This window comes from Myripristis murdjan, chromosome 9 (assembly GCF_902150065.1).
Source record: "Myripristis murdjan chromosome 9, fMyrMur1.1, whole genome shotgun sequence".
Classification (NCBI taxonomy): domain Eukaryota; kingdom Metazoa; phylum Chordata; class Actinopteri; order Holocentriformes; family Holocentridae; genus Myripristis; species Myripristis murdjan.
The window spans coordinates 12,528,328-12,672,506 of NC_043988.1; positions in this window are offsets into that span (position 1 = coordinate 12,528,328).

The window sequence follows — 144,179 nt, forward strand, 5'->3', positions numbered from 1 at the left end:
AAATTACAGTTTGATTTTGTGGGGCACGTGCATGTTGTCAACATGAAAATAACCTGTAACACTAAGTCAGGCGATGGATAAAAATCTCCCCTATTTACTGATCACTTAAAATTTGACAGTAAAATAATGTGGGATGATGTAAACATTTTCATATGACAGCAGGTTCGCAGTAACTTCAGTGCACACTGCTAACACGTTGCCTTTATTCAAGTTGTCCACAGATTACTCTCTATGCAGTGTCAGCTAATCCATCTGTATCAGTGTTTACCTGAGATTGCAACTGGAGCAAATGTGGTTGATTAATCTGGTTGAAATTTTAGCAGCTGTTTTGAACAGACTTTATTTATACTTTTTACAGTTCTAAGCAGCAGAGCCTGGAGAGGGTCCCCAGTCGGCCTGAGCCAATTAGGCCTTAACATTAACATGAGTGCTACGCTATGCAAACCGTTGTTGTTTAGATATGTGGTGCATTTATTTCATTTTGGCAAATCCACAATATTTACACGTCCATGGTTAAACTTGAGTAACAGCTGAATCATCTGGTAACATGTCTGTTGCTGTTGTGTTGCTGATATTAGCCAGACCATCTCAACCTATTTTTTTAGTTGTTGGCAAGTGTAGCCATAGTGTAAGTCTGTTGTAGACTTGTAGGAAACTAGGTTTGAGGCGGAGTGACGTTCGCCCCCACTACTTCTATTAATTTGCTGTATCATTTAGCAGCAGAAATTGAACACTGAAACTCGGAATATGTGCTTTTAATTTTTGGATTACAGAAAAAACAATGCATCCATTGTGGGGATAATAATAAAACTGTTCTTGACTCCAAAACCATATGCCACCGGGAACACTGCCTAACACCGCCCCACAACACATCATACACAACTGACACCATCCTGCATGGCTGCTACTTTTCAACACAACAAGGAGGAGAAACAGGAGAAAATGGAGGGAGGGTGAAAAGGGGAACCAGACAGGACAACTCTGGATGCTCAGGGAAGGGAAACGTGCGGTGGAGAAACTCCTCAGAGAGGTAGCAGGGAGGTGACAGGGTGTCAGGGTGCTGTCAGTACCTGGGATCAGGATTCTTTGCAGCAGAGGAAGCAAAGCGGCTCACCGAGGTCAAAAAGCCACCATCAAATGTTATACCATCGAGAAAAAAAGCAGAGAGAATCTTTTATGGCTGGATTTTTCAGTCTCAGCTCTTTTCTGACTTTTATATGATGTCAATTTTCTTCTCTCCATCTCTTCATCATTGTCATAATATGTTCCTGGTCCTCGAGGCAGTAAGTCTCTGTGAATGTGTTTGGCATTGGGCCCTAATATGATGAGACTGTGAACTGTGGTAGCCCTTGATGTCCAGATTTTTTCAGAGTAGTGGTTTCCTGAATGACATGTTTAAAGTTTTAATCTGCAATATTTTCATCTGAATAATGTCCATTTTGATACATTCTGTGTCTTATTGATATAAAATAGTATGTCCAGTAGCTTTAAAGTGACTGGTTTGGCTTCTTACTCATGTAGAGGCATTTGCTGCTGTATGTGAGTGTAATACATCCTCCAAGTTTGGTCCATTAAGTTCTGCCTGTCGCAAGAACCAGAGCTTTACCAGGAGTGTACTACTCCAAAATGGATGAAGTGGATACAGACCGCAAAGCAACAGGATTTTGAGCAGTGGCACAAAGCTGAAAAAATGTTTTGAAGGATAAGAACCCATGCTTGTAAAAGTTTCACTTTGAACACTCTTCTCAGCCTTCTAGTTTGCAAAATGGTAGAGCTATTTTCAGCTGCAGCTGAGCAGCTTCAACAGATGCGCTTGTGCCATTATAACACGCGCAGTTTGATCAGAAATCAACTATAGTTTGAATGAAATGGAATGAAAGATTACCATGAAGACTTACTAAATAATTTGTCAGGGATTGGAGGCAGCACACAGTGAGTATTTGATACAAAAATTAGGTGTTATGGTTGAAGTATCCCTTTAATTAGCTCCAGTATCTCCAGTAACATGGTCTTAACGCTGTGTTAGTGATGTGGTTTTGCACACATCGATTGTCATTTGAGTGTTAGGTCTAGCTAATTATTTATCGCACAAATTTAAAATCAAAATTTGAAATGAAATATAATTGTTTTAAACGGAGGAAGTTCATCAAGCTACAATAAAGATCAGCTTAGTTGCTACTGGAGAAAGTAGGAAAAGCTGCAAAAGGTTCAAATGTTTATGAAAAAGTTTACAAGAGTTTTGTTGTGTGTTCTGAGCCTAACATGCCAGCTTTTGGTATGGCAGGGATCTTGGCTGCCCTTCTGCACCAAGCCCACCTCCAGTACCACATAAGTACCCTAATTGTCACGCCACTTCCCATTACACATGTCATTCCTCATGCCACGCTCCCATGCCCATGTGCCCGGCCAGCTGCTCAGAATGGCGTGGCAAACAAGGACGGGGCAAGGTGTGACCGTTCCCATGTACAGATGTCACCTCAAGTGTCACGTTAAAGAAGAATAGATGCTAACTTTTAGGCAAAGACGTTGACCCCAAACCAGGGTATGTATATTCAAAACTTAATCTACTGTACAAAGTGAGGAAAATCAACCTTGTTCTATTTATTATCACTAAAATCAAATAAAATCTCACTTTGGTTATGTAGCACCTTTTGTGCAAAATTGCAATACAATATGTTAAACAATACAATGAAACTATAACAATACAATGAAAATTCAATCATGCATAAGGAATGAAAATATAAGAAATTAGAGGCATGAGAGAATGGAGACCAGTGAAGCACAGAGGAGGAATTAAAGTGGATAAAACAAGGGAAAAAATAATAAAATATATTTTTAAAAAATAAATACACAAATTCCTAAATATATATTCCTAAATTTATATAAGTATGATTAATATAATGTATGTATATAATGTATGATTAATAATATATGATTAATTATGTGTATATATATATATATATATATATATAAATATATATATAATGGATTAAGAGATTGCTAATCTTAAAAGGTAAGAGTTCTTTTAAGTTGCTTATAGATTGTGACGTAAGGTGTCTGTTTTCATTTTTTTTTTTTTTCATTTTATCAAGCAAGGACTTACCCAATTTATTTTTTGAACTTGTTTTAAGTTTGTGCTATCATTCCTTTCATTTTTTTTTTTTTTTTTTTTTTTTTTTTGTTATGCAGTAAATATCTAACATTTTCCCAGGTCTCTCATGAACTAAACATATAATCACAGCAAAGCACTATCAGTCCTCAGCCACCGGGCACGAGGAACATCTGTAAAAGCAGTGTTAAGTACATGAAGAATATATGTGAACAGCTTGATGTTAGACAGCTTTTGTTCTGTCTCATTACCTTGGCAAATGTAATCCCGGACCCCAAAAGATTCCCATGCTTTTGAGCACATACGCTCCCTGTGGTGGTATTTCTGCTGTACACTCCTTCCTTCCACTGTGAAACGAGCTGGACCTGACAACTCCTCCACCCCCACCTGCCACTGCTCGCACAAAGCAGAAACTATATTCGGCAAATGAGGCAGGGAACGGGGTCCATGGTTGACTGGTCCTAAGGCGAAGGCGAAGGCCGTGTCCAGGGGAGCTGGGAGGAGGAACCACAAGGCTGTTAAAATGAGAGTGGTTCACAGCCACGATGATCTCACTTCCTGCTGGGCAGATCTTGTGGTGTGACCTCATGTTGTTGATGTTGGTTTAGAGAAGAGATGGACCAAGCTGAGCAGGACAGTGGTCTGCGGTCTGATTTACGCTTGTGTGGAGGTGAAGTAAAAACAACACACACACACACACACACACACACACATAAACAAGCAAAAATATATGCATGCATACATGCATGAAAGTGAACACATATATTATCGAGATGTGTGTGAAAGCAGGAGAGGGAGTGGCAGAAAACGGAGAGGGAGAATAAATATCTCATAGCCTTATATTTCCATAAGCCTGCCCCAAGACTATTCAGAGCAAAATTTCCAAGCTTGACATTTACACTCATCACGTTAAGCATCTGAAATCATCTTCATATTGTGTGCAGGTGTGTGTGAGCGAGTGTGTGTGTGTCCATTTGTGTATCTGCTTGACTTTTATGTGCATGTTTAGACAGGTGTTTTCTGGTAGTTTGAGGAACTTTGTAGGTTGAGCAACTTTGAGAGGGAAAACTAAAAACAAATTGCTGTAATTGTTGTAGTTTTTTGATTAATCAATTAACAATTGAGCATATAAAGTGAATTTAAAAAAAAAAAAAAAAGACAAACGTTCATGGGAAGTCGGCAGTTGGCAAAAAATCAGTTTTATCAATTTTATAATGATATGGATGGAGAAAATCTTAAAATCTTAAAATCTCAAATCTTAGTGAGGCTGGAATCAACAAATGATTGGAGTTTTTCTTGATAAATAACTCAAACAAGTGATTATTATTATTATTATTATTATTGCTGTTGTTATCATCATCATCATCATCATCATCATCATTATTATTATTATTATTATTATTACTGGATTAATTTTCTGTTGGGCTGTGGTTTTGATGCATGGTGCAATGCAGGGAAAACTGGCCAGATTTTCATGACTTTATTAATAAGCAACATTTGCATGTAAATAAATCTATATTCCACCCATCCACTCTATCAATTCTATCCATTTTCTGCACCTGCCTATTCCTATTCAGGGTCACAGGCAGCTGCAGCTTATGCCAGCATGCTCTGGGTAGAGAGCAGCACGAGGGAAAAGTGTGTGTCTGAGGGAACCTGAGATAGAACAATCTTTACAATTGAAATGAGGAATTGATCCCAAAAATAAAGATATAGTCTACCTTTGAACTGACAGCAAGGTTACATTGATTTTGGATGAGGCAAAACTCTTTTAACCCTTTTGCAGGTATTCTTTTGGCTATAATGCTGCATTCCCAACATTACAAGTGTTTTTTTGTAGAAGCTCCATCGTGATTGATCGGACAGCAGATCAGCAGGGGTTATAGTTCCAAAATATGCTTGACAGTTATGTTGAGCTGGTTATGCAATATAGATCAAGGTGACATCATGTTCGCAGTCTTTCTGTGTACGGCATCTCGATTCAATGCCCTCTCAGACTGAAGAAAGTTTTCTCTTTTAAATCAATATACAGTAAGGCGTGCAGAGCATGATTAGGCTACTGACTCCCCTGCAGCTGGACATAAACTTTTATTCATCTGAATAATAATCTATGAAACCTGGTTCATAAAACAAATTGTCATTATAAAAGACATAAAGGCATTTTGTAACCAGAAGATAGATTGTGGAGTGTGAGATAGTTAAAAAAGGAGGAGATGCCACTGCCATGTGTGCAGAGCCTTTCCTGTTCTGCTTCCTCTTTTATGGTCTGACCTTTCTCTTAATTGGCTGCCATGTCTTTACATTGAGATTCTGTTGGTCTCTCAGTCAAGTAATTTCTCCCGCTCTCCCAGCTAAGCGTCTCCCTCTGACCCATAAATTGGAAGCGCTTTAACCTTTCCTGAGTGCTCACTTTATAGTGCTCTCTTTATTCTTTTATTATGCAGATGAGATTGATTTTTAAATTGCAAAAATGACTCATATCACTCACACTTGCTGTTTATTAAATCCTATTCATTCCAAATTTGTGTTTTAAAATTCATTTTTGAGATCTCTTCAACGGGGACAACACAGCAGGGTTACTCCTCTGTGGACAAATTAATGGAATAAGTTGTGTTTTTCAACTTACATCAACTTGGTCGAGTTAATCACTTTGAAATCCACAAGAATATAATGATAATGTAAAATGCATGGTAAATTACAGCCTTTATCACTGCAGATACTGCAGAGAGATATAAATATAATCTCTTCATTATAATGAGTAATCCTTAATTCAGCTCAATTAGCAGGCATGCGATGCTCCGGAAGAAAACAGATGTTTAAAACAACCATAATCAGAAATTACTGCCTAGTTTGTTTATTTTATCCAGTTATCTATATGAAGCCATTACACATGCATTAATCAGCCATCTATTAGGCTAAACAAGATTTGTAATATGTCTGCGAGAATGTGTATATGTGCTTGGGGTGTAATATAGTTGATATATTGATATGTTTATTTCAATTTATTTCAAGACCTCATCCTGCGACTCTGACCCCAAAATCAATACCTTCATTTATGGTCCAACACCTTCAATCAATTCTGCCCCTGTTTCTTCTCCCCGATGGACTGCCTCTGAGTGGACACATGTACGCCGAGCTGCAGACCCCTTTTTTTCTGCAGGCTGCCTTCTGTGTCGCTGTGCAGTGGGAGGTAACTGGCCACTCAAGTCCTAGATTGGCTGCTGGTCATCATCCTACAGCCTTCCCAGCTCTTTGCTCTCCTGCCCTCTTCCTCTGCATCCTCCACCCACTTTCACCTCCCTGCTTTGCTCATGACTGGCAGCTATATGGCTCTGATTCATGATAAACAAAGCTCACAGCCAACAGCAGAATGAGAGAAGCACATGCGGAACAAATGCAAACTGCCCTTAGTTTTGTCATGAACTCCTTCGTTTTCCCCGCAGCGCTCTCTCCGTCTCACAGTTTGTGGCATACTTAGTGAAAGAAATGTATGAGCTCATTCGGCTGAATTATAGATGCTGTGTATGTGTAGATATGGCGTGGCATCCCTTTGACCACACTGCGATATTATATTCCTACCAACACAAGCAAAGCTGTTAAGCGCATTGCCTGTGTCTGGAAAGGGAGATTTAGCCACTTAGCCAGGTCACCTCCTTTTAGAAAAGCATAAGGTTGAGAAAACGCTGGAGCTTTTATTCTCCTAAAAAAGCATGCATGAGCTGGCAGTATTGCTCAAGCAGGCCTTTGCCTCCCCTGGATTTATTAGCCAATTTCCACTACCATTGTCTTTCACTTCAATCTCAGAAGTGAGGGTGCACCAGGCGGAATATAGGGCTGCAATCATGCGAGTGTGTGGCGACAAAACCTCCAGCACTCGCACCTGGAACTCAATAGATATTCATGAACATTCTCGTATTTAGAGAAGGAAATAACTTAATACCGACAGTGTCGATGGAATAATAGCCATTTCCTGCCTGACTTGCAGCCCCTCAGAAAATGAGATTGCGCTGGCCGTCATTTTTCTTGTCTGCTGGGTGTTTCCACGCAGAGGTCTATGGCTGCAGCTACGCTCCCTGCATTGGCAATGAGGTAGAGATAGAAGGGGGTTGGGGGTGAGAGAGAGGGAGAGAGAGAGAGAGAGAGAGAGAGACAAGGGTGAACGAGAGAGTGAGATGCTGCAAGGGGCAAAGATGGAAAGAAGAGAAGGAGACGGAGGATTTGTTGTCAAATTCACCCAGAATAATAAAAAAAAAAGACGTTAAGTAGAAAATAAAAAGTACAACAAAACCAAAATGTGCGTCATTTTCTAAAACGCAAACATCAGAGTGCCGCTCACCTAGACTCAGGTTGGTCAGTTTTGCTGAGGTACAGGACTTCCTGTGCCACTGTGTAAACAGGACAGAACCCGGGCCGGCCCACAGACGCTCCCCCGCTGAGCCGAGGCAAATATTTCATCTGCGCCGTGATTAAGATTGAGCACCTCTGCAAGGGGTGGGACAAAGAGAAGATATAAAGGTAGCGTGTCCACTGAGGAGCGGAGGAGATGGGAAAAAGGCAGCGAGAGAGAGAGAGAGTGAGCAAAAGGATGGAGCTGAGTGACGGGAATAGATGTTCAATCAGAGAGACAAAGGAATCAGTGGAACTATTTCTTAGCCATTACTCGGCCTGTCACGTCACTCCCGCCACCAATCTTATAAATTAACCATCTTACCGAGTAGCTCAGTCCAGCAATCTTCTCCCTCCTTTGCAATTAGGTTTCTCCCTTTTTGTAAGCTTCCCTTATCTCTCGGCTTTGACTCGGCCCTTCATCAATAAAGACATGGATCACGTTTTTCCTTTTCATTCCATCCTGATTCAAATCTTCATCCTTTTCCCTGTGAGCACAACCCGCATGGCTGAGCATGCAGCTGCCATCACGAGTTTGTGGTTTGGGAGAGTCCAGTTGGGGCCGTTGCTATAACTACTACTATAGTAAAGCTCCACAAACATTGAATCCAGAGAGTCGTGCACATTAAATAATTTGCTTTTGGCCTGCTGGTGTGATCCAAAGTTGCTCTCTTTAAGGTCATCCAGACACAGGCAATAATTTGGGGGTAGATGGAATAAACAGGTACCAGATAAAAGAAAAAGAAAAAAAAAAAACACATTCATCACCTGCTTGCACATTCCTTTGCAAAGTGCACATTTCTGGAACCAAACACGATCCGTTTTGTATTTTTATTAACCTGTCATATGAGCTTCTATATATTTGCCTGTCTCCACAGTCAACACACTTTAAAAGAAGTAGTAACTTTTTAATGTGAGGTATAAAGAAACTGATGGCATTGCTACCCCGTAAGCACCCCAATTCCCTGTGTGTCTCCAAAGAGAGTCAGCAGACCAAATCCAGGAATGGGTGGCTTAGCTCGGGCCATTTTTGTGCGAGTCTCCGCTGGGCACACAGACAGTAGTTTGAGGAGGAAAGTCTTGCTATTTTTGGCAGACTAAAGGAGAGTTGAGAGAGTCCTCTCTGTGGGTTGCTCTGTGAGAAACAGGCAGGGATAGAGTTTGTGTGTGTGTGTGTGTGTGGGATAACAGTGTGAATTTGTGCTGTAGGGAGAGTTTTTTTCAAGCGAGTTCACAGTCACAATAATGAATGTAGGCACACACACACACACACACACACACACAGAGTACGGTGGAAGCGTGTGGGTGAGGGGGAGGGAGGAAAGTGTTTAAATTAATTTGATCTGCGATGCCTCAGAGACAGGGCCGATGTGAGCGAGCCATGCACCCGGACAGAAACCTGAGCAGATTGCACTGCTGCTTTGTATTCCAAATTAATTGGCCTCTGAAGATCGCCCTCCACCCCTCGCAACACTACTGATGCACATTTTCTTCCCCTCAATTAAAAGTATGTACCCCACATGCAGCCCTCTCTCCCCATTCCCAGTGACCTCTCCCTCTTCTTGTTACCGGGAACAAACGGGGCCCTCACACCAAGGGCTTGGCAAAGCAAAAAAAAAAAAAAAAAAAAAAAAAAAAAAGACCAATATTATAAAAGTCTATAGTGGAAATAATTATAGGATCCATCAGTTTGAGTGCGTGGTGATTGTCATTAATTCCAGTTAATACCCTTTAATACACTTTACACCGACTGAACTGTTTGCCTAAAGTAGCAGAAAAGACGAGGCTTAACTTATTGCGTTCTTAATTTCTCAAAATGATTATATAAACAGTCTCACATGAACCAACTGTTGACGTCTGAGAATTACAGAGAGTTTACAAGTTTGAATTTGTCCTTTCAGTCGTGCCATTCACAGAATCATCCTGTGTATTACTCAGTATAGCTGAGGACGAGACGCTCCACAGAGAGATGCTTTTGGTAAAATCTAGCTTTTTTGAATCAGGCTTCTCAGGAGCTTCCCAAGAGATGAAGCACTGATTTTTCTTTTCCCTAATAAAAAGCTGGGAAGAAATAGAGATTAGAAGTATTATTAGTAAAATGTCCCTTAAGCCCAGTCCAATAGATGGGAAAAGCATTAGTGCTGGGTGATACATCAATACTATGTAGATATCTTGATAAGAGACTAGATAGTTTATGGGATTTCGAATATTGTAATATTGTGGTATGATAAAAGTGTTGTCTTTTCCTGTTTTTAAAGGCTGCATTACAGTAACGACATGCAGTTTTCTGAACTCGTTAGACTGTTTTAGCTGTTCTGTTTTTTACCTGCATGGTCATCATATCCACATGACTAATGGATGTTTTTCAAAAATATGTTGTGTGCAGATATCTTATGAGTGCACCAGTACTCACCTCCACAGCTGTCATCACAATATCAACACTGAGGTGTTTAAAGATATTGAAATATTCAATTTTGTCCATATTGCCCAGCCATACAAAACATACAAGAGAAAATCCTCCATCTAAACATTCTCCTGTGTAGATTCTCTTATAGCTATAGCTACAGCAGATCATTTGATATAGATTTTAACTTGAATAAAAAAAAAAAAAAATTAGCAGAATTAATTCAATCGCTGTTAACGGTCTCTATATATCCATATCAATTACCAGGTTTCATGTCTCAGGGTGCATTACATGTAAATGCGGTGCTCATAACCGGCCCGATTGCTTGGTTGTTCTGTTCTTTATGAACTGTGAAAGCTCCCTTAACAGCAGGGGGCCGGTTTACAGCTCCACCTGTGATACACACAAAGCATAATCCTGTTCCCTAACCACAACCCGCCCTTAATACACTCACAGGAAAAGTACCAGCAATAATAATAAAAAAAGCCACGATAAACAAACAAAAAATAGCTTGACTGGCTTACATCCAAGGTCTGTATTTGATCTGTTATACCATAACCTGCTCTGTACAAGTCACTGATGAAAAAGTGAAGAAATACTCTATCTTGAAGTAAATATAGCAGGAAAAGTGTTCACAATTGACATATTTATTTATGAGAGTTTAGAAGTTTCGAGGGGAAGTAAAATGTAGGATGAATCTATTTATTGAACAAAGGACAGCAAAACACCACAACAAACATCAAGCGAAAACACTCAAGATCCAAGATATTTCAGTCACGAGAGATGTGAAAATGTTCTCGAAGGAGAATTGCCCCTATGGACGACAAATGCCAAAACAACTTTGACAAAGAAAGAAAGGAGGAAAATATGAGCGAACAGAAGGAACAACAATTATTTATGTAAATAATGTGCCATTGCTGCTTATAATTAGTGGGAAAATTAAGCAGAAAAGAAAGGAGAAAAAAATTAAAAAACATCATGCATGTCACCCGACTAATTTTTCTCATGCAAATTAACAGTTGAAATTATAAATGGAAATGGTGTTGTTGTGATCGGGAGAGAGAGAGAGGGCGAGAGAGAGAAACAGAGAGAGGGAGAGAGAGAGAGAGCAATGAGAGATGCCCTGCTTTTTTTCCTTTCTCTCTCTCTCTCTCTCCGTTTGGAATTCATTAGCCGGTGAAGCAGGAAGAGGCAGATGCAGTTTGACACAACGGGTGAAGGCGATGGCAGCACGAGGATGAAAGAAGTTATGATTATTGTTTTGGTCAGGATGGCCTTACAATAGGTTTCATGCAAGAGGGCAGAAGTAAAATACTTGCATGACTTTTATATACTGAAAAAACACGAGCCATCATTCCTCATATTAGTCACTTTAATATGATAATATATCAAAACACGTTGCACCTAGACACACAGCATGCCATTTGCACTCCAAAAAAAAAAACAACAACCTCATTGCACTTATATCCAGTGTAGTTTCAGGAATATTAATGGGAAAGTAAAAATCTGTTGAGACAAGTCAGAATAAGGCAGATCAGCCAGGTAGTATCTAGAAAATGACAATAAATTCAAGAAAATTGGGGGGAAAAAGTTAGGATTTGGAAATAAGTGCAATTATCTCATCCCACTTTTTAAAATTGTTAACCTTATTTTAAGAGGAAAAAAAAACTTACATGAAATATGAGAGTAAATGGCTTATTTTGCAGTGTAAAAGAACACAGAGTTAATTCCTGTCAGTCTCACTGCAGTATATGCTGATATATTTTGAATGAGCGGTGCAGACAGCTGTGCATGCTGACCTGTGCTATACGATGTGTCTCTGTCCATAATACCACTGTGGCAGCATGCACACCTCTGGCACGTGGCGAGCTGCTGACACAGTTACCAGACACAGCATCCCCAGAAAGAGAGGTGATGGTTGCAGGGACTGTAAAGGCAGTGTCAATGAGGGGTGTGATAACTGTGAAAGTCTGTCTACATGTGTCTCCTGTCTGCTCCTCGTCTTCCCCTCTCTCTCTCTCTCTCTCTCTCTCTCGTTCCCTCTCGCTCACCACCCGGCACCACATACACACGCACGCTGCGACCTGCTTTCTGCCTCCCCTCTGTCATTGGGAAGTGTTTTTAAAAAGAAGAAGCAGGATCAAACGAAGTAGGAAAATGCCTGTCTGGCGTTCATCTGACAGCCCCGCATCCTGAACCCTTTTAAAAGAGGGAGCAGAGGAAAAAAGAGAGAGAAAATAGGACATGTTTCGCACAATTTATGCAGCGTTAATTTTCCAGCCCCCGCGTCGACTGTTTACAGAGTCCTATGCATCTCAAACCTCCCTCTCTTGTTCTCTGTTTTCCCTCCTATCTCTCAAACCACAATCCCTCCTTTACTTTTTCTTCCCACCCCCTCTCTCTCTCCTTTTTGTGGTTTATGTTATTCTGATTTTTTTTTTTTTTTTTTTCAGTCTTTTTTGTGTCACTAGTGAGGATGCTCTCCCTTGGGGTGGCTAAATTTACATCTCTCCATATGACAAACACAAACAAAGAAACAAATAAATCAAACGTGAGGTAGAGAGAGGGAAAAGGGGCAAAAAAGTGAGAAGAAGAGGATAGAAAGAGATAGAAGAAAGCTGCGGATGTTTAGCAGTCTAACAGTATAATGTCGCTGATCAACTCTTGACAGATTATAGTTGTGCAACACCGGTTGTATACCACAGTGGTGCTCCTGCATAGGAACCAACTATACCGCCCACAGCAATCACACCACTCACCGGGTTTGGCACTGCTTCGAACTGAAGCCTGAAGACAAAGCATCATGGGAATTTTAACTGAAAGTACACAGCCTCGACTGCCCTAAACACTGAATGCACACGACATTTGACCTGACAGCTACTACATAATAAGATAATAATAATAATAATAAAAAAAAAAGATCTGAAAACTCAATATGAACTTGCACGGTTGTTTATTTCAAGGCCACGGTTGTTGGCGAGGTGCAGGACAGAGAGACACAACCGGACAGGACGGGCCATTACCTGAACGCCAGCCGTGTCACCTGTCATCTCTCCCGAGGGACCGCGCTACATCCAAGTTCGGCGTGTGTGAGAGTCTAGAGGAGCCAAATCACCACTCCCACCCCTCCCTGCACCACCCCGGTTTACCATAAAATTTCGCTCATGAAAATTCATGCGGTGGAAACAAAGCCCAAATGAATTGAGTTATGCTGCGTTCCCGTTTGTCACCGCAAGTGTGTGGAGTGTACATGTGTGTATACGGCGCGTCGGGATGGAGGAGTCGTCAACAATGGACGGTATGGGTGCAGGGTGTGCATTTGTGCCTCTCTGCCGCTCTCTCTGCTTCTATATGTGAATATTGAGAGGAGCTTTAGGTAGGGGTGTCTGTTGAGTGGGGGCGACGGCTTGATCAGCCTCTTCCAGTGTATTTGTGTGTGCGTGTGTGTGTGTGTGTGTGTGTGTGTGCATGAGTGCTTGTGACAAGCAGAGGAGCCCCGCCGTGTCTCAGCGTGTCCTCTCTGATACATTATTAATTAGGCAACGTTTAGAGTAACGAGCAGAGCATTTGAGCCCCCTCTCCCCCCGCCCTCGGTGACACGCTCCCTGGGAATCCGCTGTGTGACTGCAGATCAGAGGAAGCGACAATCCGACACTGCATCACCACCTTCCAGGAATACCAGAGAGCCCGGCTCCCCGGGAGACAACAGGAAGACAGGAAGTATCACAATAATACCTCCAGCAGCTAAATCTCTCCTCGCTCTGGCCCTCTCACAGATTTACAGCGGCGCGTGTCTGTTGAGATCTCGCAACGATGTGATTAATCACATGCATTCAGAATTTGCATTATCAGTGTAATAACTTAAATGGCTTTGTCTTGCGTGTGTGTTTGTGAGCGCTGAATGTGTGTGAGAGGCTAGAAACATGCTGGATGTGTTGTGGCACAAGAGAGGATCAACAGCATGGTAATGAGCCACAAATCCATGTCTGCTGCCACTCCTCTCCTCTCTTCTCCTCTCTTCTCCTCTCCTCTCATCTAGCCACCATCCCCTCTTTACCTCCTACTCTGATAAATAATGCAAATGCCCGCCTCCCAACTCTCCATCCTCTGCATCTTTTTCTCCAGCCATTGTCTTCCGTTATTTCATATTTTTGGGGTTGATAAACCGGCTTTGCTCTCACCCCTCTTGTTGCACGTTCACGCTCGCCTCTTTCAGCTATTACTGTCTCACTAATTCAATAATTTTCTCCCCCCTTTGTCATCCCTTCAGCTCCCCCGCTTCTCTCCTCCGTCTGCCCTTCAAATCTTCTGGGTCTGGCTGAGTCTCTGTTGTCTGCCTCATTACTGACTGTTCAGCCATTTGATTTTCTGAAACGGCTGCTGTGCCGCCACCCTGAGACCCTCTCATCCCTATTATTCTCCACCACACACACACACACACACACACACACACACAGCACAGCACATACACACACACAGCACAGCACAGCCCAGCCATATAAACACACAGTCAGCTTTTAAATTTGTCTTATATGATACATGCAGCATCAACAAATATGTGGAATTTCTCAGTTTCCTTTTTGCTGTGCCCGTGCTCAGGACAATGTTATAGTGCAGCAAAGGGTGATGGTGACAGCTAAGATTTAGCTTTTATTTTTCCAGGGCTACTCAGCAGAATGTAAAAAGTGCCTCCATAAAGAAGCGTATCTTAGAGCGACTGCCTGTGATTCCACACCACAGTTGGTGATGACACCACCATCCCTCTCGGTGACGGATGCACTGTTGCACCAGTTCTCTGCATCTTCCAAACTCTCTGCCCCACTCTGGTTATGAATGTTGCTGGCGTACCGCGGAAATACTGGGGCTCGTCTTTTTCCTCACTCGCTTCTCTCTGAGGCAAATTTCTTATCCAAACAAAGCCTGGAATTGACTTAAAAGCATAAACAAAATAATATGCAATACAACCAAGTCTAAAAACATGCACATTTTCGTCACTATTACTTGGAATTCGTTTTTTTTTTTTTTTTTTTTTTTTTTTTTTTCTTGGCCTTGATTTACTCAGCCATTTTGCCCTGTGGTTCTTCCTCTCTCTCACCCTTCCTTCTCCCAGTATAGGAGGGCTTGGCCTGGAATTTCCCAGTGGAGAAGAAGGTGTCAGGCTCATCCCCTCACATCCCGCCAGGCGATTGAGAGGGACTTCTCCGCAGGCCCTGGAGCAGCCAGCAGCAGGTAACACTTAGTCACCATGCACTCACAAGAATTTACTGCTGCATGGTTGAAGAATCCCTGCTGGAGCTTTTTGGAGCCCCTCTCTTGTTTTTTTGAGGGATGGGCTGTCATTTTTTTTGCACCTCTATTTGTTTTCTTTTTCTGTGAGTGTGTCAGAATACAAATTAGGCTTAAGTGATTGAGCAGTGAACTAACGGCTTGGAGGCCCCTTCCACTTGTCTCTGCCTGTGATAAATGTGACCAGAGGAATCCTCCGCTGTATTCCGGTCCAATCTGCACTCGAAAATCTGAAACTTAACCGATCACAAGCGTCGCTATAAAGGAAGCCTATGAAAGTCGTTATGCCCCCTTACTAAATGACACAAATATTTTTATCCTCATTCGCTATTCATAATTCAAGCTCGCGCACACTCAAACACATACACATGCACACACACACACACACACACACATTCACCCTATTCATTATCTACCCCCCTAGAGCAGTCCAGAGGGGCAAACTGTGTGGCCAGTACTCGCCAAACATGCTTGGAGGCTGTAGGCCAGAGCCAAATGGGCCAAGCACCTGCCCTAGGTGTCAACAGGCCCCCTTGGCGCTGAGCACCAGGCGCCCCCCCTGAAGGAGAGAGGAGATGGAGAGCCAGATAGAAAGCCATCTCATTACCTGCTCCCTGGGGCTGCAACTAAGCAGGGGATGGAGAGTGTGAGGGGCATGTCACCTCTGCGGATGGCCCTCATGAACTGTGGTTAATTGAAATCTGATATATCTGAGTCCCGACTTGGCGGACTCCCAGCCAAACAGCAGCATGGGCTTTGCTCTGCCAACTGACGCTGGAAAAAAAAAAAAAAAAAAAAACTGGTAAGAGCCCCATCCTTCACTCTTTTACATCTTCTCCAGCTCACTTTCATTCTGCCTTTTTCTCCACTCGTGCAATCCATAGCGTTATTGATTTGTTTTGCGGGCTGTGAACATGGTCCATCATCGGTGGTGCTCTAAGATGGTAAGAGCGGATCACAGAGCTCAGTTTGATACTAACTTGGTGTGCTGTGCGCTGACCTTGGCTGAAGAACACAATACAGGCTTGCTGTAATCCCACGTCTCTCCGAGAGCTGGATGCCAGGTGGGGATACAGGCAGCGAAGAAACATCCACACAAAGAACTGGTAAACTGTCCAGGGGCCCTCCGGATAATCCACCTTCAACTTTGTCCTTTTAATATTTCATATCCTGGCCCCCACCACGCTCCGGCCAAACACCTCTGCCCAGGGTGCTGGAATATGGATGAGAGTGCACATTTACTCGTTTACCTGGATGTCAGTCGGAAGCAGCTCTAAACAATACTCCTCTCCCCGCGCAACCTCACCTCTGCTCACCTCGATGGGCCCAGAGCTAGCTTGTTAGAACGAGGAGGAACGATCGAAGGCGAAGGAAAATAGACAGAAAAATCCTACAAACAGGAGCCATGGGATAACAAATGCACAACCCATATGTGCAGAGGATGTTGGGCTTTTGGGAGAGAGATTAGGGCTGTTCATGGATGTGACGGAGGATGCTGACACCTGTGATCCTTTTAGCATAATCAGGTCCTTTAATCAGCAAAAATACACATTTTCGATGAACATGGGGGCTAATGTGTGTGTTAACAGAGACATTGTTGTGGAGATAGCAAAGCATTTATCAAATAATCAGTGTAACTTGTTGGATCAAGATGTCCTTGCTGCAGACTATAGTGTTTGCTGAACTGTTCCTAAGACTTTGATGGTAAATATCTTGGGTGACTGTATTATTTCAGCAGTATCATACACGGTCCAGACAAAATACGTAAAACACCTAGGAGTGAATGAACATCAAGCACATAAATAGGAGTAGGCCCACCTTTGACCCCTGGATGTTGCCTTCAGTTGCTGTCAGGAGTTGTAATTCCTGGTAAAGCCTGCTTGCAATAAAGTGTTACATAAAAATTACATGGTCACATTTTACATGATAGCCAGAATGCCAAGATGTACCATTCCTCCTTTGTTTAATTTTTTCATTTTTAAGTGTATAACAACTTTTAGGGCTGTAAATGTATTACAGTTCAATCATTTTCCACAGTATTTAATGGCCATCATGCTTGCTGATGTAGTTACTGTTGGCATGGTGCACAGTAAAAAAAAAAAAAAAAAAAAAAAAAAAAAAAATCTTGGAGATAATGCGGTTCAAATTGGACTTTTGTACCCAGAGTGCAACTGTATGGCCTCAGAGCACTTAGATAACACCATTTTGATAAATTTCACAGTCATTTGTTGCCCTTTTGGAAGTAAAGAAATGCACTCTAGCTGTTTTGAAGAAGGCTGATAGTAATTTTGTAATTATTGAGTTAATTTATGCGCAGAGCCAGTGCAAGGTTGAAGCAGCATATCACGCACTTGCCTCCTGCATGTTCCGGTGGCTACGTTGAATAAAAACATTTTTTGCACATTACCCGTTATTGTCTCCATGACTAAAAAAAACAATACGAAAATTAACTATGTCAGATATGTTGACATACAAACATTGTTTCAGCTGACACGAGGCACGAGAAACTTTTAGGTTTGGGTGAATAATTCCTCTAATACACCTGGCCATATTTGTAAATGTGATTTAGTTCATTTAATGTCCTTTTTTAAGTTATGTTCCCGTTATTTTGTCTACCCCCTGTGTGTTTCAATCACGATACTTGCTCGCCATCGTGGGGCATATGCACCCACATCTCCATGTATTAATGACACACGTATAGCTTATGACTGGGCAGCCACAACACAAGGCTTCACTTAATGCAATTACAGTCGGGTCTAATTGTTCTTTAATATCTATGGATAAAGCCAATGTGTTACGTAGAGTAATTATGGGTAATGACTGCAGTGGGAGAGAGGAGCAGAAAGTGGGGTGTGCGTTGAAAGAAACCACTGAATTCATTTCTGTCTAATAGACCTTTTGTTGAATTGGTTCCGTCCGCATGTGATAAGGGTGTTAAAAATTAATGATTTATAACTATTGAGCCAGCAATCACATTTTAATTAGGCAGTAATTTATGATAATTTGTCTTCTTTCACAGCAGTACAGTTAATAATTGTTAATTAGCCGTTGATGATTTGTCCTTTGAACATATACCCTAATGGCCGGCTCTCAGCCTATGAGCAAAGACCCCTCGGAGAGCCATCGGAATATGTGTTTAAACACATGTAAAAAGATAGAGATGGAAAGAATATAGAAATATTAGACAAAAACAGAAACAGCAACATGTCATGTCCATCTGTACCATCTCTGTATTGGCACACGATTTTCTCACATTACCAGGCTGGCTATGTGTGCCTGCCAAGTCCATCCATCTATCTCAGCCTTGGCTTGCCAACCCAGCAGAGAGAAAGAAGACAAGAACACACTCCAGGAGAAGTTATGCCAGCTCCTGCTCCAGAAGACCCGGGGAGAAAGAAAGCGGAGAAAATAAGGAAAATGTACAGACGCGAGCAGAAGGAATGCGGAGAAAAGAAAAGCAGGGAAACGTACCTTTCCAGTTCTTTATAAACAACTGTTATTTGTTTAACAATTTCAAGTGGCTGAAATTGTCTGTGTCTAAGTCTTTGGCATTAGATAGTGACCCCGGGCTGCTTTCACTCTAAGTGCTAGCAGATTGCTGCCGGGGCTTTCCATTCCATGCAGCGCTCTCTAACTTAACCAGTGCTGTTTTTCATTCGCCTTCTCCCTTCCCTCACTTCCCTTCTTTTCCCTGTCAGACTGCTTGGAATTACTCTATACATACTTGTGCTTTCACCAATGGTGAATCATGCATCTTAACTTTCCTCCAGTTTCTGAAACGAGTAGAGCCCGAGAATGAAAATGTAATGTAAAAATATATCACTCCCCCCCCCCCCCCTCCTTTTTTTTTTCTCCTCACATGAGAGCATATAAACTTTTCAAAATGAAGAGCTACAAACTTGCAGGGACAACCGCAGGACTGGTTTTGGGGGACACGTCAAGGCAGGACAGGACTGTCAAAGGGCTGCGTATCTGTGTCTCGGCTGGATGAAAAGGAGTGGAGGTGAAGTAAATCTAACCCCTGTTAAACCCTATTACTGATTTGAGCTATTCATTTGTTCCACCCGTATATCTGAAGTCTTCAGAGGGCCATGTCAAAGACACGGAGAGAAGGGTGTTCAAAAGCCAGTGACAATCAGGAAAGTCTGTGGATATGAAATAAATTTTGGCTCTTTTATAAGATTTCCCCTCTGTAGGCTGCCCGTTTGATAAGTAAAATACATCTTTAAGATATTTAACAGGCATTAAAATTAATAACAGAATTTTTCAACTTTCAGATATATAATACATACTTTTAACTTCCCTTCTAGGACATCTCCTTTTGATTAAAATATCTTTCTCCATTTGTTGCTTGTAATACGGTACAGATTGCTTTAAAGGGAGGGGATGGGGAAGTGGAGTTGCAGCAGCTAGGAGGAGGTGGGGGGTTTGGAGGGGTAGATGACAGGGTGGGGGTTGGTTGGAAGATAGCTTGTATATGGTAAAGTCATAATACCAAGATGACTGTATGCAAAGCTGCTTGGATCATTAAGACAGCCCTGCTAAGTCTCCCTGCAGCATCTAACCCTATGTGCTGTCAGCTCCCCCTTGCACCCCCATTACATTCTGGGATATCACCCCCAACTGCATTGAAACTGACCCCCCTCCTCCCCCCAAAAACAAAAAAAAAGAAAAGAAAGAAAAAAGAAAAAAGAAAGAAAACATGCACACATCTCCTCAGCGCGATGTTGTTTTCCCATTTCCCTCCTCTACCCAGAGTCAATCTGATGGATGCAGAATGCTTTACAGCTTTTAGCCGCCTGCTGCATTGTTTAGCTAAACCGAAAAACTCCTTACATACAAAAGTGCAGGCTCAGCTTTCATTTTCCTTACCTTCCTCACACATTCATACCTTGTCCTCCCTATTTCTGTCTGCCACCACCATAGACAAGTGTTGTTTCTGCAGAATATAAATGCACAAATCTTCCAAACCTCAAAACATACTCGGGGCGATCTCCTTAGCACGCTCTCTTCCACATTATGCCTCTGTGCAAACCATGCCCGGTCACTGTGCTAATAGTGGCTTTTTGTGCCTGTGCTTCAGAAATAAACACTTAAGTCACTGTGGTCAACAGGGAAGGCAGTGTAATGGGAGACCGGTACAACACTGAGAAAATGATTTCAGTATATTCACCGTCTGACGCTCACCAGTATTTTTGTTGTGCATTTTCCTAAGTTTGCACATGTGCTGCTGCACTTTATTTACCGTTTATACACTTAACATTTGTTTTCAGAGGGCGGCCTATAATTTAGAATAAAAAGCCTCATGATGTCACAGCTGACTCAGTGAAAATAGAAACAAAAAACATGAAACATCCTTTCAGATATTTTCTATTTAAATAATGTTTATGGCACGGCAATTTGCTCAGTTGAAAAAGCAAATAGCAGCCCTGACTCTAGGTCTGTGCGGTGTGTGTTTCAGTTCTGTGAGCCACTGTTCTGCCTTGGGTTTTTGGGACAGGCTTTATGGCCTTCAGTCAAGAGAAATATTAATTTGTGTGCGTACCATAGACAGCAAAAGGGTAATTACAGTGAGGCTGCTAGGTATTGTCATATGATGTGTTTTATTGAGTAGGGCTCCTATACAGTGAAGTATATGTATCCTTTGGCCTCTTTGTTTTGGGGGCCATACCATAACCCTGAGCATGCAAAGCAAGGCAGCTGCTAATTAAATCAATATCAGATAATGACGTGCAATTAGAGGTGCTGGCTGGGCCAATCCTTTGCTGTAAGCACTGTTTCCCTCCCTCTGGGCTCACGCCTCTTTAGAACCTGTTAGTTTTTCCACTTCCAGGAGCCACAATCCCCACAGCAACTGTTTGGAGGAGTGATCACTGAGCTCCCAGGGCTGCCAACGCATTCACACACTCAAACATAGCTCTGCTCTCCATTTATCCTCACCTACCTCTCCGAGCTGGAGCGCTCTCATGCTGTTAACCAACCCCCTTGCTCCCCAACCCCTTCTCCTATTTCTCACATTTTCACCTCTGCCTCTCATTCCTTTCTGTTCTCCTAACCCGGCAGCTTGTATGGTATTTGCTTTTAGAGTGACTTCATATTTCAGAAGTTGTTAGAAATGTTCAGCACGTGACAGATGATGAGATGATGTGCCATGCTGCATGAATTGAGATCCCGTGGAAAACAGATTTGACGCTAATTGATTTGCTTTGAATGAAAATGCTGTATTAGTTATCTGCCCCAATTGCAGAGTAATACCTTATACAAATACATTACACTATATTCCTTTCATTATATCCAGGTTTGTGCCTCCTGATTCTTTAAAGTCACCAGATGGCACTATTTAGCTTCCACATACGGTATAAAGAACTCAGTGAGAACATGTTAATGTTTGCTCCTCTGCACAACTTCACCAGCAGCCTCCTCGCTGAAGTCACTGGTCATGCTTGACCTCTGCTGGGTAATGGTCTAGTCGGCAAAACTACACTGTGTGATGCCACCCGGCTACAAAGAGTGAAACAATCTCGGGAAGTCAGCTGTTACCAGCCAGACATCTGTGTCACACTACGAACATAGGGAAATGTCACACCCTGATCTGAGATTACCTGCCACTCTCTAAGATATTTACCGCATAAAATGAGCTGAAAAGTCAACAAACATGTTCAGATGGAGGGGGTGGGTGGGGGGCACTCGAAAACAAGAATTGTTCTGCATCAGGTCTGTCTTCATGCCTTCCCTTTGGCATCAGGAACACTTAGCACTGGCATCTTCAGTGCTGCGCTTGGTGACGTCTAATGGGCTTTTAAGAGCCTCGCAAGGGGACTATTTGTGTACCATCAGTGGAAGCCTGTGATCGCTATGTGACAACAGTATTTTAAGCTAGCTCCAGAGCGGCGTAGGATGAGTACCCTGAGCTGTGGCTTTCCCCAGGGGAGCATATGCTACTGAGATCTAACAGCTCAACTTCTCTCACACTTTCCAACTCAGGTGTCTGTTTGCAGCGAGACAGCTGAAAAGTCTTGATTCCTCCTTTTCACTAGAAAATGCATGTTTGTGAAGGAATAGAACAAGACTAAACAGGGCGTTTTCGACACCCGCGCCGCAGAAGACAGGGGAAAGTTTTTATTTGTTGCTGGAGATGTTTGGTTTCCCCCAGAGACGCACCCATATAGAAGTCACACTTATTTTATTATTTTCATTTGACTCTCCTACATTGAAATTGTTCCCCTGCGTACTGACAGACTGGTGCTGCTTAGGGACTTTGCCTGCGCTGTGGAGTGTCTGTATTTTAAAGTGCACACAGAGTAACCCAATGCACAACCTTCATATACAATCTCATATTCAAATTCACTGAAGATGCAAAAAGCACTAAAGTCTGACTTAGCTTAAAGATCTCTTCTATGAGTGAAAGAAGGAAAAGCCATGGAAAATACTGCACAGTGTAAAGAGATTTTTTTTTTTTAATTACTTCTAATAGCTACCACTGGGGAATACATGTAAAGCAGGTCAATGTTCACTTGACAATAACTGGAAGGAAAAAGAGTAATTAGTGGTGAGTATGGGAAATGTCACTTGTATATGTCTTTTTGTCAGATACATGAAGTTTGTGGGATAGTAAAACAATTAGCCTTTTTTGAGTGGGCTGGCTGTGCATTTTGTGGTGCCGCCTAATTGTTTACTCTCCTGTTCGATATAACGTGAAATATTCCAGGGCACCTCCCTGGTGTCTTTGCATAATGAATTCCTGGAGGAGGGGATGCATGAAGCAAAGCGAGGAGTGGACCTGAGCTGTGTTGTGATGAGTGCCAATCAATTATCATCTCCAGCGCTACTTCATCAGAGGAGAGGGGGAGTGAAGGGAGGGACGCTGAGATGTCTGACATGTAATAACACTTCAAATGACTCCTGCACTGCAAAAAAAATTCACCTTAACACATGTCATGTACTATTGCGTCTTGTCTTATTTTTCTTAAAACAAATGGAATAGTCTGCCTACTTGTTCTTGTTTCCAATATAAATTAATTAACTACGGAAGCCCTGAAGGGTTAGCAAGGTGGAATGTTTTTTTTTTTTTAATCTCTCTGTATATCTCTCTGTACATATTCACATATGACTAAATGACTTTTACTTGATGGCATGGGTGTGATTATTCAAAAATGTGATGTTCAGCATTACATCATCTTTGCAGGCACTGCTTACCAAGATGTATAAGTGACTAGATTTTGTTCTGAGAAAAAAAAAAAAAAAAACGAAATCTAAATTGCATAATCTTTAGGTTTTATTGTTAAATAGGTGAATATTATAGCATGGAAAATACACGCACATTGAAAAAGTCATTTTTCATTCCATTGTAATTTCAAAATGGACACTTTTTGTAGAGTGAAAAGTTGTAATTGCAGCCCAAGACACTGAGGGAGACGAGGCAGAGAGGAGAGAGATGGGAGGGGATGAGGAATATAGAGTGTGGGATGTTATCTCAACTGTGAATGAGACAATATAATTATGATATGGAAATGATGCTGAAAGAGGAAAGTTGAGTGGAGTGGAGCTTATCTTGTTAAGTTGGCACTCTGCCTTCCATCGCCTCGATATATCAATATCAATTACTAATGTTTCAATAACAATTACAAAATAATTTATCTATTTGTGATTCTGTTTTTCAATAATATTATTGTGTACTTGAAATCAATTTGCGGTGTTGCTTGAAACATAAATGAGTTTGATGCAATTCATGCACTGTTTACTTCACTGACAGCCAATAATGCTGACTTTGATTGGCTATACATTAGTGAGATAGAAACAACTAAACAGCGCTGCATACTTGCTTTGAACTTGTCTCACCAGGGAGAACTTTTGGCAAGTGTGCACCGAATACACAAATAGTCTCTCCTCAATCTTTCATTGGAGAACAAATTCAAACTCTTTTTTTTTGCCCTGCATTTTAACACATACACACGCACACACTTGTGCAGGCTGGCGCACACTAACACACACACAGTGAATCTGCCATTTAATAATTATGAGGCGTAAAATCCTTGCCGACGGCGAGCATACTGAAGGATGTAATTATGACCTCTTTCAGAGAGCCCACGCTCGGTGGCAATGCCTACATTTCCACCCAGAGAGAGAAAAACACTCCCAAGGAATGACGGGAAAACGTGCCCTTCATTGCAATTAAGGACAATAATTCTCTGCAAGAAAATTGTTTCAATTGCTTTTCAGCCCAGGAGCAAAATGGCATTGATGGGGGTGATGGTTTGAAATGGGGGTGACAGTGGGATGAGGAGTGACATTTTAGATGGTGGAGCCGTTGGTTAAAAGAGTGTGTGAGCAAAAGGGAAATGAGAGAGAGGGAGGAAAGCAGATAGACCAAAAGCACACATGTAAGCTTAGAAATATCTGTAAACATGAATATGTGAACTACAGAAGGACCAGACTCAATAAAATGAGAGTCTATGTCATACATTTACCTTGAACTGAACCTCTGTGTGGAGAACATTAGGCAGGACACATGAAAGCACCACCACACATCTTCAAGTGATAGTCCCGATTCTTACCCGTATACAGAAGTCGTGTTTTCTGCTCCATGCAGGTGTAATACATCCACCAAGTTTGGATAAACTTGGTGGATGGAGCTTCACCAGGAGTGCTGCTCCAAAATGATCTAAGTAGATAGAGACTGGAAACAATCTGATTTTGAGAAGTGAAATAATTGTTGAATAATTGTTTCAACACTGTTTTCAGCCAGCATGGTTTCCAAGGTGGGGGAATTGTTCTTCTGCTACAGGGTGACACAGTGGCAGTGCTGAAAAGAGCGTTGAAAGTTCCCCTTGGAAAACAATTTTTTTTGTTTGTTTGTTTGTTTGTTTGTTTTAACAAGACAGGACTTTAGAATGAGAAAGTGTGAAGATGCTTTTGTATCTGAAGTTTGAGGGAAAATCAGAAAATCAGAAAATATGAGCACTTGATACTAACCACACAGATTACTTAGAAATCTGTTGCAACCAAAAACTATGTCGCTGTCTTGTGCACTGTATGATTCTGGAAAACAAAACAAAACAAAACAAAACACAAAAACAAACAAACAAAGAAACAAAACAACAACAACAACAACAACAACAACAACAACAACAACACTGTGGACTATAGAAGAAAAAGGGCAGGGGCATTAATTATATTGGTGCTATAAAAATATATATTCCTTAGACAATTAGAATATCCTTCTCCTGCGTATTTTGACCTGACGCTCCTACTGTGTCTTGCACATCATTAGGGTGAAGACGAAAGGGCCATGAGAGGTCGCATGGCTGAGGCCCGGGGATCCGGACGCTGTGTTTGTGTATGGAATCCTGCGGTGGGATTGCATCTGTGGAAGCTGGCGGAACAAAGGTCTGAATGAGGAGAAATGGGCACCAGAGGGAAATGGAAAGCAGCTTTAGATGAGGGAGGCATGCACACACGTGTGCTGGCTGTTTACATTGGGCTGGGACGCTACACGCCGATGCATTCCAGCGCTCACGGTGGGCTCACCAGATCCAGATCCATGTTTTCACGCTTGACTCTTCCCTACTAAGTGTGCGTGCGTGCGTGTGTGTGTGTGTGTGTGTGTGTGTGTGTGTGTTTATATGTGTGTATACATGTGTGTGTCTGTGTTTCAGGATTATGTATGACTTTATGACGTGTGAAGGCATATAGAAAGGCCCTGTTGCATATACACTGTAGCCCTCCAGCAGGGAATATATGGTAATATATTAGACTACCTGAGTTGTCTCCTCTACCTACACCTACTTATCTACTCTGCTCCTCTATGGTTTCTTTAAAGGAAAATGTCACCCAAAAACTATGAGTCTTGTACTATTTATTCAATACAAATCATATTAAATGTCCAACTAAAAAGAGTTTTAGCATTAATGAAGTCTTAACTCTCCATATGTGTATTCAGGAGGTCTCAAAGCACTGAATTTTTGCTAAAAAAAAATAAAAAAAAAATTGCAAAACCACTTCTAGAAAATGTGCTTTTGTTCGTTCACCTGTGCACAAGTGGCTTACCTGTTCACCAAATTGAAGACCCACCTGCAGCACAGCGTACGAACTGAAACATCAGTGCAGCCAATGAGCAAGCCAGAGACCTGTCTCCAGTTCACGGTTTGTGAATAAGGCATTTTTCAATTGGTTTGTTTAGTTATTTATTTATTTACTTATTAATTTGCAAGTAAGTAAGTACATTGGTTTGGGATGTACTGCACATATGACTAAAGAGTCAAGAGCTCAAGGGTTGATATCCTTTGTGCTGCTGTTTGTTGAAGTCACCAGTCAACTCAGTTCTCATAGAAATGGCTGCAGTTTTTGGAAACTTCATTCTTCATTCTCCATGAAGCATGCAAATAAAATCTTCATTGTCGGACATTCAAAACAACTTGGGATGTGTAAACGACACAAAATATTTCATTTTTGGATGAAGTATTCCTTTAAGTGTGCTCACCCACAAACATGTCTCAGGAGTGTGTCTGTCATCTTGGGCTGGTTGTTGGTGGCTTGACAGGTAGAGGAGCTCCCGCGCTCCCATGGGCTCCACATGCCATCCTGCCTCGAAACAGTTAACACTGCACTTGTCCTCCCCTCAGCAAGGAAAGGGTCTGCCGATTTTACTGCAATCAAAATTCACAAGAAAATGGAATCCTTTATATGCAAAACAAACAATGGGGAGGAAATAAAACATTCAGGCGGGCTGTCAGGTCCTTTCAAGAATCAATACGAGGCCTTTCATCTGCGTCCCAACCTCTTCCTGGTAATTATCCTGCATATTTTATGCCGCCCCATGCCTACTTACACACAAACATATACTGTACCACACACATGCACATACACACACACACACACACACACACACACACACAGACACACACACATGCACACTTTCACCACTGTTACCCACACATTCACATGCACACGCACATACACTACATACACATAAACACACACACTCACACTCACACATTAACCATGTAAGAGAAAAACTATGTGTGAAATACAAAGAAACCATGTTTGTATCTGTTAAAAAAAATAATAATCCCAACAATTAGTTTTGTCACTCTCAAAAGGTGATATCTCATTTTGGCAGAGCGTTATGTGTTATATCAAATTTTGAAGGCTGTGTACCTTAATATGAGTTTGTTAAAGTAATGCTGCAGCATGATCTGCCCAATATCTCCTACTTCAGTTCATCATGCACTTTATTTGAAGCTGTATTCATAAGACTTGCACAACACTGTCATAACCATGACATGGTATTTGTCATGAACAGTGTTTCTTCTAATGTCAAGTTATAATGATAAAGACAAAATCAACTTCGCAGGAAAAGTGACCTTACTAACAATTGATATTCATGACAGCCATGATGTCATGATTACGACAGTGCTATGTCAGTCTTACGAACACAACTTCAGTTACCATATATAAACAGTGTTGGGGAAGCTATTTTGTTGTTGTTGTTGTTGCTTGACAAATTATAAGCTACAGTTAATGAGATACAGTTGAGCTGCTCTTTGGAGAAAGTAGCTAGCTACACTACAACCTACTGAGAAAATGTAGCTCGCTGCACTGGAGCTTTTTTTTTTTTTTTTTTTTTTTTTTTAATCGAACTATAGCCAAAATATAAATATATATAAATAAATAATAAAATTGTGGGCTTTTTTCTCCTTGAAGGGAAATTTATAAGGTCACCACTAGGTGTCACTATTACACCAGCAACACAGCAGCGCTTATGAAGCCTTTCTGACAAATGACTTTTGGGGCAAAGAAAGTACTGTGAGCTGGCGAGTTGGGAGTTGAGTCTTCCTCACCAGATTCAGTCGTCCTCAGGCGCTGTCAGCGATGTAATGTTTGGTCACGCTACACCTCTACATGACGGAAAAAGTAGGTCCCTACGAGCTATATTGTTTTAAAGCAGCGAAGCTACCGTAAAGCTACTGCAAATTGTAGCTAAGCGAGTATCAGTAGTTCACTACACAAAAGATGCCAAAAAATGTAACTACTTGAATGCCTATACACATAAAAATGTAGTTAACTACGAGCAAACTGCTGCAAAATGTAGTTAAATTGCTACTTTAAGTAGATGTAGTTTACTACTCCCCAACACTGTATATAAAATATCTATACGGTATCTGTAGCACCTTTTCCCTCCATACAATTCATGTCCTTGAACTCATATACAGGTTCAGTAAGTAATCTCAAGAGTTAAAGTGTTTTATTAAGGTTGCTTTAAGAACATGTATTGTAATGTGCTATTGCTGAGTTAAAAAAAAAAAAAAAAAAAAGATCCATTTACACTGATAAGGCTGAGAAAAACAGAGAGAGAGAGAGAGAGAGAGAGAGAGAGAGAGAGAGAGAGAGAGAGGGAGGGAGCAGTGGCCAAACAGACACCTTGATCAGGATTAAAGTGTTGTCAGTGACAGAGTGACGTGCCCTTGAACAGAATCACCCTTAAAGTGTCCTGTCATCACATTCCTGCCTCCCATTACCAGGGGTAGAGGGGTGGGGGCGTATGGGACGATGGAGAATGATTGGACGACATCCACCCTCACCTAACCAGGCCTGAGCACCCCATGACGCCAGAAGAGAGATATAAAAGGAGAACGAGTAAATGAAGTCCTATTGGTCCCATGGTGAAGACAGTTATGAAACTGTGAGGTGAGTGGAAAACCTGAGTGGTTGTCATGTGTGGAGAGAGAGAGAGAGAGAAAAAAAGTGAAGAACCGACCACCAGTAGACTGAGCAGACTGACCGTGCGCTGCTCTTAAAACGCTTTTCCCTGCTCTCGGGGATAGTTGAGTGGTTAAGTCTCCTTCCTCTAGAACCACATATGTGCCCCCGCTGACCAATATTCTACTTCTGCCAGAGCTTTCTCGCCTGCGTCCCGCGCTCCCCCACTGTCTCCTTCTCTGCTTTCCCACTGAATAAACGGGGCCAGAGGACTCCACTGTTTTCACCTGTTCAACTTCTGCCTGTCCCATTTGTGAGTTGGTCATTGCTGTGTGGCCAAGTTTTATTCAGACTCGCAGAACTTAGTTTAAATTTTGATGGTGTTTCCTGCATCTCCAGTGCTCGGCAAACAAATGCTGTAACTTCATCTCCAAGTCAGTGAGTCAGTGACTCTGTGTTGGACATTCACATCTGTAGAGCTGGCCCCTGCTGTTGTGGTCCAGCCAAGGAAATGTTTTACTAACTTTGAAGACAGGAATTAGGAATTACACGCTTATTCCTTGCTTATAGTTTTTTTTGTCACTTGGTCCTCACTTCAATAGACCCTGGTAATTTTGCATAGTCCGCCTTTAGAAATATATTTCTGTCACCAGTTTCTAATGTTCAACATACAGACTCCAATAAGTGCTGCAAACTTTCATGACTTTCTAGTGAAGGCACGCTTACAGTAACGCTTCAAATCAATGCAGGAAAATGCTTGTGAAGGGGAAAAAATGTCCAGCGACTTACTGACTAAAAAGAGCTCTGCAGTGTGTTTTTCCCACGTTGGTCTAAGAGGATCTAGCCAATGACAATCCTGTGAGACAGAGGAAGTGTGTGGTAGCGCGTACGGGCCTGGGTGAGAGTGATGGAAGGGCTCTAATGAGGCATAGCAGAGAATGAAATATTAAAGTTTCTAATTAAATAGAGAGACCTCTTCCACTCTCGTCAAGGTTGTTTGGACCATTATCTCTGCCATGTGATCAGCAGTGACCCGGCCCATTTAGGAGTTCCCCTGTGCCGGAGCTGACAGAGCACACACATACACTCCACACAGGAGCACACACACATACGCCGATCACAAATCTCCAGCAGCCAGCTGGGTGGACGTCTCCCAGTTCATCCATCGCCTTTCGGGCTGTCTATACTTTATGTGGTTGACAGACAGTTGCAGAGCCAGAGCCTGTCTAACAGTTATGTTACTTATTTATAAAAACAAAAAAAAGAAGAAGAAAGAAAAAAGAAACATGAAGTTTGTGCAGTAAGGATCTGCTGCTCTCCTTGACATTCAGACCTGTTTGACTTTCTGTTGTTTTCCGAAGGTGAGACCCGCCTCTGGGACAGAAATACAGCAAGGAAACAAAAGGAGTGGCAGAGAGAGATAGAATGGGGGAGAGAGAGGGAGCGGGGAGAAAGAAAAGAAAGAAAGAAAGGAAGAAAGAAAGAAAGAAAGAAAGTGCTGGTGACTGTTTGCCACCCAGTGTACCGGGTGTGCTGGACAGGTGCCTGTGGGAGGTCAGAGGTGATGCAGCCGCTCCATCCAAAGCGATCTTGTACTGTGGAACATGAATGTGTGAGAAGCTTGTTTTCTCAGGCATGTTTAAAATGTAAAAAGACCTTGCTCTGCACATGCACTGAGGCCTGGGACAAAGAGACCTAGTGCCTGCATACCGCTGTATATTAAGTAGACAGCCATTGTGTGTGGAATAACTACCATCCTTGCTTGAATTTTAATCATACTGTTTTATTAAGCTCACTGGGACTTTTCCTTGACATAGCTTTAATGATTTGTCCAGCATGCTGGCTCCATTATAAGCACATGTTGTATAGGTAAAAACCATTGCACAAAGGAGTATAGTTTTCATACAAAATACATTAAATTTATCCCTTTATTGACTTTTTTCCCTTCGCTGGATATCATATAGATTTTTTTTTTTTTTTTTTTTTTTTTTTTTTGCTTCATTGAGTGTCTTTTTTTTATTTGCTGTAAATACAAGCACTTAAATAATATATACAAAGGTGGCCTAAAAGAAGCACTCAGGCTTTTAGGACTTTTAGGAGTTACAGAGCAAGTTTTTTATTTTGTAATCTAGGTCCTATTTGCATATTACCTGGTACCATCCTCAGATGTAGGGACCAGCATTTTCAATATACTGAGCTTGATATCGATGTGCAGCAGGCTCCCACTCGGCTTACATAGCCATCGATGGGGCAATCATAAATGGCCTTGAAAAACTAAACTAACATTGCTCTTCCAAAACGAGAAGTTTGGCGTATAACTCAGAATGTTCTCCTGAAAGAGGCTTTGCCAGCGGGTGAATAAATGAACACGACTGGTCCATTTGGAGTTGGAATTCCTTTATTTTTCACGAACTAAGCACTACCTTTCAAACTATAAACTTCCACGCTGTAGCTAGACTGTCTGCGAAAGCAACCAAAACACGTCCCAAGATAAAACTACTGAGCCTATAAATACTGAAAATGCTTGGTTTGTGATATCTTCATTCTTCATGCTGAGATCAGAGTTTATACCGAACTTCCCACGTCAGAAAAGCAACGTTATCTTAGTTTTTCAGTTATACTGTACATTATTACAGTTTTCTCAGTTTTCTTTTGTAATATCCTTTTGATTTAAGCTGCTTTTCACTTTCACTGCTTTTCACCAAACCATAAATAGTTACAGCCATTTGGAAACCAATAGGTGTCACTCTGTCCCCTGTGGGAGTGGGTGCACAGTGACACTGCACAAGCTTGGGTGCCCAACAACACAGGCAGACCATTCTGTTAGAGGGTCAAGAACAGGAGGAGCCGGTCTGCTGCATGAACCTGACCCTTCCTTGTCTAAACAAAACAGCAAAATCTGAAAATATCCTCTGAACCTCAGTGTTTCCTGGAAAACGTCCGACCTTTAGCCAGGAGTGATATGCTGTGAGGTAGCTGCAGTTTTTCTCTCCACGAGTAACAGTGTCATCCCCCTGACAGAAAAGTCAACAAAATATTTGTCCAGCAGCTGCACTACTGTATTTCTCACTGTAAATGTCAGGTTCAAATACGTAGGCTATTATGAAAATGTGTATGCAGTGATGTTTTAGCATGAAAAGCAACTGGATGCTTCAACTTCCCATGTCGATCTTCATCCTTTATACATGATTCCATGACACTTGGACTGATTTTGAGGGGTTTCTGTTTTTGAAAGATGTGAAATAGCCAAACATCATCTCAACTCTCATTGCCCACATGGTGTCAGTCCTGGTTGATCAAAAATAGTTTTCTCAGTGGCGTATTGTGCTCTTCACTCTGGAGAAAAAAGAAGCCATTTCGAAGCATTTCACTTTGTTTTTTCGCCGGCCTGTCTGTCTGTCAGTTCAGTCCACCCGTCTGTTTGTCCCTCCATCCTGCTCATTCATAAAACGTCGACCCGGCCAAAATCTTTCCTCTGTCTTCCTTCACAAAGTGGCATGAAAGAAACAAATCAGATTTGATCGGATTGGAGGCACAGCAACCCCCCACTCCTACTCCCACCGACACACACGAACCCATGCATGCACACACACATGTCTCTTTCCAGTGGAGTGTGCTAATCCTGGCAGTGCACAACAAGCATGCTATGTTGAGCACCCACTGCCCCTGAGCACAGCTGCGCTGACATGCACAGGTATATATGTGTTCAGCTCCTGTTGCTCTCTGACTCCATGCCCCCAGCTTCCCCCTCTCTTCCTCTTCCTCTCCCTCCTCCTCTTCCTCTTCCTTCCTCCTCCTCCTCCTCCTCCTCCTCCTCCATTCCCCTCTCCCTCTGGAGACTTCAGCCTGATTGGATTCTGAAAGAGAGATCGAACATAGAGGTCAAAGAGAGCCTCGAGGACGCTCCTCATCTGAGTGTGTGTGTGTGTGTGTGAGAGAGAGAGAGAGTGTGTGTTTTCATGTATGTGCTTGCATGCTTGTGCTGCCATGCCCTGAGCCTTTGGTCATTTCATGTGCACCTGGACAAGAAAAAGCACAGCGTTTCATATCTTATAACTCAAATTTCCATCTTGTGAGCAAGTGGCTTAAAAACTGCAAAGCTCATTGTGGTATCATATTTGGATTCACTGACATATACCTAGCTAAGGCATAATTAGCATGGCCGGGTATTTGCAAGGACTTCACAATACAATACATATCACAATACAGGGGTCACAATTATGATTTGTATTATAATGCTCTGCAAAATTCTGAAAATGTAGAAATGGAGTTTAAAATACAACCATCTGCGTAATACCTGGTTAGACTAACGAAATATACAACATATGTGATAAAATTTGTGATAAAACTGACTCAAAACAATTTATAAAAATGTATTGAAGAGAATTATATCTTAATTAACACAATGGGCTAAAATGTAGTGAAAATAAACACATAGTATCAGTACAAAGGACTAAAGAATCATTACAATATGGCAAAATATGATATTGCGATTGTTTTTGTACAGCTTTAACAATCAGTTCAGTTTAGGTGTGCATGTGTATATCATTAACTTTCCATTTACAGTGTATCATTAAGGTACTTTATCACTGTATGGTTGCTGTATGAGTCCTGCTATATGGGACATCAAGAGGTGGTTTCTCCTGACCTGAATCAGGGTGTGTCCTTCTGATTTTGCAGCTCTAGGAACATGCAGTACAATACTAATAGAGGCCCCTCTGCCTGGGTTAAACCCACGCTCAGCCATATAAGCACCGTGAAGTCAATTAATTTCTGGCTGCTTAATGACTTGGAACCAGTGTGGTGCAGACGCCCCTCCCCTCGCCCACATCCCGGGATTGATTGAGTGGATTTCTTGGACATGGTGCAGAATCTGCGGATATGCTGTGAAGAATGATCATATTGAATCTTCATAGCGCTGCCATACCATAATGCTATCAGGATTCTGTTCTTCCATGTCCAAAAAAAAAAAAAAAATGATGGTGAACATCAGCAGAATAAATATGTTCTTGACAAAAAAAAAAAAAAAGGGGGGAATTTTAACCAGGCCTCTTTCCTCTCTGCTGTGGAAGGGTCCAACCATATATGACAGAGCTATCTTTAGGCTGCATTTGCCATAACCTATAAACTATAATGTACATGACATGCAGGTATAATGTGAAGGTCAAAGTGTGCTGTGTGTACATGTGTGCACCGAGTGGACCTTTTTTTCCCCTCTGGATATCATCATTCTAACTGCACGACGCAAGGAGGCGAGTAATTACGTCACTCAGAAAGCCATCAGTCCTCCATGCTTGGGTCACTCCCCTCTCCTCCCTCTCTCTGCCTTTGCCTCTGCCCCCCCCCCTCCCGCCACATAAATGTCTCCTTGACAGGGCGGAAAACTGCCCCTCCCCAAACTGTCCACTTGTTTATTTCCTGTGATTCCACTGAGCGGCAAAAATGCACTGATCACTATCCCTGCTCTTCAAGGCTGCCTGAAGGTCCCTGTCCTCTCATTCTTTCCTGGGTGGAGGAGGACTTGGAGAGAGGGAGAGGGGGAGATAGAAAAAGATGGGGGTTATAGAGAGAGAGAGAGAGAGAGAGGGAGAGAGAGAAAGAGAGAGATAAGGGAGATGTGGGGAGACAGGTTGTAAGTGAGGGAAAGCATGTGGGTGAGAGAGGGAAGGTGGGGTGGGCAGGCCGTGAAATTGCTCCAACAGTGGCGATACCGCTCCGCGCACCGCTTCCACCAAGGCCTCAGCCACTCTCCTAAAATTGGTCCCCTCCCCACACACACCTCGCCTCCCCCCCCAGCTCCCAAACCCCAGACCCCCTCCTGTCTCTCTCTCCCTCTCTCCTTTTTTTTTTTCAGGTCTGTTGCACACGGGGCGGAAAAGATCGTATTTATCACCTGTCAGCATTTGGCAGCCCTGAGTTACGCGACGCAGGACAGCATAAAATTATCATACACAGGCATGAAATTACAAAACCGCCCGGGGACCCCACAACAAAATTATTTCATTTTTTCCCAAAAAGGATGGAGGGTGTTTGGTTGTGAGGTGAGATGGTGACAGGTGAAAAGTGGGGGGTGACAGAGAGGGTGCAGAGAGATGCGGGGAGGGTTGTGATAGAGAAAACTCCAAGAGGACATTTTAGGAAACTGTCCTTCACACTCAGTGTGTGATAAGATAAAGTCTGGCCCAGGTTCAGTTGCAGCAATGCCGCCACCTTTGGTCAAAACAAAGTTCTGTGGGGGGTCACATGTCCATCTGCTGCTCACTTTTGTTGTCATCTACCACTTTTGCACACCACTGCATTGATTTCTGTCAGCCGTCCTGAAATCTAATAACAACCTTAGACAGAGGAGTCATAAAAGATACAGATAACTTTACAAGGATGAACAGCTATTGATAGATGAGAAACCCAATCTTACAGCCTTACAAGCCCAAGGATGACTTTCCATTAACATCAAAGGAATACTCATTAACATTTTTGACTTTGCTTTTTTTTCCACTGATTTTTTTTCCCCTATGCCTGTGCTTTAAGAAGCCTGGTCACTCCAAATTTTGTGAAATGTGCAAGATGTCTTAAATTGCAAATACAAAATGACAGAAGGATTATGTGAGGGAGGCACAACTAGTACCAGGCAGTATTTTGACATATTATCTATCTGATCTATTCTTATAATTTATTTTGAAATAGCTTGGTGGGTGTGGAGGTTAGACTGATGGATGGACAAATACATTAACCGTTGACTCATTTTCTCCTCACCCTAACCTTACCCAATGTTCTAGTTTCTTAAAATTAGCCCTAATAATCAAAGTAATTTTACTTGCCTAACGTAAAGGTGCACTGTGGAAATTGGGTTCAGCAGGGCTGATTATAGTCAGTTTCATCTCAGCCGGCAAAATGTGGAATAAGCATGAAATCTGATAGTTGGATGTACATGGTTCTCATTGCCAGTCTGAATCATTAATAAATTATGTGCTCATTCTGTGATTTTTGTCATTTGATTCTTAATGGTCCTCACTTCAATCAATGCTCACTTTTGCATAGTTTAGCGTTCAGTGTTAGCTAAACTTTTTACGTGATGCACGAGTGAAAAAGGCGTGCACAGTTCCCTCTATTGTCACATCATCCTTTAATGGTGGAGAAACTTAATTTTCAGCTAATTTGTGCCCACGACATAATCTGCAACTCAGAGTTCAAGCTCATTTCGCAAAATTTCATGCGACTGTGTTGACATTTGGACCCTGTTAAAAACTGATGAGAGTCTTTGAAAAAACTTTGCCCTCTGGCAAAGTTTTTTCAAAGTGCCCTTCTTCACCTGCTCCTCTCTTGGCACTTTGGTCCATCCACTCTGTGTTCATGTTTGTGTGTGTGTGTGTGTGTGTGTGTGTGTGTGTGTGTGAGGGGATGGCATTGACAGAGGGAGAGGTGGCTTTACATAGGTCCTCCATAATGCTGTGGGTATACTAAATGCTTCATTAACGCCACACACAGGAAATGGAGGGTCAATATTTATAGACCCTGTGCAGAGCACTATGTAGATACGGGATCTATTGGCTTGCATTCTAGAGAGGGGAATCAAATTAAGTCAACGAGGGACTGGAGTTTTTCTCTCCGTCTCTCTTCCTCTATCAGACAGTCAATTTCCCAACGATTGCTGGTGGTGGCTGGCAGCCATGAGCTTGACCCCAACTCTGTGGAGAGAAGGGAGAGTCATGGTGTTGCAGAAATGTGTGACAGTGGTAATGCATTGCTTGACACTGGACCTCACTTTGAGGTACATAGACTTAGCTACAGACAAAAGACTCACTGTGGTATCATAATCAAATGATTGTACTTCATTGCAAAAAATTCAAAATTTTTCTGGGATCAAGTATAAATATGCTTCACCAAGGCGGAATAAGGCAGATAAGATCACTAATAGGAAAAATGACACTTGTTAATTTTGAAAACAAGTTGACTAACAATGGAAACAAATGGGATTATCTCACTCCACTGGCAGATCTTGTGCATGTTCTAAGAGAGAGAGAGAGAGAAAAAAGATTTTTAACTCTAACTATGTGACCAAATGACTTGTTAAGACAGGTTTATTTGCATTATTGAGGTCACAATAACAGTATGGAGCAATTTTTACATTCCTTCATTTATTAATTTCCTCCAGCTTCTTAATCTTTGTCAGGGTTGCAGGGGACTGGAAGTCTGTCCCACACTCTGGACAGTCCATCACAGGTCCAACACTGTAGAATTCAATTTAAACGTCACGCAAAAAGTCTCACCTTATGCGAAAAGTTTGCACTGTTACTCCAGAGGGTAAAAAATGTGCAAGGTAAATAGGTTTTGTACAGAAAAAGTAGACGAAATAGAGAAGGTGAGACTCCTGTGTAGTATTAGCACAAACAGAGCGATGGAGAAAGAGAGGAAGGGAGAGAGAGGGGAGAGAGAGAGAGAGAGAGAGAGAGAGAAAGGTGTGAAGGTATTGCCATAATTCCTGTGTGTCGGCATGGATGTTAGGAGCTCAGGTGGTTGAGCGTTTGCCCCGGCCAGGCCTCATCAACGTGAAGGGCGATCTCATCCTTTCTGCATCTCTCCTCTCCTCTGCTTGATTAATTGGGTTCCAAATACGCCGGCGGAATACGTAATGTGCCCCTCACAACAGCAGCACCCACTCCCCCCCACCCGACACCCCCACCAACACCCTGCGCTCCCTCCACCTGCCTCCCTCCCACCCCCGTTGCTCTCTCTCTCTCTGTCTGTCTCTCTCTCTCTCTCTCTCTCTCTCTCTCTCCAGCAACACCTCACCTCTATATTCCACCCTCTCCACATCTCAGCCCCTCTCTCATTCTCATCCCTCCCCCCTCTCCCCATCTCTGTGTGCGCTGGCAATCTCCAAAACACATTAGCATACACTTGGTATTCTGGGCAGGCGAGGGGAAAAAAATGAAGAAATATGAAAAACAATTTAACAATAATAATGACGCTGATGATAAAATTAATTATGCCCAGGGATGGTGGGTGAGAAAAAAGAGAAGGAGGCCTCGGCAGCAGTCGCTCTCTTAATTTGATTCCCAGACGCTGGCGGATATCAGGTGCCGTTTGACGAGCAGGCACAATGAGTGTACTGCGAAATCTTTACATGGCCGCGTGTGCGCACGTTTTTGTGCGGCGTGAGCGCGTGTGTGTGTGTGTGCGCGCGAGTGTGTGTGTGTATTATCCCGAACAAAGGCAGTGTAACATGCCTCTAAGACAACACATGGGGGTAGTTCTTTTTCTTTTTCACAGTATGTGTTCGTAGTGACACCGTGTATGACGGCACACCCTGCAGACAGCACAGCGATGTACATGTGGGCATGCGTACATGCCAGCCCACCCACGTCTGTGCCCTGCATGCACATCCTGTCTGGTTGAGGAAGAGGAGAAAACATTTTCTCTTCTTCAACTTGCAAAAACCACATCTGTAGCCCACGCCGGCATAAAACTCTGCAAACATGTTGCAGCGAGCGATGTCACCTTCATCTACCGAATGTAGATTTTCCGCAACATGTTTTTATTTCCATGGTGCTCTGAAACATGCAGCCCCTTCCCCAGGGACTGTGATTGACACATACAGGCTTTTGGGACGGGAGTCAAGCATGACTGGCTCTCTTGAGGGGGGGTTAACGTTTTAGAGTATTTTTCTCCATAACCACACGGCTGTAGTGATGTCTTCTTGTAGCAAAGCTGTCTGGCTGCTATAGTAACTCATCTCATTAGGATAAATGGTGAGATCATCCTGGGTGGGGCCTGCTTCAATCTCCCTCCATCTCATGTTGCATTATCACGCCTGTCATCATGCATGTGCCACGCTGTGTCCCTTTGTGTTATTTACACCGCGGCTTAGCACTTGTAACTTCTCCCCAATAATTCCAAAACTGCACTGTGTAAGAGCGGAGGAATCATTTTAAAAAAGTCCCTTATCTTACTTATCCAGAAAACCTTTAAGGTCTACACTGTCTCTCTCTCTCGTCTTCTTCTTTGAGTGTCTTTACGTGCATGTGTGCGTGTGAGAGACAGAGAGAGAGAAGAAAGATGAGAGTGGGAGGAGGGAGGAGGGGGGGGGGCTTGATAGAAGTGAAAGGGGGCAGAGACCGGTGGCTGCATTGATTTAATTTGCGGAGGTTTGCACGATGGCGAGGCATCCCTTTTAACGATCACTAAATTGTTTTCTGACAGAACCCCACCAAGCAATTTCTCCCTCCCCCCGACATTTGATTTACATATGATCTTTAAACACCGCCGAGGCCGCGCTAGCTATTTGGTTATCATTCAAATCACTCTCCTCCTGTGTCACACTCCGGGATAGGTCACTCTCCTCACGCTGGCTCCAGAGACGAGACGGCGGAGAGGGAGGCGAGAGGGAAAGAGAGGAATGTATAACTAATGAAATAAATTGATTAAGGGGTGAAATCAATTGGTTTGCTGCCCGCAATGAAGATCTAGTGCTTAATTTAGCATGGACCCTGCAAGCTGGAGCATTAGCGGCAGAAAGGGAACTGAAAATCTAATTGGTGCTAAATGAAGTAGTGTACAGTAATGGGCATGGAGACACTTAGAAGGGCTCCCATCTTTTCCCCTTTCTCCCTCCAATCATCACCCTCTTTCAATGCACTCAAGACACACCTCAACTTTGATTTTCCTTAATGTATTTAATAAGCCTAGTTTATTGGAACGAAGGTAAAAGAGAGAGAGAGAACATTTGCATGCCTTTGAAGAATAAAAGCGAGGCACCTTTTAACCTGAAAAGTAAAATCCTCAGAAATTTGAGCACACTGATTGATGGTAATGGTTGCAGTGATTTTTTTTTTCCATCAAGGTATGAAATATCTTGACTGAGATGGATAAATGGAATTCAAATATATTTCTGAGTAACAGTGTCTGCCCTACCCAAACCCTAGTTTTTCATTTCCTTCCACGGAATTGCATGATGCATACTAGGAAACATGCCCTCACACACACACATACACACATGCATACACATGCATACACACACACACACACACACACATCCTCACACACATCCACTATGTTTCAGTAATGGACGGAGGTGTAAGATGATTTCTCATATTGTGTAGTTTCATAAAAGAACCATTTACGGTGTCTTTTTGACTGCTGCTTGTACGAGGAAGCTGCAGAAAGGTTAAGTTAAGTTTAAGCCAATTAGAGTCCTGCTGAGGATGACGGGGTCTTCCTGCACACTGGCACAATTAAGGCTGATCTTTAGGATGGGAGACACTGCCAGGCAAACCTCTCCCCATCAAAACGGAGTGGCTGAAAAGCACAGCGACAAAATGACATTATCTGTCTGCTTGTTCTACACCCCGGCTAATGTAAAGTGAGATTCTGACATTAAGAGGAGCCATTTTAAATGTGCCACTGCATGTTTCAGAGCTGCCTGTTTCATGTTGATTCAAAGTGTTTGCTCTGAGGGGAGGGAAATACAGAAATATGTACAATTTTAAATTTTCAGCGAGGATAAAAACAAAGGAACAACGGGGAAAAAATAACACAGTAATTGTTACTTGCTTTGGAGTGAGTGTTAAAAAGTGTCAGTGTTAGTGGAATATGATTTTGGCGGTAAAATATCAACATACGATGAACTCTCCGTCTTCTTAATGTGGCTCAGGAAGGTGCGGATGAACTCCAGTCTGAAAATGGCAAATTTGTAGCCGAGTGATAGCGTTCTGCGTCGATACAACTCATAGGAAGTGAAGGAATGGCCATTGATTTTTTCGCTCTTTCTCTGTCTTTTATGAATGTGTTCCACTGTTCCTTACCTTCCCCAGACTGCTTTTTACAAGACAGGTTTTAGCGAGTCACCATAAAGGCAATGAGGAGCTACTTAAGTGCACAACAGGGACAGACCACCGTAAAAATCATCAACAACCCTCCTCGGTCCCCACTTCCTTTAGCGGAGAGAGAAAGAAGGAGAGAGAGGTTATAGTGGATATGGGTTGTCGAAAGGCCTCAAAGGAATACGGCTGAAAAAAAAAAAAAAAAAACTCAGAGTAATTGTGTTTTTTAAAGCTGTTTTCTCAAGCCAGCTTTGGCTAACTTCGGTTACAAATGGAGTGATAGAGGGAAAGGTCTGTATGTGTTTATTCACATCTAGAGGCAATAAAGCACCCGGATGTTATCTGCAGCAGACAACTGGCGGCCTGATTAAAACTGGTGGCAGGGAGTATGTTTCCATCTATTTTAATTACAAATGGAATTGTAAATTGTCAATTGTTTACCTTTATAGCTGGGCAGTCTTTCCTCGTTAAGCTGCCATAAGACACCTCCAGAAATGGCTTCTCCGTCCAAACACCGGCACAGGACGCATTATGATCATAGATCCTGTGGAACGGGGAGGTCAGCTGCGTTCTCAATCTAACAAAAACATTCCTCTTTGCCAGCGTTTTAATTAAGTTAGTGTTTCGAAGGAACGTCTCGGCTTTAGATAACATCCGGGTTGTTTATTGGATCTGTGCGTAGAATAAACCCTAAAAGAGAATCTCCCTATCGCTCCATGCTGGAGTTTACAGGTCTGAGGGAGACAAATCTGCGCCGCAAAAAAACTATTTCAGCAATCACAGTCTCACACATTCTTTTACCCGAGAGGAGTAAAGTTGATATTGACACTGTAACTAAATGAAAAGTATTTGACATGTGTCCAGGCTTGTGTGTGACAACGATTTAGATAAATTAGTGAAAGGTGTGTGTCGCCTGTCATCTAAGGGATTTCTACAGCTGAGCATCTAGGTGTCTTTAGAAATATATTTACGAGAAAAAAAACAACGAGAGATGTCAAGGAATATGTCAAGATATTGAGACAGAGGGAGCGGGAGAGAGACGGGGAAAGAGATGCTATTGAGAGTGGCTCAAAGTAGGAGAGTTATCAAAGTGGCTCTATGCATGCGAATGAGCGTATTGATCGCGGGGCGGATCGATGCTGTATTTATAACACAGGGGAAGGCTGAATCAATGCATACTTAATGTGTAAAGAGGCGGGGATGTTGGGGCAGGGGTGCAGGACGAGGGCAGGAGGTGGGTGGGGACGAGGGGGGTGCGGGGATGGAGAGGTGGAGGCTTGTTAAATAACCAGCGTTTACATTTTCTGTGTACTCAGCACAAGTGGGCCCGTGTGTTTGGAATGTTTTAGCGCAGGAGGTTACACATCCTTCACATCACAGCCTGTTATTCTGATAAGCTGTCACTCAAAACTCCATGTGGCGATCCGTGTTGTGCGCGGGCCTTCAAAGCGATAGCTCCAACCGAACACCGAACCTTCGAGCCAGACTGTGATGCAAACCGAGAAGCTTCGCTGACTATATGGTTGAATTTTTATAAAGAGCTCAGAAAAGAAGGAACCCTATCGTTTCATTTTTCCTCTACAGAATTGCACGATACATTCAACATGCATGCAGGCACAGCAGATGAAACAGCGGCTCATGTTGGAGAAGGCTTTTTCACGAAGGGCCTCCAGACTCCCCTCTCCACACGTCGCTACCATACACAACAATTAGCATTTTAATTGTCTTGTGTTTTGTTTCATTTGTTCCTCTTTGTTTTCTCCTTTCCTGCATGGGTGTATGCCTATAAGGGTGCATAATTACCATAATATCCTCTGGTTTGAGAGGCATTTCCTTTAAACGAATCAGTTATAGTTTTTAATCAATTTGAATGATCTGAAAATGATTTTTTTTTTTAACTCAGGAAAAACGACTCGCCGATCTAAATGAGAGCGTAATCGGTAGAAACGTTATTTGTTTATAGAGTAGCACGCAAACACACAATGAAACCTACACACAGCACTGTTCACATGCGCTTAAAAAAAATGTCATTCAACCTCAACTTTATTTAAACGTGAAACACTCGCCAAGTCCTGAAGTCAACTTTTGTCTCTGCAGAGCTCCAGTAAAATAGGAGGCGATGACTGTTCCCAGCCTCTCGCTCACCTATGGACACAATGTCACATGCTGACGGATGGAGATGAAGTCAAGCATCATGTCGTGTCGAGGTTCTTCCGTTCAAAGTGCTCCCACAGAACACATAACCTTTTACTGCTTTCTCCTGGCCGGGACATTTTTGGTAAGGATACTCCTGCGGGTCAGATTTGGTTTTTTGACTTTTATAGCATCCTACTGAGGACTCAAGGAGGAGACTCGCTCACTGCCTGGCTTTTGTCAACACATATACAGGTGGACACACAAGCTTAGATGAATACACACACACGCTGCAGCGCAGGGCACACACGCAAAATGGTATTTATAGCAGGAAAGCACCATATAGTCTGTTTCATATACCTTTGTCTGAAATGTCATCTCTATTATCATGAGTGCAGCAATGCCACCAGTGTTACAGGCTATTATGTTTCCTGGAGTGACCATGACCTGAGGCAAGAAAGTCATTAAACTAGCCATGCTCCCTGGTTAATTAAAGGTTAAGTCAATACAATAAAAATGAACCCTAGCAGCCTTGACAACAAAAAAAACAACCGAGAACTAGGCTTTTAGAGTAGGTCGAATATGATTTTACATAAGCATTAGAAAACATCTAGATTTATTTTCCGTCCTCATCGGAAAAAAAACACTCTTACGGTGCAGTCTGGCCTTGCTGAGCAAATTTTTTGAGGTTAGGGCTGGATGTGTCCTAGTCTTTCCTGAAAGTGCAGCGGCTGCCATGAGAAGTCGTTATAAATGTCATTAGGGCTCTGGCCGACGTGAGGTGTCTGGCCGTCCGGCAAGGTACCGGGCACCGGGACGATTTCACAGAGATTTATGTCAGAGTAAAATGAGGTGCTTGGCCCCATTGATAATCCCTTGGGGAGGGTCAGGGAAAGCCTATAGAGGTGCTGGGGCTAATTCACCTCCACCTCCACCTTAACTTTCATGTCTACATGGGTCTGAGCGGCTTCTTTTACGACATTCCTTGCCATCACCAAGACAAGACAGTTTTGGATCTTTGTTTTATAAAGCCGATTGTATTTTTTTTTTTTTTTTTTGTTACACCTCTATTATGCAGTTTCCTACATTGGTGTCAAGTGACAAGTCACAATAAGAGGTGCTTGATATGTGTCACACCCAAAATATATGTAAAAAAGATTTTCCCCACTTACCGATAGAGCAATCTATCCATCCAGATACTTTCTGTGTGATTTGGCGAGGTTTCCGGTCTCCTGTGAATCTCCTGTCACCCAGTGCAAAGGGCTGGATGGGTGTTATTGTGTGAAGCTCAAACCATCAAAAATGTACATGTGTGAAAAACTCAACAGCAGCAGCTCTCTCCAAAAACAATGACATGGATATGCAGCTTGAACCAAAACCCCTGGGGGGGCAAAGAGTTTAGTTTGGGAACTTTTTCCTGCCAAAGAGCACCAGCACGCTGTGTCCATTGGATTAATACAGTTTTCACATCCTTTTTTTGTGATTTAGGTGACCTGCTCCTTTAAGGACTTCATTAGCCAGAAATAAGGCACCAGCAGGATGAGAGAGGCCAAACATCTAACAAGGGTAATTTCAGCTTTTACAGGACAGAGTGCTCAATGGCTGCTGTTCAGAGTCAAGCATTGTATTGTGTTATTAAGTTTCGATTTTTGGCTTCCTGTTGGCAGAGAAGATTTACTGTGATGCCAAGACCCAACACCAGAATTTCTTTTGGGACAAACAGGGCAAAGCTGCTGCATCACAATGGGAGACACAGTTTTTATTTGGAAAGACAGGTTATTTTTAGAGGAAAAAACTGGTGCAGCCTCAAACTATAAGCTTAAAGGAGTATAGAACTTTTAAAGGGAGAGGATCTGTGACAAGGAGTTTGACGACACGGTGCAGCGCTGCAGACGTGCTTCTCCAAAAGGCCTCTGGCTTTGACTCCACCACTCAGTTCTGGACGTATGCTTTTTATAGTTCTCCCCCCATTTGAAACTCATTTCGAAAAAGCAAACATTTCTCTCGCTCTGGTCATGCGCACCATCGCGGTCCCTGTTCTCCTGCACATGTTGGCACCGTCCCAACACCAGCATCTGCTTTCTGCGTCCTGAGGCAGGTCCAGCACCAGGAATCCCTCCTCTGGATGGAATGTTCCTTTTCACGGGAAAGTGGATCCGTGCAAACTCCCTCGTGGCATCCAGACTGAACAGCCTGAGACTTTGCAAGCTGTTTGTAATGATATAATCTCTATAAACAGAATATATATCTGTAAGCAAGGGACAAGAGACAAGATTTTTGTTTTGAAAGCGTTACGTTTTCTGAGTGTAGTCCGTGTGTGGAGCAAAAGTGGTGGAATGCACTGGCCAAAACATCATCTCGACCTAAAACACCTACAAAAAGTATCGATGTTTGAACATTCACACACCCAGCTTTATGTGAATTGGCAGGTTCAGTATGCCACCAGTGCAAAACGGCAACAGAAGCAGCGCAAAACATGACATAACAAGTCATAACAACTCGATAATACTTCTTGTTATGATACAGCACAAGCAGCTGATTCCTTCAGTCATAGTGTAGCGCCTCGCTTTGAACTGCCTATAGTGAATTATAACATGTCATGTCACACATTAACTAAACTCAATATTTATTTACATCAGCTTGCCAGGTATTGATATCTAGACAGCTCTGTCATTGGGCCTGTTGTCATGCTACTTTTCACAATAAGCCTTTGAATGTCAAGCAGAAATAAACACAAATCAGCATGTGCACTAGAGCACAAGTCTACGTGGATGTATGTTCACCCCCCACCCGCGCACAGCACACACGAACACGCACAAGTGTGTGCGACAGGGAAACATTACCTCTGTAACTCCATTTCGAGGGGGATATTTAGGTGAAAGCACAATGTGAAAAATGAGCATGCAGTTACAGTTGAAATATGGATGTTCATAGGTACATATTTGTCTGCACACTGAATCATTTAATCTAACCTCTCAGAGACTGGAAAATCCTTTCACAAGTAAATTTATTCTGTGATTAATTCCAGAACAGTAGAAAAAAAAAAAAAAAAAAGATTATTCATGAATTTCTGAATTTGAAAAAACATCTAATTTTACGAAGGGAGAGACCTGTAAAATGTGCCTGGTAGCACCACCGAAGTCCTTTTAAAGAGAGCCTGACTTTCATTAGAGAATGCTGAATTTCACTCAGATTGTGAAAGTCTTTAATCACCAAAATTACCTTTACAAGTTAGCAGTGTAAAACTGCAGACTGCCCAGGATACACAGTCAAATAAGCATGTGTTTTTCTTTTTTAATCCATTCATCATTTAAAAGGAATACAGAATATGAACTAATTTTATGGGTAACAGGGAAAAACACAGCGAGAACATCAGCTACAGAAATGGAAATAATTATCTGTACAATGCATATTAAAACAGCAGGGGGGGAAAGGGAAGATTGGAAGAGCTATGCGTGGCTGACAACAGGCTTCTGATGTATGGCTTAGCAAATTTCATTAGGGGTAAGAATGGCCCACGCTAAAGCCCAGGAATATCACTGCTGTTTTTTAATTTGTCAGGTAATTTGTTCCGATGTGATTGAAGAAAGTGCTCAGGTAATTGGGAAGAGTCAATCTATGAGGAAAGAGGGGCCGAGGACAGATGAGGAGAGAGAGAGAGAGATGGAAGTGCAGATGGGGGATGGAGAGAAGAGAGGGTGGGGTAGACAAATTGGAGGCAAAAGAGCGGCAGACAAACCAGACAGAGACACCAGCAGCAGAGAGAATAAAAGAAGGGATGAATAGAAAAGGATAGCCAAAAGTGCATAAGGGAGAGTATCGATAAATTGAAACTCAGTTTGTTCCTTGACCACAAAGCAAAAATTAAATAAATAAATAAATAAATAAATTCAGCACACAGTATCCTTTTTGAGAGAGGCTCTTGGATACACGCCACTGCAATGCAAATGTCCATCTCACATAACTTGCATGGAGTAGAACAGCGTTTCCTTTTCAAATCCAGGTCGGTCGGAGAGGTGGACATTTTTATGTGTTCGGTTCTCATTAGGCTAACTCCTGTGTAACCCGATTTACGGGAAACTGTCGAGCAGCTGAGGCGAGAGGCTTTGCAGCAAGCACCAAAGGGTATCAGCAAGCAAGTATGACACATTTTATGGCCCCACTGACTTGCGTTGTTGCCATAGCAACTAACCATAATCACCATTTTATACTGTACCAGTCAAGTGACCACTGCAAATGATCGAGCAGTGACGAACGATTCAAGTTCTGCGGTCCATCTTAACAATACATTTAGTCGCATTTTCAGACTTTAAATCCTGTTTTTCTTAAAACCACTGAAAGAAAACTGCCAGTGGGATGAGATAATGCCACTTTTTCCCATGCAGTCTCACTTGTTTCAGCAATTGAGAACAAGCATCAATATGTTGAAACAAGACGGAGTAAGGCAGATCAGACCACTAATTTCAAGAGAATTCCTGACAAATTAAATAGTGTTGGAAACAAGTGGGATTATCTCATCCCACAGGCAGATTTTTTCACTTAGTTAAGAAAAGTAAGACAGAATATAAGGCCAAAAGTTAGCTATTTTTTGCAGTGTAGCTGTTTCCCTGTCCTGTTAGTGAATCACAGTGCTCAGGATACGTGCATCTGTTGTTGCTGCATGTGTGGGTGCTCAACACATGTCCCCGGGCTGCAGGGATGTGGTCACTCACCAGCGTTTGATAGCTAGCAGTCTCTCGGACTTGCGACATCCACAACAAAGCAGAGATCATGGTGGTCTGCCCGCAGCGGCAGCTCAGTCTGGGTGTGGGCCACAGAGCTCAGTCCAAATGCTGCGTTACGGCCTCAACAAATGACTGGCCCCTGTGAACAAACGCTGTGAACCCGTGATGAGTCACACTCAACGTTTTACAAGCAATTTGGATCACTGGGCCTTGTGTGGAGAAGAGGGGCCTATTATTAGGACATGAGAGACTAGAAGCACAGTGATTTGAACTGCATACAGGACAGTGTCACTGCTGATGCCAGTAATTCAACATGACAATGATGTTTGTCTAAAAACTGTCTGGACTATGTTTTAGCCTATATGCTATCTACCCAGCACCTGCTAATTCCCTATTCTTTTTTTTGTCCTTGTGGGTAAAAAAAAAAAAAAAAAAAAAAAAAAAAGATGGCACATCTTGTAAGATATGGAAAATAAATGATTTCCATGATCCTGTCAAAATCACAAAAAGTGTTTTGTTTTTTTTTTCCTCCTGGATTTCCTGTGGTAAAATGACAGCTCTTTTGCATATAATTCTTGCCAAATGCTGTTGTCTGGATGCCACTGATTGTAATCAAAAGGACTGATAATGCTGGAGGCCTTTCCTTTTAGTAACTTCAGGGGATCTTTTTAACCAGTGGGGGGCTTAAAAAGGTGGAGTGCTTTAACCAACAATCAGTCATAAAACAAACAAAAAAAACTAATGTAGTATGGAGCACTTTCATTTTGAAATCAACATTACAAAATATCTGTTGAAGAGTGCCACTTTTCACAATAATTACAAATATAGCAATACCTATGCTCTTTCTTTCTTTTTCTTTCTTTCTTTCTTTCTTTCTTTCTTTCTTTCTTTCTTTCTTCTTTTCAGAGCAAGAGTGGTGCCTATTTACTTGGACTATATAAAAGCTGCTATCCACTGAAAGGGGCATGTCACTGAATTTCTGCATCAGTACATTTGTCCAGGGCTGAAGGACAGCTCTGTATAGACGGGTATGTAACATTCACCGCTTCCTCACATTTGCAAAGAAGGGACATAGACGTTTGCCTTTCCCCTTTAATTTGCTGCGTCCAGTTTCACTGAGAATGAACTGGAAAATGTATGATGACTGTGACAGGACTCTGTTATGTGAAGTATTTACTAGAGAAAATTCCTTATTATAACACTACAATAAGATGCAGCTCATTTGGATGCAATAGTTCAGTTAGTCTACTATTTATTGTCAATGAGAGGACAAGCTGTACAACTTGACTTCAAGCATGTATGAAATTTTTCTTGGGCCTCTAGCTTTGGATTGCAATTGTTCATATCCATAAAAAATGCTGCAGTTACTTGATTCACTGAAGTGATTTGCTAAATGGCAACAAAAGTTATAGAACTCAGCAGCAAAAAGTGGAAATAATGCATGTACATACCCACAGATGGGGCGGATGTACACTGACATACTAAAACTCTTACTTGCATGCAAACAGGCAGTGCTCATATGTCTTAGCAGCCTTAATAGGTTGTGTCTGTCATTTAAGTGTATGATGCAGTGGTGGCAGTGTGATATGTTGCTATGGAAACATAGTGGCATGCCTCTTGCTGTGGCGTTCTGCATGTGCATTTTCTCACTTTCACTACAATAATAAGCACAGTGATGTGGGTGGTGAGAAAGTATTGTAAAATGGATCAGATCACTCCTAAATTGATGTCATTTCAATCAAAGCGGGGATATCTAGCCGGATTTCAATAAAGATCATCCCTGATAAAAGTAAAAGCTTAATCCTTGCTGGAGAGAAGTTACAATCAACAGAATGGTTATTTAGCTGTAGCTCCCATCCCCTCCTTCTCCTTCTCCCCACCACAGCTTATTGGCCTTGGCCACCCTGTAATGTGTGGTGCCTACACTGCCACAATTCCTCCTGGCTCTTGGCTGAGTATGTATTGATCGCATGCTGGTGTGTATTACGCTGAGGGGAGGTGTCAGAGAGAGAGAGAGAGAGAGGGAGAGGTGGTGGGGGTGGGAGGTGAAAGGCACGGAGGGGGGTGGCGGAGGAAATATCCTGACTGCTCAGTCATATGGACGACAATAACAATTATATATTTGATTTATATGTATGCACACGGTGCCCTCAGAACCTCGTCTCAGATGCTTTGTACCAGTGCTGATCTGTACTGGATGCTAAACTTTAGGACTGGAAAGAATTCCCTTGAAAATATATTCTGCACGACAATGTATCTGTTTTTACATAGTTCACAATCAAACTATTGTTAATCATTTTTACAGCCTTTTCAAAAGCTCTTTGGAGGGGAAAACTCATAATTCCTCTTATAAATCCTCTATATACTAAAACCGCACAACAGTCACTAGAAGGAAAGAATGATAAAAATCAGGATACTATATCTCCGGCTTGCCTCAGTGTATAGTCTCTTTACCTCCCCCCTCTCCACGGCAGACATGGAGATGGGTTTCCCATGTATAATTCAGTGATACTGTATCAGGCACTATCCCCACACAGCCTTTCTACTTTCCACTGGCCTATGATTACAACTGGCTATATATAGGATAATCAGCGTCTGGGACTTCCCTCATTCTCATAAAGGGAAATGAGGCATAAGGATGGTGTAGCCTAGCTTGGCTCAGCACTGCACAGCACAGCACAGCACAGACTTGTGCACATACAAAGACACTGAACTTGAGCTGTGGGTGGACAGGGTAAGAGGTTCAGGGAAAGGGGTTCGTATTTTGGATGCAGGTAGACATCCCAAGTAATTGCTGTTTCAAATATGATGCCTTTTTGTCATACTCACTGGCACTGGCGATGCGCACTCGCACATTCATTTTCAACCTATAATCTGTTAATTAAGACATTGCTTTGTTTATTCTCTGTATTATTTTCAACAGGCTTTGTTGTCGTAATCTTTTTTGCTCTAATTATTTGTTTAATTATTGTTCTATTATTCTCAGCGCTCACTATTCTTATCTATATTTTATCCTCTACTGTTGTAATGACCCAATTTCCCCACAAGGATCATTAAAGTTCCATCTAATCTAATCTAATCTGATCTAATATGCACAATTAGTCTTATGTGTATTCACAGAGAAGGGCTTTTTTTTTCTTTTCCCCTTCCCTTTTCCCTGGTGCTCTCAGACTGTCCCACGGCAATCTTGGTTTCTCTCACAAGCTAGCGTCGCTGCAATCAGGTGAGAAGAGCATCTGGCCTATGCAGCACACATAGCGGACAGGGGAGTCTGATTCATAGCGGGACACTCTGCTCTTCATCACTCTAATAAATGGCCCGGGGGACCGAGGAACATTTTTGCCTGCTACAGAGCTACTGATCAGAATGGGGACATTTAAGCTCTCTGTCTCTGCCACCTCTTTTACCTTGCCCACTTCCTTTTGTCTCTTCTTCCCGCTCTCTCCCCCTCTCTCTCTCCCTCTCACTGTCTTTCCTGACCCTGTCTGTCTGGGTGTCTGCCTTAAACAGGATGGATTCTCTCTGTGCTCTAAAGGATGGGTACATCAGAGGGCCAGCTGGCCTCACTCCTTCATCAGCGACACTGACCTTCTGCTTGTCACCGCTTAAGCGGCCGTCACATCCACTCCGCAGGCTCATCGGCCACTGCCACAGGGAAAAAAGCTAAAGAGCTACCTTAATCCAATACAGCGTCTGAGAGCCGCGTAAACAGCCGGTGCTTTATGCACTGGGTTGGGCGCAGTCTGTGTGCAATACTATGTAGGGCTGTGTGACTCTGTGTGCAGGGCCAAACACTGCTGGCTGAGGTGACAATAAACTTTATGGCTGAAATCATGAAATTTCACACAGTATGAAAGCATAATGCTGCATTTAGGCCTACTGTCAATATACATTTTTTTGTTTTATTACATTGATGTGAAACTGCCCATTCAACAATCAATACCACCAGGATTTCGAAACCAATTCGCTCCTCAGCTACAGTGTGACAGCTATCCAACCATCATGCTCAAAATCATACCCGCACGATAGAACTACAGCCCGCGCATGAAACTTTAACCTTGTGCGATGAAAGCTCTGTAAAAAAGATACTGGCTCTTTAACGACTCCTTCACTTACAGTGCCGGGGCGACCCTGGCGCCTGAACACTTACTGACCTAAAGATGCAGTGACACAAAAAGCTCACAGATAATTAAATATTGATTTTTGTTTTCTAATCCTATATAAAAATTGTCCTGAGACTCCCAGCGGTAGTTTTCACCCACAGTAAAAGAGGGGGAAAAAAGTCTGGATTGGCGGTTAACCTCTATTTCATGTAGAGGGGGGTGTTGGGGGGCTGGGTGATGGGATGGGGGGGTAGCTGTGATGGCGATACGTACTTGGCTCCAGCCTTGAACCTGGCCCGCACCATTACTCTCCTGCTGCTGATGACACTGATCCCCTCTCTAATCTTTCTCCTGGAGCAGACCACGGCAGGCTGCCTCCACGCCACATGCCCGATTGATATTCTCCTCAACCAGCTCCCCCCATGTTGAATTTACACCCCTCCACACCCCCTATCCACTCCCTCTTTTTACTACCCAATCCTGATATCTCGCTCCATCTCTTGCCATGCAGAGAAGCACCGATCACTCCGTCCCTCTGCAACTTTTTTTTTTTTTAAGGCGACAAGGCTCTCACTCTCCCTTATTCTCTCTCTCACCTCTTTTCCTCTCTCCTCTTGTTCTCTTTCTCTTTCACTCACACATAGTCAGCACAAAAACACTTAGCAGGCTCATTCTCAAATGAGTGCCTTTGGCTGTGCAGTCAGTGGAATTAAAAAGTCATGCTATCGGTGATCAATAATGTAAATAAAATTGCAATAACCTTAATTCACTGTATGAGGTGCAGACACGTGGAAGCGAATTGCTTCCTGGTGGCAATGCTCAATCAACACACAGAGACAAAAACCGGGAAGCTATGCCAAATCAGAATATGCAAAAGCTGACTGATGGTCAAATACCGTTCCTGTGTTGTGTGTGAATTATAAGAAATTGCAACATATGTGTCCTCAACCAGCATAAAGATGTCCATGGATGATTATGTTTATGTTGCAGTGAAGTCAGTCTGTCAGGAGACATGGAGACAGCTGCCTCAAAGTTCAAGAGCACTAACACCAGTACACACACACACACACACATGCACACATGCACACACACACACACACACACACACACATAGGGAGCATGCCCTGCAGGGGGCAGCAGCGACCAGCCCAGGCTCGGGTTCCACCACAACGCCGGTGCATTAACTTTTTATCCCCTCCATCATGCATGCAAACAAACAAACAGTCCTCTGGGGGTTGTGGGAGTATGTGTGTGTGTGTGTGTGTGTGTGTGAGAGAGAGAGAGAGAGAGAGAGAGGTGGGGACGTGGTGGGGGCCATTGCAATAAAAAGCGATCTTATTAGCCCCCCAAGTCACACCTTGCCATCAACCTCCGTCTTCCTCCTCCCCTTAGAACATACAACACAACCTGCTGTCAACCACCCACCCCCCCCTCCCCGCCTTGTACACACACACACACCACACACACACACACATACACACTTGCTGCACAACAGCGTAGCAGCACCAACACCACCCTGTGTTCGACGCAGTGCATTCTGATTCTCTACTTCATTAAATAACACTCCAGTGTTGCCACCACGGCCTTCACTCGCTAAGTGCTCCCCCATCTCGGCTGTTGCCCCTGCCCTCCTCCTGCATGTAATTGAATGGATAACTGAGTTAAGAGAAAAAAAAAAAAGAAAAGGAAGAGGGGGCAGATCCCATCCTGAGATTGAAGTTGCCTGTCCGAACGCACAGTACTGCTATTGGCAGGTGGGTCTCTGTCAGACGGAGGTGCGGGAGAACATGTGTGGCTTCTTCCATAATAAGCTGTGGCAACACCAAGACGATGCTGAGAACCAGCGCTTTCGGCTCCGGGCCGTGTAAACGCGTTTTAAACATTTCAGTGTGTTGAGATGCATGACATGTTTATTTGCTGTGACATTTTTTAAACACAAGGAGATGATTATTCAGAGCAGTTGTGTATGCCGCCCTCATGTTTTATTTACTGTTAAAGTTTAAACCATTTAAGAGGGCACACTGATCAACACCAAGGTGATTAGGCATAATAGTATCCTGAAACATTTCAAAGGGTGTTTATATCACGGGACACGGGCTGCAAAATGCCATCCATCCTTATTTAATTACGTTTTAAATAACAGTGTTTACCCATTGAACATTTGCTGAGATATCCAGAGTGAATGATGTTGGGTTTTTGAGTTTGTCACACATTACATGAAATTAATTAGCATGTTGAGGGATATGTGTTGAAACACCGTTGTATACTTTAGATGTGACTGTGTACTTTAATCATTTGTCATAGTAAAGCTAACGACCGATTTTCATTCGGCCGTTTTAACTGGTTTCAATTCAAATCCCGATTCAATCACACGGGAAAAATAAATAAATAAATACATCGCTGTTTCCCAGAGGAAGGGCGCAGAATTTTTATTTAAGAGCTATGAAAAACCATTCATAACACTGGCACTGGCCAACAGAACATTTGATTAGTCAAGCAAACGCCTCGTATTCAGATTTCATACAGGTCACATTTTCCATGCGTTTAGTGTGCATCATTTCACCACTGTTGCCTCAGGAGTGTTGGTCCTATTATATCTATGATACTGTGGAGTGGTAATTCTATTTGTTACGTGCTGCTGTTATCCACACCTGACTTTTCATTACTCCTCTGTTATGCAATGTGTACTATCGTGCCACTGATGTGTTGAAACCCCAGGAAATATTGCACAGCACTGGAAATGGCAATAAAGGCGAGAGATTATTCAGGCCACAATGTGAAATGCTTCTCAGCGCTAAAAATAGATGGCAGAGTAGGTAGGAATAAGTCTGTCATCATCGTGGGAGCTCATTTGTTGATCCCAACCAGACAATCAGAAACAGGGGAGGGAAGGTAGACTCGGCTATGACGCTCGAGCCTGTAATCTTCCACAAATTATGGGCAAAATTTAAGGGTTTTCTGGGACATTTGCAGAAGAGATAAACGCATCTAATCTCACAAGCGTTTAAGTCAGAGGTGTGACAATTAATTAATTTTGCATCAATACATTGCTTATAAATTCTGCTGATTCCACTGCATCGATCTGCTAAAATAAGCAAACACAATAATCTTTGGTGTGAATCCACATGAAACATTTTCAATTGAATTGTTCATGATTCTTAAAAAAAAAAAAAATACTTGTTGTAGAGATCAAACATAATGCAATGAATTGCAGTGTTTCCATCCCTGTATTTTTAGAACAAATAAGAAGTCATTTTGTGTATATTCAAGGAGAAAAGTAACATCTTGTGGGCTAAACACTGAATCGACTTGACTTGAATCGTGATTTGAGTTGAATCATCCTAAAAAAAAAAAAAAAAAAAAAAAAAAAGTTCTTCAATGGACTTGCCAGCTAGTGATTTGTGAATTGAATTGAATCCCTGCTTAAATTCACATTAGTGTTTTAAATGAAACTTCCTAAATATCCCAGTTGAGTCTCGAGTTAGGTTTTTGTTGCTCCTGTCTGGAAGGCCTCAGTTTAGGCAGCATGCTGTATGGAGGCATCTATCTGCTCCTCTGTCTCAACGTGACCGCAAAGACCTTGAGCGTGTGCGCCTATTAGAGCAAAAGTCTGGCTGGATCCAAAATGAATTTGTACATGACGGCTCTGTCAAACATCCATACACCTCCGTCTCCCCCCCCTCAAACCCCCCAGACGGGCAGACAGGTGGACGGCACGCGCGGGGGCAGAATGGTTCTGGAGGGGGTGGGTGGGCGATATTGATTCAATGTCTACTGTACTTGGAGAGAGAGGGGGCCAACGGCGCTTTTCTTACAAGGCTAACTCTGGACCAATCTCATCACACATTCTCTCAGGGGACTTAGGCTGCTTTTTTTTTACCTTCTCCCCCCTTTCTTTTCCTCCCACTCTCTCCGTTGCATTCATTCTCTCTTTCATTTTTATTCTGTAAAAGGCAAAAAAAAAAAAAAAAAAAAAAAAAAAAACAAGGTCGACAAAGGTTGTCCTCCCAGCAGTCAACAGAGGGAGAGGGGGGGTAGAGATAGCTCTCCAGAAGACAGGCCTGAGAGCTGAGATATCCCACAATGCAGCTGATAAGAAAGTGGGCCATATAACCTTTGGTGGGCACGTGACAGGAATGCAGACGTTGGACAGCGTTGTGAAGAGGATGAGGATGGGGAAGGGGAGGGAAGATGCTGCAGCCGCTGCTGCACTTGAAAGATGAAGTCAAAGTCGGAGGAAAGGAGGGAGGATGAAGAAGGAAGGTGGTGATAAGAGAAGGAAGATGTTAGTGCCAGCGAAAAGGGGGAGGGCGGATGAAAGAGAAGAAAGAGAGATAAAGCGAGGAATTGAGGGGATAGAAACTGCAGGGAAGCAGTGTAAGTTATGTCTCCCTACCAGGCACAATAACAATTCATCTGCCCTTATTCCAGAAAATAAAGCCAGAATAAGCAAAGTAGACTGGAAACTGTAACATTACTTTACTGAGGAGCAAATTCTGCTCATATCTGCACCACTTCCTTTAACCCCTTGCACCCAAATCTGGCTTTTTTCCCGTGTTGTTTGACAGTGCAGCATACATGTTCTCCATCTACTCATCCAACACTTCACTGAAGCTGCAGCGTGCTTATCTTTAGAGAAATATTCAAACCCAAAATGCCATTTTCATGGCTGTGCAACTACATTGAACGGAAATCTATCTAGATGTATTGTGAAACACTTTGTACACATTTCTGTGTAATTCAGAGCGACACACGCGGTGTCTTTGGAAACCTCGGGATCTTGACTAGAATTTAAAATAAAGCTGTGCTGATTTGAACAAAGCTCGGCCGTGTAACATGAGTTTGTAATGATGAAGCCACTGGTGGGTGGAAGAGGGTAAACACAAGTGAACATATACATATTCAACAAAAGTGATTGATTGCTATCTGGTTTCAGTGTCTGGATGGAAGCGTTTGGAGAACATTTTGCACAGACTTTCCAGTCCTCTGCATTAGAATCGCTGGCTCATAATTAGACTGGTTAAACGAAATTGTTACTATTTACGGAGGCATCGCAGGGGATCGTACCCATGCTAATACCACATTTAGCAGCTCTGTTCCCGGCCGCATGCTAACACATATCAGCATGATTTGCTCCAAAGTGGGAATAATTGACCCTGAACAATTATTGCAATGAGTGCTCTCATTTTTCTTCTCCTCAGTTCCCCCTAGCCGTGGCAGAGGCTCCCCGGGTCTCTAAATAGAGGACTTGCTGTGGCGCAGCAGAATCCTGGTGAAGACGCTTCACAAATGAAGTTCTCCTCTCCATCTCAGGAGACTCCACTGCCATTTGTTTTCATTATTTTGACAACCCTCTTTAAGGAGCTCTCCTCTTCACCCTCCGCTCCCTCTCTTTCCAACGCTCTCTCTGTGGCCCCTTCTCCCACCACCCACCGCCCCCCTCCTCCATTTATTTGGAGCTCATCCCGAGTGAGGTGCAGCGATGTGTTTCAGTCACAGCTCCCTGCCTCAGAAGACAGGGGGGCGTGGGGCAGAGAGGCACTTCCTCACCTAGATAAATAGACACCCCTATCTCTCTCTCTCTCTCTCTCTCTCTCTCTCTGTCTCTCTCTTTCTCACCCCCAACCCCCCTCTCACCCTCTCCCTCTCCTTGCAGCAGGTCCTAAGAGGTTCCTGGATTGACCTACCAGCTCTGTTATTGGGCCCTCTACATCACGACAACACCAAAACCAGAAAACAACACAGCTTTCGAGGGCAAGAACTCTGTGGTGTGAGTGGAGGGATAAACTCATTTCCTCCATTTCCGTCTCTCTTCACACTCATTATTTACTTTTCAGGGAATTTCTCCATCCTGCTGGAGGTCATATCATTACCGATGAATTGAGAATATGTTAATCATCATTTTCCATGAATATTCAATGCAGGTCATATTATTCAATATAACCATTACCTTAATTGTACTGTAATCAATGTTAAATTGGCATTCTCTTTGTGTGTGTGTGCACATTGTGAGAGAAGCAGGAGAAAGAGGGGAATATGCGAAAGGCTGGATCTGTAATTGAAACAAAGAAATGCCTCGGTCCACATTCCCAGACGTGTTCATGTTCGAGCCAGTGCTTTCTTGTCAGTCCCTCAAGTGAGGTACCAAAGTATCTTAAACAGACTGATTTGTATATTCCTGAAACAAAGACCTCAAACATCAACACTTCATCATGGGTAAACAAATCGTCCTTTCTCTCATCTGATTTCACCTCCATCTCATTATGCTTCCTGTTTCAAAGCTGGTCCTGATTTGTCTTTGGTTTCAACCCTGGTTCAATGCCACACTAACAGAATGATACATGAACTCGAAAGGAAAGTTTAAAACTTGTGGGAGAGCAGGCTGTTCACACATCTGGCTGACTGCTATACAGTCCAGAAAACCCTTTTTTTTTTCTTTTTAGCCTGCTTATGGGTTGAGTTTAACACATAGGGCTATGTAATGAGTGCCAGAGTGCTCAGACAAAGGAAAGCATTTGGAAGTTAGTTTACTATGATTTTCTGTGACTAGCAATTTACCTGACCTATGTTATGTGAACTGTTCAACAGCAATGGGCAACAATGAAATATTTGTCTTTTTATTTGTGTGTTTCCTACTTTCCAGCAGAAACACATGTAGTCTGTGTTTCTAATTTTTATTTTAGTTTTTAGTCCACACCCTGGTCACTGAATGTGGTAAAAATATTTAGAATACCTACACAAAAATCTCACTTACATACGGTGTGTTTTGATGCCACCACTTTGTGTTGAATAAATCTTAAAGGCAAAAATCCATAACACACTTTAACATGTTTGAAAAACAGCTCTTAGCAATGCAACTTGCATTTGCAAAGTTTAATAGCAGAGCGTTTCAGCTATCTAAAACATCAACAGTAAATAGCAGAATCAGAGTCTTCAGAAGATGCTTTCTGTTTTGCATCAGTGCTCAGTATTCATGAAGCAAGAAATTCATCATACAAGAGCTGGAGATCCCCAACTTTCTACCAACAGCAGACGTTTGTGTTTGGTGTGAATTCATATTTGCCACGGGGACTTTGAACCATGGAAACTCTATTTGCATCTATTGGATGCAAAATGACACAAAATGACAATTTCCACTTTTGAACTCAGCTGGCGGAGTTTCAGCGTTTGCTCCTTTTCCAACATGGCTGCCAATGCACCAGCAGTCGCACTCCTCTTCCAGGGCCTGTTGTAAGGCATTCTGGGAAACGTAGGAAATGAACGACAAGGCAGGATGAGCAAAAAAGCGTGTGGAATGAAAACAAAATCCAAACACTTCATCACAAAATAAATCTTGGAACGAGCTGAACATCAGAAACTGATTATGTGTAACAGTGCAGAGGCATCTAAGGCCATAGACTGCTCAACTTAAATCAGCTACATAATCTTTGAAACGCTTGCAAATACACACAAATATAAGTGTACGTTTTTGTGTTATAAAATGCTGTTGTTACCTCATGATTTGGTGCTGAAAATGTACAAGGACAAGAGAGAAGCAGACTGACAGAAAGGAACACACAGCCACTGGGAGAGGGAAAGAGAGAGAGAGACAAACAGAGAGAGAGAGAGACGGTGAGGGAGAGAGAGACCAAAGGCAAGATAGGGATAGTTTACCACCAGTGTTCCTTTGCTCGGCAGTGATAGCCAGTGAAGCAGAAAAGTGAATTACCCTTCTACTCCAGCACTTCTTAATTTAATATCTCCGATGAGCGGCTTCGGCTCTGGATTGGGCCAGGGTGTGCACATTCGTGCTGTGTCACAAAACATTAGACACTGTCGCTGCTATTCATTTCTGTATGGTAATTCTGAAGCGCACCTCTTATCCTGGGCACCGAGGGACATCTCTCTCCAGATTTTCTATTTTGGGTATTTTATTTGGAGAATTATCATCCATTGATGTATATTTAGTTCCCTTTTGTCTAACCGCAGGGGACCATGTAGTGGCTGATTGAATAAAAGGGCATAAGTATTTCCATTTCTCATCTATTTTGTCTATTTTGCCATCGCTCTTGTTTCCCCAGGAACCTATGCTCAAGGGTAATAAAACAATGTAAGTGTGAGCAAAATGGATTTGAATGTTAGTTACTGCTCCTCTATTCCAAAGTCCACGTTGCAAGACAATTTGTATGCACCTTGCTTTGCCCGTGTTTTTATTAGCCAGCATTCCATACAGACTCAGCGAGTGAAAACAATGGAAAAATGCCAAATACTTCAGTGGACCGATGATTGTGTAAAAGCGAAAAAGTTTCCTGGTCTTTAGCCTTCAGTGATACGGCAGAGCAAGGTTTACGGGTTTCACAGCTGAGGCATGAGATGGTTTTTTTATTGCTTTAGTGGATGGTGACTTCATGGGATCATTGTGGGTGGCAACTTTCTCAGTCCTAAGTGCTAAGTGTTGCTGTACGTGCAATTGGTGATAGCACTTCCCATACCCTGACAGCCCCCCATCCAGCCCCCCACCCACCCTCCTCCCTGCCTATAGCAAGGCAATTGGCAGGCAAACAGCTGCTTGGTCTAAGCGGGCTGCATATCAATGGCTCTAATTAATTGGATTAATGGAGAGGGTTCTGGGGTTTGGGGAGAGGCTGGAGGAAGCATTTCAGCGGAAACAGAATTGCCGTTCCCGAGGGCAGGGGGGGTCGTGAGGGAGCTGGGAGGGGGCACACATCTGAATATGGATGAGGAAAAATTGAGTTAAAACAGAGGAGACTGCGGCATTCATTAGACCGCCCACCCTCTGAAGTAGCTGCTTAATATGCACGCTATTACTATGCAAATCAGCGATAATGAAACGCAGAGGATTTTTTTAATCAGAGGAAGAACAAGCAGATGTTGGGAAGGTTTGGAAAGAGGTGCCATGACTGTTTGTGTGTATGTGTGTGTGTGTGTGAGTGTGTGTGTGTGTGTGTGTGTGTGTGTGTGTGTGTGTGTGTGTGTTTGAGTATTTGTGCATGTACGTCTGCATGTGTTTGCAAGTGTCTTTCTGTCTACTTGAGTGTGTGAGTATGTGTACATGCCAAAGTTGGAAGACGGTGAGCCCTTTTCTTTATCAAAACAAGAAAAAGGAATGCAATCAGTCCTTTAAACAAGAACAGTCCTATCTGTACTTACTGTATTTCACACACACACGGACAGAGCCCAAACTCCATATGAACAACAAGCTATCTATGGGCCTCACACACACTGATTAATCTTCTCTGCAGGGGTTGCATTAAGAAATGAGAATTAAGCGCAGTTATTTATTGGAGAGATTTGTGTTGGTACCTTGGGGAGAGATAAAGCTTGATCGACCAATCTCTGCACTGCCTACAGAGATATGGTAAATCCCTCTGGCAGTCCTTCCCAACTGTAGAGTTAACACTGGGATACAACAGCTGTGGTGGTTGGTTGGGCTCGTCCTCCCACTTGTGAAGAGTGGTGTGGTGAGTATGGAGCTATGCAATGAAATGAGAGCGGTGTGATGTGTTTGCGCCGCTGTGTGTGTGTGTGTGTGTGTGTGTGTGTGGGCTGGTAATGACTCCTGCATGGAAAGCTTCTCCCTATAAGTGGCTCCCCGTGGCTCCCTCCTCTCACAGCCTAATCAAGGCGTTTCTCTGTGGGCCTGTTACATTAAGTGTTCTCTCAGCACAAGTGGAGGAATCAGGGAGACTGGATGAAGCCATCGATCATAAGGCAGCTGCCTTTTTAGCAACGGCTGCCCTGCAGGCCCGACTCTGGGCAAGACGTTGGACCGTCAGACAGGGGCTGCAGTGACAGGCCTGGTCACCAGAAACTGGTGTTATTCATGGCTTTCCAGTAGTTTTTCTTTGCCATGCAAATGGATTATGCATGTTAATTGAGACAAATTAAACAGGAGACAGTTAACTGCACCCAGATTGATTTTATCCGTCAGCAATCAATGCCATAAGCCATGTGGATCACAAGAGACAAGAATGTGGCACATGCGTGTTGGGATAGACCTGTTGTGTTGCGGTGGTGTGTGTGAGGGTGAGAGAGAGAAAGAACGAGGGAGAGAGAGAGGGAGGGAGAGAGTAATCAAATTACTGTTGCATCCCTTTGCCTCAATAGATTGTTGTCATTAGAAGGATAATGTCAAGCGGGTTCTCCCTAGTAGGCCATATAGAATATTACAGGAGTGGATCTCCATCCTGTTTGACTCCCCATGGCACAGTAATAACAACAACGTAATGATGCACAATACATCAGGTGTACTGAAGTCCCACTATCCCGGAGCCAGGCTGGAATTTGATCTCAGGCTTGATAATGAGAATGGTGATGATGATGAGGTGGCTGAGTGATGATGATGGTGGTGTCCCTTGTTAGTGTGTCTCAGTCCTAATTAGAGAGGGTTATTACAAGGCTGGATTTAAGAGCTAGGTAGACCAGGCAGACTCAGACAGGCCTCGCTGATTAACAGCCCCTAAATAAAATCCATTTCTCCACACAGGCTCGTAGCTATTATGGGAAATTATTTTGCATGCCCAAAAGTTCCTACTGCCACAAATCACATCAATGTCTCATCCAACTCTGCGTCTGAGCATTCTTTAACAATATAAGCCAAGAGGACAGCAGAGGTTACTGGAGGTTATTTATCATAGTAATTTAGTAACTTATTGTGAAATGCTGAATAATGGATGTTTTGGCTTCTCTTAAGCTCACCTCGCTTTAAGATCATGCAAACTCTAAATCATGAAGAAGCTTTGGTGAATTCAAAGCAATGTTCTTCATGTTACACAAATGAAGAGCATTCATGAAAGGTGCTGCTTTATTTTTAGAGCTGTGTTTGGGATTGGGCATTGAGGTGCATCAAATACTTGAAATACACCAGTGTTATTCACTAACTTTTAGAGGAAAGACGCTTTTACTGGTAAAGCATGAGCATCAGGGCCGTGGCTATACCCACAAGTGTCTAAGTGTAGTCTATCAGTGTCTTTAAGTGTAATTTTTCAGCACATTATGTAACTGAATACGTCTACATGTATCACGTAACAATACAGGTTTCGAAAGAGTAATAAAAACCTCACCACTAATCACCAGATTATCTCAATACATAAAATAACCCTCACAATCATCATCACCGCACTCATCACAAAAATGTAACACAAATAAGCCAGCCAGCGCACTGATTAAAAACACTTTCACAGAACTGAAACCAGGAGGAAAACAGTGATGCTTCCAAAGCCATCCAACAACCACAGAGCACAGGGTCTTAGGAAAGCACTGCTCAGCCGACTACCAGCACTAATGTTACTCGAGGCTGATGGGACCTCAACGAAGAAAATTACCAACAAACTGCACAGAAACTAAACATGAATGTTACAAAAAATAACCTAACCAATCTGCAAAACAAAGAGGGAGGGGAATAATAATAATAATAACAATAATAATAATAATAGCCTAAAAGTTGGATTTGCAGTTGCGTGTCTGACGACCCAGGGGCAATTTTCCATTACCATCGCCATGTGTAGTTGTGAAATGTGCATTCACGTTTGCCATGTTTAAAAGAGGAGCATATCTGATTTCATATTACGCAGGCTGAGGTTTGTGCCAGGCTCGTTTGTTGTGAAAAGAAACTCTCAGCCAATTTTCAGTTTTCCACCTCCAAAGGACGCACCTTTCTGTTTTTTGTTGCTTTGGCTTTCCTCCATATCACTGATGTTCACTCCACTCCCTCCAGCTTCTCCATTTTCAGCTCTTTTATTATCATTTTTCTTCACAAGAAACCCGTCCATTTTGTCCACCTTTTCCCCGCACTGAAGCACCGAACAGATGTGTGTCAGCTCTACACCATCCAGCAAAGCTTTATGTAGTTTAATCAATTCTTCTTCTTGTATTTTTGAGGCTCATTGACAGTCAATTTAGGAACACCCATTCTGAAACACTGCCACCTGTTGGCCTAACTGTGCTACACCTGCTTTTAGATTACAAATTTTCACAGCTCTGACTTGTGAATGTGACATGTGGATAAACAAATTGTGGTGACTAAACATGAGCCGCCACTCTGATCACCAGGAGCCTCTGGCTCAAAAGCTGCACAATGAATATCACTGTAATAGACTTTTGATAATAGGCTCTGTAAGTGTATGGAATATTTAGAATGACAAGAGCTAGAGGACGCACATCTGCATAACAAAGGCGTGGCTGAGCGTCTGTCCACCATCAAAGGGACAAAAGAGTATTTCTATCTATATGCTATCCAAAAAAACAAAAAACAAAACAAAACAAAAAAAAAAACAGCAAATGGAGGATTGGAGAATGAGGGCATACAGTGGAAGCCTTTGGGGGCTTTTTATGCTTTAATATGGAACAGAGGCAGTTTGTCTTTGGGGCAGATAAATATTGATCCATCTGACCACCTGCAAATAGAAAAAATGCTCAATATTCCGCCCAAAACTGTTTAACGTATTTTCACTTAGCTATGAGGCAAAAACAAACAAGTAAGGGGGGGAAAAATCACACACCAGCTAAAAGACACAAACAGCTTGCCTGTCAGCTTATCTTGTTTTGATTCCTGTGAATTCTGACATCATCACACAGGAATCTGTCACTCCTCGATTTGATGACAAGAGGCGGAGCTTTTAGGTGACGGGAAGAAAACATGATATCAGTGCCTGTGTGCGTGCGGTATTGAGGTGTTTTTGAAATCGAAAACTCATAATTATGCATTCTCTGCACGCATATAACTTCTCAATCATTTTATTATGGCACTGCCAGACATCCATTACATTCAGAGCCTTGCACCTCCAATTCCCCTCTTTGCTGACATGACTTTAAATTTGGGTTTGGAAGACAAATGCAATTGAAGACACACATTCATTTATATGCAATTACACCATTCAACATAAGTTTTCAGTGTCCAAACTATCTTAAAATTAATCAGGTCAGCATTTAGATGAAGAAGTTGGTTATTATATTCAAGCATGAGGAGCTAACAGAGGACCAGAACAAGTATTTTTAAATTACATTTCCTCAACATGCAGTATGCTATTATTTATGACATAATCTGATCATATATCAGAGAAGATGCTGAAGCTCATGTCTACCTAGATTGTGGGATACATACAGTTTACCTGCTATAATCCGGAGATAAAAATGCACAGCGATTCAATGATTAAGTCACCATATAAGTAACGGGATTACAGTCTTTTTAACGATATGGGCCAGGGGTCGTGGCCGACACACCAAGGGGAGCGGGCTGAAAAGTCCACATTGAGAGTCAGCGGTGCGCTACACTTATTACACTCAGAGAAAGAGCCATTGAGCCACAACGCTGATAAGTAGGGCTTTGGCTGCACCTCGCAACAGGGACAGCAGCTCAACCAGCCAAGCTCTACCTCTGACTCAAACTGTGAAGGTCAAAGAGGATAAACCCTGTTATGCTCCATTGCTCCATAGGGATATCTCAGCATGAGGGTGTGTGTGTGTGTGTGTGTGTGTGTGTGTGTGTGTGTGTGTGTTCACAAGGTGTGTGTCAGGTGCTGGAAAGGAGCACATAAAATCATCACATGGCACACCACTCAGACATTATATGGAACTGCTCTCGCTCACAGTTTCCACCCTCACTACCTCCAACACTCATAAGCTGACCGCCATGAAAAATAATGCTGCTCTCTGAAGATGTTTTCAGTACCACTCACTCAAGCCCTAACTGCCACTTCTCACAGTAACACTTTATAATAACCATCATTTATAAATGGTAAACTGATACTTAATTAAACTTTTTTAATAGCTGTATTACAGTTAACAAACAAACAAAAAGATAATTAATAATGTTTGCTTATTACATAGTAAACCACTTATTAACAGTTTATTGTGGAACACATTATAACATTTTACACACAACATCAAGTATTTGTTAATTATTACAAAAATGTTGTTAAACTTTTAAGAATTTTTTTTTGTTAAACAGCAACAAACACTACATAGCTAGATGGACTGGATATTTTAGGACTCTTTGTTAATGGGTAATAATTAGTTTGTAAAACATCTATGTTGTCGGAAACACTTAAGCTGTTTTGCGCCTGCTTTTTTTATTTGTATTACGATGCTTATATAATATAAGTAAAGAAATTCATTTTGGTGTCTGCTGTTATGGGTAGGTAGATATTGGATATCAGTTTTGGCCTCAGCAAAGTTTCCATCCCTGCCATTTATTTTACACTGTAACTATGAGTACAAGCACTAAACACAAGGTGACCTTTGGCTCCATAGGCATGAATAAGATTTAGTGTTGTACTTACAGCATCAGTGCCGAAAAAGAGCAACATCAGCTGATTACAAAGTGTTACCCGTCCTCTTGATGTAAGCTGCTCTTTGTCAATGAGTTGTCATGATGTGGTGTCAAAATCAGAGCAAGTTGTCAAGTCAATGACAGATTTATCCGCTGCTCTGGGGTACCGCGCCTCTGCTTTTTCTCAAAAGATCACTTCTATGTCAACTGTGTGTCATGTCATGTTATTTTCCTGCTCCAATCCTACTGTATACCAAAACATTCAGGCGTGTACACACACACACACACACACACGTGTTTTGAAGAAGACCTGAAACACTGTGTACAGCTGTTTGTGTCACATCTTCGTCTGTAGTGGTATCCTGCAGTTTATGCTGCACTTTCTGTGTTTTGCAGTGCATTTCCGCCAACATGAATACGTTTGGATGTGTGTCTGTGTGTGCTTGCCTTGGTTTTCTTTGTTTGCATCTGGCCTTGGCATGAAGGGGCCGGGAGGTATCGGCGGTCAGAGAGGCGCTGGCTGATGTCAGCTGGCCAGTGGGCACACGGTTCAGTCGCATCACATCGCCATCACCGCCTGGCTCTGGCTCCACTGTGAGGATCACGCTCACACTCAACCTCCTGTCTCCAGTCCTCACCCCCTCCTTCCCTAGATAACCGCAGTCTCTTTGTCTGCCTTTGCGTGTCTAGATGCGTATTTGTGTACTCGTAATGCTTTGGAACCAATCACCACAAATTTCAAAATTACCAGACCAATTGCAAGTGTAAAACCGAACTAAATCTGAGCAGTTACACGCAAAAGCCCTTGACAGAAAATATTATAATTTCATATTTGCAGGTGGTTCGAACTTCCAATTTCACACAAGCCAAAGTCTATTTACTTCCAGTTGGGCAGGGTGCTTGTTTTTTCAGCATGGAGAAAGCATGGACCTCCTTGATATCTATTCTGCTTCAATTAGCAACAGATGCCTCCATGCAGAGCGCTAACCCTAATTGTACGTGATGAGCAAAGCTAATCGCCCTGGTGCTGTCTGACCTTCCTACAGCTGTGAGAGGAGGCATGGTGGGACTCCTCCCACATGGCCCCTTCTTAGACCCTGTCCAAACGAAGACACACACTCACACACACATTATACTCTCCAATATTTGAAATCGAGGGTGGCTGGAGGCACAGAGAAGGGGGCTAGCTTTGGTGACCGCAAATTAGCTGCTGTAATTGCATATCCCTCCCTGTGCCCATAATTTTTCAGGCCTGTTTGGGGCAGTGAGGAGAGTTTGTTTGTTTTGGTGTCAGGGCGATTTAGAATCAAAATGAGGACCTCCGGCGCACATGTGGACCCCCAAGCCAAATGGCAGCGCCACAGCCTTAAATAGCTCCGCCTCTCCCACTGCACTGTGCAGCCCACAGGGAGACAGCAAAAAAGAAGGGAAGGAGGGTGGCACCAACTGTGCTCACTTATGTATTTTGCCTGACTTCCGTGGTACTTGCTGCTGGCTTATACAAATAACTGTTTGAGGCATAATTAAATAACCATTAAAAAGTTCATGGGGAATGTAGTGTTTCACGTGTGGTGTTGTACGTACCTTTTATTACAGATAATTATTGATCATGACGCTGTTTCCATACTGATTCAAACACCAATATTGTTTCCATCCACAGCAGAGACAAATTTGTTTCTTGCCAGAGTGGCAAGAATTTGGAGTCTGGAGCTCATCTTTTTGCATTAAATACTGGTAACCCTTCAAAAATCCTCAGGCTTATTGCAAAGGCTTAAGCATTGCTTACATAAGTGTATGAGGCAGACTAAGCCAGCTTTGTGTACAGTAGACCACCAGGCAAAAGAGCAAGCCAGTGTTAGGCTTACTGAAAAGTCCAATTTTTCTTATTTACCAAAGACAATGACTTGCAGATGATTGTGCTCTCCTCAAAAATGTGCAAGCTAGCAAGCAACCAAACAAGCATAAATCACATAATTAGCTTTGCAGCTGTGGTGTGGTCCTGTTGATGCCTCAGTGGCTTCAGCGAGATAAGGAATCCTTATGCCATAGTTTCATCACAAATAGCAAACTGAGATTGAACAACAAAGACAAATTAGTGTGTTGGGTTGATAATTTCGGCTCATATTTAGATTAATTATGCTCTTAAGGACCTGAAAATAAACATCTGAGTCAATCCTGTCTTAATCAAAGACACCAAATTACCTGAGTAAATCCTGTTTATCCTGTGCATTAACTTTGATTACACGTTGTTATTGGTCGAGTATTTGCTTGTGGCAATTGACTGTAATAGATGTGCTGCACTTTTAAAACACTTCGCAAACATATTTAGTGAGGCCGTGTAACCACCTCTGTGCACATGGTCACTTTGAGGCACTTGCTGAAATTGTGTTTATTCTGTTTACGTTTCGCTACATTACTAATCAGTTTAGAACAGCCCAGCTTGTTTGTTTGGGGTTTGGGAGCTGTTGTCAGTCCGGTGACAAAGTACTGGTGACGCTGTTGCAAGGTGACTGCTCGGAAATGCAATGCAAATACTAAAGTAATGACCACTTATTACCAAAAGTGTTGCCAAAATCAAGAAAAACAGCAATTTCGAGAATCAATCACTTAATCATTTTATCGCGTAAACAAGTGAGCACCAGCGCAGCACACTGCCCCAGCAATATTTTATTGGTTTGAATGAGGGTGATGACAGCATTGCTCATATAACCCACTCTTCCAGGCTTTTTGCCATAAGCCAGAGGTGTAGCTTCATGAGTTTAACCCTTACCTGGCTGAACTGACTCTGACTCTTCATGATCACATTGCCAGAATGACAAAGCCTTCCTAGAAAACCTTAAATACTGAAGGTCCAGTGCTGAACTTCACTTGACCTGCAGTTTTCTTTACTCCGTTCAAGCCTTATGTGCTCGACTGCTCACAGTGCTGTACAGTTGTGCATTTACAACACATGCCAAAGGGATCATTCATGCAGATGGTGGGTTTCAGCTGAAGTCTCTCGTGTTAAGTGCTGTTCTTTGGCGCCAAATGAACCCTGGACTCACACTGTTCATGACCCAGTCCTTTGGACACCGCAGCTAAACACCACGCTGACCGCTACTGGTCAGGACCCCAACCACCATGGCCACGGAAAATTCTCAGTGGTCAGAGAGTTTTCCTTTTTTCCATTGCGCTATGCAGGGAAACATATTTTAGTGTTTAAGAAAAGATGATTATGAGAATAACAGGAGTGTCCTGAGAAAGCATTACAGTATAAATTGTGTAAAGTGAAACCATATAGGTTTTTCAGTTTTTTGTCCAAGCATATTGTTAGAATTTTGGCACAAATAGTTGGAATTAGAAAGGGGCCATCTCTAGCAATTAGCTGTAGTTCTGGAAACAACAATCCCTCTTGTCTGACTTTCCTGCTAAGCCTCCCTCTTTTGGCACATAGTTATCGGACATGTGCATCACATGTCTGAGCCAGAACAAGGCGGGGTGCGACGCTTGCGCTGATATGGTTTTGGGCTCCCACTATGTGCCGATGATATCATTATCTAGTTGTAGTCCTGATCAGCTCCATATGTTTGTTGGAATGCTGTAGCACCAAAACGTATTGGTGTATTGTTCATAAACAATTATATGGAGGATATCGAGCATATATATTGTACATGTTTTTATCATCTTGATTAAAATGAAAATATTCATCCCTGGGTTACCTTTCTATAAGTTACAGGATACATTTCTTTCTTTCTTTCTTTCTTTCTTTCTTTCTTTTTTTTACATTTTTGTTACCAAAAATGTATTTTTTTTTTTTTTTTTTAACAATCTGGCATAACCACACAGTGGTACTTTCTGTATACTTACAGGACACTGTCAAGACTGAGATGTGCCAGACATGTCAGAGCCATATTTCATTTTGGAAGGATATTTGTAAACATAAATATTTCAATTTGAATTCATGAAACTCCCACCAAAAATCCCACTAAAACCACATGTTTATCATTTGGATTGTCTGGAATAATCTTGTAATTTCAGCCAAACGGACAGCAGACTGTTACAGATACAGTTCTTTTTAGCATACCACGTGCTTTTATTTTGAAATCTGCTATGTATTCAAGCCACATACCTATGCGGTGAAGCTGTTAAATGATGATTGGCTGATCATTCATTCACCAACATGTCATGAGCTGGTTATGAATGGGCCGTGTAAAGCTCTAATGAAGCAAGTGCTAAAGATATAATATATAATGCTTCATAACTGTAATTAATACAAGCCTTTATGATGTTAAGTGTAGCAATGCTTCTAACACCCTGTGTTTAATTCATGACCCTTGTGCTGTTATTCTTCTGCTTTTCCAGTCCACATTCTCTCCAGTGTTCATGTTTCCTGTGCTGGGAAAGTTGCTGTTGCCACAGAGATGGGGCAGGAAAACATCTCTTCTTGGAAGCAGCGGAGAAACGGATGAATGTAAAAGGCTGTACACCCGAGCCAGGAGACTTCTTATGTTTAAAGCTTGCTCTCTTTTTCCACACATTTCTCATTCTTCATTTTTTTTCATTCAAAATGAAAATTGCAGCAGTTGAGGAATAATAAATACGTTCTTAGAATTCTGCTTGTTTTCCACTTTGTCTTCTAGGTACAGGCAGCAAGATGTGCTTGAGGGTATAAATACTCAAACAGATGTTGAATAAATAAATGTCGTGAGCAAATGGCCTGCTAATTCGCTGGCATAGAAAGTCACAGTGATGATCATGAACTGGTGTGTTCAACTCTAGCGCCTACAGTAAATGTTAATCTGGGTCTGCACTCAATGGAACATTAAAAAAGTGATTTCATCATGCCAACGACGGCAGTAATATTTTTCTAAAAGTCCCCTTGAGTTCTGCCAGTGGTGGTGTCTGTGCTCTAAAAATGTCAGTCACACTGAAGAGGTTAACCCCAGCCTCATAAGAAAGCTGATGGAATATTACACAAATAGACGGACTATATCTGATCCCAGCTCAGCACGTTGTAAGGCCATCCCATTCCAATCTTGGCTCTCTCTGTCACCTCATTAAAAACACAAAGATGGCAAAGAAGGGCCAGTCTTAAGCAATCTCCGTTAAAGCTGCCAGTGAATGCAGTGGTGTTACTGTCATTTAATGCTGTTTCATCTGAAAAGCCACATTAGAGTCAGATTTAGTAATCTGGGCTTGCCCAAGCTAGTCTGTATGATGTCATTATGCTAAACTGACCTTTACGGCCAGATTAGGAAGGGCGGAGGGAATAAAGGGTGGCTGTGGAAAGGGAATTAACAAGAAATGAAAAATTGTGTATTTGGCATATGGATGATGAAGTATTCAGCAGCATTTCAAACCTAAGTGCCATCGACTACAAATCAAAATGAAATTGACAAAATGCCTCTTTGTAGCTTGATCAGCTCGTACTCATGTCTGTAGATTAATGTTTGGTTCTTTCAGGAATACCTCATGTCAGATTTTGGCTGAACTTCAGCACCTCCGTAAGGTGGGGCCCCAGAAAATGTACACTGAACCACTCGATTGTCTGAACTCTATTCTTCTTTGTGTAAGTTAGTTTGTTCCACTTAAAAGGTTTTCAGATTCATCAACATCCTCGCAGTCTGTCCACTCCGGCTCCCATTTGTTTTACATTTGGACAACATCTATCTGTGTGAGTTGGCTGGGCTGCTGCTGATACTGTACTAAGACCAGGAGCTGCAATCCCTCACTCCTCTCTCCCTGGAACCCTGCGAAACAGAATAAGCACCCTGAAGCACTTAGATACAAGTCTCCTCACCTTTTACACTAAATCACAGCAGACAGATATAAAGGTGGCAAGAGTGAAAAAAAGGGTTGTTGCAAAGGATTAATAAACTCGGACTTAATCTTAAAGTTGGTCCCGAATTGATCATCTTGGCTATCTTGGATATTCATGGAAGTTAGAGTTCTCCGAGGTCTCTGCTTGAGAAGATGGATAGACCTATCGCCTGCAATCACAGCTTGGCCCCTCTATCCATCACTACCAATTCCAAACTTTATCATACACATCCTGACCACTTAGCACTAGTTCGGCAACACAGAGTGGGAAAAAGAGCCAGGGAGAGAGACACACATATGCACAGAAAAACGCAGAGAGAGACAGAGGCAGAACAATGAAAGAGTGGGCTGGTTATAGACATGAAAGTGTTTGGCCGTGGCGGAGAGCAGCTTTGGTTGTATTGAATTACTGGGTGGGTGATCCTACTGTGTGCTCTATTGGCATGGAGAGGTTTTTCCTTTGCTCTTTTCCTCCCAGTGGCTAAAGACAGGAGGTTTCTCTCTGGTGGAAGTGTCCGTTGGGCCGAGGGGGAAGAAAAATTGTGCTTTTGCTGAGCTTTAACACATCGACACCAGCATCACTCAAACAGCTCTGAGGCAGCGGCGCTAAGGCAAAAAGCAGTGAGGGAACTGTTCCATATATAGGTGAGAGGGGAATGGAATTACAGTGTGTGCGCCACATACACATGTTACAAAAACAAAATAAGCATTCACCTATGGATCGAGCAGGCTTTGGAGTAAACCCTTAGCTTATAAAAACAGATGTCAAAAAGCAATAAAAGCCTGACACTCAAAATCCACAAAAGCAAAACTGTCCCCTGTGGAAAAAAAAAAAAAAATCTTTGTTAAATTGGCTAAATACAATATTATGAAGTAGACCAACTTTGCTGAACTCATTTTGGTCACTTGATGAAGTGCTCAAGCATTGAACCGTGCAACTACCATACTTTTTCTTTTTTTTTTAAGAAATGGCAAAATCATACACACTCCATGCATAGATGCAGATGTTATTTTGGTAACAGGGTCAATTCAAAAGTTCAGTAAAAGGTCCAGCAAGAAAAATAATTTTTGTTGGTGTGGTGGCCGGCTGTGGTACTGCTGTTTTGTTGTTGTTGTTGTTTTTTCTATATTCCATGTATGTGAAATGTGATACTTGTGTTTTCATGCATTCCTAAATATGTGTTTTATGTATGTGTGAAACTGTGGAAATCTAAAGATAGAAGATGAGCACCTCAGACAAAAGAGTATCATTGTATCGTATCGTATCGTATCGTATCATATCGTATCGTTTTGTATCGTATCGTATCATATCGTATCGTATCGTTCTGTATGCATGCTCAAATAGATCTGCACATTTACCTACAGACACTAAATGCATGTTTCGTCAAGTATAGCTCCTGTTTTGCTGACATGATAAGCGCTCACTGCACAGGGGGCAGATTCATCTTCCACCTTCTTATCATGTCATCATCACACTGTCACGCCATTATCATAATCATTATCATGTTATGTTCTTCCAGGGAGAAGGTAATTGATGGATCAGCTATATCCATCTCTAAAGAGAAGGCTTCCTCTTGTTAGTGATCCCTGAGAAAATGCCCAGTGAGCAGGTTTGCAGTGTGTGTGACCGAGGTGTGACTGTCAGTGCTGAGCTGAGGCCACCAGATGGTCGGGGAAACACCTTTGATTGCAGAGTAACATCGTGAAACATGCCTGCTGCTTCAGACAAGATATCAAAACAGAGCAATTTCCCACTGACAGGAGAAGAGGCTCCTCCTGTGAAAACATAAGAGATTCAGGCAAGTCTGTCTTCCCTTCCTCTACCCCTTGGGACCCTGGTAATATGAGTACAGGGTTCCTTGGGTTTGGTAAATGGACTGCCTCCATTCTCCAGCAGAGCCACCCAGCCTCTCTATAACGGCCAATCTCCTCTTCAATTGGGCCTGTCTGGCCCAGAGCTGGACCAAGATTCAGGGAGAAACTGCTTGTTTGAGATAGGGGTTTGTGTGTGTGTGTGTGTGTGTGTGTGTGTGTGTGTGTGTGTGTGTGTGTGTGTGTGTGTGTGTGTGCATGACTCAGTGTGAATGTGTTTGTTTCTGTGCCCATGAATGTATGTATTTGTATGCGTTCGCATGTCGCAGTATACATGCATCACCTCCCTGATGAGCAGAGGTAAGACAACAATCAATACAGGCAGGTAAAACCTGTGCTGTGTAAGAACATGTATCTGTTATAAAGGTCTGCTCCTACACAGGGTGATCATATTTGAGTCACGGTTTATTTTGTTGTGCTAAGCCTGGATGTTTTCTGCCATAGACCTTAAGCATCATGTCATCATTGGTTGGTATTTTTGAGACCACTGTATTAAAAAAAAAGAAAAAAATCATCCATTGAAGAAACAAGTGTTTTCCTAATTCCCTATATATGATTTAATGACATTTGTTTAACTTAATAACACCGAGTCAAATTTTAAAAACCATGTTGCTAACAACTATGATACAAGACAGATCGACCAAAGAGATGATCACAGTGTCTGGCTAACCAGGTTTTATGGCTCAGCCGTGAGCTAAAAGTGACTCCTTGTTGTAAATTTAGTCCAGTCACAGTGCGGCATGGCATTATTATCATTTGTTAGCAAACTAATTACTGAGGTAGGAACACGCCAGCAGAATTAATTCGACCCAGTCCAATTTAAAAGTAACCATGTGAAGTTGAATTGAACTGAGGACCCTTTTGACTCAACAGACAAAAAACATTGAATAAACTCAAAATTTGAAGGCTCAGTCATGCTCAATCCATGATTTTGGTCAACTGAGTCTAAATGATCCTCTCCTCAATCAACCCTCAGTTTTGAATAGTGCACCTTTATGAGAGAAATGTGAGGGTAGAAATCATCTAAATGTTAAATGAAAGACCATGACAGGGATGATCCTTTTTTTTTTCCCCATAGAGGCAATGCTTTTGATTCCATATCTGGGCAAAGGTTTGTGCTCGATGTTACATCAGACTTTTGAGGTCTCTTCGCTCTGCGTTGCCCAGCACAATTAAACGGTACATGCTCTGTGAAAAACCTGCGGTGCTTTCTTTCTCTCACTTATGATCAGGGGCGATCTTGTCTGAGACCAGCAGTAGTGTGCAGTGAAGACCAGGCTGACAGAGAGGATGGCGGCAGAGGGAGTGGCAGTTAGGGCGACAGGAATGCTCCCGTGCTCAGCGATCGTGCACTATTCCATCATTAGCCAATGAAGCCCTCATAAAAGTGAGTTATGTGCCACAAGAGGGGAGGTTCCATATGGCACAAGTGATCCAGAAAAGCAACGTGTCGCAAAAGACCCCTAGAGCCCAACAAGTCAGCTTTTACAGGGGCCTCCCTCCCCATCATTAATTGATTTTAATAACAGGCTGCGAGGGGGCAGAATGCGCTCATTCATTGGGCTGATGGGGCTTTTCCCAGGTCCCTCACTGAACACTGCAGCACTTAGAGCTGTTTGTTTGGATTGCCTGTAGTGTGTGTGGCGCTCAAACCTGCTCGGTTACTCAGTCAGACACATACTCAATGTCCCAGCCGTTCACTCACTCGTTCACTCAAACATTTGTTCATTTACCCGCTCAATAATTTCCTCACTCAATCACTGGCCCAGTCATTTATACACTCATTTATTCATTCCTGGCTTCTCACTCTCCAAGGCCTATCATGCCTCCTTTAAAGCAGGGTTTATGGTAACATGATCATGGTCTTACGACGGGACATGTAACTTTTGAGGTTCTCTTGCTGCAGGCTCCTGCTCCACTTTGATTTTCAGAATTTAAAAAAAAAAAAAAAAAACTCAAAATTACACATCAACAATGCCATGAAAAGGAAGATGGCTTTATAATTTCCACATTCTATCTCAGATATTTAAGATATTAAAAATGCAGTGCTGCAGACTGTCTTTTTTCCTTTTTTTTTTCCTTTTTTTTTTTTTTGAGTGGGGGGGTCTTCCTTTGCCCTGCCTGCTATCTTTGTCTCAATCATTCCACAGACTCAAAGAGCAAAAATTCCTCATTTTGCATATTTTTGCTCTTTACTTTGATTGTTCAGCAGTCTGACTGAAGCAGGGGGGTTGTGTGTGGGGTGATGGGGAGGGGTTAAGGAGGAAACTGGAGCTGTCATAACTACATAATACACTCATTACTCCTGTGCAGCAGAATTACCACTGATGGAAATGGGATTTTGGAAGATATATGGAATGTAATTATTATATACATATATGCATAGCCTTTTTTATTCTGAAAAGGGGCTTTGGAGTGATATTTTAAGGTGGTAGTGCTTTGTGTGTGTATGTATGTGTGTGCACAGGCGCGTGTAGTAATGTGTACCTCTGTGTGTGTGTGTGTGTGTGTGTGTGTGTGTGTGTGTGTGTGTGTGTGTGTGTGTGTGAATATTCATGTGTAATTGCACACATGCAGGAGGCCACGTCTTGCCTGGTAATGGTGGATCTCTAAAATAGGGAGACCTTTTATTTATTTTTTTTTTTAATATATACATATATAGATGCATTTTTTATCTTTGCAGTGTCTTTATATAAAAAGAGCCTCAGTGGTTTGCCACACCTGGATTCTGGCGTCCAATCAGTGCAGCCCCTTACCTCTGCGCCTCTGCAGCATCCCTCCTCTGTGGGTGACCCTGTGCTGTTCATCTCTGTGAAGTAGAAAGTCTGACACTCCAAAACAGGGAATGGCGGGTCATGCTGACTCATTCCAGCAGTGAAACTGTCTGAACAGTTATCTGCCTCTAGAATATCAATTCTTCAAGTTCCCTCAGCCAAATAACACTCACAGAGAAACCAAATTCCCCTGCAGTGAGTAATGCCTAGATAAGAAGTAGAGAGTATTTGCTATCATGCACTCACTATCAGTATGAGCTGGGGAAATATTACTTTTAGGTAGCATAAAAATGTGAGTGGCACTTTAGCTATAATGTTCAACTGAGATTCTGTATTATTATGATAGGTGTGCAAGTGAAGCATGCAACATGACTGGAGGAACATGAGGCTGTATGTATGGTTTTAAGCACAGAGTTCCTGAGGCAAGGGCCTCTGCAGGAGGTTTTCTTTGGAAAACACCTGGGTGTGAAAATAGGGCCTCCCAGTCTGGCCTGAGAGGCTGTGTAAACAGAGGCTCCAGTCGGGCCAGCCTGCGCTGAACTGGACCTCTCCAAACAGAAACCATGAGTCAGCCTCAGGAACCCGTCCACTTTCCCCCTTCAGGGGAAATCAGCCAAAGGCTGTCTGGAAAATGTACATGCTATAGGGCTGCAGATTACTGGACTGTAGCCATCAGGGCATGTACTGTACAAGGACTTAAGCGAAATAGACTCTGTATGCCACACTGCCGATTTACTGGAGATTTCATCATGGACAACACTTCCCTTTCTCATCGCACCAAACAAATACTTTTACTCTCAATATGTACCTGATGTAAGTTCATGCATGATTACCTATGCACAAATTCAGGCAACTGAACAAAAAGACTGAACTTTTTTTCTGATTAAAAGGTGAGAGCCTGTACAAGGCTTCTGAGGCTTTTGCAGCCATCTTCATGTCTGTGTCTGGCTGAGTGGAAGACTTTATTAAAGCACTCGGGCGTCTGAGCTCTGCAGAGAGCAAGACTTTCCCCTCATCTCCGGTCTGCGTGAGTGGAGAGGCAGGGGCCTCACTCTTCACTAAAGAATATTTATCTTTCCAGCTGGTTAGATGGATTAAATGACCATCCCGCAGAGCAGGGAGAGGGAAAGGAGGAGAAAGAGAGTTTGAGAAGAGAGGGAGAAGTAAAGAGGATAGAGAAAGTTATGAAAGACTGTATAGGAAACGTGCCATAGGGAAAGAATAGGAAGAGGGTGGAGATGGAAGATGGTGTAGTCTTTAAGAATGACTTGGCAAGTCACATTTACCCCCTTCTGTGAAAACTATGACTTTGTCTTCTCTACTTGGTGAGCGAGAGCATGCACAAGCACGCGCGTGCACACACACACACACACACACACACGCATACACAGACTCACACACAGACACAGAGATAGACACACAGCTAATTAACTGCCTGACACTTTCATGGAAATTTATTTCAAAGACAAAACGCATATGTTCACTCAAATGTAATGAGAAATCGTTAAATGCTCAAATATCTGAGACAAATGGAAAATATTTCTCGATCACACGGCCCTCTGTTGGACTGAACTGAGCTGAAATATCTTCTGCATTTCCCTCAAACAGGACACCTGCTGCCCAAGCTTGTCGAGGTCAACTCAAAGTCATACTGGCTGAGCTTAATTGATGATAATGTACAGGGTTTGCTGCATATGAAGCGGGTAGTTATGGTAATCCCTCACAATGAATAGAATAAAGAAATAACACTCAGTATTTCTGAAAATAAATAAATCGGAATCCAAATAGCCCCTCCCCCAACACTGGCACATTATTGCCTCCCTGGTTTTCTATAAAAAGGAGGCAAAAGTATCATTACCAGGGGTTTTTCATTTTCCCTTTCATTCACACACTACTCCATATAGCTCACTGGGCATTACATGTAATCAGCCCACCGATATAAGCACATAAACCGCAAATAAAAGAGTGTAATAACATCAAAGACCAGCCCTGTGAAATGTGATGCCGGGCTATTCACACAGGAATGTTGAATGGGTGGCAGCTATGTGTGTGCGATGGTGGGTATGCAAAGTGCAATCTAAGTGGGGAGCTGAAGTCATGGAAATTTCGCTCCATAAAAGTGAAGCATGACAATGGATTTGGAGCATCAAGGCCCGCAGGATTATGGGGATCACATAAATCCCCCTGCGCCATAATTTTAGCAAACCACATCAAGCACCATGTTAAGGGTTAATAATCCAGTTCCCCACCTCTTACAGCTCACTGTGCACCAAGCCTCAAATCCCTCACATTAACATGGATACAAAATGTAGATACACACATACACACACACAAACAAATACGCACGTGTGTGGGTATTCCTGCACATACACAAGCCTGGCATGCACACACACACACACACACACACACCTACACACACACACAAACATACTATCGCACAGACCGTCTGACAGACCCACACAGAGAGTGACTGTGTTCTCAGGTCTGTCACGTCCCCATGCATCTGACATCATGGCGGTGTTATGACTGTTGGCAGGGTGCCTCAGAGCAGGCAACCAACCCCCCCTCCTTCCCACACACAGACAGACAGACACACACACACACAAACACACACACACCCTCTCCCACCACTAGATCATTTGGAGCTCTGAGGTGTATGAGCAGAGGACCTTGTTGGAGGAGCCTGAAATCGATCGATGCGCTACAACAAGCTCAGCTTCTTTCCTCCCTCTCTTTTTTTCCCCTTCACTTCGTTTAGCTCTGTGTGTATGTGCACGTGTGTGTTTGTGTGTGTGTTTGACTTTCCCTGCGTCTGCCTCTCTCTCACTCTGTCCACTTTAACATCTGTACTAGTGGTAATCAACAGTTTACACACACAACACTCCTCTTGCTGTTCACAGAGAGAAGCGCTCCATGAGGAGAGCTCCAGTTCCTTTCCTCTATTAGCCTGCTGTTGGAGGGAAGGCAGGGATAATATATAAGCCAACAGGATTAGGAGGCAACAAAGCATCAGGCTGAAGAAATCCCTGCCAGCCTTGGGGTCCATCCTAGCCCTCCACTGTTCTACGGCTGTGTGGAGGCTAACCGAGTCTACCCAGCATGCTCCATTCCCGCTGTCTGTCTCAGGCTGTCACCTCTGCAGCACTACCACCATCATCACTCATCATTATGTCTCCTGCTCAATCAATGAACATCACATACTGTACACCCCTCAAGTGAGCAGTCAAATCTAGAATATGCAGCCCACAGTATTGTTGTTGTTTTTTGACAGCCATGATTATAGCACTTGGTTCTCCACTGTACCTGTGGGAACTTGCAGCATCCTCATCTGCTCTGCAGGCTCCTCCATCTGACAATCCAAGCTCTGCTTAAACCACATATACAGTATCTTGTTCCACATTTGCATTTCAAAGACGTTGTATGCACCTACACCATGAGCGTGATGGCTGTCTGACAGCAGCATGGCTGCTCTATATGGTGTGGGGCTGGAAGTAAATCCATGTGATTAATCAGGTCTGAAGCTAAAACATAATAATAACCCCCTTTATATTAATGTGCAGCTCATGGCTTGAACAGCTCCCTGGAAAGGCCATTAGTCACCAGCTCCCTGCAAAGCCACAATTAAGCAGTCGCATATTACTCTCTCTCTCTATCTCTCTATCTCTCTCTCTTGCTACTTCTAGCTTTAATCACTGTGCTCTCTCTTTTGCTATGCATTCTGTTCCTGGGTGATCATGTCTTCAGGCACCAACTTGGACAAGGAAATCATTTTATTTTCCTATTTGTTAACCTGTGTATTAACAGCAATAACCTTATTCCTGGGCTAAGGTAGAGGAAGTAGTTTGAAATGGATAATTAGCTTTCTAAACAGTGAGTCAATGCACAACTTCCAAGTTCCACATCATCTGCAAAGGAAATGGTGTTGCTTTTGTGTAACACTACCGAAATATATCACCAAAAATACAGACATTATTTTAGAACATTTCGGAAATGCGTTTGTGACTTCATCACCCACTGTTCTTTCAACAGAGAAAGTGGGTGTATGAAAAAAGGCAAGTGACAGATTTTATAATTGTTATAGAAATCTTATTTGCATTCAGCAGCTTACAGAGGTTTTTTTTCTTGTGGGGACACTTTAAAAAGCTGTCAGGCACACCAACCACAGGCATTTTCCCTCCTCCCTAACCTCCTCTCTCTCTCTCCTTTCTTTCTAGTTCTCCCTTTTTGTGATATCCTCTAATTTTGTCCATGCCGAGGCAAATTTGTCGCGGCGCGTGGGCCCGTTTGATTTCATTAAACAGAATATTTAAGCATAAAAATTGTTTAATCGTCTCATGTCATTAGGAGATGGATTTCATTTTGCATACATTTGCATACTTCCCCCTCAAATTAAACCAGGCAAATATGCAAATACAGAGGCCCAGGTTATGGCGGAGGTGTTTATTGTCATCACTTCAGGCAGTTCCACACTGCAGCGCCTCCGCAGAACAGGGGTGACGGCAACATCTGGACGCCTGGGGGTGGGGAGGGAGGAAAGGGCGGAGGCAGAAGGTGGAGGTGTGGGAATGAAGGTGTGTAACGGGCTGTTGTTCACTTCTGGCATTTAAAAATACAGTTCACTGATCCACCATGGCACACACAGGACGATTTATCAGCACCAAATCTGCTACAGCAACCAGTGCACCAAACACAGTCCTCCGTGAATGTCCGTCATCACATCATACCGGTTGCTGTAATTACGATCTCCGTCCCTAGTGCTTTGGACGTACCCGTGCTAAAATGTATGGAGAGCCAATAAAGACATAAAACACAGCAATGTTCTTTCAACTGTAGCCTCTGCATGTGTTTTTATCAGCTGTTCTGCTGCTATTGTCCACATGGCTAAGCACTGCTGCTAATGAGGCAGTAATTAGCAACAGCATAACGCTTCTTCACCCATGCTTAAGTCCTCGCTCTTTTTTTTTTTTTTTTTTTTTTTCCTGTACTGTAATTTTCTCATGCTGCAATTTCAGGCATCACAGCAGCATTTGTTCCAGCACAATAAAGGTTGTGCTGTGAAGACAAATAGGGGGGGCGCATTAGCCCAAGTAATTGCAACTTTAGAAAAATTGAAAATGCGGGTGCGGGTCCAACCTCATTTTATTCCAAATCAGGAGAATATAGATGATCCAGACAGGGTGTCCGTGTTCCACTGTCGCTTTCATAATTAGGCAAACACGTCCGCCATCTATCTATCGCCTGTTAATCTGCTCTCGTGCGAATCACTCTATTTCCACAAAGACATGAAAAAAAGCTAATTTATGTGACTGTGAAGAGTGATATTCACAAAAACAAAGTAATAACACATATGAGAATCCAGGTAGCAGCACTGCCAGTGAGTTTAATTGACTAATTATTGCCTATGATGTAGACGGCACAGAAATGAATGAACAACAGGGTCTACACCTGTCTGAAGAGACCCAGCACGGGTGAGCAAGAGAGGGAGGGAGAGGGAGAGAGAAAGAGAGAGAGAGAGTCTCTGAATAGAAATAGACTAAACATACCTCAGCAGGACTTACCTCTTTATGTACCCCAGTGGTCTATAAACAAGCTGTAGAGAGAGGAAACAGATTGAGAGCTCTCTCTGTGTGTATGTGTGTGTGAGGAATGTCGGAGGGGAGGTAGGGGGGGGACAGACAGCACTGACAGCATGTTACTGTACAAGTCTGTTACACCAGAAGAAAACTGATAATGAAAGCTCCTGACAAACCATTACCTTCATATGTTGGAACACTATCTGACCAGCATTACCTTCCCATAACAGGTTATCCCTCTGCAGACAGCTGGAGCCCGGCGCGGGGTCTGGGTGAGAAGCTCGGGCCTTGTAGTGGCTTTCCAGAGTGGCAGAGGCCTGATGACACTCAGCCCCAGTGGCAGGGACTGGGGTAATAAATCATGGGCAGTGGCAGTCAGATAAACGGCCCTCAGAAGCTGATTGGGAGGAGAAACTATTGTGACGAGTGTGCGGTGCTGAGGAGGCATTGGCGACCTGTGTGAATAAGGGTCACCTCTCCGCAGAGGCAGACCCAAACAGCTTCCTGCGTCTTAATTTACCCTGAAAAGCCATTACAGCCACTCGGCTTGCTTCTTCCCGCCCCTCCTTCTCCCTTCTCCTCCCTCGCTCGCAGAGGAGCAGTCATTCTCCGGGACCTTGATGGCCCTTAAGCACAAACTCCGAAATGAGCTCTCCTATGTGAAGGCAGCCTGCTCTCCTGCCAGAATGAGGAGTCAGTGACTTGCAGAGCGGTGGCCCCTCTGCTGGTCATTTGGATACTTCTAGACTAGCTCACAGTCTTCACAGAGCAGGAAAGTTATTATTATGAGTTTTAAGTGCCAGTTGAGGATTTGAGGTATTTGCCATAGGAATGGGTTGTATTTTCAAGTAAGTTAACTGAAATTCTTCAAGATCCGTTTGTCATAGCTTGCTGACATCTAAACTCAACATGATATTTTGGCCTTGTCCTTAATGTCCAGATTTACTGTCACAATTAAATCTTTTTTTTGCCCCCAGAGACTCTAAGTATTAATATAACCCACACTAAATCTTCCCTCTTACTTAAAAATAATTTATTTTTGTATAAACTGTAGCCTCAGCTTTGCATTGAGCTATCTACAGTAAATAAGTCTACTATAGGTTTGTCTAGCCTGTAACAACAACCTGATGTTTACAATACGTCAGTGCAACAACTGCATGCATTAAGTTGTGCCTTATGGTGATAATGAACTGCCTCTCTGGCAAGTAAGAAAGGCTTGAAATCCTGAGTTGGAGTTGTTATTAAGCACCCTTTTCCCTCCTTTTTTAATTTAACAACAGAGTCAGTGAGCATGACAGTTGCGCTTTTCAGAGTTTACCTCACATTTTTAGGTGAGGTGGCACATTTAACAATTCCAAAAAAGGCATCCCCTGGCTGCTGTCACACTGTCATACAGTTATGTTGTCTTATAATTTCGTTCATGCATACTCTAACTTGGCTAGGCCACAGTAAACTACGGTGATCAGTGCGCGTCGCTAAATGTATACAGTGCAAACTATCCCATCTGTACCCATCTGCACTGTTTCGTATGGACTGCAACTTTCATGCTCACAAAACCAATAAAGAGAAGTTGATGTTCATTTATTTTCTTCTTTTCATCTTCAAAATCATCTTTCAGCTTCTGCAATGTAGAATTGATTCAGCAAAGATAATTAAATACATTTACTTTCATGGCAGCAATATTTTTTTGAGGGTAGGTGCTGCCTTTTTTTAATGATCTCATTTGGCACAAAATTCTTCAAATGCTAATAAAAAATTATTGTGTCAATAACTAAAATGGGTTAAACTAAGGCTCCTCTGGCAGTGCTGAAACTGCAGGGCAACGTTCATGAGTCACAGGATTCACAGGAGCCAGCACAATCAGCGGTGCCGGGCTGTGTATGCTGTTGCGCTACTTGGCAGAGACATAAGTAATCTATCAAAGAGGCAAAAATCATTATTCCTGATGCATTAAAAAGTGTTATTCAGAACTGCCAAATTGCTCTCAAACTGCACATGATCTCTAAATAATCACGATTTACAGAGACAGATAAATGGACAAGTAAGGTGAGTTTGAATGTATATATCAAGAGCACATTTCATGATGATGTAAATCCAAGGGCACACTGTCCTTTATCAGAAGGTCTATTAGCCTCAAGTTCAAATCATTTGATCATGTGAAACAGACTCACCGGTGGCAAGGACAGACACTGAGTTAAGATACTAAACTGATGTTTTATCAGACTTTTGTATGGGAATACTGTTTATATTAAAAATCTCTTTTTGCCATCGGTTATAATCTAAAAAGTCATTGTGCTAGGAAATCCTCTCAGTCCTGACAAAAGCAAGAGAAACTCCTGCCTCTAGAGGATAATGGCAAAACAGGTTATACGCACAGTTTTAGCATATGTGCTCCTCAAGAAGCTGTAGTGTTTAGTGTCAATATGCATTTTAACTTTCAAAAAACAGAACAAAAGGACGACCATCCAGTTATGTAAACATGTTCACACCAGTATTAAGTTACATTTTTCTTCATCACTTATATATGTAGTTAATGCATTTTTTTTTTTTTTAACCATTTACTTATTTTTACCTTGACCAAATAACAATGGAGTATTTTTTTAGGCATGAGGCGACCAATGTACCTATACAGCTGTGTGCAGGGGAAGAGCCGCACTGTTAGCGATGGCTCATCTAACCAGCGCTCTGGCGGCTCTCTCCCCTGAGTGACGCCTGTCAGTGACACTTTATCAGCTGCCTACGTGCCACCAACACCCTCACCACCACCTGCTTCTGTCCTGCCTCCCCCATCCTCTCTGTCTCCGTCTCTCTCCCCTCTCTTTCTCTTCCTACTCTCCCTGCCTTCTCTTCCAGGCTTGTCTCTCTCCTTTTTCTGCTCCTCGCATCTCTCTCTCTCTCTCCTACCCTCTGTTTCTTTTTCTCTGTGTCAACACTCATTCTGCCACCTCCTGTCTTCCTATTACAACTGGATCTCCTTAAAACTCTCCTCTCCTCTCCTCTCCTCTCCTCTCCTCTCCTCTTCTCTCCCTCCCATATCCTCCTATCCCCCTTATCCGAGCCTTTCCTTCCTATTCCCCGTCTCCTGATTAGATAGCATTGGTGTTTGTGCGCCAGCTCCCAGTGGACAATCGCGTTGTGAGGGTGGACGGGGGCGGGGTGGGGTGGATGTGAGGGGTTCCATTTTCTATTAGAACAAAACATGCCTGTGGGGCCAGCGGGTGTCAACTGGAAATGCAATCTGGGCCTTTCAGCTGACACCCAGGGTTGGGAGGAGGTGTGGTGTGGTGCGGTGAACGAGGGGGGGGCGGTGTTGTATGGTGGGACTCCAGAGTGAATGTTATCGTTCTCTAGAGATCCCAGGCTACCTCCTCCTCTGTCCCTTGCCTTCTTCAAGTTTGGACACTTTGGGGAAAAAAACGGGTCCCAGCGACCAGAGCAGGGCTACTTCTGAACGCAACGCCCTCTCGCCTTTCTGGCTGCAGGATAAATGTTCAGTAGTGTTTGCTGATTGCAGACTATTATTTCTTAGAAAATTCCCCCATTCATGAATTACATGAGCCCTCCTTTTACGGTGTATGTGTGTGTGTGTGTGTGTGTGTGTGTGTGACATAAAAAGTCTGATTATGTTTTTGAACAGGAGTGTCATTCGCCACAGTGTCACAGCACAAGAGATAAGTGAGTGGAAATGTGCAAGGGGAGGTAAGGGAAGGACAGACGAAGGGAACATATAGGTGGTTGGTCTAGGCAGGGCTGGTGTGAATGCAGATTGGGAGATCCTGGACATGCATAATTCACCACAGGGGAGATAGGAGAGGAGGTGGGTAGGAAGAAAGGGAATAGAACGGGGAGGGGGTGAGAGAGTGAGAGAGAGAGAGAGAGAGAAAGAGAAGGAAAGAGGGAGGAAGGAGAAAGAGGAAAATGAGCAGTGCGTCTCAGGCAGCGTCAGCGTCTACAGTGAGGAGGTAATTAGGGAGCTGTCACTTGTTCCTGTCAGGCACCACTCCCGCTGAAACATCGAATGTGTGTGTATGTGTGTGTTAGTGTGTGTGTCTCTGTGTATGTGTGTGTGTGTGTGTGTGTGTGCGTGCTTGTGTACGTGTGCGTGCGTGTTAGGTTGTTCATGTGGGGGAGGGCTGAGTTTGTGTATCACCATGTGTGCGTGTGTATATTTGCGAATGCATGCGGGGGTGCATGTGTATATGAATTGTGTGTAAGAGTGGGGAGGTGCGGTGCGGGTTGAATTCAAATGAGAGACAGAAACACCAGAAGAAAAACAGAATAAAGAGACAGACTCACTGCAAGGGAATTGTAATAATGGTGGATAAATATGACTAGGAAGTATTCAGCTCAAAGTATTAAAGGATAGGAGATCGAAAGAAGCACACTATCACTTCAGGTATTTGGACAGGGATAAGGATGGAGAAGGATGTGGATGGATTAAATTTGATAAATGATATGTGTGGTACCTAAGGGTTCTTATAACACACACACACACACACACACACACTTACAGGCACACATATGCCAAGTCAGGAGAAGAGGCAAGAGGCAAGTGATTTGTTGTGGTAAACATATTCATATGCATGCATTATTGACACAAGACTCACACGTATACACGACTACCATCACCACTCTGCCTGCTGATTGTAATCTCCAGTCAAAATAACAATACGGTAATGTCTCAACAGTCTACATGTCATATCAATACAGGCAATGAGCATAGACCTGACAGGCCCTTAAGCAGAAAAGACAGAACATGCAGCCATAGGTACATAAATACAGACGCATACATGACACACAGGTGCACACACACGCATGCACGCGCACACAGTGAGGGAATGAGATGCATGGGTATTTAAAGTTGTGAATGCCTTTATAATCTCCAGCCCCCCAGGAGACAGTAGCTCGCCATATGAGTGAATCAGTGTGGGCCTGTCTGTGGAGTTTTCACTGTGACACCGGCACTCATACCACTCACTGGGTGTTCCAATTAAAACCCACCCCTGCCAGGAGAGCAACAGCTCCCCAACAATACTCAGCTCTCCCACACATGCACAAACACATACACAGACTTGTGCACCATGCTAGTGCACTCTCTCTCTCTCTCTCTCACACACACACACACACACACACACACGCTGCTGACAGACCACAAACATAGTCAGGCTGACGATGATGGATGGTGTGCATACCCTGGCTGGTGATATAGACTTTGGCTAAACAGCTCAGGCCTTCACCAGGGGTTTGTCCTCAGGCAGGTGGTGTGCTTCCACACAGGTGGTTTACCGGTGATGCGGTAGATAATTACCTCACAAGGAAATTTGCATCATATATGAAACATTCAAATGACTCCAAATGCACTGGAATACGGGTCTGTAACACCACGAAACTGTTATTCTGCAGTGCAACTGTTTTGGTAATTGTCGCTGTTTTCTTTAATAAATGTTGCTCGCTATTGCATGAAGTTACTAATTGGCAAGTCGGAGGACCACACAAGTTATCAGTTAGTAAGGGTGTCAGCACAGAGAAAACAAGTTGATGACAAAACAAAAACATGAATTCATGCTTCCATAGGGCACACTGAGGCGAGGAAAATAACCACAACAACAATTTGTAGGAACTTTCACGCATTGGTTTTCTGACTCGCCAGTTCAGTGTAAACAAGATATATTGTGCAGCAATGTCGCAGAGTGAGATGTGCCATTTTCCCTGGGCTGGTCCATAAAAGACTCATTAGGGCACTTCAGACGTATTTGCACTGCAAGGGGCTGCCATTAAACACATCACAAGGCCTAATAAATGCATTATTTAAAAGCTGCGCTCCAATTACTAATTGATTAGAGTCGAGCGCCTCATCAATAACGCAGAAGCGGCCCCTTCAAATCAAAATACACATGATTTATACATGAAAGGCTTTAAAAGGGATAAGTTCTCTGCTAATCAGTCATAAATGTTTTAAACACCCAAATTTTTACTCCTGATTTGAAAAAAGTTGAGGGCCTGTCAGGATGTTGTGTGTGTGCGTGTGTGTGTGTGTGTGTGTGCGTATATGTGTGAGTGTGTATGTGTGTGATGAGAAGGGATTTGATGGGGTGAACTGCACACTACAGACAGAGAGACACACATCTCTCCCACAGGGAATCAATATCAATGAGGCAGAAACATAGCATTAACTAACCCTTCAGTCAAACAGTGTGGCAAATACAAGTTTAGTGGAGGTAACGTCCTTAAAATATTACTAGTTTATAGACTTTTTTCCCCCTCACAAAATAAGTAAAATAGCCTAAGCTTGCTTTGCTTGTCGGCTGTAAAGAAACAATTGACCCTGAGCAGAACAATCTTGTCCTTGAATGCAATGCTTTTTCATTTACCAATTAATCTAATATTAATTACACAGTTGTTTAATTAAAATATATGTCTAACGCTGTTATGTACAACTGGAAGAACAGACAACTGAAAATGAACTTCTAGCAATGAAATATACGTATTCCATGCCAGACCAGTTTGGTTAAATATCATTACTAATAAAAGTATACACGTTTATTATAAATATGTTCATATTTCATAAATGTGTGCAGGCGTTTTGAACAACTCAGTTTGTACGGTAGCTATAATGCTTCTTGATAGCTAATACTGATGAGTATCAAAGAGCTGTGGGAGGTCTTACTGTGTCTGTGTGCACAAGGGAAGAGTGTCCAGCGACACAAAGAGCGAAACAGAAAATGAGCGGCCTAAGCAAACTGTTAAAGCACCATGAATAATACAATAAACATTTTTTTTAATGCTTTGTCTTCCACACAGGCGTTCCAATATATTCTTCCAGACATTTGAGCCCCTGTGCATATCAGTCGCTCCACCAATGATCATAGCATGGCAGCGCACCTGGAGGAAAGTGAGAAAGTGAGAGGAGCGGCAAAAAAAACAAAGAAATAATCAAAGGCTCAAGCCCCAGATGAGCCGCAGGCCCTGAGGAGAGCCCGACAAAGAAGAGAAAAAGCTCACCCCGCAAGACAAATATCAAACAGACTGGAACGCAAAGACACATTAACATTATTATGTCATCCACGCAATTCTTGCATGTATGCTACTTTTCTACCGCAGTACTATATGTTCAACACTTGTATTCCATACTACAACTATACCATTCATAGCTCGCCTTGATTTCAAGCCGGATCCGGTTAAATGACAGAGTAAAGCATAGCGCGCTTAGCAACAGCAGAGTTTATTTGTAGTCTTGTCAGTAGTGGCCAGAGTTGCTGTTGAGTTGTTGTTGTTTATCTTCTGACGGGTGCAGCTCTCACCATTCCAGTAATAATAATTTTCTTAGGAAATGAAGTAGTCTTGCTCTTGCTTCTACATGACGTGACCACTGCATTCTCCAGCTCTTTTTGAGAAGAATACATAAATAAATATGTATAACTCACTGTGCTAGCTCAGCTGCACACACACTAACATTTGTTACTGTGCAAATCAGGTTTCATTGAGGCAACACAGCGTGAGAAAAGTTTCACACTGGCCTGTCTTTTGGCGTTACGTTAGTGCTACACTTGACTGACTGGTAACATGATCTTGTGAGTGATTATGCAATTGTCCTTGGTTCATATATCAGCAGTGTTTTCAAAGCGGCTGACACTGAATTATTAAATTATTCACTTCTATTTATACATAAACTAATATTATTATATTAATGACGTATTAATTAATACATGTTGTTATAATTTGTGATGAAAAGACACTAGAATTCAGATGGTACACTGTTGTCTCAGACCACATGCAAAATTGAAAAGTTATAGTTGGAATCTGTTCTTCTTACTGAACAACATTTAGGGTTTCTTTTGTCAGTTACTTTGTCAGTAAAATGTGTTTGCAATCCAAAAAAAAAACTTGTTGAATACAAAGAAAGATACGATGTGAAAAGGCAATAGCATGACACGTAAATGTACAGGAAACTGATGCAAAAGACAGACAGCAGCCAGGACAAGACAGCAAACTCAAGTCCCCAAATAGTCCGTAAAATACCAGACCCTCATTGCACAGGACAAGGCACAAAATGATCTACATTCATTCCATGTTTAGCTTTGCGCAGATAAACCTGATCTGAATCATCCACATGGCTCCCACTGCTACTATATGAGCAGCTGATCCAAAAACCAACCAGTGTGGGCGTCATGGCTAAAGCCAGCAACAGGGGTGGTATAGCCACCAGCCATCCAGTGTTTAACAAAGCATCCCATAGAAAAAATAGGTTTTTGCGAGCTTTGACAAGGCCGTCCTGTTCGTTGACTTGACAGGCTGGAAGGAGGAAGAGGAGGAATAGGATGAAGAGGAGCTATAGCGCCTCTCGGAGAGCGGCTGAACCTTGGAGGGTCTGGCCAACAGACTGTGGACGTTAGTGGTCAGAGCATTCAGACGTGAATGTCTCTGTAGCAGCTAACCAGCCTGAATACATAAGAACAGTCAAAACTAACACACCCTCTGAACAGGCTTTACATCAAGCTGCACCTGTCAGTCTTGAGCGCACTCAGGCCAAGACAGGTAAGACAGCTAAGTTCCTCGGGGTAGGTGTCATCACTGATCAAATAAACTGCTTATAAGCACTAGCACTGACTTTGTTGAATCATAAGGTAACTATCTGCTGCTGGAGCCTGGGAGAAGGTTAGCTCCCCTCTGATGGATGGTTATGAAGTACGCCAACAAGTGTGTTTACTGTCAGCCTGATGATGATTGGATGGCGAGCGCCGGCATCACCGCTGATGATAATGACACCACAGTAATAACCACTGTCGGACTAATCAAGATTGCAATGGAAACAGCAATAACGGTCAGGATGTGGATGAGGAAGAGCAAGGTGACGATGATGATGATGATGATGCAGAGGAAGATGGCGATGAAGGTGGGAGAGTGTATCTTTCCTCCAGAGATGCAGATGCGGGGAGCTCCAGGGGTAGTCTGCCTTGTGTGCGCGCTGCCACAGGGGGTTGTCACTTTTCCATGAAGAGACAGGTCCATGCCTATGATGGAAATCTCCCAGCAGCCATTGCGGCGCCCCCTGGAAGCTCATGCTAATCGCCAACGCTGGCGCTGCCCCCCCACTGTCAGCTCACTGAGCTGGCTCCACATCACCGGGGAGCTCCACACACACACACACACACACCCACACAAGCACACACACATGCACACATGCTGCCATAGTCTCCGACAGCACAGCACAGGGACATGCAAGCGGAAGAGAAGGATGGAGGATGATCCTGTGGAGTTAAGACGCACACACTTACTAGCCTACCCAATCCTGTGCGTGAGTGTGTGTGATATGTGCGCTTAACTGTATGCAGATGCAAGTACGCCCACACACACTTGCACACACATTTCATGATGACACTAATTTGTGATAGTACTTTAAATATAGGCATATCGTTTATCTGCTAATGAGTAGAGGGAGATGAGCCTGTTGAATATGGTAATTTGCTGCCATATTAGCCTTCAGAGGATAGCTGAAGTGTGAGTATGTGTGAATGTGTGTGTGTGTGCATGTGTGTATAGACTGTAGATCTTGCAGGTTTGTAAGTCACCGGGCTTGGGGTCTACCCCTTGTCTTCCTCTGTCATAGGGGACAGCCAGCTCACTGTTATCTGCCTCTGTTTGCTTATGTAGGATGAGCTGCAGTGCTTGTGAATGTGTCCATGTGTCCTGGGATGTTTGCGTTGCTATGTTTATGTGTCTGCCACAGAGTATATTTATCTATGAGTGTGCTAGATTTTGTCTTCTAGGCTGTTTGTGTAGTTTCTAATGGGTTTATTTATGTATCAGCCGGGCCCACATGCATGAGCTTTAATGAGAGAGTCTGGACCTCCTCCATGCAGGTCTTTGGTTTTTTTGTTTTGTTTTGTTTTGTTTTGTTTGTTTTTTTGCTTCACATTGGTCATTTTTTTCCTGTGTGCTTTTAGCATGAGCTGAAATGAGTGACAATTTTATAAATTGCATTTAATTGTGCTGAAAAAATATTAGCACTGCAATATTTTTATTTGCTTCCCCATTAGCTAGGGAGAATTAGCTTTAATGCTGGTGAGCTCTCACTGCTACCAGCCTGCAAAGCAGCATTAGTTTTTAGATGGTTTGGTAAGGACCCATTGCTGTCATTCCTAAACTGCACAAATGCTCTAGAGGGCTTGAAAGGAAGATTTCACCCTAAATACAATAAAAGATATTTTCCCACTTAGGCCCGGTGCAGTTTTGCCATCCAGATAGTCTCTGTCTGATTTAGTGAGGTTTCCAGTCTATCGTCATGTTCCTTGACTGCCCAGCACAACAATTCAGTGACACTGGCTGGGTTTTGTTTTGTGTGTCTTAAATCATGTGAAAAACTCAGAAGCAATAGCTCGTTCCAAAAGCAATGACATGGATGCCGTGTATAATCCACAGCCCTTGCTGGCAGCGAGTTTCACCGGTAACTATTTCCTGCTGAAGAACACCGGCAAACTATATTATCCACTTCTCATTCATACTCCCGGGGTGAAGACACAAACAATTTGCTGGTGTTCTTTGGCAGGACATAATTTTCATCTAACCTTATCGTCAACAAGGGTTGTACATATCCATGGCATCATTTTTGGAAAAAGCTGTTGCTTTTTTTTTTTTTTCTTTTTCACCTGTACATTTTTGATAGTTTGCACCCCATAAACGAATACCCATCCAGTCCCATTGTACTAGAGAGATGGGGGACCTGGAGGATAACAACAGACTGGAAGCCTTCGTAAATCACTCTAAAATCTCAAGATGGACTGCACTATAGGGTAAGTGGGAGGAATATATATATATATATATATATACAGGGTGACACAAAAAAACAGGAACGTTTTAACAATCCAATAAAACCAAGAGTGATGGAAGAAAAATATTTTATTCATAGTAATTGAAACCTGAAAACATGCCATTTAAGAAACAATGATGGAATTTTCATTTTTTGAAAATTGTGCTGCCACTTGCTCATGTCTGCCAATACGCACTTCAAAAATTCCCGTTTTTTTGGGTCACCCTGTATATATATATATATAGATAGATAGATAGATAGATAGATAGATAGATAGATAGATAGATAGATAGACTTTTTGTATTGTGGGTAAACTGGTCCTTTAATGTCTCAGTCAGTCTGACACTCTAAGTGGTGCAGTGGTTAGTGAGTGGACTATGCTGTACATACCACAAACAGTTTTTTGCAGGGGACCTTGTGCAGAGGCTGTCCCCATGAGAATGAATTCTGTGGATGACATACTTGAGTGGTCTAGTGTCCTTGTCTGCAGCGCGGAGCCTATGGTGGTAGTTCATATGGATGAGAAGTGACAGGGGTCGGGAAGTGAGGAGGTGTCTGTCATATGCGGCTGTGCCTTTGACCTCATGTTCTCATAATAAGGGGTAAGGACTCTGCTTTGTCACTCCTAGGTCAGGTGACAGCACGGGGAAAGCAGGCAGTGGTGAAGCCAAACAGCTCTTTGGAGGCAGATGCAGAAACACAAGGACAGCGGGCACATACAGCATTGTAAGTGTACACACGTAGACGCGCACGCACACAGCAAGAGAAAAAGCGTACCTGCATTTTGCACGTTGCATTCCTTTAATCCTCTCACTCAAGACCCCCAAAGCCATACCTCCCTTCCCTCCCTCTTCACCCTCTCCTCTTTTTCTTTGCCACCCTTAAGTCCTCTTAATATTCCAATCAGCTTGCATTAAAGCAAGGGCCGAGAAATGGAGAGATGCCAAGCAGCCAAAAGGAGCATTACTCATCAGGGTCATGCTCCACTGCGCAAAACACAATCCCTCATACATCATCATAACTGCCACCCAATGACAATTACAATTGAGATGGCAAGAACTAGGAGAGAGCTCTTTAATTTAACATCCAATTATTACAAGTTATCACCCTTTGATCAATGTAATATAACAGACAATCAATGTTGCATGTGACACAAGAGATGGGGGCCTGAAGGAGGGTGTGTGTGTGGGGGGGGTTGTGTATCCTACAGTTGTAGGGCGAGGGGGCAGCGGAGGGAGATAAAGGTGGTGAGATTTACCTTTGGGATAAATAACTGGCCTGAGCCTCCTCCTATAAGTCACCAGACACCCTCATTGTGTGTCACAGGAGAGACACAGATAGGGTGGAGGGTGAGGGTGGGACACTATAAATAGGTAGTTGACATTATCACATTTACATATGCATAAATGCCATGGGCTAACAAACCTGGAAGGCACTAACGTGATTTAAAAAAAAAAAAAAAAAAAGAAAATAGCAGGACAAAATGAGGGAGTGAGTGAAGCAAATGAAAGGAAGGAAGTGTGAAACTTTAGTATGTAATATTTGATGCTATCAGTAAATACATCTTATTTCCTTTCTGTATTGTATCTGTGCAGCCTAGACTATATGCAAACACTGTCATGAGCAATTAAGGGCAAACTCAAATTACTGGCCGGCACTTGTTCTTAAGATAATAACTTGTGATGAATCTTTAAAGGATACATGCTATTTTGAGGAGCTCCAGCAGATCAATGCTGAAAAGGCTGGCAATAGCATCCCAACAACCAATCCTATTGATTATTTAGTGCCACAACAATAAAGCAATATGACCTGTAGTAACTGAGTTGCCTTACCATGGGAGATTAGGTCGTAAAACAGCAGCCTGCGCCAATAAACTGCACTGTTTAACAGGCTGATATATTCAATGGAGAGATACATTATCTCCCTGTTTCTAATAGGACTTGACGCAGGCGTGTATAGGTCCTCTGGATTAGACGTAAGGGTTGGTGACATATTATAGAAGGATCATCATTACCTTAACTAGTGTTACTAATGAGGCAAATCAAGAGGATAAGAGTGATCATGAAGATGATTCTTTGGATGGCAATAATGCTAAAGATCAAGAGGAAATGTAGGATATGGGCTTTTTTATTGTGTTGGAGAAATAGGCAAACGGCCAAAATCCGCCAAAGTTTATCCTCTTGCTTTAATTGCAGGATGCTAGTTCCCATAAGCCTCTTTGATAAAAGAACATAAACTAAAACAAACATACTTGACTCACTGTGGCAAAGCATGGCAAAGCGGAGTAAAATCCATTTAGTAATTAAGTAAATCTGCATATCAGCATTAGCCACTATTAGCATAGTGTATTAATATTGAATATAGAAAATCACCTCTTCTTTTCAGTGTGATCAAAGGTGGGAGTCAAAGTGGAATAATCAAAATAGGCCTTAAAGCCTTTAAACCCTAATTCAAATATATATGCTAATTAATCTGGATTAATATGTAATTTATGCAAATTATGCATCTCCATTTAGGATTGTGTCTTTTGTTTTCTCTTACTGAATGCAGGCAGCAGCATCACTGGCTGCACTGAGGTGGTAAGTTTTTAGACAGAGGAAACTTGCGCTCTGTTCTGGTAATGTGGAACACGAAATGACCACTCACACATGGCACATCTATAAAATTCTCCCTTGTATTTCTGGTTCTCTTACCATCCGTGAGTTGGCTTTCATCTTGTTGTCCATATTCTTCTTCCCCTCTAATTTTCCCTCTCTCCTCCTCTTTGTCTTCTCTCTTTTTCGCTGTGATTGTATCTCCCTCACAACTCTACTCTCTTAGCCCAGTTGCAGATTCCTTCAGCATTTCAATTGGGTGCTAAAATAACCATCTTTTCTTTTATTCACACTGGCTTTGTTATAATGCAGCCACTCTGCGCGGGCAGACTAGAGGTCAATCCATTATCTCACCACTACCCATACAAGCTGCTGTCTGACTCCTCAGCTCCAAACACAGAGACAACCCCCCCCCCCCCCCCCCCCCCCCCCCCCCCACCCCTCCTCATCCCTCCTTCAGGTGCACAATTTTGAGGCAGTTTTACTATTTCCGTCCTTCCCTCAGTCTCATATATCTCAAAAGTACAATCTAAAAAAAAAACAAAAATAGTTGGAAGATTAAGTCAGAATTTTTAATATGGAAAAAATGCACATTTTGTAATTTAAGATATTACTGGATGGAAAAATATTGATTATACTGGTATCCCCAGGTTGCTGCCAAGTTTTGCACCTTCACTTCAAGCATTAAGTGCCACAACCACTTGCTTACTCATTTAGCTGATAACTACAACATTCATTATGTATACATAATATATTGAAAATGAACTAAAATGCTTATATTCAGTGTCGAGTAGATAAATGTTATTCATTTTCCGACACGGTCACATTAAGTTGCTCGGAAATTTAATGCTGCGTGCCACTGCCTTGTCTGCTTTCATATGGCTGTGGCACTTTATTCTATATCGGCAATAATGTGATTCTTCCTCTAAAAAAGATGAAAGATCAATATCCACTCAGGCCTGTGAGGTAAGAGGAAAAGCAAGAAAAATAAGACAACCCACTTCATCCCAATTGATATATGTCACAGTCAGATGGTGTAGATGATAATGAAATTGTTGAAAATGTACAATTTATGTGTCAATGAGTTAGCTTCTGTGAGGTTTTCAGCACTCCCCCCATGGGCCATTGTCAAACCTAAACCATTAGCACATTCTGTGGGTAACATTAACCTTTCTGCATGGGCTTACCAATATCTCATCACAGCCAAAGTCCCTCTGCCACACGCTTTTAAATACTGCTCCTTTATGAGATTGGCTGTCTCGGAGGCCTTTAAAACATATAGATATGTTAGAAAAATGATCATCGACAAAGTCCATCATCTGCTGCGTTTTCTGACAATTTCTTTGAGTTACAACCATCTGTCTGCTTTGCCTGCCTGGCTCTGGGGACCCGGAGGGGTCCTGGTGCTTTTTGCCCCAGAAATAGACACAAGGCTTTTTTTCCCTGAGCCATCAGTGAGGCCTCATTGTCTCGGAGACAGTCTCTTTTTATGGTTGGGTCAAGAGCTCAGAGGACAAGATGGCGTCTCACCCAGTGGAACAGGTTGGATAAATACTGGCCCATGAGCATGCGAGAGGTTATAATCCCTAACCAATTTTCAGCTGCAAATATGAATAAATGAGCATGATTGCTGCTTAGACATCAGAATATTTCCATACTAAATATAACAGTTAATGTTTATAGTTTAACAGCACTCAGCGCTCTGCAATTAATTAAAATGGATTTTGTATAGTAAGTGACCACTTTGGTACTGTGCTGTGAATCAGTGCTTAGATGGGAGCTGCTTACAAGCTGGTAAAAAGCTGGTATATTTGTGTGTGTGTGTGTGTGTGTGTGTGTGTGTGTGTGTGTGTGTGTGTGTGTGTGTGTGTGTGTGTGTACACATATCCACACTGACACACGCGTCTGTGTGTGTGTGCGTGTGTCAGTGCATGCCTCTGTGTGCACTTGTGTGTGTATGTCAGGAGGTTGATTGTTGTGGTGGTGGTGATTGTGGCTGCAGGGCTCCTAATGAAGGTGTGCGTAATAAAATCAGTGCACTGGGGTCCTCGTCTCTGCCCCGCCTCCCTCAAACTCCATCTGATTGAAAATGGAACAGCTGTGATGATTTAATTTACATGTTAATAACCAACGGGCCTCCAGAAAATCGTCCAATAAACGCCTTTTTATTACCGCCTGTATCTCCTCCGACGCAGGGGAATGAGCGAGGGAGAGAGTGTGTGGGGAGGGGGCGAAAGAGAGGTGTAGAGGGGGAGAAAAGGCGACTGTAATTAATTGTTTTAAGCGATTCTATTAAAACAAAAATTATCTGGTGGAGATGTGTGTGGAATGAACATGGTTGGCAGCCACTAGCATGTGGGTGTGGGCATGTGAGGGGGTGGGGTGGGGTGGAGGGGGGCTGTTTCTTTTCTGCCCAAGCTAATATGTGAATTATTCTATTCTAAACAGATTTTCATGAGCTCAATTTCAGTCTGGATTTTCATGATATCCTGCCAATCTGATTTCATCGTGTTGCCATGGCTGAGACAGCATTAACTTGTCAGCTTGGAGGGAATATAGGCTTACGCGTCCATGTGTGTTGTACTGAACATTTATATACTATGCTCATAGCAGGAAGTGCATTTGTGTGACATTCTGCATGCTGCTACTGCTAAGCTAACGTTGGAATAGTTCATCGAGCCATTTCCGTCAAAGCTTAACTGCGGTCCTCCATGTTATTATCATTACCGGCCCCATCTTCATCATCATCATCGTCGTCGTCATCGTTATTGCTATCCCTACTATGATCTATAAGCATATCACACTCTGCTTAAACAAGCAAAGTCCATTAAATGAGATGTTAATACCATCGGGTGGATGCCATACTGCCTTTTATGGATCAGGAATGCCTGCTGGAAACATATTCTTGACCAACAGACTGATGACAAGTTCTCTGTGGAGCTTGACTGGTAGCTAAATAATCCTCTGTCATTAACTTTTATTGGCCTCCTGGGCATAACAGTTACATCACCAGGGCTAAAGTGCTAATAGAATTTCAGGATTTGCTGAAGTTTTGCCTATTTATTGTCCTTCATGATTTAAACCGCCACCCCTCCCCTCTCTTCCTTCTACCTTTCTCTCCGAAACCACCCAGGGCACTAAGAATTCCTTCCCAAACACAGAGAATAGAGAAAGAGAAATACGGGTCGAACTGGGGCTCCCTGCGCTCATCTTTCCCACCCCTTTTCATTCTCTCCATCTTTTCTCCTCACACCCCTGCCCCCCACCCCCTTCTCTCCTTCACTCCCCCCCCCACCCCCCTCGTCCCCAGTCCTCAGAGATGTGGCCCTGCCACAGCGGCCATTCATGTCATTGTCAGTGAAGCCACATGGTCGCGTCTCCCTGCTTCTCATGGGACATGGGGGGCCACAGAGACAGGGCCCTCGCTGGGTGGGAACAGTAATTAAAGAATAGAAGCAAAAAAAAAGAAAAGAAAAGAAAGAGAAAGAACAAAAGGCAAATGAACAAAAGGAATAACAGATTAGGCTGGGAGGGAAAGAGGAGCGGTCTTGAGGTCCATAGAAATCATTAGGGAATATTCCTTTTGCAGGCTGAGTACAGTACTGCACAACAGCTTTGTGGTGGGATCCATTAATGCTCCAAATATCTCCAAGCTCTTCTACTACCACTTACACAGAGTGCTGCAGGGGAAGGTAGGTAAGGGGAAGGTTTGCATCACAGTGTTTTGGTTGTGTGTTAGAATAACCCAGAATTTCATCCCACTCTTGTTGTCATGAGCATCCTTGTCACCTCTTTGATCACTGGGTGTTCATTTTATTGACTTGGCTTGCTGCTGGTGTGTGACATTAGTGAACACAGGTTGGCTGGGGTCCTCCCAGCCCTCTGAGATTTGACACAGTTAGAGCAGTAATGCATTTGGTGCCCTAAGGCCTTGTCATGCCAAGGAGGCACGCCAACCCACAAACAACACCTTAAGCTGTTTATCTTTCAATCCTTAAAGCAAAGAGATCTGACTGCGACATCGCAGAGAGGGAGGGAAACAGAACCAAATCTATGCTAATAACATATTTTCTAGTGGGCTTTAAAAAAAAAAACTTCCCTTGCTATGTTGTGATCACAGCTGGGACTGCCCGGGGGGGAGGGATACAGACAGAGATAGTAAGGGAGAAAGACACAGAGATAGCAAGGAAAGAGGGCGGTAAACAGAGAGATCATGCCTACGTGTCGCACATTCCAATATGGATCGGCAAAAAGTTCTGGGGTGGTTCCCGCAAAGCACTAACTTTGGAGAGGTAAAAGGTCACTGTATCTGGACAATGACGCCAGCTCAGCGTCTATTGACGGGGAGGGGCCAGGGGCATTGTGGGAAGGGCACCGAGTGGCTCTTACTGCCAGTCACGGTTGTGTAGTATTTGCATGGGCTGCCAATCACCCCAGAAAGGAATGCACTCGGGTCAGAGGGGTCAGGCAGGCGGAGTCGGACCGAGAGTGAGCACAACAAGCCCTGACGCATCAGGGATGATAGGCTGGAGCGTTTGTGTGTGTGTGTGTGTGTGTGTGTATGTCTGTGATTTTGTCTGTGCATGCACACGTATCCACAGGGATGTATATGTATGTGCGTGTGTGTGTGTGTGTGTGAGTGCTATAGACAGCGCTCAGAGTGGCACAAAATTATTATTCATCTTGCAGTAAATAATCCATATATTCCCCCAGTTTCTCTTTTTAGGATTGTTTTTAGGGCTGGTCATATAAAAGTGCAACACCTCCTGGCTGCACACAGACAGCCAACTCCTTGCCCCTCAGCTACCTTAAGTCTAGCAACCATTTCAAAGTTTGTTGACAATCCTAGCAGGGCCTGCAGCTTGCCCTAACCAGCCTCACCCCCTCGCTCTGACCGTGAGCAGTTCTGTGAAATGGAAGGAGGAAGAAAGCAAATTGTTTGTGCCGTGGGCCCTGACAGGAGGCAACAGCACCCCAGTATTAGCTAAGGATAAAAGTAATGGGATTTGTAGTGGCGAGGCAGCGTGTGTCGCAAGGTGCTGTTGATGGGAGATAGGGGTGAATCGCTGCCTTTAAAAGCTGATAAGTATCTTTGTGAGAGAGGGGACAGAGAGCAGGGCAGCCAGCAACAGAGCCAGGCTCAGATAAATACTTTTTTTCCATTGACTCCTCTGTGCGTCTATATCACATGTTATCCATGTATTAGGATTTGGGCTCCCAACGAATTGACGATCGAATTACATTACATTAAATTCCCTCTTATCCGTGTACTAAAGACATCTTTAGTCAACAGTGCATTTCCAAAGGAAACAGAAACACAAAACGACTGTGTGTTTCCAGAAAAACACACAGTCACACAAAAAGTACATCCCATTAATTTTGTATTCACTTGCCTTTTGCATACAACATGTATTACGTTTTGAATTTGATTAATCTGAGAAGAATGCATTAATTTTGAATGATAGCAGTTGAAATGTTTTCTCATAATATAGAAATAGCTCCTAGCACCCGCACACACACACACACACACACATACACACACACACACACACACACACACTCTAACAAATTCACTTAGCATCATTTAGTCTTTGATACTATGTTAAGAAGTGGTATCTTCTGCTTCTGTGCTTTAGCTCTCTATACTGTCTTTTGAGGGTAGACCAATTTAATTAGCAGATAAACAACATAGCAGCTTCAAGATGTCAGTGTAATAGTCAAAACTGTCAATTTGTACACTACCCTGACTTTGACTGTAGTTTGATTCCTTTTTGCATAGTAACACTTCATCCCAGTAAAGCCCAGTAAAGACTAACACTACTGTAACACTACATGAATGTGAGTGAACGCTCCTTAGGCCCGGAGGAGCGCATGAGCCGCAGAGAGGAGGTGCTGTGGTGTTGTCGGCCCGGGCAGTCTGTGGCGGAGTCAGAGTCACACTGCGAGCCCTCTGACCACTGCTGTGGAAGTGGGTCAGTGTTTGCATGTCTTTGCAGTTCAACACACTAACCACTGCAGCTGCTGATCTCGGACGGCACAGAGCTGCAGCTCCACAGCAGGTGGAGGCATGGCCTGTGTGCGCTGCCATTAATACTGTTACTCAATCTGCAGAAGACAAATATATGGTGGGTCAGGTGAATGCACGACTGTTATTGTCTTCTTATTAAACCAAAGCTAGGACTGGACTAAATTAGGCCACTCCCAGGGCATGACATTGCACTTAACTTAAGATGTAAGTTTGGTGCCTTAATCTACACTCCCACACGCACTGTAACATTTTAAACATCCATATACATCATTTAATCCTAAACACAAAGCTAACCTATGAACATACATGCCTCTAGTCAAAATGTCATATATGCTACATATGTAGTCATATATGAATCCAACATGTTTACCTCCTCTATAGTAATACACAGGACAGTGTCTGTGTCCCACTGATGTTTTACATATATGTGTACCATATGAAAAACAACGTATTGTCCTTATATGATCAAATATGCGCACTCACCTGTTCAACATACTGTAAATATATGATAAAACACTGAGGAGGGCACATGTAATTGAAATATATTTTAGACATATGTGTCTATATTGGAAAATGTGCCAAATTCAAATATGTTTCATATATGTGTATATGCTATATATGGAAGTTCTCTAAATAAATAAATATTACATTTCCATGGGATTTTATTAAAGTCGAAACTATGAAAGTAAAATAATAAAGAAAGTATGAAGTTCAACTTTTTGATTAATTCCAGTTCACTGAATTATGTTTAGTTTGTGAAATAAGAAAGAATAAAGCCATTTTGTTCCTCTATTGGAATCAAGGTGCTGGAATGGCAGTAAAAACGTTGGATTTTCAGTGTAAATAAATGCTACAATTACTTTCATAACATGAGATGAACCTTTGCACAAGTTTTATCAAACATCTTAATTTCTCGTGCTTATTTTCTTGGGACACCATCGGAGTACGTCCCCTAAGAACTTATCTCGCTACTGCACTGCTTTTCTGTCAGCCACAACCTGGAAACTTTGGTTCTCTCTGATACAAATTGTCATCCTTTTTAAATTAAACCTACAAAAAGAAGCCTGAACACATGCACTTGAAAAATATACAGACATGTTATCCTTTGCATTCAAAAATACACACACTATCACTGAATGTTTGGAAAGAGAGGTGAGGGGAGACTGAAAAAAAAAAAGGAAAGGAGCAGACTTTCTCGTATTGACTCAGCGGGCGCTATGCCACGCAATTAGTCCAAACTACGAAGAGAGGGAGAGGCGGGGGAGAGTGAGATAACCCAAAAAATAAAAAGCTGTCTGTGGAAAATTTGGAGCGCTTCCCAAAATACACAAACTTTCCCGACGAGCACATTTCTTAGGTATGCTGTAATCTCATATGGCTGGCCTTTTCTGAGCCCCTCCGTGAGACTTCTCTCTCCTCTCCACTCAGCTTTCCAAGCTCCCCAGCCCCCAGACCTCACCAGTCTACTTCACAGTCTGGCCTAGTCTCAGGCCCACAGCCCCTGCCTCCACAAAATCCCCTTCCAAAACCCACTGTCCACACATGGCAACCATTAGGCAACTCTCTTAAAGAGCAACATTATACCACCAATTGCAGCCTTGCATGAAATTTTGATCACTTAAACCCATCTTAAAGAGGCAGCAGCCACTTTCTGCTGCACAACCTCCTTTTCTCTCTCTCCATGAATGGTAATGCACTTACCTCTCAATGGCACACGTACCCCCCCACCCCACCCCCCACCCCAGACACACACACACACATACACACATAGACACACACACACACCCTCCACCCCCACCTTCCCCGTTGCACCAGCCCAACAAAGCCAAATGAGGCTTGTAGCCACTTATGACAAGCAGCACCATTATGGGACACTCTTTAAATAAACCTTGTGAGGAAAAAAAAAATAGATTGCTTTGTGATTTTGTATCGGTTAGTTAAAGGGTATTTTCTGCTGAATTTATTGCCCATGCAATGAAATACAAACACTGTTGGAAAATGTACAGCTGCAAGAAAAACTGCACAAATCTATCTCTAAAAGACTAATCACCACTTGCAGAAATGTGAATAGCTATTGTTATATTCTCGGAGGGGAAAAAAAGTTAGTAGCACAAAAATATTGGGCGTCAGGCTGTAATGGGACTATAGAGGGAGGTGGAGAGAGAAGGGCAAGAGCCAAAAACCCTGCTGAGCTCCCTCGTAAACAATGATTAAGGCACCTCAAGCGGTGGCATGCTCGGTCTTTGCCACTCACCTCACACCACTGGCTAATTAGCCAGGGCTTTGCTTTTACTGCCGACTTTAGTGTCATAAAATTAACACATTTTGCAAAACAGCAGAACCCAGTGCAGACTGTGGCGAGGGTTTAACAAGCCTCTCCTGGGTGGACTGTTTCTCTCACGTAGAGGAAAGAGCGGGGTCCCTGCAGACCAACAATTGCCATTCACAGGAGAGAGAGAGAGACAGAGAAAACAAGAGGGGGAGAGGGAGGCAAGACAAGTAGAAAGAGACAGAGAAAGGGAAAAGGAAAGACGCACAAAAAGGTAAGGAAAGGAAAGGAAAGGGAAAGGAAAGGAAAGGAAAGGAAAGGAAAGGGAAAGGAACTGGGTAAAGAGGGGGATTAGGGCTCCATGTGGAGCCGTTTATCCCGAGGAGCACAAGGAGGAGAGATAAAGCTCCAGAGGGCCCCACACGGCCCCTCAGACAGACCCTGTGCCAGGGGAACAGCTTACCCTGCCTTGTGCCCAGCAGATGAATAGGATTTAAGCAAAAGTAGATTTTGCTGAACTCTTCCCCTTTCATTCATCCTCTGTCTAGAAAACTTTCCCCATTCGGAGGGAGAGACAATGCTGTGTTGTAGATGAGCCGGGATAGAGAGGAAGACACGGCCAGTTGGTTTGGTGTTGGGAGAGTTCAACTGGCATGGGTGGCAGGATTAAGAAACCCATAATAGAGTGAAGAAAAGCAATTCATATTGAAACATTCCAGCATCAGTTTTCTTTTTCATACAGAGAGCAATGTGAATCTAATTATTCTTGTGTTCTTGTTTTTTTTTTTTTTTTTTTTTTTTTTTAATCTGGACATACTTGGTCTTAGCAGTTGAGTCTGGAAACAATAATTTTCCAAACACTTCTTCTCTTTTTCCAAATCCATCCAAGTCTAATTACTGCACAAAACAAGCCTGTGGGAAACATGGGTTGTACAAAAAGAACATCTTAACGTATTTACATATCATGGGTCTTTGAAACACAATAAACACAGTAATTGTAAGAAGGGCATTCAAATAAACAGCGACATTTAATCACTGCGTATCTACATTTCTCTACAACAAAATTGGCATTGGGCTTATCCTGCTTTAACCTGTTTGCAGAAGACTGCAGCACACAAAACAGCTCTCAGTTTTAAATCAGATATTCAGCCGCTACTAGGCCTGTTCGATTTTCCCCATTAATTTTTTTCTTTCTTTTTTTTTTTTCCTTGTGTGGCTGCATATTAAGAGGCACAACGTCGTTTGGAATGCTGGTTTCTATTTTTGAAATGTTCTGAAACGATGTTTGCATACATTTGCATAGCCAAGTGCAAATTGAGCCATGAATATGCAAATGCAGAGCTGATGTCTGTGGCAGCCTCCGCTCTGCCAGGTTTATAGAAGAATTCGTTTACACACGCGCAGACACACATACACACACACACATACACACGCGTGCTCAAGTACACACACACATTTCCACACGTAGATTCTCTCTCACCCGTTCCATCTATGCATGCTCAGGGAGAGCTACTTGTTTAAAACATGATTCTAAAAATCATTCATTTGCAGCTTGCATTGCCTTATTAAGTTGGTATTTTCTGTGAGCTGTTTTTCTGTTGATGTGCTAGCCTGTATGCTTTTCCATTGCCTCATTAAGGCGTGAGATGGACTGCATAGTGCATACTCACATAAAGGTCCTCTAGCTGACACTGAGACCAGACGCCAGCTCATGCTCAGTGCAGCCGGCCCCTCAAAATAAAGTCTGACTTAATTTGTTTACTGTATCTGTGGACTCTCACTCTACTAGCCCTATAGCCTCCCTCCTCCCTCCCTGCCTTTCTCCTTCTTTTAACCTCAGAGCCATTGGAGGCATTTGACATGAGGGTTTTAAATAGTGCTGTTGTGAGGACAAAGTTGGTGGTACTGGTTGAAAAAAGGGATACTACTGGAGACACATTGCATAAGTCATTTTAGCCCTGCAGGTCCAATGTATTGGCTCATCCAGATGTGGCTCCTCTATTTTATATGCTGGCAGACGCAGTTGGCCTTTGGCTTTTCAGAAAGCTGACATGTAGTCATTCATCCTCATGTCACACTTTGCAAAGTTAGCAGGCAGCATTGCCATGATTATCACTGTGGCATACAATGAGATCTATGTTTAATCCTGAAATGAACTTCGGAGGGCTTCGGTGATTAGACTAATAATGATTTTTTTTTTTTTTTTTTTTTTCATTTTGGAGGCAAAATATTTTCACTAGGTCGCTGTAAGTATGTGTAAGCCTAATGAATCATTTCTTCCCTGTTGAGGTGGATTCTCAATAGCCCTCTGATTAGAGGTGGTCCAACATTTGTAATCCTCCATCCAGCCCTTAATGGCTTAAGTTGCAGTCGCTAGCTGATTGGCACCGTGTCCGTGCAAAGCGTTATTGGATAAGGGGCAAAACAATAGTTTAATTAGGGAGAAAGAAAAAAAAAAAACAAATCTTGCATTTAAGTTTTCAATTAACCCAATTAAGGGCAAAATGGATGAACAGCCAGACGCACAATGGGGGCTGTGTTGCTGGCAACACTCGCCTTCACTGGTGCACTTAGGGTTCTGAAACATCTCAGAGGTTTTTTTTTTCTGATTCTGTGCCTCCATTTCAGATCTCAGTGGGGATCCCAAACAAAGCCGACGAAATCTGCACATGTACTCCAGAGAAATTATGCTAATGAAGGGAAAACAAAAAAAGAACCTTATCATGACGCTCCATTCCCCTGAGCCCCAGATTAAAAACTCATTCATTTGTTAAATATTTGACACATCTATGCTTGAGCCTTGAGCTCAGGGATTTGCAGAGTACTTCATATCAACTTGTGTGGGAGAAATGCCCCCCTCTGATACTGGCACAGACGACCTGGCACATTCACAGAGGGCCAGACAAATATGTATATGTGCATGTGAACACAGACTGCATACCACTGTAATGTGCTCTGAGCTGGCCAGATATTCATTGTTCATACTTACTGTAACCTTGTCTGTATTTTTACTGATTAAATGAAGGCAGTCTCAAACACTTTCACTGTAAAAAAAAAAAAAAAAATTCCTTGAGTCTGGATGAGACTCCATATAGTGCAATGCCTCGCACCAACAGGTGTTGGCCCACGACTATCAACTGCAGCATTACACTTGTGCATTCCTTCATGCTGGGCTGCGTCTGAGGGCTGCAATGAGAGTCAAGCCCCTTGAATATTTAAAAGACATTAGCTGCTCGCAGCTCAGGTTAGCACATGAACTAGACACAAAACTGCACACCCGTGAAGGAGGGATGGGGGAAACATGGAAGAAGTAATGCAGCAGGGCACAAAGCCATTACGCCTACCCTGAAAATAATCCACAGGGGACAAAACAGCTTTACAGCTTCATTCCTGGATAAGAATAAAAGGAGGGGTTAGGATTTTGTGGGGGGAATCAGGGCTGGGGTGGGAGGGTGGGGGGGTTGGGGGGGAAGGGGTGGCATAATTAGATGATCACAAACTGTACCAGCGGCTCAGTTTTCACTCTGTGGTCCAAATTACAAACCGTCATATTTTTAAAGTCATGCTGACATTCTTTCGTCCCCGGCAGCTGCCAAGAACAACCGAGGCCGGGCTTGTCTTGGCGTTGGATCAAAAAGAAGGACCCAGCTCCAGTCACACAGCAACTGAAAACATTTACACAGCTGGGACCCTCGAACCCTGAGGCCGCCCTGCCCTACTGCAAGGACCTGTGCCGGGGCAGGGAGGGAGAGTGAAGGGGGGGGCGAGTGTGGGGGCTGGACCAGGTGCTCCTGGGGAATGCAGGAGGTCCAAGGGTGGAGCAAAGGATAATGACCACAAGTGAGCTCGCTGTTCCACACCCGCTGCTCTCCTTGTCCTAAAAGTCATGTTTACCTCCGTCTATGTTTTGCAGGAAATACACTCGCATACACACGCGAGCGTGCACGCATGTGCAAACAAGGGTGTGTACGCAAATATGCACAGGCAAACAAACATGCATGCACAGGGACACACAAACATGCACACACTTATACTGTCTATAAACACTAGCTTTGTGAGCTGAAAGGCCAGTGATGATGGAACTGCGCTATTTCTCCTTGATGTCTGTATTTGTGTGTGTGTGTGTGTGTGTGTGTGTGTGTGTGTGTGTGTGTGTGTGTTTGTGTATTAAGGATGTTGTTTTGGTTTGGAAAGCTGTTTTTGCATGTTTATGCTTGGATGATAATGCTTCTCTCAATTGAATCATTGGATTTGGTCATGAATAAGACAAAGAAGGTCTGTAGTGTAATGAATACATCTATAAAGTGAATGTACATACCAGATTGGCTACTTTTTTATGCATACATTCAGGATCATACTGCATTTGTGTTAATGCCATCTATAGAGAATTTCGACTCCCTTGCATTTTTTTTCTGCATATTGGGAAACCATCTGAGTGAAATATAATATATTTTTTTACTCTGGCACTCCTCCCTGGTCAACAGCTCATGACAGGAGATACATACACCTGTTATGATCAGTACAGAAAAACATGGGACTACAGAGAAAAAGTCCCAGCGCAGCAAAATTTTACCCTCCAGGTCTTGTTTTTATAGAAATTGTGGAAATTTGATTGCTTCAGCATATGAGCACATACTTACAGGGCATGCAAGAGGATATCAACAAAACGGCTCCATTCCATAATATTGTGGGCAAAGGATAAGGTTGTACATACTTTAAAAAAAAGGTTTACTGTCACCATACAAAAAGACAGATAGATAGATAGGTAGATAGATAGACAGATATCTAGAAAGATAGATAGCTAGATACATACATACATACAAATAGATAGATTTCGTGCACATGTATATCTGTCCAACAGTTCATTTCTCGCCTGTTGGAAGCAACCCTCATTTCCCACTCAATACTTAAAAAAAAGTTGGGCTGGGGGTGAGGGTGGTAGTAGTATTGGGTTGAGGTTAAACAGTACAAGTTTTGAATCCAGTCCAGGTGAGTGGGACGGCGGGTGAGGGCAGACATCTGTATAAGAAACTTATGGAGAAGAGAAGCCCTGTCTAAGAGGGAGGATTGTGTGTGTGTGTGTGTGTGTGTGTGTGTGTGTGTGTGCTGGGGGAGTCAATGAATTCAAGGTTGTGTTGACCCCTCATGACCTCATCCCAGTAACTCTGAAACCCCAGAGGAGCAATGACATCACTCCCTCATTCCAACACTGGGAATCAAAGAACTGCAGTGCTGGACCATCACTCCACACACACACACACACACACACACACGCCAAACTATTAAACCTCATTTCTAATGTGTGTATGTGCATGTGACTGTTCACCACCATGGAAACAAGAGAAGAAGTGGGCGGGAACTTCTCGTAAAGTAGAACCAGATTTGATTTTTAGGCAGAAATGCCCACCACTTCTTTGCCTGACGTCTCTCCGTGAAAGGCATTTCTCAGGGAAAGGTAGACGCATGAACTGACATGACCGTGACCTATCGCTTCAAACACCTTATAACTTTTTCTCCTTACCTGTGTTTCCACAGTTAATCCCCTAAAAGCAGGCATTTGTCATAAAATATCCTAGAAAAAAGTGAGAAGCCAGAAATATCTCAACACCCAGATACCACTGGACACTGAGGACCTTATCCATCATCAGTCCATGCAAAGCTATAGCGAAAAGCTACTGGAATGATATTTTTAAGGATAACGTCTCACATTTAACGTGATTTTCTGATGCTTTTCTGTCACAAGAGTAGTCTAAGGACCACGATTAATTTATAACATTGCCAAAGGGGCAGCCACAAAATTATTTACATCATATTCTAACCAAAATCAAAAACACATTAGATATGTGATCGTGAATTGTTATTATTTTGCAGTTGTACCGATGAATCACATATATTGATGTCTGACTACCACAGGAAAAAAAAATCAAGCATCACAGTTTCACCTGTTACACGGCTCTTATGTTAAAAATCCAATTAATTTAGCGTAAAAACAAATGATCAGTAACAATGCTGATGATGATGTTTCTTAATTTTGGATCTCACTGCGTGAAACTCCTTGTCTTAGACAAATATATAAATTGCCTTCTCTACAGGTATCTCAAGTGAGATATTTAATGCGTGACAGATCTTTTGCCTGTGTTTACTTTTTTATTCCACTGTGACAGGCAGATAGCTTAAGCAACAGACTGCCAGTAAGAGACTGAGCCTTGCGTGTGTCCATCCCTCTGGACTGGAGGACATTTAGGTAACATTATTATGTTTGTGTTGGGAGAAGCGAGAGGTGCGCCGAGTGGAGTGTAAGCAGAAACACATGCACAAGGAGTGAATGTAACAGAAATGAACGAAAAACAGATGATGAAAATGCATGTGAACTGAAAACTAGAGTCATAAATTCCTGATTTGGCAAATTCAATGGGAATTTCATTCAAACTATCTCTTTCTTTCTTCTTAATTTATGATACCACACTTGATTGTGTCATTTAAAGGTGCACTATTCAAAATCACCAAGGCTCAATTGAAGTGCACTTTAGACTCAGCTGACAAATGGAATAAATTGAATAAGCGCAAAACTTATCTGTGAATTGGTCCAATGTTGAGAAGCATGTGGACCCAACCATAAAATCATGCGCTTTGTCCACAAATTTTTCAGTCGAGTCTGAAGGGTCCTCATGTCAATCAACCCTTGGCAATTTTGCATTGCGCACCTTTAATGTCAAAGGCCTCATGCCATGTAAGGTGAGCTGGATGTAACCCACTGAAATCCATCAAATTTTTGTGTTCTTCAGTTGTTATTCTCCCTGTGCCCAGTGAAATTTAGTCCATCTGGATGAATTAATCATAAATACTGACGCAGACTCCTGAAAAATGAAACAAAACCAACATGTAACACCAAACATGGTTTCGTTCTCACCTTCAGCAGAGATGGGGTATAATGAAGAGTCTCAAAAATGGCAACATGCTAATTGTAGTAACTATCTGATTGGTGTAATAGCTCTTTACGGGTTATGTGGTGGGTAATAAAGTGACAGTGCGTTTAGCTCCAAATCATGCGGAAGACGCACGCTGAGCTGTCTGATGCTGGCAGAAAGGACTGCTCAATTAGGGAACAGATTTAAGATGAGAGCGTTGATTCCCCAGCCCAATTAATTAGCACTAGAAGAGAGGAGAGGCAGCCAGAGAGCAGAGGAGAGACTAAGCCAAGAAGTGCCCACCAGGGACCCGCTCTCCTGCTCCGGCTGCCTCACCCTCACTCTATTCCATGCTCTATTTCTCCCCTTCTCTTGCTCACTCTTTTATTCCGACTCTCTGCTCCTTTGACTCTTAGCTCACCTTGTGTTCTCTGTCTGTCATTAGCAGGCTTTTAGGGGTCCAAGCCACCAGTATAATAGTCTACTTTTGATAGCATGGCCATTGCAACTTGTCCAATTTGTGAGCATTATGAATTCATGGTAAAAAAAATGTCCAGACTAAAACGCTGCTGCCTTGGAAGGGAACAAGTTTGAGAGAATCTTCAGCGATAAAAGCCTGCTTTCGCACACACTGGAAAGGCACATCTTATACTATAACAAAGATGCTTTAATCTTCATCTTCAACTGGTACAAATACAAGGTGCACCATGCCTCCAGCCATATCATTAATATAACTCCTTTAGTGGCTATATATGTAAGCACTGGTGCAGTACAATCAATGGTCCCTCCACAGTCATTCATGTCTATGCTGTCAAAGTTAATGCAGATTTCATCAAACCAGTGCATAGATTTGTTATTATGATGCATTTCAGATTACTGTATGATGATGCCAGACCGTCCCCTTGGGCTGGCAGCTTGACTATATGCTCAAAACCGATTATTTGTATTCGCTGCTTCAAAAAAAAAAAAAAAGAAAAAAAAAGAAAACAATCTGCAGCACGCATATTTATTATGGGATGCAGCCGATACCTGCGATGGTTTGTCAATAAGCAAGGGCTGTGAATATATTGTGTCTGGACCCATGACCCCGCCTGCCTGAATGTCAGATAACTTACACTATTACTGCCACAGCCCACCGGCCATCTATCAAAACACAGCGAAATGTCAATATCTGAGGCTTGTCCCAAAACTCTAAAAATTACCCTGGTTAGAGGGAGGAAAATAAAACCCAATCAATGTGTGGTCTGAAAGGAAGGGGCCGTCTTCACTGTGCTGTATGAATTTTTGATGCCTCTCCTGCTTAAGCTCCAGACTATCAATTATGAGGTAAACAGGGTCTGGGTGATTGTTGTCATGGTGCACAGGGCTGCCATCCAATTAGATCTTGCGCCGACTAATGTGTTAATATCTTACATAATTGGTGTTGGGGGCTATTTTTTTCACCCCCTTTCAAATGCCATGCTGATGCTTATAGCGACTAATATTACGCCATTAGCACAATTTTATCTGGGCGAGGTAATATAGATGAAATATATAGTATGATATAATTGAAAAACGTATTCCAGTGGCTTGACAGACTACTCTGTCTCCTAATCATCATCCTTTTTAGGTCTTGCCTCTCTTTTTAATTATCATGAAGCCAAAATTACAAGAAAAATAAGATGAATATAATATTTCTGCCGCATATCATTTGGTTTTCTTGGGCGAATGCATGTTATCAGTTTTTTACTTGGCTATGTAAAGGCTACAGATAAACCAACACCAGTTTTGTTGTCAGTTTTTTTTTTTTTCTTTTTTTTTTTTTTGGAGGGGGCAGGCTGTGAGATAAAACCTACAGAGATTGAAAAACTATTGGGGACAAAAATAAGCAATGAGAGAGGGGGAATTAAAGACACAACAGAGCAGAGAGTATTTGTAGAGAGCAAGAAAAGAGTCAGAGGAGGGGAGGGATAAGGAAGGAAAAGAGAGGAGAAAGAGAGAAAGAGAGAAGGGAGCAAGGGATGAGACGGCTGCCTGGAAAGACGATTAGTATTCATGCGGCGTGGCGCTCCAGAGAGGATTAATGGACTCTGATGCCTAATATCCTGGAGAACAATTAATTTGCCCACAGTTTTGTCATGGTTGAAAGTCAAATGCTGGAACAGATCGATGCGCACAGCCGCCAGTGAAATCGCGGCAGCCCCTTCTGCCGGGCGCAGAATTTTAATTTCATCATCATCATTTTCCCCGGCTGCCACCCTCGACGAAGCTGTCCCTGACATGGCTGAGAGGGCCGCCACATCCCGACAGGCATGGTGCACACACACACACAGACATGCACAGACACACACACACACACGTGCACACAAAAACGCAGTGAACACACACATACACAAGCATGCAGACACATTCACAGTGGATATGAACTCATATGCATGCATACACCCAAACATATGCACACACCTTGGATGCAAACATAGGTGGAGACAGACAAAAATCAACACTCGCACAGCACACATGTATCCAATTCCATACACTTTTGCATCAATCAATGATTCAGGATGCGTGGGTAGAAATACAGCCATGGCATTTTCAATCTCTCCTCTCTCCTAACTGCATGGCTAACCATACACACCTTATATCTTCACTTTCATCATCCACACTTCCCGTTGACAGTCGAGCGTCTCACTGTGGAGCACAAAATCACACCACTGAGCTTTTATTTTCCCAAGGTTGACTTATACATATTAAAACAACCAAAAGATGAGATATAATAAACGCCAGACTTTTGAGAAAAGACTTTACACAAAGGAAAAAGGGAACAAAATGGGGGGGAAATGGACAGTATTGGGTACTCTTAAAATAAGACTTAAATGAATAAATGGACCCAAGCAAAGCAATCACGTAGCTGATCTGAAAAGCTGGAAAAAAAAAAATCTAGATCTTCACCAGGAGCGAGTCTATGCTAATAACATCAATAACACAATCACACGTCGACATCACCATCGGCAACACAGTGTTGATCGCCACGCGTCGCCGCACCATCGTCAGAGGCAGTAAATATTTCATCAGGGATGCAGATGTGTCAATTAAAGATACGTAGAGACGCAGCGAGATCCCTCGTCTGACTCCCCACTTTATTTGTCTTTTAGCTTCTCTGCCTAGCTCAAGGATATTCTCATTAGCACATTAATGCAACACAAATGAGAGGGACACAGGAGACAGCTATAGGAAGCCAAGTGGGGAAAAATAAAGATGTGCTTTTGGAGGATGTGCGTCAGTACACTTTCTGGGTTAGCATATTATATTAAGGCTGTTGAAATTTTACCTCACTGGGGCTATTGCAGAAAGTAGGGACACAGTGCTGTTTCTGGATATCATGCCAACAACAAGATAAAACTGAGTGCCATGGAGGAGAATTTTCACCAATTCCTTAAATCTGACAGTAACAGCAAAGCGCACAACTCAAAAATTTTAACACTTTGAAGTGATGGATGTGTCTTGTATTTGCAGTGTGAGCCCAGGCTGCTTGTTTAAGTCTTTAATGTTCAGTGTAAGTGATAGATTGGTTGGGTACTTGGTCAAAGGCACTATATAAAATTTGATTCTCAAAGTCAAAATCAGCTGTGAAAAAAATGGTTTTGGAGCCAGACCAATTTCTGCATTTTCTTCTTGCCCTTTGTCTGATCAGAAACTCATTCACTCTGCTCTCCTTATGACTGGTCACTCCATTCAGAATTACTTTACACTCCTTGTCGTCAGTTCCACGGTTTTTGTCATAGTTACCCTCTGTGGGGGAGAAAAACGTAGACATCATTCCATGAATTATTAAAGGAGCTTGTGCTAATTTATTTAATGAATTAAGAGGAGTCCGGTGGGGGGTATTTCAATAATGGAGCACTGTTAGTAGTGTTTTAATAGGGATGGCACACACTGATTGGGTAATTACATCTCTGCTCTCCCCATGCTGCTTCACTCAGGGGCCACAAGAGGAGGAAGGAGTGTGACAGTGGAGAAGTTGTCTGCCTTCTATATTTATCATAAAACACACACCATGACATGCAGGCCGACTCACTGGCCTCCCATTAGAGATTGGATTGGGTTGTGCCACACAGCAGCCAAATGAAAGGTTACTTGCGTCAATGGATACACTGCACCATCAATCAACACAAAAATCTGTGTGTAAGTAAATGCACGTTCATCTCTATACGCACTGCCTTTAATGTTTCTTACACCTTATTATGCCTGTGTTTGATATTTTAAGAATGTAGAGCAAAGATGGGCAAAAGTGGTATATATCTATCCATATCTACATCCATGTATCTATAGATAGATAGATAAATAGATAGTTTTTAGTTACCCTGCTGAATTTTAATAGAAATGTCTACAAAAAGTGATACTACCTCAGACATTTGAAATTTCAACCAAAAACAGTCATGTAAAGTGCATTAATGCTAAACTCAGCTGTACTACATCATCAAGGTGGACCGAATAAAAAGCATAATAATCAATTACACTTAAAATGTAACCTCACAGAACAAGCTAAATTTCCAGTGGCCAACTCTCTAGCAGCTGAAATGCTGCAAAACAAACGATAACAACACTCATCGTGTGTTACTACCACCTTCTAAAAACACATAATGTATACTGATGGATTACAACTTCAGTCATAAGACACTGTAGGCGTAGCTATAAATAATTTAAGCACCAGTATCTTGAAAATGTTGTTGACTAGTTCTCTGTTAGAAATTGTATGACAAAAAATAATTAAGGTATTTCTTACCTTGTTTCATATGAGGTCAGTTAGACAGTCTGTGGTGCAGATCCGTCTAAACTAGAGAGTATTTTGAGAGCTCATTAGTGTAATAAAGTGACCCGTGAAATATCAAAGGTTATCATTGTATGTGTTAAGCAAAGAGAAAGGCAAACATATAAAATGAACCATAAAATGAACCATGCACACAGGGTATCATAACACATCACAATCTTTGTCATTCGATCTGGAAAAAAAATATGCATGAATATAGAAGTTACACAGTCACATAAAGTGTCACCACTCTCTTGCTGATAATGGAAGAGGAGGAAAAAATCTGAAACCATTATTCCTCACATACAAATTAAAGTAATGACAGAATAATACTTGTAAAATGGTAAAAACTAAAATAGCAATAACAAAATTAAAATAATAGTATCAATAAATACACAGCAGGTAAACAGGAAATTGTGCAAATCCAGTATGTACAATAGTGCAAAACTGGTAAAACGTGCAAGGGACATTGGCAGCACTTCAACAGTAAGATTAACCATAATGTGCAAAAATTAACCATAATGAACAGGAATGAAGACGTGTAATGTAGGTCAACAGTAATTAACTTAACAGAGGTAAGAAAGTAGAAAAAGGTAAAAACAATACACAGTGTGTAAACAGAAAAATTTACAATTGCAGTGTGGACATGGTACAAAAATAGAAATGTGCAAATTAGGTTAACAGAATGTAACAGTAAATTAACCTGAATGTGCAAAGGTAGCTGAATGAAAAGTTTAATGTGGGTCAAGAGTCCTGATGGCGATGTGCAGATGTGAGTAAATATAATTTAAATGTAACAGTTGTGGCAGTGGTTGTGGAAGCTGTAAAAACTGTTCAAATTCAGCAGAAGGCGGAGGAACTGTATAACTGGACGGCCACATAGGAAGGACCTCCTGTGACGTTCAGTGGAGCTCTTAGTCGCTCTGAGCCTCTGTCTGGACGTGGGAGACGTTGTCCGTGACCAAGAGTTTTGACAACATCTTCTTCTCCGCGACTACAAGAAGAGGGTCCAGCTCCACTCCCAGGACTGAGCTGGTCATCTGAATCAGCTTGTTCAGTATACTGGTTTCTGCCCCAGCAGACTGCAGCATAGAGCAGGGGCTCTCATGACTAAGGGCCAATTTAGGGACCCAACATTGGATTGATGGCCACCCAAGAAAAAACGAAGCACAAAAGAACAATTAATGAGGCTAAGATTTGTGAAAACTGACCGAAGTTGTTCATGCTCAGTTGTGCGTTCCTCACCCATGAACTTGTACATTTTATGACTCCTTGTGCATTACATTCATCTGTTTGAATATTAGGCACATCGGTTTATCCAAAGAAAGCTTTGCTCCATCTCTCCTGAAACTTCCTTCTCTCCTCACTGACACAACATTTTTTATTATATTATTTTATTATTATATTTTATATTACAGTTGATGTACTCAGTCAAACAGTCTGTCAGTCCATCAGTGTCCTCATTGTAAGGCATGAGAACAACATCCCAGTCCATGCATTGAAAGCAGTCTTGTAGAGTATGCATGTAGAGGTGTGTCTCCTCAGACCTCCTCCTCAGAGTATTGATGGGGGCGTGTAACACAAGACCAGTGGTCTGTAAACGGGCTGAAGATGGACCAGGTTGTGCTCTGATCTTCCCAGTAGGGGGAGGGCCATTGCACTTGCAGGCCTCATCAGCATACAGCAGGTCCAGGGTCCTCTCTGCTCTGACAGTGACTAACAGTTCGACGTCTGGCCTACAACAATGTTCCTTTACAGTAATGTGACCAGTGTGACACCATCTGTTCTTAATAAAAGCAGCGACCCCACCGCCTCTTTTCTTACCACTTTCAGATTTATTCCTGTCCACCCGGACCGTCTGAAAGCCGTCGATGGTCGCGATGGGATCTGGAGTATCTTCCTGCAGCCATGTCTCTGTGAAACACATAGCGCTAAACTCATGGAAGAACTTCACTAAGGCTGAGAGGAGAGATACGGTGCATAATGTTCAATTGTTTTATATGGTCCACATACTCTTAATTATACAGATTAATGGCACATTAACAATTTTTACTGTTAAAAATAATAATAATAAAGTAAATGATGGATTAATTGATACAATTAATGTTTCAGAAAAATTCATAATTCATCTAAAATAGGTAGGGCAGCTAAAATTAGCACGATTGCTATTAGCTTAATTAGCGCTGACTTCAAAAGCACTAATTCTCAACATACTTTTGTACCACATGCTGGTTCTCCTTCCTCAGGTATGAGAGGTTATTGTGTTTTTTTTTTGTAATTATAAATATTATAAATAACTGACATATCTGCTCTGCACCTTCCTTTTTTAAACTTTTAGCATCATTGTGCAGCCACACCCAAGCCGCTGTCCTCTTTATTTTCTGTTACTTATGATTGAATTTGTTCTTTTGAGTTCTTTTGATCATCAGGCAGAGCTCACCAAGAGTTTGCTGTGGTATATAATATTAATTTTAGCCCAAATTCTCACTCGTGCCCCTTTTTGCAACAAAACCTCAATTTCGGTTCAGTTTAGGATGCAGGATTCTTCTGTGTAGTTTTATGGAATGAAAGCAGAGATGTGCGAGATCTCTCTTGTTGGTGTCCAGTCTCACCAACATCTGTGGGTGAAATGACCGAAAATGGCAAAAAAGAAAGACCTGGAAGTGACAGGTGTTTAAAATCGGAGCATGCACCGTTTTGATCTAGTTTTAAGTACTCGTTTTTAAATGCAGGAGTTATTATGGAAGGCTGACAGTAGAATAACTGCATAGTCGTGTGAGTAGAAGTATGCATCCACTGCAGGATTAAAGGTGTCTGACCGCGTACAGGGTGAGAGAACTGATCAATCCAGTTACCACTTAATTTTTAACACTTCTGCCACTTAAACACAAAAAACCAGAACAGACCATAAAGGAAAGTGGATGAAGGGAGAGAAGAAAATAATCATTCCTCAGCAAAAATGTCAGGCTTGGTTATGAATTTTTAAAAAAGCAATAAAGCCCACAACCCTCGTTCGGGCCTTGTCTCACAGTTCAACACATCAAATAGCTTGCAGTGAGACAGTGAGCAGGGGGGAGATGGAGGGAGAGAGAAAGAGAGAAAGAGAGGGAGAGAGAGAGAGGGGTATAGGGAGGAGAAGGGCAGAGAGAGAAAAAAGAGATTGTCTATAATGGGAGACTTCATTGGTCCAGGCTGGGCCTGTAATGGGACTGGATCCCGATCAATAGAGACGCTCCTCAGGCCATTCGTAGGCGTAATGACTTTAGGTTTCTCAATAATTAAGATATTGTCACTGTGCTGACTGCAGGGTCAGCCAATCATTAACCCCATGTTAAATATGCCTTTGTTTTAATTGCTTTGCCTTAACTCCTCCAGATACGCAGGGATGAAAATTAAAGGGACAGCAACCTTTTGTGTGTGTGTGTGTGTGTGTGTGTGTGTGTGTGTATGTGAGAGTGAGTGAGACAGAGAATGAGAAAGACAGGGACAGAGAGAGAGAGAAAGAGAGAGAGAGGGAGAGAAAGAGAGAGAGAGAGCGCCCGGAGGCATAGTTGTATGTGTGCTGTAGCGGTGTCTGTTTTTAGCCTGTAACCATCCACTTAATTGTCCCTATTTTTAGCTTGTGCATCTTTAGGTCTTTGGGTCTTTGGAATATATCCTTTCTTGTTACAAAAACAGCAAATACGTTGTAGCGCTGTAGCATCTCTTCTCCTTTTTATATGAACGTATACATCTGAAAACGTAAAACGAGAAGAACCAAACTGTTTCGTGTTGCTTTCCACACTCGCTGCATCAAGGAAATTCTCATGGAAGCCTTTTCATGTCATTTTGTTTGGGTGTGTTTGTGTTTTTTTTTTTGTTTTTTTTTTTAATGCAAGTCAAAAGCCCATGTCATTGTCTTGCAAAACCTGGGTAGCGAGGTTGAATGTACAGCCTGTGGTGGTAAAGGAGGGGCACTCATTTCTCTCACCCAGACATGGCCTCCTCAGACGGTAATATTCCTACCTCACTTCCCCCATCCCAGCAATCACTCCCAGCCATTCCTGCCCCAGCTGGGTGATGAGAAACAATGAATTTATATCCGACGTGCTGCCATTCTTTTCTCTCTTCTACACAGAGTCCTCTGCTTCCCTCTCTCCCCTCTACTGCCTCGCCATTGGCTGTTGGTAAATGGACTAAAGCGCCACTCAATAGGCCGATGCACTCCGTCAAGGCGAGGGGGCTTGACCTTTCCTGGCGCGGGGAAATGCAATTCATATCGGCCCCGGACCAGCTGCCCGCTAAACGAACATCTCATCCAATTTCCAGACGCTTGCAACACAAAAAACAGGAGTGGGGGTGGGAGTGTGTTGGGTGAGTGTGTGTGTGTGTGTGTGTGTGTGAATGTGTGAGGATGTGTGTGAGGAGGTGGTAGTGGGGGGGATTGTGGGCAGAGAAGTCCTGATGGATTTTAGATTGGTTTCTCAATTTCTCTTCACTCAGGAGAGGAGGGGGAAGAGATGAGACAAAGAGGAAAAACAAACACCAAATGCGTGAACACACACATGCACACACTCTCACACACACACACATATATACATGTACACACACATACAAAGACAACCTGAATAAAGGATGTATAAATGGACCGAGTGATTTACTGATTATTTACTTGTCTAGGTGTTTATTATGCAGAGTTGTTAAATGATTTTATGGCATTTCTCCTGATATATGTGACTGCAAGTTTTTTTTTTTTTTTTTTTTTTTTTTCAGACGAATCTAAATCATCAACACCAGACAGACTATTAATGACAGACCACCAAGAGAGACGGTTACTGTGGAGACTGCATTCCCCCTGGACTCACTCATGACAAACACACAAACAAGAGCATAAACACACACACACACACAAACACACACATACAAGAACTCACAACGCCCACAGTAATCTCAGCTCACTAAGCACACGCACATATCGCTGCTGGGGAAGCGGTGTTAAAATAGTAGTTCACTCAACAATTGGTTGCTTTTAACACATGATCATTTATTAAATAAAAGTTCTGGTGTGCGCTGCAAAAAGGCAGAGTAAATTAAAGGTAAGATTTGTCATCATATACGCGCGCCATGCGAGACAAGTCCATCGCAGTGCAAGGCAAGCAAAGTGTCCGCGAGAGAAATGAATATCTGTCTCATACACGCATGCATATTTTTGTCTGTGTGTTTGTGTGTATGTGTGTGAGTGAGCGATTGTGTAAGAGTACATGCATACATGAGTGTGTGTGTGTGTGTGTGTGTGTGAAAGACAGGCATGTGCTTCAAAGCCACACTCTGGCCTTAACAGCACATTAAGCCGGCTCCTCCTCTGTCCTCGAGATGACTGAGTTAATTGGGCTGCTGGGACTGTTGGATGCCATTGTTTCATTATTTATATAAATATACATATAAGTATACATAAATGTATTATTTCTATGTACCATATAGATAGATAGATACATAGATACATATATAGATCTATACATGTTTCTTCCTCCTCCCTCTTTGCAGTTTGAATAAATATTTGAAGCATCATATATTATTTATCAGACACACACTTCATCATTTATCGAGGGGAAATAATACGGTATACATTTCAATTTTGTTATGGATGATCTACATTTTATCATTCCCTGCGGGGGATGTCACAGACCTTGGTAGCCGAGTTGGAGAGCGTTGTTACAAAGATGCCTATGCTACGGCATGCAGACAAATGTACTTATGCATACTCGCACATAAACATAGACACATAAACAAGCGCGCACGCACGCACACACGCATGCATGCACGCACACACACACACACAGGCGCAAGGAGGTAAACACAATCCCCACTTTTGAGAGCTTGAGTAATGCCTTAGGCAACAAACCAATCATGGCCCTGCTGTATGAGCATGTTTTTTAGATAAACAACTGGTATTGGTAATTCGGCACAGCTCCCTTGGACACGGGGGTGTGTAAGCAGGGTGTCCTTAGACTGTGAGTTTACCAAATGAGCCATACACCACTACCAACTCAGATACAAGGACAGTGTGCATGAGGTCTCTTGGGTGTGCTGCTTTTCCCTGTGGCCTGCTGTCTGTCTGGCAATGTCTGCATGGTGCTGCTAGGCCTGGCCCAATTAGACCTATTTAGAGAGTGTTCAGCCCTGGGCTCACTGGGGATTCAACATGTCATCCTACCTTCCACAGACATGTGACTTCCTGCCTGTAACAAAGACGGCTCATGTGGTATGATGTAACCACTCAATATTCTGGTGAAATATGCTGTTTTCCACAGTTTGATTTACTGTTTGTTATTCTTATTAGTATCAGTGATGCCTGCTTTTTAGGGGACTGTCCCCTAAGCTCTCTTCATTCTTGGTGGTAGTGATGGGTGGGATGTGGGATGTGGGTTGGCTCCATAGATGGGGATCAGATTTCCTACACCCCACAAAAGCAAACACAGCTAGTCGGCAGTGTGCACCGTGCATCCCCGGAGTCCAACTGCTGCTCTGAAACTAATTTAACAGCCCGGGCTGGATGGAGTAAACCTCTGCCCCCTCCTTCTTTTCTTCTATCCATCCCTCCCTCCCTCCTTTCCCTTCCTCTCCCCTCTGTCTCTGCTCAGCTCTCCTCTCCCTATGTGTTACTCTTTGGAAGACACAGTGAGACAGGAGGGAAGGGAGGGAGGGAAGGGTGGGAGAGTTTGGGCAGGAGAGGGGGGAAAAAGGGGGAAAAGGTTCTCTTCTTTCTGAAATCATGCTCTGGATCGGTTTGGAGAGGCCTAGTATGTTTGGATTGGCATGGTGGCTGGCAGACGACAGGGGGAGGTGGAGCTGGAGGAGAGTTATAAATAAACATTTCAACAGGGCTGGGGAGAGGTGTCGGCAGGCCTCAGGCCATAGACCTTCCCTGGGCTCGTTGGCGCCCCTCCAGGTCACATTACATGAGTAGACCGCTGCGCAGCAACATTGTGTGTGTGTGTGTGTGTGTGTGTGTGTGTGTGTGTGTGTGTGTGGCATGGAGAGAGAGAGAGTGAGAGAGAGAGAAAGGGGGAGAAAACAGATAGGCAGAAAGTGAGAGAGACCTGAGACGGTGGATTTTTGTTGCTATACAGTGAAATGAACTGAAGCAGTGAAGGCCTCACTATACCCTTAATGAGAGAATTAGCACACCAGTGGCTATTAAATAAAGATAAAATGTTCCACCTTTACTTACATTACTCTTTTTAGACAGGCTATATGTTTGCCGTTGATAGAAGTTTACTGTTTTCTTTCTTTTTTACTGTGTCCTGATTTCTATCTTTTAGTCACTTAATTACAGCATTTTCTCTACTTATTTTATCACCTTACATGTGTACATGTTGCACATCTATTGTATTGTTAACACTTAACTTATTCATCTTTGCCGTGCCCACTGGTGGGTTGCTGTGCGGCCAAGTTTTGTTCAAGCCCACAGAAATTTATTTTAAATTCTACTGGAGACACAAATTTTTCCAAACATACCAAATATGTCCCGTTACAGGAGAATGTGCATAAAATGATGCACAGTACATCTAGATGTTTTGTATTTGAGGTAACGGTGCAACCATAAAATGATGGCATCTTGGGTTTGAATGTTTTGCTCAATATTTAACGCGATGCAGCTTCAGTGAAGCATCGCAACCAGCGGATACATCACGTATATGTGACTTTGTTGCACAATATGGAAAAAGGTGTTTTCTAACTTTGAAATTTAACAGAAAATCAGACTCCAAGGGGTTAAAAGTCATTTATGTAGGCTATTAGCAGGTAGTTCATGAGTACTTTCAAAATATAACTGAATAAATACAATACCTTCCCATAGGTTATTGTACCTGCTAATAGACTGGAATAAAATTAGTGTATACTGTCTTGAGATGTTTCCATCATCAAAGTGCAGTTGGCAATGTTTGTGATCTGAGCAAACAATTGATACAGAATAAATTTTTCACTCAATGCATGTATACAGACACACACACACACACACACACACACACACACACACACACACACACACACACACACACACACACACACACATCTTAAGGCATGGATTTGTTCTGATCCATAACTGTAATGAGAAGGAAAAAGATGAAAAAGGAGGCTGCAACAGTTCTGCCAAGCACCTCACACTGGCATTTTGAGAGAAACCACAGGCAGGGGCAGTACAACACAGTACATCCAACCCTGGGAACAAGAACAGAGACCCAGTACTTCCCCTGCCCAGACTGGGAACTATGGAGTTGGGCACCACAGTGAGAGAGACTTGGCAGGAGCAGCAGGCCTCTGCACTGCAGCTATGTGATTTGGGATGCCCAGAATGGATATCAGTCTGAGGTGTGGCTTGAGGTAAGGTGTTCCAGTACAGGAATGTTATATATCTGTATTTACAGATGTTCCACTGTGTACTGCTGTGCCCAGTCTTATACCTACTGTTACCGTAGGAATCTGTGCACAAATGCGTGCTTCATATTATTACCTCTGTGCACATATCTCTCTTTGTCTAATATAAACTCAGCCTTCAAGATGGTTTTCCACCCGATCAGGCCTCCTCACTCCCCTTGAGTTCCTCTGTGTTGTTCTGAGGTTCATGGTTGATGGGGCAGATCCCACAGCTCTACTATAGGGAAACAGCCATGTTGGTTTCATGGTTACTTATTGCAGGCACATTTTAATGGCTGTATTTTGGCAGGGAGAACTGATGCTTTTGGCTTGAGCTGTCCACATCTGTGCCCCATAGGAGTTATCTTGTGCATTCACTGCAACCTCGATATAAGAAGACTGGGATGTGATGGTGTGCCATGAATTTGACAGTCCATATTCGCCTGCTCCACTAGCTGCATTGTCAAAGGTCTGGACAATGGCCTACAGATTTTTCTTGTGGAAAAAAAAATATATATCTGCATTAAAAGTAACTCTCTTTGGCTACACCGCCGTAGCAACTAATTTCTGGAGCTCTTGAACACATTAAACCAGTCATAGACAGTAAATTTCGTAATGGAAAAGTGAAATGATAAAACACTGTTTTTAGAGAGCTAAAACAAAGAAAAACTAAGAATGGAAGAAATGGAGGATCCAGCTGCATTTTAAATTAAGATGAAAGGGGAAAAAAAGGGGGGGGAAGAGCTCAAAAGAAAAAAAGAACTCAAAGGGAAAAGTAGACCGCAAAATGCTATGAAGTCAGAGCGAGCCTATCTCTTTTGAGTCAATTGTGGTTTTGCTCCACAATTTACTATAAAAACCTGGCAGTGTCCGTAGGGGCTAGTTAGCAGATCCCACTGATATGACTAGAGCTGGGTGGCTTCACCACATGCTTGGCCAGGACTGAAGTGACTCATAAACACTTTGGAGGCTGGGGGGGATGTGTTCATCCACCTATGGAGAGACTACACAGCATGTAGTGTAAACAGACACAGCAACTGACTCTCTGCTTGAGAGTCAGGATGCTGGAATTCTCAGTCAACATTTATTTGGAGTTAGGAATTTTCAGAAATTAGTTACAATGTATCATTGTCAAGAAATCATAGAAATCCAAGATCACGCATCGGTCTTGCACTGATTCCATGTTAATTCTGCAACTGCTAATGCAGCTTAAGTAAATAAGTGCACAGCAACAAATCTTTTAACTCACACATAACTGTTTGCTAGACCACTGTTTGCACCGTCTGATGACAGAAAATAACAAAATTTGCATTTTCCAATTCTCATGGGGAAGGATCAAAACTACAGAGTAGTTAGTCTTCAACTGCTGGATACATTTGTATGATACCATTTGCCACAGCAATTACATTCAGCATTTGAATAAAGCAGTCTAGCTGTGTTTTATAATTGACTGACACCATACTATGTACTGAATGCAAAGATTTTTCTGCACTGACTTGAAGAAAGTGCAAAAATGCAGTGTGTTCCTTTAGGTTTATTTTATGGTCTAGGTCCATTTTTCCATACATATATGTTATTACACTTACGTTTTTTTCCCCCCATTTTTTGTTCATTCAGGGAGAGAGAACAGGGATACAGATAGGGGGAGGAAAAGCAGTGCAATACTATTACCATTTCCTGTTTCTGTGGAGCCAGGGGTCTTCAGGGAGCAGGCTGAGAGGAGTCCTGGCGGCCAGCCGCCTCTGATGGGCCAAGACACACTGAGGAATGGGGAGAAAAATAATGAAACCTGCCTGCAGAGAAAACACTTTTAAATAACCCCAATGCAAGGCTTGGAGAGCCCCTTACTCCCTACCAATATTTAATAAGAAATTAGCTTGAAATCAGGTAATGTACTCAAAATAATCATAGGAATGGCTGCACACACTACATGGGTCCTCAAATGTTGCCACATTCTCTATGGGGAAAAAAGTATTTTTCCTTGACTAATACTTCTCTGCGTTTTCTTTGTTGTATAATTCGGGATGAAACTAGTCGACTGTAAATACTTGCTTTAGGCATCTCATCTTCACAACAGTAAAACAACTGTTTCTAATTAAATTTCAGTATCATTTTCCAAAAACTCCTTACCAAGAAAACATTCTTATAACACTGAGTCTTTTACGCTGTGGCTTTTCACTATAAAAGCTCATAGCATTGCACAACTTTTTTACTGCCCCCCCCCCCCAAAAAGAAAGAAACAGAAAAACAGTATGCATGGTAGAGGTTACCCTAGATGAAAATATGTATTTCTATTGCAGCAGCAAAACAAACAAATAAAATAAAACAAAACAAAACAAAAAACACAATATGCTGTGGAAAACAATTTAAATTGTGATGACGAGTTAAATATTGGTAGTTTAATGCTCTATTAATACAATTGGTTTTGCAGACAGAAAACAATTTAAACTTTTCACAACAGCAAACAGAATAGTTTATACTTGCCAAAGAGCCTATAACGAGTAGATTCGAATGAACAACATGAAGAATGAAGAACTTAAAACCTCAAAATTCATGTCACTCTTTTCACATCTTTTTCAAAGCAGAAAAATATTTTTTCTAGGTTTCCTTGGTCTGCAACTTTGATTCTTTAAGAAATATCCAAGAACCATTACTGACTTTTCAGCTACACAAAGCTTTGAGGCTTAAACACTGGAGGCATGTTTTACCTTAGCTGGTGAGGAACAGGATTTTTTGGATTCAAAACTGGAAGTATGACTGGTGAAGGTTCAGTTAAGTAAACAAACATAGGAAAAAAAGAGGCAAATGTTGGGGAGCCCCTAAACCCCTGGCCCACCCTGTAGGAGACCCCCTTCTTCCCCTAACAGTGCTGCCCGAGCACAACCTCCAGCGCTGCCAGCATGCTGCTCTCCTGACAGGCTCAGGCACTGAGGCCTAAAGAAAACAAACTGGCTCTGATTGTGAAAATAGTGCCGTAGGGCCCTCTTGGTGCCCGCTGCTTATCTCACACAAGGCAAGCTTTGTGTGTGATGGGGACTCCTTGTTGGCCCTCAACCACCCCACCAGGTGGAGACTTCCAGGGCCAAACTCTCCCCTCTACCCCCCCTCCTCACCCCATCACTGCCTCTCTCTCTTCCCTCATGTCTACCGCCTCCACTGAGACCACTCTGTATATTTTGAAAGGGGAGCATCAGGAAATTGATCCACAGGCCCCACACTGATCTGTGGGCTAAAGCAATTCCTCAACAGCTGGAGATGTGATGAGACTTCCCAACCATGAAATGCCAAGCATTATAGGGCATTCACAATATTATGAATTAAAGTATGACATGTTTAAAGGCCACACATTGCAGGAAAAAAACAACATACATTTAAGTACGGCTTAAACGATAACACTGATCCCAATATTTGACACGGGGCTTTATAATAGAGTGTTCAAGTGATGACGTCTTTTTATTGGTCAGCCTGGAAGTCACTGCAACCATGGGGTTCCCTCTGCACACTTTCTTTTTTTTACACTCGTTTTTCAAAAAAAATAAAATTAACTAATAGTTTGGATTGTGTTTGTTTGCTGCTCTATGCAAGTGGAATACATCCAACAGGTTTGGTGGTTTGGTGGATTAACTTCTGGGGTCCTAAGGCAAAAAATAGTCTCACTGTTTATGAAGCTAGGGGCTGGAAAGAACACTGATAGTGAAACTAGTGAAACAAAAACGTGTTGTTGTACATCTTTCAAAGCAATTTTTTCAGCTCTGTGTCGCTGCTCAGAATGATGTTGTATTGTAGTCTCTATCTACTTCATTCATTTTGGAGCAGTGCACTCCCAGTGGAGTTCCCATTCTTGTGGCAGGGAAGGAGTTTACAGGTCGAACATGGTGGATGTATTGCACTTGAATAGAAAACCAAATATGACTATATGAGTAAGACCATAAAGTATCACTTTCATAAAATAAGCTCACTTGCAAACAAACAATTGTTATCCTTCTGTGTCTGGTCAACATGATAATCTCAACAAACAATTTACACAATTTACAGTGTAAACAATTAACTCAGTCATGTTACCACCTCCCACAGTTGGGTGGCTAGCTAGTTGTTGAATACTAAAAATTTATAAGCGTGCAGTGGAAAACTTTGATACTAGCACAAACAAACGAGATACAGTTATACTGCAGATCATATGGAGTACAGCAAGAATGTGACTTAACATGATGCATGTAATGATGCGTAATGCTTCTTTGTCTTTTTTGTTTTGTGTTAAGAGTTTCTTTTTCTTTTTTTTTCTTTTTTTTTGGCGTTTCTGCTCTACCTGACAGGAAAGGCAGGGGAGAGAGAGGGGATGACATGCAGCGAAGGGACTGGGCAGGAACCAAGCTCAAGCGGCTGTGGCAAGGACCCAGCCCCGATACACAGCATGTGCTCCACCAGGCAAGCCACCTGGGCGCCCCCAGCAACTTACTTTTCTAAAGCACATAGCAGCTTAAAGTTCAAAAATGTTAAATGTTAATGAGAGTGATGTACTGTATGTAGGACTAAACATCAAACTCTCTTCAGCTTATATTAATCATGAATCTTACTCGCTGCATAAATCAAGTCTTCATGGGTGAAAGCTCTGAAAAGGTGGCAAGTCTGGCTTAAAAATACAAATACATTTCTTGGATTTAGGACTACAAATTGTAACACTCTGTTGCTGAAGTCAGCTTTAACTTTATGGGTAACCTCACTCACCCTCTGCGTAAACGAAGTCACTTTTTCATGAAAAGAAAGATTTTTCTGCCATTAAAAGCAGCTACAAAGAGTGCAGTCTTTATCGTCTATTCTCCCAACAAGCCCAGCAGGTTCTGGTCTTTGGTGGCAGGTGATGTCACCACCCATTGAGTAAAACAGGTAGTGACATCACCTGCCACCACACACCAACCACCCTACTTTTTACCGTTAGAGGTCAGGCTTCACAGGGATTTAGATGTGGATGTAGTGACTCTTTAAAATCAACTAATCAGTGAGCCTCAGAGCTGCTACCACGTGAGCATACGCACCAGAGAGAGTTATCAACGGAGACACAGACGCTATGTTAGTAACATGGATTAAACACCAGTGGAGTTGCTCTGTAGTCCTCTGTTCAGTAAATCAGGAGGTCTCTGAACATCAAATGTATCATTCAGTGGGCTTCAGTGAATTCTTGTTATGTCATTTGATTTTCATTCATTTATAGTCAGCAAGCTTCTTGTGGCAAATGTTGTAATAGACAACACTTGTTGTAGACAAGCCAGTTTTACAGGAAAACATGATGATGCAACGGGGTGAGTCAATTCATCACTTTTAAGAGCTCTTTCAGGATCAAACCAGAATATCAGGTTAGATTTTGATTGTCTTGAGTAGGGAACCTTGCAAATATGTGCTGTTGTACAAAGCAGGAGAGCAGAAATTTTAGGCCATTAATACACCACTAGATTTGCTGGGCTTTTGACCACTGGAGTGATATTTGCCAACAATCAAACGGCTCGCTTTCTGTCTGATGTTCAGCCAAGACAGATTGTCAGTATAAGAACAGATGCTTCAGTGTTGCTGGCATCGGAATAGCTGGATCCAATATTTGCATCGGCATCATTCTGAAGTCTATGAAATTAGCTCACCCACTGGTATGAGTGACGTTTTCCCTGAGGTCTCCAGCCAAGAGAAGCTTGTGAATCGAACTTCCAGCTGTGCCAAGCTGATTGGATGATAAAGACAGTTACTGTATGCTATTTAGTGAGATGATCAACAAACATATAACAGCGGAGATTTATACCGGCATATGATTAGTGGTTGGTGAGTCAATTCATTTAAACTAATCTAATTGTCTTAACTACAACAAAGATGAGGCTCTGGTTAATAAAACAAGCAGACTTCTCCATTTGTGGTAATAACAGAGCCAGCCTGCAGAGGTACAGGTCAATGAAAAAGCTCTGTTTGAGTTCATTTCTCCTCTCCAGCTGTAAGTGGAGACGAGAAGAAGGGAGCTCCACTTTGAATGTGGGTCATTTCATGGCAGAAGTAATTGGGGATAAGTGAAACCAGTGAAACCCAATATTTTTACAGGTCATCACAGCTAAATTTTGGCAAGGTAATCCTACAGGGAACGGGAATAGATGAACATAAGTGAATTAAAATGCTGTCGCAATCCTCTTTTCCTGGACTAAATCTGCCCAAAGAGAATTACATTTAGTGAGTTTCAGAAATACGTTGTGCTGTACCAGTGATGGACCATAACAGACATATTTTGCCAATACTGACCTTTTATTAGAAAGCAGATGTGTAATCCACCAGTAACATGATGAAAGGTTCTCTCTGATCACAAATGGGTTTATATGGGTTTTAATGGAGCATAACGGAAAAGAAAATTCTGGGGTAAACACTGAAAACTTTTAGCATTACTAGTTCTTAAAACTACAAGTAACTGTGTATTCATAACATATGATGATTCTATAATATAAAAATGAACTGGCTAATACAAGTCTGGCTTCAGCAGGATATTTGAAACAGCCATGAGAATCAGGTATCAGTTGTATCATTGATGAGAAGAATCAGGCTATTAATTGACCGGGCTTAATAGCTGTGATTTAGCTCTGCTGCCAGCTGTGTACACACAGACATGGAGCTCCACACAAAGTGTGCCTTCTACCACTCAATCACTCATTCAGCTGATTTGTGATGATGAAGAGGGGGAGGATGAAGAAGATGGGGGAGGGGGGGGGGGGGCAAGATGATGATGAGGGAGGCAACAATGAGAGTCTTACAGATTTAGTCGTATAGCAAATAAGCAAATCAAATATCATCCTGTGTGTTCTTTTTGTTCATAATGGTTGAAACATTTGGATTTTGCCACCTTATCCCCCTTAAAAACAAAACTCAGTGATCAGATTTGTACAATGGCATGAGGAAAAGTAATAAGTTCCATATGGAACATGAAAATGCTGAGCTGAACAGCGTTGTCTGAGGTACATGCTGTTGCACCAACCATATTTCAGTTGGAATTCATTAGAAAGTTGGGGCCACATTTTTTCTTATGGAAACGAAGAGAAATGAGAAATGTGGATGAGGCTGTTTTTTCCAAGGTCCTTGGAGAGTGTGTAAGTGATCTGAGACACTGAGGGTGGCGTCTGGATGAGCCTGTGCTTGGATCAAGACCCTGCATCTGGGGCACATGTGCCGTCAACAGCGACACAGAGACAGGGATACAGAGCCAAACCTTCCCTCTCCGTGTCTATTTTTTCCTTTGTCTGAAATCAGAAAGAAAATAATGACTGTTTCACCATGCCACAAAACCTTTACCCCTCTATAGCATCACAAATCACACAATGTACTTGTTTTTGAACAATTCTCAGAGCAAAGAATAGAATCAAATGAATTGTGTTCAAACATGTTTATGAAAGGATGCTGTTGACATGCTCAATTGAAGGCTGATCTCTGCAAAGACCAGATTTTCTCTGTGGTTAAATGTGTTTGGTGGTACAGAGGAAATACAAACCAGCAACAGGCACACAGAACTACTAAAGACAAAAAGACAAACAATAGAGGAGAGATAAACAAAGAGAAAGCTGTGGATGTTGTGGTTCCTTGGCTGAACAAGCCAGATCTAGTCCCCAGCCTCTTGGCATCTCTCTCACTAGCCCTCCATTAGCAGCATCAGGAGGCCCAGGGCAGCCGACAGGAGTGTGACCGGAGATTATTGTCCTGTGTGCTTGTTTGGGTTAAGGCTTTAGATGGGGAAATGGGATTAGGATAGGCCCGGCTGGAGAGACACACACTAATGGGAAGCAGAGGAGCACTCGCCTGATCCTCTTCCACTCACTGAGAGCAACCCTGTTATCCCACCTGATTGGATTAGCCCCCTGTTAAATGTGCTATGATAAGGGAGGACCACTGCTGAGACTCTCCTCAGTGCTGCTGTGGGGGGAGTGCGCACATACCTTAGGGAGAGCAAATAGATTCATCTACACTGGTTTTATCGGATGATACATTTTGTTTCTTTTGTTTGTGGTGTGTCTGCTATTGTCAAATTAAGGAAAGGCAAAACACATGAAACGATTTCATCTTTGGCACTGATTTGGTTATGACCCCATCATAGTGTATCTTGTGTGTAACTGGTGTGCAGTCGGCGGTTTCAAAGTGGGTTTTGCTGCACCGAGGGGGTTCACAGGAAAACAAGGAGTGGTTTCATTTCACTATGATATAATTCCAAGATAGATAGATATTTCTGTTCATGTCTCCCATGGGAATTTTGTTGTCACAGTGAACAATGCCTCACATAAACACATACACTCCCTTACACATGCACATGCACAAGATCCTGAATTAAAAATAAATAAATTAATAAATCATTAATTGTTACGGTACAAAAAACTTAATGAGTGTTTATTTCATCATTATGTTTCAGTTACCACTTTAAATCTCTTAGTGTTCAGGTGTGAGATCTAAACAATTAACACTTAATTATAATGTCATCCCTAGAGCAAAATTACCTCCAATTTGGGTCTGTGGCCTATTGAAAGTCAACTTTGGGACTCTGAATTTGAAAAAGTTTGAACCCCCCATCATAATATAACTGCCATGTCTTGCAACATGCATGACTAGTAAATACAGAAATCCATCACTAATACTGGGTGGAGTGTTGTCTGACGAAACTCGTGTCTAGCACAACTCCTGGAGAGGACCACTGTACTAAGTCTCATTACTGAAACCACCGTGCCTACCTGAGCTTTTTTATGTATGTAAATCATAAAGACGACTCAAACTCGCTAATTGCAGCCACTCTGCCAATCAGACAGTAATTACTGGTATCCTGCCTGCCTCTCCTTCCAATGGGTGAGCAGCTAATTTGAGCAGTGGTTTAAACAGCTGGAAAACAGCATCCTGTGGCAAAACTGGAGGGAAAAGCCTGTGCTTCAGCATGCATGTGTGTATGCACTTGTGTGTGAGCGTCTGTGTTACTATTTATGTATACTGCTGAGTGTTTTTCACACATATGGAAAATACAGCATAAGGTATATTCGGTTAGACTGGTAGGAAAATCTGTCTGCAGACACACTGCAGACATGTGTAATGTAATATTTCGACCAAATCTCCTCACAAACTCCTGCCTCCTCCAGAAAACCAAACCCTCTATCAATATGTTAACTCTACCTGACCTACCTGTCAGCTTAGTCCCCTCTCTGTGATTGATTAACATTTTATTAATGTTTCCATTTGCCACCGTTTCAGGTGATACAGCATGACACTCAACGCCTACTCTAGGTGATGATTGGATTGAAAAGGTTAGTGATCCCATAATTGCTTTTAAATTACACTCCATGTGAGCGTGTGTCATTAATGTAATGATTATCCACATCACACCAATGTTACCTCAGTGAATCTTTAGCCATTTAGTCTTGATAAGGTGACATGTCACACTCATTATTAAACACAGACATAATCTAGTCATTTTGGGTGGAAAAAAGGAAATCCTTGTATGCCAAAAAAAAAAATGAAATGCCATCAAGGGAAAAAGCAGTGACTCCGAGTTTGCTGGTCATTGCCATTTCACCCAAGTGTGCTGGTCATTGCAATTTAGCACAGTGCCACAGCCAAAGCCTGCCACAACGGTGGGATAAAGGCACATAAGATCAATTACACTAAAGCCACCACATGTCCAGCTGACAACCACTTAAGGAATTAGCCCTGGTATACAAATCACTGTTAGCTAATTAACTAAATTGTTGTTAATGTGGAGCATGTACAAAAGGCTACCACACGCTAATGGCCAATTGGGCACTCAGGTAGAAACGACTCTGCTTGCTTGCTACACAACAGCAGGGACTATTTATCAAAGGAAAAGTTGTATGAAGGTGTAGAGTGCAAAAAAGTAACCTTGACACAATTCTTTATTGAAAGGTTTGTAATCAGTAAACTGCATGGAGAGAGCTGCTGCCTTCACATTCACAGATACTTGCTTTATACTTAAAAGAAAATATGTTATACCTCCAGGGTCATTTCCACAATCGCACCTTTTTTCATTTACAGGGCATTTCGCATTGCATGTCTTTGTTGTTATCCGCTCCCTTGCTCATTAGTCGCAGATCCACAGCGTGCCTTTCACAAGAAAGCTATTAATGAGGATGCCATACAATATTCTGATGTCTCTGTGTTATTGTTTGGCAAACAACACAAATGGAAAAATTACAGCTGTCAGTTCTAGCACAAACTATGCTATTTCTATGCACAGAAGCACAGGCTTAGCAGGGCTGAGGCCTATAGGGACCTCAGTTGCAGGGGGTCCTAAAATAGTTTGTTGTGTGTGCTATAAGAAAGAAAATGGATATAGGCTATACTGTTGGTTGATTGTGGTCATGTTGGCTGATTGAGCGCCTGGAACTAGGCAGCATTATAGGGGCAATGCTTTGTGATCTTTTTCCATTGCATTGGCATGTTTGCCTGCAGTGAAAATAGTTTGTGATGTTTGCATCGCAAACTGAGACAAGATGTGTTTTATTCTCCTGCTATTGGTAGCAAATGCGACAGTAGATATGTAAATATCTTTCCATGTATTTTTTTTTATTCTGAAAGGAATCTGAAAGCAATGGTCCACTGTTTATTTCAGTGATTTCTTTTCATCTGTTACTAAATGTAACGTGAAGATTGATTTACTTCTTTGAATAAAAAAGATTATATTCAGAAGATAATCTGAAATTATATGCAGTCATCAGAAACAACCTTTACAATGAGTCTGGATAGGTCTGAGAGAAATGAGAGAGATGATCAAATTAAGAAATTATTAGCTCTGGTGTTTTCCTTAAGCGATGACTAAAGACAACAAAGTCTTGTTGCCATTTTCTTTTCCTGGTTGAAGAAGTGCATCAGGCTTTTTTTCCATGGTAACTAATTGAGAGCAGTTGTGTTTAGTCTGTGATTATCATCCTCTGTGCTGTTGTTTCATTATATTTTATAGTTTCAAATGCAAATGCTAAACTCCAGTGACATTGATTCAGCATTGTGAGAGGGGATGTATTATTTAAACCAAGAGCCCAAATGCCTCTAATAATTTAAGGCATTAGGTGGTACTGTAGGTCATTAATTTAGAAACGGTCTCTAGCTGGGGAGTCGGGTGTACTGTGATAGACACGAAGAGGCACAGGTCTTGGCATGCATTAACAAATGATCCTATCGTCTGGAGGTAAATGAAAAATGTAACTAATGTCAGTGGATACAGTATGTGTGCAAAATATTTATCAAATTATTGATGCTATGTGTGATGTAAATGTTTTCTGTGCTAATGTTTTTCAAGTCAACTATTAGTGCACATCCATATCGCAAGTCTGCTGTGTGTTTCATGTGTGTTTGCATGTGAGTGTGTTTCTGCCTGTGTTTATGTGTGTGCATGCCTGTTTCTGTCTGTCTCAGTGTATGTGTATGTGTGCATGTGTGTGCATTTGTCTGTAAGTGTGCATATGTTTGTGTGATACCTTGTCTGTGAGTTTCTCTGTGTGTGTTCATATCTGCATGTTTGTGTGTGTATGTGTGTGTGTGTGTGTGTGTGTGTGTGCGTATGCGCATACCTGTCTGTTTGAATGACTGGACGTTCATGTGCGAGCCTTGGTGTATTTGTGTATGTGTGCGTGTGCATGTCTGTGTGTCTTTCTCATTCAGAGTGAGTCGTGAAACCTAATTGCTTGCACATGTGGAAGATTTTCAAGTGTTTAGAATAAAGTTGGTTTCAAGAAGAGGCAAAAAAAAATGTAAGGGGGGGATGGGGGATTGAGCACTCTGTAGCTGGAGACAGCCAACCCCCCTCGAGCCCCTCCCTCTGCTGAAACCAATGCCTTTCTCTTCCTCTCCTCACAGGAGTAAAGGTCATAGGTCATGGGGGAAGATCTCTCTGATTGGACACAGGCCTGTTGTATCAAAAGTGGAGGACACAGTAAAGCTGTAGTGTGTAATGTGACACTCTCCTGCCTCTGATCAAAGTGATACCATCAATGAAAATACCATAGCTAAACATCTACCTTTTAACCACCAGATGTATAAGTAAATACATGGCAAATGAGGCCAAAAAAAAAAGAAAAAAGAAAAAAAAAGAAAAAAACAAAACAAAACAGAAAATGGAAATCTGGCATTCCTCCCAAACCTCACATCACCCCTCCTCTAACCCCTCAGTCCTTCTTAGAGGGAGATAAAGTGTTCCAGAGACAGGGAACCATGCACAATTTCAGAGATGTATCAGAGGGTAAAGATGGAAAAGTGCTTTTAATCTTGTGTAACCCTATAGGGCTCTAAATGGAAAGGGCTTCGGAGAAAGGATCCTTTAAAGAGGACATATAATCCTAATTAAAACACGGAACAGAGCTACTGCTTGATCTAAGGGGGCCTCAGCCTCAGCTCAGCCATCCTCTAGTTAAGGATCTTTTATTCTTGTTAAAGCAATGCTAATGAAATGATGGCCGCAGTCCAGAGCAACAAATCAAGCAATCATTACTATTATCCTACAGTGCGCCTATGAATACCTTCACTTCACTACCTTCACAAAAATTCTGTTTGTGGCATGTGCAGCCTTGAACACAGACATGAAAAAAATTGCAACTACATTCTATCAAAGGGTTATTTCTATACAAGTAATTTTCAGGCCTGTCTAAAAAGAGGCTTTTGCTCTAAGTCTATAACATTGAGGAAAGTCAAAGCAAGAGAATGGAGCACCATAGAGAAATTTTATGTTTGCTGTTCCATTGTTTATTTTCTCATCAATGCAATTCAACCTAAGACGATAACATAAAATGTTTGCGTACAAAGATATAGCAAAGATATAGTAATGTGGCATTCACCTGTACTGAGCTTCAGTGGCTTGACCAAGATTTGCCCTAACAATGAAAGTTATCATTTCAGGAGTTGCCCTTCCTCACCTCAGCCCCCTCCCCTCTCCCTTTTTTGTCTCATTTTTTAACAGTCTGTCTCCTTTCTTTACAGTGGTCCATTGCTAACCCCCCCCCAACACCACCGCCACTGCCACCACCATCACCACCGCTACCCAATTCCCCCAACCCCTCTCGCTTCCATTGATCAGGGTAATTGAGAACAGCCATGCACCCCCTCTTCTCTGCCGTCCTCTCTTGCTGCCCCTTCCCAGCCTCATGAAAGCCCAGACATCTGGTCTGCATACACCCAAAGTCTTCATCCCCCCCCCCCACTTACCCCCCGGCCCCTATCCTTCTCTGCAAGAACCAGACAGATTCCCAAGGTATTCGAATGGCTGAAGAAGAAGAAGAAGAAGAAGAAGAAGAAGAAGAAGAAGAAGAAGAAGAAGAAGAAGAAGAAGAAGAAGAAGAAGAAGAAGAAGAAGAAGAAGAGGTGGAGGTGGTGGAGGAGAAGGACCAGAAGAAGAAGAAGAAGAAGAAGATGAAGAAGAAGAAGAAGACTTATGAGAAATATGAATTCATACAAACACGAAAAAGGTGGGGATCCTGGAATGACCAGACATGAAATCTCTGGAAGGGATCATATCTATCTACACAGTGTTAATTACAGAAATGGATGAAAATTGCCCCATATGGCTTTGCACAACCTTTTTCTAAATAAAACTGAATAGATCACTTCCAAAATATGTTGAATTTTTGAGTAAAATATAGGGCTGCATTCTGAATAAATTTTTGTGCCACTGATGAATAGTTGACTCGATTTTTTTTATGTGTTAGAAAAACTCTTTTCATACTTAATACTGTGGATTGAGGACAGGCCATATGAGAGGTGCAGGAAAGGCCTTCTTCTCCAATATTATGATCACTGACAAGTATACCCATTAGATATTATGACTGTAAAGAACGGACAATGACCTTATGTGAAAAGATCTCAAGATACTGTACACCCTGTGCAGCCTGCACATTACGAAATGTGTTTTCTTTACAGGTCACAATGGATGAAGGGAAGATAGAGAGGGAAGTCTGGGATTTTGAGGTTTTATGTGTTTGCACATCTGTGTGTGTGTGCGTGCGTGCGTGCGTGTGTGCCCTCATGCATGTGTTTGTGCGTGTACATGTGTGCCTACGTCTGTGTGTTCATCCAGCAGCGGCAGCGGTGTAAGTTACGTGTTACAGATAGAGATCAGGCAGGGACAGATTTAATTAACAGATATCTCTCCTTAATGTAGATTCTTTTGGCTCCCTCAGATACATCCCCTTGTGCTTATCCAACCAGAAATAACTTATCTTGGCTCTGCACTCCTCGTAATGTATTTCTTACAGCATTCAAGGGAACAAGGCTTCGGCAGACAGAGTACACCTTCATGTTTACTTACAGCAAACAGCAGTCAACCAGATTAGCGTATAGAGAATGGCTGCTAATATCCATGCATTGCATTCACATACAATATTTTCCTGTACAGTTCTCAGTTTTGGGGAACCTGTGTGTGTGTGTGTGTGTGTGTGCTGTGTGTATTAATTTGCTCACCATAAACTAAAACTAATAGAGATTTGCCCTTTTAACTGTCTCTCAAGGTGACCAGATTACTGACATCAATTAAAGCGCGTGCCATTGGCTGAATGCCCAAAGCACAGGCTCACCCTCGGAGGAAGAGGAGGGATCATCATCCAATAAATCACCTAGAGAAAGGAGAGAGGGGAAGAGAGAAAAAGAAGAGGGGAAATGGGGGGGAAAGTGAAATAGGTAAAGAGGGAGGACTTAGACAAAGTTCAGTGCTGTCATAGAGGCAATTTGATCTACAGCACAGGCTACACAGAATTGGTCAAAGTGATCCTGATAAAATAAATAATGAAGTAAAATGTAATGCACATGGATTCTATACATGGATTCTACAGTAAGCACAGTCTCGCTGGCTGCCACAGCTCAACAACCTGGAAAGAATCAATGGGGAGGAAGCAATGAAAGAAAAATTAAAGACGAAGAAATGAGAGCCTGCTAGAGAGGAAGTGAAGATCATCTTTCTTTTCTGTTGTATTTGTACGGCGTAAAACTTGAGCCTCGATGCAATATTTGCCTTTTTATGTTTGTACAATACCATAATGTCATACACTGAACTATTGTGCACACAGTGTTTGTGTGCATGTATATGTGTGTCTCTGTGTTCATGCACATGGATGCATGAATTAAAGTAGGTGTGTTTGTCTAAAAGAGCATCTATGTGTGTTTATGTGGAAGTGTGTTAGTGCATGTTGGCATATGTGTACAGTATACATGCTTGTGCAGACACATATTGTGTGAGTGAACTTGGTTGATTTAATGCATCTGCAATCAAGTGCATCTATGTACTGTATACTGTATATGTATGTGTGTGTGTGTGTGTGTGTGTTAAATTGCATGTATTGTGTGTATAGAGGAGTGTGTATGATTTGTGTGTGCCCGCATGTATGTGCTCATGCGTGGGTGCATGCATGCCCTTATCCTGACACTCCCCAAGGTAATCACTCATTCCACTCATTAACACTTTAAAATGATAGGAGTGAGGTGAAGTTGCCTTAGTGTGAGTAAGACATCCATATCTAAGTCCACCGGCAGGCAGCCTACTCTGCTCACACTTAACCTTGTGGATTCAAAGTATTATGCATCATTATGGAGGAATGTGAGGGCCTGTGGCTTGGTGGCTTGGTGAAGAGAGACACCCAGTAGTCGAGTTCCTGTATTTACCCCCAGTCTCATCCTTTACAGTATTTCCCATTTAGCTTCTGGTGTTGGGTTACTTGAAACTGAATCAGTGGCAAGTTTCTGTTGAATTCATTATGCAGGTGATGCAACGTCACCATGTGTGTATGTCTTTGTGTGGGTGGGATAACTGACAGTAATCACTCCCTTATGGGCATGTATACCACTATACACAGCTACTGTTCTGCAAACACATAATACTGCAGGGGTAACACATCCTGCACTCATCAAACACAACAGGGTTAAACATGGTTGTGAAAGGCCTGTTGAGATATTTTTGAGAGGTTTCCTTTTTTTTGACAGAAATACCGAATCTGCAAAGGTACATTTTGAGCATCGCAAACATGTATGCATGCTTGCCAAGCGAGAATATGAGCATGCCTATTCCAACTCACATACACACCCACACACACATATGCACACAAGCGTACATGATGAATCCATCATTATAAGGACTAAAATGCAATTCAATGACACATGGCACTCTGTTTAAAAGCATACTTTGAGGGGGACGGGGAACTTTAATTAACCCGGGTTGCAGATGGGAGGGAAGAGGCGCTTATCCAGTGGCCTCTGGCATGGTGCCTGTCCAGCCCTGAGAGGTGAAATATGTCCTTATGGATCTGGAGTTAGTGCCATGCAATATTCTCTCTTCGTCCACACACACACACACACACACACACACACACACACATTAACCTTGCAGGTGTGAATGCGGACAGAGATTGGGACAGATGATAGAGAGAAGGAACAGGAGAGATAAGGTGGCAGATGAGGGAGGGTGAGAGAGTAGAGAGTGAGGAAAGGAGAGAAATCATTCCATACCACTTCACTGCACACAGAGTCAGCACTACAATCAAGGGCCTAAAAACATACAATGGTTTCCCTAATTGAATTGGAGTCTTCAACCACCCTAAATTTAACAAAGTGCTGTTTGATGGTGCAGTGAACAAAAGTAGAAGTGAACAATTTTTAGATGAACGAATCAATTTATTTATTCATTTACTTACTTACTTACTTACTTACTTGCTTACTTACTTATTTATTGATTGATGATTAAAAATAATTCTTGTTTAAATGCAATGCTGAAGACACCCCAACCCCCAAGTCCCTAATGCACCACCTGCCCCCATGGCCTATCCTGTCCCTGTACACCCCCCTCCTCCATTTCTAAACCCCTTGGGTTAGTGACTCCGCAGACCTTGGGTCCAGCTTTCCCAGACAGCGATTTAAAATAACAATTGCATGCATATCAGGTTTCAGGCCTCAGAAATACATGTGAGATGAGGTAATGTGATCAGTGCACAGCACCATCCAAACCTCTCTCTCTCACTCTCTTTCCTTCTCTATAGTCATGCATGTGTGTGCACGCATGTACATGTGTGGTGTATGTGTGTGTGTGTGTCTTGCTGTTTGTAGACATATCTTTGTTTTCATGGAAGTGATGGGGATAAGCATATCTATTTCACTGTGCAAACAAATGCTTTGGCTTTATTTAAGGATTTTTTTTTTCACCATTAAGTGTAACACATTATACGTGTTCTTTCACGGGTAGACTGTAGATGTGAAGAAATAAATATGTAACTTCAGCAAAAATGATCTCCTTTATACTTGACACTGTGTCAAGCATGGGAGCTCTGTGCCTGTTTTCAATTAGATCCCAAGTTAAAACGGTATTAAACTCTAACATGCTTTCATTGAGTCAAAAATTACAACTCAATTAATACCCCATAAAATGGTCACAGAGTTAACGATTGAGCAAAGAGACATAGCCATAACGTTACCCATAACATTAAAATCAGGAGTTAGGGTTGCAGTGCCTCACTGCACATGGAGAGACACAAGACGCTTGTCGACCCAGTAAGTGCCAGTGCATAAACACTAATAATAGCTTCCATAAAGTCACTCATATGGCGCTGTGGGCCAGTCCTAGGGGGACCATTAAAGATGCTGTGGCCCAGGGCATCCCTCACAAGATGCAGGTGGAAGTGATGTGGTTTTTCGGACACTGGTGGATGGCAGAGACTGAGGTGATAAGAGCGACCCCAAAGAAACAAAGAGCCGGAGAGACAGAGGCGACAAGCAATTAGAGAGGAGGATAAAAACGGTCATTATGCTGGAAAAGAAAATACAGGTGAATGATCCACGGTGAGATAGAGCAGCACCCTGATTAACAGTAATGCCAGGAGAATTGTTTTCCTGATTAGGAGGAGCTGCAGCGAAGGATGGCATTTCTATGCACTGGGATGATTTGTGGACCTCTCCACTCACACTGCATGGAACACTAACAAATGAGCTAAATACATAAAGAAAATATAAAGAAAAGAAGCAAAGATCAGGAAAAACAACCTATCAGTAGGACTAAAGAAGGAGGGTAGGGGCGGGCTTTGCACCAACACTCTTATTCTTTTGGCTCTGTACTCTGTATTCAAAGCTTGCTATTCTTCTACTGCAACCCCCCCACTTCCACCAACCAGCCTTCTGTAACTCCCTTCCCTCATCTCTCAAATCCCCCCTCCTCTTTTTTTCTCCCTCCCTCTACATGGCTTTAATAAACACACTCTCCTGGTTTAATCTCACAGAAACACGTTCGTCTCAGCGCAGAGACAGGACCAAAATCACTCACTCCCATCCTCCCCCGCACGTCCCTCCCATTCTCCGGGCACCATCCCTCCCATGACAGCTACTTTTCAATCGGGTAATCGTGGGCTAAGTAGCCATTTCCATTTCTGCCCCCTATTGAAGGTGGGTTATGGTGAAAAGGCAGGGCCTTGTAGGTATGGCTGCTAATGGGGCGACAGACAAGGCCTCCCCATTCTGTCAGGGGGAGCTGAGAAGGAGAGCCTCTTATCAGCAAGCCACAGCCACCATTCCTCACCAAATTGGCTTCTCCTTACCATCTCTCGCTCTCTCCCTTTCTCCCATTCCACTTGCCACCATTCCCATCGACCTCTCCACACCTTCCCCCATTTATCTCCAACTTTAAACTAAACAAATAAAAGTTTGCTATTTTTTTACTCCCTTGAAATTGTGGTGCGCTCTGAGGAATGATGACAGGTCACTTCACAGTTAAGCTCAAGTGGGATCAAATGTATTGGATTTGGTAATGCAGACAAGTGAAACTTCTATGCTAAGAGGAGCAGAAGAATAAGGGACCATTATTCCTCAGTTTGTCTTCTCTGTTCCTTTTCTCGTATTTAACTGCTTGTTTGTTTTTCCTCCATGTTTTCTCTTTTCTATCGGGATTCCAGTGAGAAAAATAGCGCAAACATCCAACACATCTTTAACCACAATATTCAACAAACCTAGCCATTACACATCACACCATTTTTCCCAGCCATTTTCCCAGTATCCCTACACATTCCCTGTCATCGCTGGATGTGTGCAATTAAAGCTCGATCTCTTATTTGTCCCCCACCCCCCCTACACCCCCCTCATCCCATATGTTGTTGAGTGGTGGAGCTGTTGAGAAAGAGAAGTGTTAACCTCCTCTCCAAACCGCAGGCAGAAGGGCTGCATTCCTCCCCGAGAACTCAACGTGCTGTTTATCTGCATCCATGCACTCTGTCACCATGGCAACCCCAACCAAATACACTGGCCTGTTCAACTCTGTTTAATTTTTTCCTCCCTTTTTTGATTTCATCACTGGGCTCCCATGCACACTCTCGCTAAGATAAACAGAGATGGAGCCCGTACTCAGCCAAGCCTGCATGAGTTTATTTTGAGTCTCCGCCCGGTTCGGTCCATGACGCTGTTTCGCCATCCCTCTCACTTTTCACTGCTTGAAAGTTGGAAAATGCTCAGTGTTTGTGAGGCAGAGGAGACTGGAGCTGTGGTTTGAGTTGGCTCGGCTCATCTGAGACATAGCGCCCCAAATAGTTTGAGAGCAGTGTGTTCTTTGCATGGCTTACGACAAGTCAGATTCAGAGACGCAGCTAAAGAAGAGTGGCCTCTGGGAGCAGTGAGGATTCATTATTTATCTGTTTACACACTGTCACCACTACCCGATATAAACAAATTTTATCACTCTCTGTCATACATGCGGCACATACACAAACACATGCAGCGTTGTCATATTCAGGAAATCAGTGACGCCAGTTTGCTTAGTCTGAAAACTCCATATTAATGGACTAGCCTGTAATATGACACTTTGTTCTCTTAATTAGCACTCCTTCTCCTCCATTCAGTCGGCGTTCCAATGGTTGACTATTCCTTTATTAGGCAGGATTCCATCTCCAGCTTTCCAATAGGCACTTAACTCCTGCCTAATAGAGGATTTTCCCACACTTCCTCTGACAAGCCATTCAACTGAGAAGAGTTAATTTGTTTCTAATGCTTGGCTAATGGAGGATCCTGATGGCAGGAATTGAGTCCTGGATTTTTTTTGGGATTGACTTCCCCACCATATCCTAGTCTAAAATGAAGTCTAAATGATGAGAATTTTCTCTCTTATAAACCACAGGGTAATGGAGAGAGTCAGTTAACTTTCAGGGGCTGAAGAGGAAGAGAGGAGGCAGAAATGGAAATAAAAAAAAATAACATAAGGCAAGGTTACAGTCGACTACACATACCATTGAATTGTGAATTGAAGTCTTTAATCAAAGAGTGCATTTTTTTTTTCCACCGAGAGAGAGGAACTCGATGGAAGCCTTGCACTGGTGCATTTATTGTTGCTTTTTTTTTTTTTTTTTTTTTTTTACTGTGGATGTGAGAGGGGGGACACTTTGGGACTATCTCAGCCCTGCAGTGGCCAGTCAGTTAGCGTGTGAGTGACAACCTGTGGCACTATC